At 45.0% G+C, this 112433-nt stretch overlaps 4 protein-coding genes across 7 annotated transcripts in view; 3 read left to right on the top strand and 1 right to left on the bottom strand.

Annotated features, from left to right (window-relative positions):
• THEMIS2 (thymocyte selection associated family member 2) overlaps nt 1-13678 on the top strand; it is a 35327-nt gene extending 21649 nt beyond the window's left edge. The window contains exons 3-6 of one of the 2 annotated variants that reach the window (XM_060205658.1): nt 1167-1571; nt 4721-5793; nt 12153-12330; nt 13192-13678. In XM_060205658.1, coding sequence (XP_060061641.1) covers nt 1167-1571; nt 4721-5793; nt 12153-12330; nt 13192-13247 — 1712 coding nt within the window. In that variant the 3' untranslated portion in view covers nt 13248-13678. The remainder of the gene's footprint in view (nt 1-1166; nt 1572-4720; nt 5794-12152; nt 12331-13191) is intronic. The other variant, XR_009553736.1, reaches the window with a different exon arrangement.
• Nucleotides 13679-25559: 11881 nt separating this feature from the next.
• On the bottom strand, nt 25560-41290 carry RPA2 (replication protein A2). Of its 2 annotated transcripts, XM_007522419.3 has the most exons (9): nt 41138-41290; nt 40824-40930; nt 37305-37406; nt 36870-36983; nt 35298-35372; nt 34237-34353; nt 29128-29235; nt 28295-28389; nt 25560-26054 (listed from the first exon to the last, which is right to left on the bottom strand). In XM_007522419.3, the coding sequence occupies exons 1-9, from the start codon at nt 41145-41147 to the stop codon at nt 25970-25972; spliced, it is 813 nt and encodes a 270-aa protein (XP_007522481.1). In that variant the 5' UTR covers nt 41148-41290; the 3' UTR covers nt 25560-25969. The 2 variants fall into 2 exon arrangements, with proteins under 2 accessions (XP_007522481.1, XP_060061642.1); XM_060205659.1 differs by lacking the exons at nt 40824-40930; nt 41138-41290 and adding an exon at nt 40931-41007.
• A 31227-nt stretch (nt 41291-72517) lies between these two features.
• On the top strand, nt 72518-97130 carry SMPDL3B (sphingomyelin phosphodiesterase acid like 3B). 2 transcript variants are annotated; one of them, XM_016187841.2, is made up of 8 exons: nt 72518-72881; nt 82793-83006; nt 87559-87656; nt 90973-91116; nt 92759-92928; nt 95320-95500; nt 95586-95719; nt 96483-97130. In XM_016187841.2, exons 1-8 carry the CDS (start codon nt 72821-72823, stop codon nt 96846-96848), a joined length of 1368 nt encoding a protein of 455 aa, XP_016043327.1. In that variant the 5' UTR covers nt 72518-72820; the 3' UTR covers nt 96849-97130. The 2 variants fall into 2 exon arrangements, with proteins under 2 accessions (XP_016043327.1, XP_060061645.1); XM_060205662.1 differs by lacking the exon at nt 82793-83006 and having other exon boundaries at nt 72696-72881.
• A 733-nt stretch (nt 97131-97863) lies between these two features.
• XKR8 (XK related 8) lies at nt 97864-111071 on the top strand. Its single transcript, XM_016187842.2, has 3 exons — nt 97864-98281; nt 103040-103236; nt 108754-111071. The coding sequence occupies exons 1-3, from the start codon at nt 97989-97991 to the stop codon at nt 109461-109463; spliced, it is 1200 nt and encodes a 399-aa protein (XP_016043328.2). The 5' UTR covers nt 97864-97988; the 3' UTR covers nt 109464-111071.
• The last annotated feature ends 1362 nt before the right edge of the window (nt 111072-112433 follow it).

Genomic DNA, 112433 nt, shown 5'->3' on the forward strand with positions numbered 1-112433 from the left:
GTATACCTATGTTCATAGCAGCACAATTTGTAATAGCCAAACCTGGAAGCAACCCAGGTGTCCAACAACAGATGAGCGGCTGAGCAAGTTGTGGTGTATATACACAGTAGAATACTACTCAGGTATTAAAAATGGTGATTTCGGGGGTTGGGTGGTAGCGCAGTGGGTTAAGCGCACATGGTGCCAAGCTCAAGGACCGGCATAAGGATCCCAGTTCAAGTCCCCGGCTCCCCACCTGCAGGGGAGTCACTTCACAAGTGGTGAAGCAGGTCTGCAGGTGTCTATCTTTCTCTTCCCTTCTCTGTTCTAACAACGACGACATCAATAACAACAACAATAATAACCACACCAACAATAAATCAACAAGGGCAACAAAAGGGAAAAAAATTAGTCTCCTGGAGCTGTGGATTCGTAGTGTAGGCACCGAGCCCCAGCAATAACCCTGTAGGCAAAAAAAATGGTGATTTTACCTTCTTCACCCCATCTTGGATGGAGCTTGAAGGAATCATGTTAAGTGAGATAAGTGAGGAACAGGATGAATATGGGATCTCACTTATAGACAGAAATTGAAAAACAAGATCAGAAGTGAAAACACTAAGCAGAACTTGGACTGGAGTTGGTGTATTGCACCAAAGTAAAAGACTCTGGGGTGGGTGGGGGGAGGGTTCAGGTCCTGGAACACAGGAAGAGGAGAACCTAGTGGGGGTTGAATTGTTATGTGGAGAATTGGGAAATGTTATGCATGTACAAACTACTGCATTTTACTGTTAACTGTAAACTATTAATCCCCCAAGATAGCTCACTGGATAGCGCACCTGCTTTGCCATGTGCATGATCCAGGCTCCAGCCAGCCCCCACTACATCGGGGGAAATTCTGTGCTGTGGTGTCTTTCTCTGTCCTCCTTTGTTTTGTTTGTCTCTCTAAAAAAAAAAAAAAAACTGTCAAGGCACAATGAAAGGAACACCCCTACATCTGTCCCTCACTGTTCACATGTGGTCACTTGCTGCCTCCCTCCCCAGCGTCTGTAGACGCCCAGTGTCCAGATGCTGGCCATCCTAGACACCTGCCAAGGGGCCTTCTGGCTTGAGTTCTCTGTGGCCCAGCTGAGGTCCTGGACCCATTGTAGGTCTGCTTCACTCTGCCACCCTCTGCTATTGTCCCACAGGCAACTTCATCCCGCTCACCGGCTCCCAGAGCTACAGAACCCTGGGGGAACTGGTCTCTGCTGTGACCCAGAGTGCCAAGAAGCTCCCCACTTACTTCATGTCCACCCGCAGCATCACCACCGAGGCCAGGGTGCTGCCCAGCGACCAGCCTCTGGCACTTGAGGCTGTGAACTTCAAGGCCCACTATGCCCGCTGTGTGTTAGACATGGGGAATCAGCGAGTCACCCTGAAGCTGCCCCTGTCTCAGAAGGGGTGTTTCTGGGAATGGGAGCCTGGAACCCCTCAGACCCTGCTCCAGGCCCTGCAGAATGTGGACCTGAAAGACGTCCTCCTCACCTGTCCTACTCTGCCCTGGAACTCCCTGGCCCTGAAACCCCAGTATGAGATCGAAGCCATCATGCACAGTGAGTTGCTATGAGGGTGGGGTGTGGGGAAGGAGGTGGCCCTGGGGAGCCGGTCTGATGAGAGACCCTCTTTCTCCATCCCCATGTCAGTCTAAGAAGGCCAAGTGGCTTGCACAGTATACGCAGTGAGGTAACAAAGATTCCCAAAGAGTGTGAAGGTAGGTCCAAAAGGAGACTGGGAGGAAAATCAGGTAGAAAATAGGGATGATTGATGGCCTGCTCTTCTCATTTTTATCAACCTGGGTAAAAGTTGGATGGTGAGTTACTCAGCTTGAACCCAGGGCCTTGAACATGGTATGACACCTTTCCCCCCCTTAGAAAGCTTTCTGTCCACTCCCCACCAATATTTATCTATTTATTTAATTTGATAGAATTTGAAAGGGAAGGAGAAAGAGAGGGAAAGAGAGAGGCACCTGTAGCACTACTGCACTGCCTGTGAAGCTTCCCTCCTGTAGGTGGGGACTGGCCCCAACACTGGTTTTACTGGGTGAATTACCTCCCAAGCCCTTGTAGGTTATTTCTTAGGACCAGCTGGTGAGTGAAATAGAGGCAGAACTTGACCAGGTCTGAGCATTTGAAGGGTGACCCAGAGTGCAGTCAGGTAGATAGTGTCCTGGGCTTCTTCCCTACAGGGCAGGAGGCTTGAGGTTCTGCTTGCTAACTGTTCCCTAGAAAGCAGTAAGTGAGGGTTACTCCAGATTAGAGACTAAGGAGATTCTTTTCTTAAGCATTTGAAGACCAGGTATGTAGCTCCATGGTAGAATACATGTTTTACAAGCCTGAGGACCTGATTTCAATCCCTGATATTGAAAAATACTACTACTACTACTAATATATATATATTAGATATATATATATATACTACTATTAACATATATAATATATATCTGCAACCTGGGAGGTGGCTCAGTGGGTAGAGTGAGGGACTCGGCACATGTGAGGCCACAGCTTCAATTCCAGTACCAACAGTACCAGACTGTACTCTGGTCTGTCCTAAAAATAGAAAGTTTTTTTTTCCCCCATGAGAAAGCAGTCAGACCACTGCCATTTTATTCAGTGTTGGGGATCGATCCCAGTGCCCATGTATCTCCTGCTGAGTTACTATTCCATCCCAAGCCCAATTATCTCATGCATATTTTTACATTTTATTCACATTAGGATCGACATAAGGACCACAACATTGCTGTTGAATTTTAGGTCCCCCCCCCACTGAAGTTGTTCTCTTATTTAAAAAAATTTTTTTTAAATTATCTTTATTAGTTTATTGGATAGAGAGAGCCAGAAATTGAGAGGGAAGGAGGAGACAGAAAGGGAGAGAGACAAAGAGACCTCTGGCCCTGGTTCACCACTTGTGAAGTTTTTCCCCCTGCAGGTGGGGATTGGGGGCTTGAACCTGGGTCTTTTGTGTATTGTAAGGTGCGTTCAACCAGGCATGCCGCCACCTGGCCCCTAAGTTATTCTTTTCTTTTAAATAGCCTTCAGGGTTATTACTAGGGCTCTGTGCCTGCACTACAAACCCACTGCTCCTGGTAGCCATTTGTTCCTCTCCCCACATCTTTCTCTCTTTCTCTTTTAATTTTCATATTTTATTTATTAATGAGAAAGATAGGAGGGGAGAGAAAGAATCAGACATCATTCTGATACATGTGCTGCTAGGGATTGAACTCAGGACCACTTGCTTTAGAGTCCAATGCTTTATCCACTGCACCACCTCCCAGACCACCCATATCTTAATCTCTCTCTCTCTGTCTCTCTCTCTCTCCTCTCAGTTTCTCTCTGTCCTATCCAATAAAATGAAAAAAATGGCTGCCAGGAGCAGTGGATTTGTAGTGCCTGCAACTGAACCCCAGTGATAACTCCAGAAGCAAAAAAGAGAGAAAGATAGATGCCTGCAGCACAGCTTCACCACTTGTGAAGCTTCCTCCCTGCAGCAGGCATTCGAACCCAGGTCCTTGTGCATAGTGATATGTGCAATAACCAGGTGCACCACTGCCTAACCCCATGAAATTATTCTTATAGATGCTCAAATTATCTCTCTCAGTGTTTGCCAGTTTTTTTTTTTTTTTCCCCTGAACCCTTTTGACATACTTGCATGGTCTTGAAGAGATTCTCTTGCTTTATGGTCAAAGATGTCTCAGGGTCATCTTCAACATTTTCTCCCAAGGAACTGATGTTAGCTCGTGCCCAGGGATCCCTGGACTCTGGTGGGGAAAGACAGTACAAGACCATAATCTGGGGGAAGAGGAGTTCTGATGGTGGGAAGGGTTAGAGAGGCTGCCCTGGGTAGTGAGTCCAGGTCATCCAGAATGTGATTTGAAGGAAAAATAAAACAACATTATAATGAACCCCCATGTGCCCAGCTCCCAGCTTCAAACAGCTGTCAGCTTATCTGACATATCTGCCCAATAATGTGACCAGAGGGAAGTCACACAACTTAAAACAAAACAAAAAAAAAGGATGGGGAGTTGTATACGAGACTCATGCTTGAGGGCCCAGGATCAACAGCAGCAGCACCATATGCCAGCACTGAGCAGTGTTTCTTAGTCTCTCTCTCATGCTGTAATAAATATATATTTTAAGTATTTTATTTATTTTTGGATAGAGACAGAAATTGAAAGGAGTGTGGAGATAGAGAGGGAGAGAAGGGGGTGGGTGGTGGTGCACCTGGTTGAGCGCACATGTCACAATGCACAAAAACCCGGGTTTAAGCCCTCAGCCCCCAGTTGCAGGGGGAAGGCTTTCCAAGTAGTGAAGCAGTGCTGCAGGTGTCTCTCTCTCTCTTTCCCCTTTCTCTCATTTTCTGGCTGTCTCTATCCAATAAATAAATAAATGTAATAAAAAAGATGAAAAAGAGACACCTGTAGTCCTGCTTCACTGCTTGCTAAACTTTCCCCTTGCAGGTGGGGCTGGGGGGGGCGCTTGAACTTGGGTCCTAGTGCACTATAACGTGTGTTAAACCGGGTATATCACCACCCAGCCTCCTCCCCCCCAAAAAATCTTGAAAATAAAATAAATTGAAGGAAAGAAAAGAGGCAAGGAATTTGGTACAATGCTGGTCAAAAATCAAAGATAAGAACAGGAAACAGGTCATCCTGCCCAGACCCCTTTGCCGAGGGTGGTGAGTGGGCTCCTGAACAATCTCCCCGCAGTGCGCAAGACCGTGGTCAAGATCCCCTCCACCTTGGAGGTTGATGTGGAAGACGTCACCGCCTCCTCTCAGGACATCCACTTCATTAAACCCCTGATGCTCAGCGAGGTCCTGGCCCGGGGAGGCCCCTTTCCTCTGCCCACGGAGATCCTGGAAGTCCCAGAGGGACCACCCATCTTCCTCAGTCCATGGGTGAGCTCCTTGCAGAAAGGCCAGAGGCTCTATATTTATGGCCCAGCCTCACCATCCTGGCGAGTCCTGGCCTCCACCAAGGGCCGGAAGATACCCAGGCACTTCATGATCTCTGGGGCCTACCGAGGAAAGCTGAAACGGCGCCCAAGGGAGTTCCCTACAGCCTATGACCTCCTGGGTGCTCTCCAGCCAGGCCGGCCACTCCGCGTGGTGGCCACAAAGGACTGTGAGGGAGAAGGAGTGGAGAACTCTGAGTTAATTTCCTTGGCTGTGGGCGACAGGCTGGAGGTGCTGGGGACTAGCCTGACCTATGGGGCTCAAAGCAAGGAGGTAGAAGTCTTGGTGTGCCAGAGGCTGAGTGACCAGGCTGGGGAGGAAGAGGAGGAAGAATATGAAGAGTTGGAGGACCAGGAGCGGATTCTGTTACCCCTCTACTTCTTTGGTAGCTTTGTGGAAGAGATGAGTGATGGTCGGCGCTACAGCCTGGCAGATCTGACTTCCCAGTTCACACTACCCTGCGAGGTCAAGGTGGTGGCCAAGGACACCAGCCACCCTGCTGACCCTCTGCCCTCCTTCCTGGGCCTGCGTCTGGAGGAGAAGATCACAGAACCCTTCCTGGTGGTCAGCTTGGACTCTGAGCCTGGAGTGTGTTTTGAGATCCCTCCCCGATGGCTGGACCTGACTGTGGTGGAGACTGAGGGGCAGCTATGCCAGCCGGTGGGGTCTCTCCCCACAGCCACAGTGGAAGAGCTGACAGACTCCTTCTACTATCGCCTTCGGAAGTTACCTGCTGTTGTGAGCCAGGCCCCACCGCCCAGGCCCCCGAAGAGTTGGGACCTCAGTAAACAGAAGAAAGAGAGCAGCAAGACCAGAGAAGTCCAGGTACCCATATATCAGGGTGATTGCAGGTCCTGCCATCTCTTCTGTCTGTCTAGCACCACACTTCTCTGACATTTATACAGAATTTGCGTTTGGGAACCAGGAGATAGTACACTGGGTGGAGCATGTGCCTTACTACTCACAAGGCCCCAGGTCTGAGCCCCAGTGCCGCATGGGAGCAATACAGTACCTGGGTAACTCCACAGCTGTGGAGCAGTACTATGGTGTTAGCTCGCTCTCTTGTGCTCTCTTGCTTTCTCTGCAATAAAGATAATTAAAAGCTGGATCAGAGTGGTCCGGGAGATGGCACAGTGGATAAAGCACTGGATTCTCAAGTATGAGGTCCTGAGTTCAATCCCTGGCAGCACATGTACCAGAGTGATGTCTGGTTCTTTCTCTCCTCCTATCTCTCTCATGAATAAATAAATTAAAAAAAAAGTTGGATCAGAGGGCAGGGGAGATAGCATAATTATTATGCTGATTATTTTCATGTCTGAGGCTCTGAGCTCCTAGATTCAGTCACTATAAGCTAGAGCTTAACAGTGCTCAGGTTAAAAAAAAGTTGTCCAGATTCCAAACTCCCAGGTTCCCCATACCACCATGAACCAGAACTGGACAGTGCTGTGGTCTCTCTCTGTTTTTCTTTTTTTTTTTCCATCCAGGGTTATTGCTGGGGCTCAGTGCCTACATCATGAATCCACTGCTCCTGGAGGCCCTTGTTTTATTGCTGTGGTTATTATTGTTGTTGTTGTTATTGATGTCGTTGTTGCTGGATAGGACAGAGAGAAATGGAGAGAGGAGGGGAGACAGGAAGGGGTGAGAAAGATAGACACCTGTAGACCTGCTTCACCACCTGTGAAGTGAGCCCCCTGCAGGTGGGGAGCCGGGGGCTCGAACAGGGATCCTTACGCTGGTCCTTGTGCTTTGCGCCATGTGTGCTTAACCTGTTGTGCTACCGCCCGACTCCCCTGTGTTCTCTCTCTGTATCTTTCTCTCTCTCTTACTAAGTATATATATTTTTTTAATGAGGGAAAAGGCTGAGTAAATAGTAGGCTTAGCTAACTTAAGCTGATTCAGTTTTTTATTTTATTAATTTTTTAAAAATTATTTTTATTTATTTGATAGAGACAGCTAGAGATTGATAGGGAAGGGGCTAATAGAGAGGGAGAGAAATAGAGAGACATCTGCAGCTCTGCTTCACCACTTGTGAAGCTTTCTCCCTGTAGGCAGGGACCAGGGGCTTGAACCCACACCCTTGCACATTGTAACATGTGCACTCAGCTAGATGTGCCACCACCCAGCCTCCAGTTTTTGTTTTTACATGTTATTTATTTAAAAAAATTTTTAAAATATTTATTTATTTATTTATTCCCTTTTGTTGCCCTTGTTGTTTTATTGTTGTAGTTATTATTGATGTCATTGTTGTTGGATAGGACAGAGAGAAATGGAGAGAGGAGGGGAAGACAGAGAGGAGGGGAAAAAGAGAGACACCTGCAGACCAGCTTCACCACCTGTGAAGCGACTCCCCTGCAGGTGGGGAGCCGGGGGCTTGAACCGGGATCCTTACTCCAGTCCTTATTTGCACTGCCTGTGCTTAACCCGCTGTGCTACTGCCCGACTCCCACATTATTTTTACATATTTAAAATGTTACCAACATTAATTGTTCAGATGTATATTTCAGGGTGAACTAATTGCTCCCCTCCAGTTGCCTTCAACATATTTTAATCTAACAATTCAGAATTCCACAAAATTATTTCTCCTGGATACGACTGTAGTCATGTAAAACAGCATTTCCTTAAAAAAAGTTAATCATTCCTGATAAGCCAACATAATACTGCCTTTCACATGCAATCATATAATCTTATAAGTCATTATAAAATTACTATTAAAAAGTTAACAAAAAATTAAATAAACTAAACTATTATATATAAAAAAATGCCCCAGAAATAGAATTGTGCACATAGAAGGCTCCTATACCACAAATACTAACAAAATCCCTACGATTTGATTTTACAAACTTTCATATTTACTTATTTAAAAATATGTATTTGTGTATTTAAGAGAAAGAAGGAGAGGGAGAGAAAAAGAGAACCAGAGCATCACTCTGGCACATCTGATGCCAGGGATTGAACTTGGGCCCTTGTGCTTAATAGTCAAACACCTTGTCCACTGTACCATCTTCCAGGCCACACATTTAATTAATTTATTTATTACTATTATTATTATTTGAGCCTAAGAGAGTGAAATCTTAGCACCACTCTGTCAAATGCCTGGGATTAAACCTGGAGCCTCATGCATGGAGGGCGTGCCGTGCTTCACTCACTGAGCTAGTTCCCCGACCCCTGAGTTAATACAATTTTTAAAATATTTATTTTATTTATTTATTCCCTTTTGTTGCCCTTGTTGTTTTATTATTGTAGTTATTATTGTTGTCATTGTTGTTGGATAGGATAAAGAGAAATGGAGAGAGGAGGGGAAAGACAGAAAGGGGGAGAGAAAGACAGACACCTGCAGACCTGCTTCACCACTTGTGAAGCGACTCCCCTGAAGGTGGGGAGCCAGGGCTTGAACTGGGATCCTTCCACCGGTCCTTGTGCTTTGCGCCACCTGCGCTTAACCTGCTGCACTACAGCCCGACTCCCGAATTAATACATTTTATGCTTAATAAAGTGAAGACTCAGACTTTTAAACTCACAGGCCTGAACTGGAGCATAAACACCTGACTCCAAATTCATAGTGGTTTAATCTCCATTGTCACTTTCTGGTCCAAGTGTTACCATCTTCCATTAAAGGCATTTCAGCTGGGGGGCTGGGCGCTAGTGCAGCGGGTTAAGTGCACATGGTGTAAAGCACAAGGACCGGTGTAAGGATCGCAGTTCAAGGCCCTAGCTCCCCACCTGCAGGGGGGTTGCTTCAAAGGCAGTGAAGCAGGTCTGCAGATCTCTCCCCTTCTCTGTCTCCCCTCCTCTCTAGATTTCTCTGTCCTATCCAACGGCAACAATAATAATGACAACAACAAGGGTAACAACAAGGGCATCAAAATAGGAAAAATGGCCTCCAGGAGCAGTGAATTCACAGTGCAGGCACCGAGCCCCAGTGATAACCCGGGAGGCAAAAAAAAAAAAAAAAAAAATCAGCTGCCTGTCAGCCCCTCCTTGCAGCTGTTACATGGCCTTAGATCCGATCCTGGAGTTTCATGCCATGTGTGTTTAACTCGCTGTGCTACAGCCCGACCCCCCTTCCTTTCTCTTCTGTATGCATAGTGCCAAGCTGTATGTGGCTTGGCAGAGCACAGCGGGGTGGATAGAATGTCCACAGGAAACAGAATCATGCAGGTACAAAGCCCCAGTGCCAGAGACGAAGAAGTAACAAAAGAAGGGAGGCAAAAAGAATTTTCTTATTCTCCCAGAAGGGAAAATATTAGGGGAAAATGACCAGAGGGCTATGAACCCTAGTTCCACTGGAACCCTTTTGTAACCAGGAACCTTTTATGCACTGTCACTAAGAAGGAAGAGATTCTGGAGAACACCTAAGGAAGTTAAGTGCTATTTTCTTAACTGAGAGAGAAAAGGAAAAAGAAAGGACAAGTATGGGATAATTTCACTCATAAGTTGAATATAGAGAATTGAAGGGGGTGGTCAGGGAGGTGGTGTAATGGATAAAGTGTTGGACTCTCAAGCAGGAGATCCTGAGTTCAATCCCCGGCAGCACATGTACTAGAGTGATGTCTGGTTCTTTCTCACTCCTCCTATCCCTCTCATTAATAAATAAATAGTAAAAATTAAAAATTAAAAAAGACTAAAAACCTATCAGACACAGTTCATCTTTAAAAATAAAGAGAATTGTGGCACAGTGGATAAAGCATCAGACTCTCAAGCATGAGGTCCTGAGTTCAATTCCCAGCAGCACATGTACCAGAGTGACGTCTGGCTTTTTCTCTCTCCTCCTTTGTTTCTCATAAATAAATAAATAAAATATAAAAATAAATAAACAAATAAAGAGAATTGAAGGGGCTGGGTGGTGGCCCACCTAGTTGAGCGCACATGTTACAATGCATAAGGACCCAGGTTTGAGCTCCCAATCCTCACCTGCAAGGGGAAAGCTTTGCGAGTGGGGAAGCAGGGCTGCAGGTGTCTCTCTGTCTCTTTCCCTTCTTATCACCCCCTTCCCTCTCAATTTCTGGCTGTCTCTATCCAATAAATATATAAATAAAGATTAAAAAGGGGGCCGGGCGGTAGTGAAACAGGTTAAGGCGCATATGGCACAAAGCGCAGAGACAGGCATAAATAAGGATTCTGGTTCGAGCTGAAAAGTAAAAGGTGCCTAAGGTCACACAGTTAGCAAGTGGCAGACTGGGCTTTGAAGTTGGGTCGGACCATGTGGATGAGTGCCTAAACTACTGTGCTCTGCTGAGAACAGAAGATGGTCTATAGGAGAAGCATTCTGTGAACTGTGAGCAGACAGCTGGGGCCACTCATATTTTGTACTGTGTGAATAGGCAGTGAGAATGCAGAGGGAATTACAAAGATGAATGCTAAGCATCCTCAGAGGGGACTCTTATCTACAGGAAAGGGAATAGGACAGTCATTTTGATGCTCTTGAACCAGCAAATAGCAACTTTACCTCTTCTTTCTTTCTTCCTTCCTTCCTTTCTCTTTCTTCTACCTCTTCTTCTCTTTTTTTTTTCCTTTCTGCTTCCAGGCTTATCGCTGGGGCTTGGTGCCTGTATTATGAATCCACTGCTCCTGGAGGCCATTTTCCCCATTTTGTGGCCCTTGTTGTTGCCATTATTATTGTTGTCATTGATGTTGGATAGGACAGAGAGAAATGGAGAGAGGAGGGGGGACAGAGAAGGGGAGAGAAAGACAGACACCTGCAGACCTGCTTCACCACCTGTGAAGCGACTCCCCCTGTAGGTGGGGAGCCGGGGGGCTTGAACCGGGATCCTTAGCTGGTTCTTGAACTTGGTGCCATGTGCGCTTAACCCGCTGTGCTACTGCCTGACCTCCACAACTTTCCCTTTTCTTTCCCCTTTCTCCCTCATATAAATATAGTGATTTACAAGAATATAAGGTAATAGGGGTATAATCCATATCATTCCCACCATCAAAGTTCTGTGTGTTCTCTCCCTACCCCTATCAATAGTAGCTACCATAGTTCCCCAAGGTCATAGTTATGGGTATATATATATATATTCCCAAGTTCATTTTTCTCAATTATTTTTTAATCTTATTTTACTTATTTACTTTTTTGTCTCTAGGGTTATTGCTGGGGCTCGGTGCCTGCAGCACAAATCCACTGTTCCTGGAGGCTGTTTTTTTCCCATTTTGTTGCTCTTGTTTATTATTTTTGTTGTTATTATTGTTGATGTTATTGCTGTCATTGGATAGGATACAGAGAAATCGAGAGAGGAGGGGAAGACAGAGAGAGGGAGATATTCTTTTTTCCTATATTTTTAAAAAAAATTCAGATAGAGGACTGGCAAAATTGTGCACTTGGATAGTGTGTAGCTTTACTATGTGCACAACCCAGGTTTGAGCCGGGCCCTCACCATACTGGACAGAGCTTTGGAGCTGTGGTTGCAAGCTCACTCTCTGCCTCTGCCTATCTAATAAGACTTTTTTTTTTTTCCAGAGAAAGGAGACACTTCCCACAATCTTGTCAATCATTATTAAATCACTATTTAAAAAAAAAAAGGAGAGACATCATAGCTTTGCTCCACCATTCATGAAGCTATCCTACTGCTATCCATTTTGCTCCCATGTGGTGCCAGGGGCTAGAACCCAGGTCCTTATATGTGGTCGTCTGTGCTCTACTGGGTAGGCTAAACCTTTACACGCAGAAATTCAGTAACATTGTCTTCAGCTCCCAACCCATCATTTTTAAAAAAATTCTTTAATAGTTATTTATTCCCTTTTGTTGCCCTTGTTTTTTATTGTTGTTGCAGTTATTATTGTTGTCGTTGTCAGATAGGACAGAGAGAAATGGAGAGGGGAAGACAGAGAGGGGGAGAGAAAGATAGACACCTGCAGACCTGCTTCACCGCCTGTGAAGCGACACCCCTGCAGGTGGGGAGCTGGGGGCTCGAACAGGGATCCTTATGCCGGTCCTTGTGCTTGGCGCCATGGGCGCTTAACCTGCTGTGCTACTGCTCGACTCCCAACCCTATCATCTTTTACTTTGACCCATTTCTCCCCTGCCAATGAATACTTCACGTGATCATAGCAGTGACCTCTAGCATTCCGAAATGTCTTACCCTGAAAAGGAAGTGGAGAGGAGAGGAAGTGGTATTTGAAGAAAAGTATGTTTCATGGCCCCATTTCTTGGGACCCTGCTGACTTCTGCTTCTTTTCCCACTTAGTTTTCTCAAGTCTTGGAACCACAGCAACTCCCACTGCTGCCCAAACCCAAGAAGAACTCCCTGGAGGTTGCTAAGAACACCTTGCTGGAGGTGTCCAAAGACACCTCAAATATGTACAGCAAGATTCCTGCCCACAAAAAGGGCCTTTGGCCCACTAAGCCCATCATACAGGATCCAGGTGAGTCCCTGTCACTTACCCTTGACCTTGTTTCTCCCTTTCTTCTGCTCCTCTACTCTTATCTCACCTCTGATGATACTAGTCATGGTTTCAGTAGGGCCCTGACCCTACTAAGACCCTTTTGAGGCTCTAGTTTGGTAAGATGGGCATAATCTGATGGGTTCCTCCTATTTCTCTCCTAAAGGCTAGAGGCCAGATAAAATTGATTAGTTTACAGGGCTGAGTGTTGGGCACACCTGATTGAGCACATGTTACAATGTACAAGGACCTGGGTTCAAGCCCCCCAGTCCCCACCTGCAGGAGGTAAGCTTCACAGGTGGTGAAACAGTGCTGCCGGTGTCTGTCTCTTTTTCTCTATATCTCCCTCTTACTCTCGATTTCTGGCTGTCTCTTTTTAAAAATTTTTATTATCTTTATTTATTGTCTAGAGACAGCCAGAAATCAAGAAAGAAGAGGGTGATAGAGGGGGAGAGAGACAGAGAGACACCTGCATCCTTGCTTCACCACTCACATAGCTTTCCCCCTGCAGGTGGGGACTGAGGGCTTGAATCCAGGTCCTGTGCATTGTAACATGAGCACTCAACCAGGTGCACTGCCACCCAGCCCCAACTTCTGGCTGTCTTTATCCAATCAATAAAGTTAAAAAAAAAAAAAAAGAAAATCAGTTTACCTCTCAACACATTACCCACCCTGAGGCATGCTGGGGGAGGTGTTTGCAGTGTTCAGACAGAACAGTTGTGGTTGGGGAGTAGAAGGGTCCTAATAGCATCTGTGATGCCCAGGTGAGAAATGTATATCCTAAAGAGGGGAAGGAATCTACCTAAGTTCAGAGATCCTCAGTACCTTGGAACTCTTTTGCAGATATGGATGACCATGATTATGAAGAAATATCTGAGCATTTACAGAAAACCCTCTAAGTGCTGGAGGAGTCATGCTTAACTGCCTCTTCTTAGGCCATGCGAGATACCAGCCAGCCGTTACAAGCCTCTTGAGACCCTGGACAAGGTCTCACAGATATCAAGCTGCAGACGAGTTTTGGTATCCAGAGGAGCTAACTGAATTCTACGCAATCCTGCAGTTCCCATGGATTGGTATAGGAGGCAAAGAGAATGCCCATCTTGGTGATGGCAAGTTCCTCCTGCCTCTTGGCAAAGGGAGTTGATCTTAATCAGTGAGCCAAGAACTTTGTTACCCAGTTGTCTACCCTCCCCCACACTCCCCCACTATTCCTTTATAAAACTCTCACACCTCTCAGACCAGAACTGTCTTCTATAGCTCTGTGGCACCTAGCACATGATAGTTGTAGTGACTAAGACTTCATTCTGAAACCAAAGAATAAAAATAACATCAGAACTTCTGGAAAAATGATGAATTATTAAGTTCTGTGTATCAGACCCTCTACAAGTCCCCATCTACACGCTCTAATCTGAAACAGGGAACTAGCTGGGGTAGGCAAGGAGGCAGACTAATCTTGAGCCTGGGTTTAGGATCCTAGTTCACCATCTATCAGCTGTGACCATGACCAGAGTCATTTCATCCCTCTACACTTCAGTTTCTTCACATGTGAATTTAAACTAAGTTATCTACCTCATGATACACACACACACACACACACATTTGCCTCCAGGGTTATTGCTGGGGCTCAGTGCCTGCACTACGAATCCATTGTTCCTGAAGGCTATTTCTCCCCATTTTGTTGCCCTTGTTGCTTATTGTTGTCGTTGTTGTTGGATAGGACAGAGAGAAATCCAGAGAGGAGAGAAAGATAGACACTTGCACACTTGCTTCATCACTTGTGAAGTGATTCCCCCCCCCACAGGTGGGGAGCTGGGGGCTTGAACTGGTATCCTTAGGCCTGTTGGTGCGCTTTGCACCATGTGTGCTTAACCCGCTACGCTACCGCCTGGCCCCGTGAGACATTTTTTAGTGACAGTAGCTTACAAGATTATAAGATTACTTTAATATAGTTCCATACCACACCCCCCAGTTTTTTTTTTTTTTTTTTTTTGCCTCCAGGGTTGTTGCTGGGGCTCGGTGCCTGCACCACGAATCCACTGCTCCTGGAGACCATTCTTTCCCCTTTTGTTGCCCTTGTTTTTTTTTTATCATTGTTGTGGTTATTATTGTTGTTGTTGTTGCTGTCATTGGATAGGACAGAGAGAAATCAGGAGCGGGGAGAGAAAGAGGGGAAGAGAAAGATAGACACCTGCAGACGCGCTTCACTGCCTGTGAAGCGACTCCCCTGCAGGTGGGGAGCTGGGGGCTCGAACCGGGATCCTTACTCTGGTCTTTGCACTTCTCGCCACATGCACATAGTCTGCTGCATTACTGCCCAACTCCCACCCCCCAAGATTTAAAAAAATGATTTGCTATGAGAAAATGAGAGAGGACGGAGGAGATAACAAACTGGTTATGCAAAAAGCCTTTCGTGTCTGAGGCACCAAAGTCCTCAATCCTCAGAGTGGGGCAGTGGTGGGAGAGTTGAAAGAGAACCAGACAGCATCTCTCTAGCATATGGGATAGGGAGGATTGAACTCATGACCTCATGCTTTAGAATCCAGTGCTGTATCTGCTGTGCCACCTCCCAAGTACCCTTCATGAGATTATTCTAAAGATCAATCAAATAAGATAATTTTTGTTAAGCATTTAACACAGTATCTGGCACATAAAGAACTCAGTAAATATGCCAAGGTGATTATCATTGACCAAGATTATACTGCTGACTCCAATTCCAGAATATTTTTTTAAAATTAAAAAAAAAATTTATTTTATTCCCTTTTGTTGCCCTTGTTGTTTTTTTATTGTTGTAGTTATTGATGTCATTGTTGTTTGATAGGACAGAGAGAAATGGAGAGAGATGGGGGAGACAGAGAGGGGAGAGACAGACACCTGCAGACCTGCTTTACCGCTTGTGAAGCGACTCCCCTGCAGGTGGGGAGCCGGGGGCTGGAACCGGGATCCTTAGGCCGGTCCTTGCTTCACGCCACGTGCACTTAACCCGCTGCGCTACTGCCCGACTCCCAGTATTTGGTTTTTATTGCCACCAGGATTGTTGCTGGGTCTCTGTACCTGCACAATGAATCCACCATCCCCAGTGGCAATTTTTCCATTTTTCTTTTCTTTACTTGATAAGAGAGAAATTGAGAGAGGAGGAGGAGATAGGGAGAGAAAAAGACAGAGACACCTGCAGCACAGCTTCACCACTTATGAAGCTTCCTCCCTGTAGGTGAGGACAAGAGTTTGCGCTCAGGTCCTTGTGCAAGCGAACGTGTGCGTGCATTCATTCAGATTGGTGTATCACCGCTAAGCCTCTGAGTCACAGAATTTATCCCTGTTTAAAATATACTGTTCTGTGGTGCAGGAGGTGCAGTGAATAAAGCATGAAGTGCATGCAGTGAATAAAGTATGAAGTCCTGAATTCAATCCCTGGCAGCACATGTACCAGAGTGATGACTAGTTCTTTCTCTCCTATCTTTCTCATTAATAAGTAAAATCTTTAATAAAATAAAATACGCTGTTCCTAGACTGTGGAGACAGAGTATGCTGACTGGAGAGCTTCACCACTTCACATAATGGATGTAAGAGAACAAGCATTACATATAGGCAGACTGACTCAGCTTCTGAGGTTAACTGAGGCCTGTTCAGTGAGGTAAGACCACAGTCCTCTTCCTGGAAGTGGTGGAATCTTGGTTTCCTTTTCTGTTACTATCCCAAAACTAAGCACCACAATCAGCAGAGGACAGAAGATAGATAAGCCCTTCTCGAGACAGGAAGACCCTGGAGAAAAGTACTAAGTCAAGCAAGGAAGTGAAACAGAAAAGTTCCTCTCTGGCATAGAACTCCTAGGGGGTCAAGTCTACATAAAAAATGCCAATGTGGGGGTGGGTGGTAGCACAGCAGGTTAAGAGCACATGGTGCAAAGCGCAAGGACCAGCATAAGGATCTTGGTGGTGGAGAGTCGCTTCACAGACGGTGAAGCAGGTCTGCAGGTGTCTTATCTTTTCCTCCCCCTCTCTGTCGTCTTCCCCTCCTCTCTTGATTTCTCTGTCCTATCAAACAATGAACAACAACAATAACCACAATAAGGCTACAAAAGGGGGAAAAATGGCCTCCAGGAGCAGTGGATTTATGGTGCAGGCACTGAGCCCCAGCAATAACCCTGGAAGCAAAAAAAAAAAAAAAGCCAATAGTGGGGGCACAGCGGGTTAAGCGCAAATGGTGCAAGGTGTAAGGACCTGTGTTCAGGATCCCGGTTTGAGCCCCCGGCTCCCCACCTGCAGGGAGTCGCTTCACAAGTGGTGAAGCAGGTCTATATAGGTGTCTTTCTCTCCTCTCTCCATTTCTGTCTGTCCTATCCAACAACAACAGCAATAGCAACAATATAATAACAATAATAAACAAGGGCAACAAAAGGGAAAAAATAGCCTCCAGGAGCAGTGGATTTATTGTGCAGGCACCAAGCCCCAGTGATAACCCTGGAGGTGAAAGAAAAAAAAATGCCAATAGTGGGGGCCAAGCGGTAGCACAGCAAGTTAAGTGCACATGGCGCCAAGCGCATGGACAGGCCTAAGGATATCAGTTAGAGCCCCCAGCTCCTTCACAAGTGGTGAAGCAAGTCTGCAGGTGTGTATCTTTCTTTCCCCCTCTCTATCCTCTCTTGATTTCTCTGTCCTATCTAACAACAATAACAACAACAAACAACAAGGGCAAAAATAGCCTCCAGGAGGGAATCAGGAGGTAGCGCAGCAGGTTAAGTGCATGGGGCACAAAGCATAAGGACTGGCACAAGGATCCTGGTTCAAGCCACTGGCTCCCCACCTGCAGGGGAGTCGCTTTACAGGCGGTGAAGCAGGTCTGCAGGTGTCTGTCTTTCTCTCCCCCTCTCTGTCTTCCCCTCCTCTCTCCATTTCTCTCTGTCCTATCCAACAACAACAACAATAACTACACCAATAAAACAACAAGGGCAACAAAAGGGAATAAATAAATATATATATAAAAAAATAGCCTCCAGGAGCAGTGGATACATAGTGCAGGCACTGAGCTCCAGCGATAACCCTGGAGGCAAAAAAAAAAAAAAAAAAAGCCAATAGTTTCCACTTCCATTAAATGTTTGCAGTTAATCTCGGTACCAAATTGAACAAGATCACACAGTGAGGCAAGGAAAAGGGCTGCCAGTTCCTATGAAAGGAATTTTTTTGGAGTGGCCAAATACTCCAACATGAGAAGAGAATCATTTCATAGTAAACGGTTTAAAATGAAAACATTTGAAAACCACAATTGAAAATGTTTTATCAGAGCAACGGTACAGACCAAAGGCAAACACCGTTGTCATGGAGATTTTTTTACTTTAGAAATAAGCCACTGAGTGGTAGAGGGGCCCAATGGGGCTAGAGAATCTATGAGTACTGGTCACCAAAGTGAACGAACTTTCTGGGGGAGTGAAGATGATCTAGTATGAAACAGAAAATACTGATTAATATAGTGATATAAACAACTAAATGAATATATAGATATATAGATACCTATATATAGTGATATATAGATCTATATATCACTATATATAGGTATCTATATATAGTGATATATAGATACCTATATATACCTATATATCTATATATCACTGGGGCTTGGTGCCTGTACTAGGAATTCACTGCTCCTGGAGGTTATTTTTTCTCTTCGGTTGCCCTTGTTGTTTATCGTTATTATTACTGTCCTTGTTGGATAGGACAGAGAGAAATAAATCGAGAGAGGAGGGGAAGAGAGATTGACACCTGCAGACCTACTTCACTGCTTGTGAAGCAATTCCCCTGCAGGTGGGGAGCCGGGGCTCGAACCGGGATCCTTATATTGGTCCTTGTGCTTTGCGCCTTGTGAACTTAATCCACTGCACTAACATCCACCCCCAAATGTATATTAAGTGCATGCTCAAAAATATCAATGAGTTCTGCATTTCCCTTAACTGCATTACAATTTACTAACCCACACCAGATACTATTTCTTATTGTCCTTTTTTTAAGCTATTTACTATTTCCCCAGGACCCTCTTTCCCCATCTGTATACCTACAAAAAGATTAAAAAAAATCTTTTAAAATTATATTTATTTATTGGATAGAGACAGCCAGAAATCAAGAGGGTGATAGAGAGGGAGAGAAAAAGAGACACCTGCAGCACTACTTCACCACTCACAAAGTTTTCCTCCTGCTGGTGAGGACCGGGGGCTTGAACCTGGGTCCTTGTGCATTGTGATACGTGCGCCCAACCAGGTGTGCCACCATCTGGCTCCAAAAAGATTTTCTGAAGAGCAAGCTGGACAGTGTCAGTGTTGACGAGGAGTTTCTTTTCTTTTTCTTATCTTTATTTATGTATTAGATAGAAACAGAGAAACTGAGAGAGAAGGGGGAATAGAGAGACAAAGAGCAGCTCTGCTTCTCCACTCGTAAAGCTTTCCCCCTGCAGGAGGGGTCAGGGGCTCATTGTAATGAGTGCTTACCCAGCTGTGCCACCACCCGGCCCCATTTTTTTTTAGTATTTTATTTTTACTTGTTTATTGGATATAAACAGAAATTGGGGAGGGGTCAGGCGGTAGCGCAGTATGAAGTGCACATGGTATGAAGCTCAAGGACCATTGTAAGGATCCCAGTTCGAGCCCCCGGTTCCCCACCTGCAGGTGGATCGCTTCACAAGAGGTGAAGCAGGTCTGCAGGTGTCTATTTCTCTCCTCCTCTCTCTCCATTTCTCTCTGACATATCCGACAACAGCAGCAGCAGCTATAACAACAATAACAACTACAAGGGCAACAAAATGGGAAAAATGGCCTCCAGGAGCAGTGGATTCCTAGTGCAGGCACCGAGCCCCAGCAATAAGCTCAGAGGCAAAAAAAAAGAAAAGAAAATTGAGAGGGGAGGGGGACTAGAGAGGGAGAAAGAGACACCTGCAGAGCTGCTTCACTGCTTGTGAAATTTCCCCTGCAGGTGGGGACTGAAGGCTTAGACCCATGCTACATGCACTGTTCCACTGTGCTCAAGCACAGTGCCACTGTCCTGCCCCCTTCAGTGAGGGCTAAGAACTTGCTTTTGTTACTATTTTCAGCAATGTGCCAAGAAAACTGCACAGACCCAATATCCCAAACGACCAAATATGTAAAATGCCTCCTACTCCAGCAAGGTGGACTTTCATTCTGCTGAGGCACGGCCTGCCAGTGTTCTGACAGGCTCAGAATAAACACCAAGAGGGCTGCCATTGCACTACACTGCTGCGGATGCAGGACCAGCAAGTGCTGAGAGACTGACCTCCCCTTTCCTGTATATTCCTAGTACCTGACTCATGGGCTGACAAGTGTACTCATTCTTTAAACACTGGCTGAATTCATCATTTAATTGCTAACTCATCTACTTCAAGATTATGACTTCTATCTAGAACCATTGCTATTGCCTTGTCTGTTTGATGGTATGAGCTGGGTAACTAGAAAGAGAAATCTACCACCCATAAAAGTATCCTATCATGAATTCTAAATTTAAGTGTATACCTAATTTTTAACTTTTTTTTTAAGTCTCTGTACTTTTAGGAAATTGTCAAGAATGAGCGTATTTTAGAATGTCTACCCAACTTTTAAACATCTGTATAGCTCCTCAGACAGGAACTACTTTGCATGTCCAAAAAATAGCAGCCACATTGTTGTTCGCTGTCAGAAACCAGGTGGGTGGAGTCCTTTCCACACACCTGCTAGTAGATCTCATTTAGAAACGTGGTTAAACCAATTATAGATTTTTTGTTTGCATATCACACCTCATTAACTTCAAAATTAGTTCTTTCAATCAAGATGTAGCTTTACTTTCTGGAGTTGTCAAAAACATCTTTGAACTAGTTTCCTTTCACACAAAAAATAGAGATGGTTAAGTTGGTCAAAAAACAGTGCCTTTATAGTTTCTCAGGTCAGATAAGTATATACACAGTTCAGTCACATGATCATTGCTAAGGTTATTAGTAATATCCTTTTTTTTTTTTTTTTTGCCTCCGGGGTTATTGCTGGGGCTCGGTGCCTGCACCATGAATCCACTGCTCCTCGGGGCTATTTTTTCCCTTTTGTTGTCCTTATTTATTATCACTGTAGTTATTATTATTATGGTTGTTACTGATGTCATCGTTGTTGGATAAGACAGAGAGAAATCAAGAGAAGGGAAGACAGAGGGGGAGAAAGACAGACACCTGCAAACCTGCTTCACCACTGATGAAGTGACCCCCTTGCAGGTGAGGAGCCCTGAGCTCCAACAGGGGTCCTTACACGGGTCCTTGTGCTTTGCACCATGTGCACTTAACCCACTGTGCTACTGCCCGACCCCCTTAATATCCACTTTATAATCACCATTCATGGCAATACTAGATGCTTTACAAAATTTCATTTAATTTTCCTTTTCTTTATTTATTATTGAATAGAGACAAGGAATTTGAGAAGGGAGGGAGGATAGAAAGGTAGACAGATAAGACACCTGCAGCCTTGCTTCACTGCTCATGAAGCTTCCCCCCTACAGGTGGGGACCAAGGGCTTGAACCTGGATCCTTGCACACACCGTAAGGTCCTTGCACACACTTGCGTCACCACCTGTTCCCTTGATCAATTTCTAAAATGAACCTGTAAGACAGTAACATTGTAGGGGCTGGGCAGTGGCACATCTGATTGAGTGCACCTGATAGCAAGCATAAGGATCTGGGTTCAAGCCCAAGTTGCCACCTGCAGGGGGAAAGATTCTCAACAGTGAAGCAGTGCTGCAGGAGGTCTCTCTTTCTCCATCCCTCTTAATTTCTCTTGGCCTCTACTCAAATAATAATTTTTTAAAAAGGGGAGTCGGGCAGTAGTGCAGTGGGTTAAGTGTACGTGGCACAAAGTGCAAGGACCTGCGTAAGGATCCCGGTTCGAGCCCCCAGCTCCCCACCTACAGGGGAGTCGCTTCACAGGCGATGAAGCAGGTCTGCAGGTGTCTGTCTTTTTCTCCCCCTGTCTTCCCTCCTCTCTCCATTTCTCTCTGTCCTATCTAACAACAACATCAATGACAACAACAATAACTACAACAATAAAAAAAAGGCAACAAAAGGGAAAATAAATATTAAAATAATAATAAGTGGCTAGGAAAAAAAGTTTAAAAAGGAAATACTGTGCAGCCTGGGAGGTGGTGCAGTGCATAAAGTGTTAGATAGGAAGCATAAGGTCAATCCCCAGTATGGCATGTGCCTAAGCGATGCTCTACTTTGGTTCATTTTTCTTGAAGAAATAAAGCCTTAAAAATAAAGTACCAGTGGTCTGGGAGGTGGCACAGTGGATAAAGCATTGGATTCTCAACCATGAGGTCCTGAGTTCAATCTCTGGCAACACATGTGCCAGAGTGGTGTCTGGTTCTTTCTCTCTGCCTCTCTTTCTCATGAATAAATAAATTCTTTAAAAAAAAAAAAGGGGGGGGGGAGTTGGGCAGTAGCGCAGCAGGTTAAGCGCATGTGGCACAAAGCGCAAGGACTGGCCTCTACGCAAATAATAATTTTTAAAAAAGGGGAGTCGGGCGGTAGCACAGTGGGTTAAGTGCACGTGGCACAAAGTGCAAGGACCGGCGTAAGGATCCCATTTCGAGCCCTCGGCTCCCCACTTGCAGGAGAGTTGCTTCACAACTGGTGAAGCACGTCTGCAGGTGTCTATCTTTCTCTCCCACTCTGTCTTCCCCTCCTCTCTCCATTTCTCTGTTCTATCCAACAATGATGACATCAATAAAAATAACTACAAGGGCAACAAAAGGGAATGAATAAATAAATATCAAAAAAATTAAAGTTCCAGGCTTTAAAAAATACAAGGGGGGAGGGGCAGTCAGCAGCACACCCAGTTAAGTGCACATAGTACTAAGCACAACGACCTGTGCAAGGATCCAGGTTTGAGCCTTCGGCTCCCCACATGCAGGGGAAAAACTTCACAAGTGGCAAAGCAGGTCTGCAAGTGTTTACCTTTCTCTCTACGTCACTGTCTCCCCACTCCACTTTGTCTTTCTCTCTGTCTTCTCTAATAAAATAGGGATAAAAAAATGGCTGTGAGGATCAGTGGATTCGTAGTGCTGGCATGGAACCCCAGCAATAACCCTGGCAGTAAAATAAAATAATAATAAAAGTAAGGAAGAACATTGCTCTTTTTTACTATATGGTATCAGAGATCAAAGTCAGGTTCTCACGTATGTGCTTCACTGCCAGGCTACCTCCCTAACCCAGTATTTTTCCCCCCACTTTCAAAGAATGAGAATAGCAAAGACACAAAGAGGTAGGTGGCTGGCAACATCGCTCATCTAGATGGTGCACTGCTTTGCCATATGCAAAACCCAAGTTTGAGCACTGTCCATACCTCACTGAAAGGTTTGGTGCTGTGGTTACTTTCCGTTCTCCACGACAATTATTTTTTCTTTAAAATATATATTTTTAAATTTTACTTCTTTTAATAAGAGAGGCTGAGATAGAGAAGACTAGATAGATACCAGAGCACTGCTCAGTTGTCTTATGGTGGCGTGGGGGATTGAACCTGAGACTCTGGAGCCTCAATCATGAAAGTCTTTTTGCACAACCAGTACACTATCTCTCCCGCCCTACCGTGATCTTTCTATATGAAAGTCAGCCAGAGACAACCTCACCAATGTGTCCCGGAACTTTACCTCTCTAGAGCCATACCCAAGTAGGGAAAAATAAACAGATTGGGGGTTTGGATTGATCTGCCAGTGTTCATGTCCAGCAGAGAAGCAACTACAGAAGCCAAACTCCTACCTTCTATACCCCAAAAAGAATTTTGGTCTATACTCCCAGAGGCAGAGAAAGTTAGGGGAAGATTACTAGAGGACTCAGAGCTCCAATTACATCAGAACCCAGAGAGAAAGGAAAAAGGAAGTACATTCAGAAGTAGCAATAGGTATAGGTGTGACTTCGAAAGGATGAGGAGTTGGGTGGTACCGCAGCAGGTTAAGTGCATGTGGCAGGAAGTGCAAGGACCAGCATAAAGATCCCAGTTCAAGCCCCTGGCTACCAACCTGCAGGGTGGTCTCTTCACAATTGGTGAAGCATGTTTGTAGGTGTCTTTCTCTCCCCGTCTGTCTTCCCCTCCTCTCTCCATTTCTCTCCATCCTATCTAACAACGACATCAATAACAACAATAACTACAATGAAAAACAATAAGGGCAACAAAGGAAAAAAAAATTTAGGGAGTTGGGCGGTAGTGCAGTGGGTTAAGTGCACGTGGCACAAAGCCCAAGGGCCGGTGGAAGGACCCCGGTTCAAGCCCCCGGATCCCTGCCTGCAGGGGAGTCACTTCACAGGCGGTGAAGCAGGTCTGCAGATGTCTGTCTATCTTTCTCCCCCCCCCCCCCCCCCCCCGTCTTCCTCTCCTCTCTCCATTTCTCTCTGTCCTATCCAACGAATGACATCAACAACAACAATAATAACCACAACAAGGCTTCAACAACAAGGGCAAGCAAAAGGGGGAAAATGGCCTCCATGAACAGTGGATTCATGGTGCAGGCACTGAGCCCCAGCAATAACCTTGGAAGCAAAAAAAGAAAAAAAAAAAAAGGGAAGGGGGCCAGGTGGTGACTCATCTGGGTAAGCACAAGTTACAATGTGCAAGGACCCAGGTTCAACCTCCTGGTCCCCACCTGCAGGTGGAAAGCTTTGCAAGTGGTGAAGCAGGGCTGAAGGTGCCGCTCTCTCTCTCTCTTCTATCTCCCCTTGATTTCTGGCTGTCTCTAATAAGTAAATAAAGATAATGTTTTTTTTAAAAAAAAAGGGAAGGGGGGCCAGGTAAGCACACGTTACAGTGCACAAGGACCCAGGCTCAAGCCCCCAGTCCCCACCTGCAAGGGGGAAAACCTCAAGTGGTAAACCAGTGCTGCAGGTGTCTCTTTTTCTTCCTATCTATCCACAATACCTTCCTGATTTCTGGCTCTCTATCCAATAAATAAAGATACAAAAAAAAAAGGGGGGGGGGAAGAAGACAGGAAGACAGGACCATAGGAAAAAAAAGGGGCATATATATAGATAGCTACAGAAATAATAGTCACCCCATATCTGTGACCTTGAGAGAACTACTATAATTCCCAATGGAGGGAATGGGGAACAGAACTTTGGTGGTGGAAATGGTGTGGAATTATACCTGTTTTCTCATAATTTTGTAAGTCAATATTAACTTACTAATAAAATTAAGAAACAAAGAAAAAAGTCAATCAGGAGCAGTGAATCCCTATAAGATTTTACATACCCCCCCCCCCCCAGGTTAGAGTATGATGAAGCAAAGGACCAATCTACCATTCATGGAATCCATTTACTATTCTCATATGATGCTGGGGATCGAATCCAGAGCCTCATGCATATGAGGTAGGCACTCCACAGTGAGTCATCTTTCCAGCCCGTTCTTTTCAGAAATGAGAAAATTGAGGCTATCAGAGTTAATCAAGTTTGACATCCTAAATAAAAGGGAAAGTCAGGATTTAATATCTGTATCTAGCTATGCCATACTGCTATAGAAGATAAGAAGTAACTACAGAGAGCTGGGCGGTAGCACAGTGGGTGAAGCAGGTCTATAGGTGTCTATCTTTCTCACCTTCTGTCTTCCCCTCTTCTCTCCATTTCTCTCTGTCCTATCTAACAATGACATCAATTACAACAACTATAAAAAACAAGGGCAACAAAAGGGAAGATAAATATAATTTTTATAAAAACTATTAAAAAAAAAAGGGAGTCAGGCGGTAGCTCAGCTGGTTAAGCGCACATGGCGCAAAGTGCAAGGGCTGCGCGTAAGGATCCCGGTTTGAGCCCCAGCTCCCCACCTGCAGGGGAGTGATGAAGCAAGTCTACAGGTGTCTTCCCCTCCTTTCCATTTCTCTCTGTCCTATACAACAACGACGACAACAAGAATAATTACAACAATAAAACAACAAGGGCAAAAAGGGAATAAATAAATATTAAAAAAAAAAGAAGTAACTACATTGGCTTTAAAAGGAATGTGGAGAACATTTCCAAATTACTGTATTAGATATATTTTATTAAACATATGGATGCACTTATTTTGTACAAAACACATCCAGTCCAACTTTCCTCTGCCCCTTTACAAGGTCTCCACTCTTGAACCTCATTTATAAGAACACTTGTGGCAGCAGTCACGGCAAAGTAAAGGAAAGTGCAATTTTAAAATTAATACCAATAATCAAAATAAGGAACAAAACAATAGGCAAAAGTTTTAATGTTTCTTGGCCAGTTCCCTTCTGACAGGTCCCAGTCCTGCTCATCTTCTCAACAGGAAACATTTTAGTAAAAGAGACGCCTGAGTATGAAGTACTACCATATCTCTCTGAGCATCCATCTTTCAAGTCCGTGCATCTTCATGTTACAGCTAGCTGATTTTTAACTTCTTTTAAGAAATCTTGTCCAGGCTTGTATCTCAGCTGTGTGTCTCCCGCTGAGCTTCAAATAAATAGAAAAGCAGTAAATTTCAAAAGGATGTCAACTGAGACTTTTTCCAAGATAAGACTTACTTCCTAGAAATCAACTGGCCAGATATATACACAGCTGGAGACAACGGGGTGTAAAAATAGGCCTGGCTGGAAACATCTCTCAGGTAGTCAGTTAGATCCAGTTATTCTGCATCTGTGGATTTAAAATGATCATCATCCACAGTTGAGTAGATGTGTCCCTCGTTGCTTAGAAAATCAACAGCCTGCCTAGAAAGAAAGAGAGAGAAAAAAAAAAAGGCTCAAACCAATACAGAACAAAGCCTTTTGGATATGACCAAATATGTAAACTTTACCTGCCTCCCCTCTTTCCTCTCTTCCTTCCTTTAGAGACAGAGAGACCACAGCACACAAGTGCTGGGTTGTGCATATGACATAGCAGCACACAAGTGAACTATTTTGCCAGCCCCTCACCCCACCCTTAAGATTTGTTCCGACTGGGGAGACAGTGCAAGGGATATGCAAAAGACTTTCAAGCCTGAGACTCTCTTACGTTCTCAGGTTTAGCCTCTAGCACCGCCATAAGCCTGGTTCTGTTTATATATCTCATTACAACAACAACAACAAAAAAGCACTAGTCCCTAATATTTAAAAAAAAAAAATTGTTTATTAACACGAGGAGAGAGAGCCAGAGCATCACTGTGTCACGTGTCACGTGTAGTGTCAGGGACTAAACTTAAGGCCTCATGCTTCTAAGTCCAATGCTCCAGTCTCTGTGCCGCTCTCCCCACTTTCTATTCTAGCTCAAAATTCACAATCAGTTTGATTACAGAAGGATCCTGCAGAGAATACCAGTAAGATTGCAAAACTGAGGTAATCCATAGAGACAGCGCTGACTACAGATACCTTTCTTTCAAATTGTGTAAAGGCAAGAAAAAACTGCCTCACCTAAATACCAGGCTAGAAAATCAAAACAAAGACCCAGCGTTGTAGTTCTGCCATAAAATACATGTATTGTAAACTCTGGGGAAGGATGGAAAAGGAAGGTCTGGAGAGGTGGCATTGGAGTGCTGGTGTATGTTGGAGACAGCATATTGCAGACACCTGTCTTGCGGATATGAGAAGTTGTCTCATGTCAACAACTGTACTATAAAACCCCAACAAACTGATTAAAAAAAAAAAAAAACCTAAAACAGCTATTTTTAAAAAGGAAACCAAACTCTGTCCTTCTTACTCTCCCCACTTCCGGAAAGTTGTAAGAAATAAAGACCTTTCAAGAAACAGTTTAACACCTCCAAACCTGTCAAGGCCCTCAGTCAGAGTCAGCAGCATACAGTAACAGTGATAATTTACAGAGGCTTTGTGACAGTAGCTCTGTACCTCATCATCGCCGTAACTATGAGACAGAAATTGGGGGTGGGGCGGTAGCGCAGCAGGTTAAACGCACATGGTGCAATGCGCAAGGACCAGCGTAAGGATCCCGGTTTGAGCCCCCAGATCCCCACATGCAGGAGGGTTGCTTCACAAGCGGTGAAGCAGGTTTGCAGGTGTCTTTTTCTCCTCATCTTCCCCTCCTCTCTCCATTTCTCTCTGTCCTGTCCAACAACGACATCAATGACAACAATAATAACCACAATGATAAAACAAGGGCAATTAAAGGGGGGCAAAAAAAAAAAAGCCTCCAGGAGCAGTGGATTCCTAGTGCAGGCACCAGGCCCCAGCAATAACCCTGGAGGCAAAAGAAAAAAGACAAAAATAGGTCTGCAGGTGTCTATCTTTCTCTCCTCCTCTCTGTCTTCCCCTCCTCTCTCCATTTCTCTCTGTCCTATCCAACAACGACAACAACAATAATAACTACAACAACAATAAAACAACAAGGGCAACAAAAGAGAATAAATAAATAAAATAAATATTTAAAAAAAAAAAAAAAAGACAAAAATATCATTATCTTCATTTTATAGGACAGGAAATGAAATTAGAGTTGAGCATCATTTCTATCTAGGTCTATCATTTGACTTCTACAAGCACTGTAATACTCTGATTAGCTCACTGGAATTAGGATTCTCTAATGACTTCAGATCCAGAAAGGCTGATACACACATCCACATAGCGAGGGGGCAGAACACATATGAGGTGATAGACCTAAAGACCAAGAGTTAAGGATCTTGCTCCTCCATGATAAATCCCTAAGAGCTGTATGGTCAAGTTTTACTCAAAACCATTTTCCCCCACATTCCTTCTGTCAGCAGATGGTGGTTTTGGGGAATTAATGTTTTACATTCAACAGTAAATAAAATAGTTTGTACATGCATAACATTTCCCAGCTTTCCATATAACAACACAACCCCCACTAGGTCCTCTGTCATCCTTCTTGGATCTGTATTCTCCCCACCCACCCACCCACCCCAGTCTTTTACTTTGGTGTAATAAGCAGATGTTTTTTTAAAAACTCAGATGAGATGGAACAATTTGATGGAACAAGTCCTAGCTCATGGAAACCGAATACTCACTTGATTGAGGCTATAGTCATGTGCTGGAGCTGGCTCTTCAGATCCTGAAAGTTTAATCCTTCAGGTCTTGGGCAAGCCTTAATCAAGTTCAGCACCTGAAAATTCAAATCAGAAATATTTTTAGCAACTTATCCTCCTATGTAAACTAGAGACCCTTTATGAATCCGATTCTTAGCACATAAGAAGCATGAAAGAAAGCATCATTTTTTTTATCTCTGCCAGTTATTCTTCCCCTTTTCAAATTTATTATTTATTTTGTAAAAGGCAAAAGATTTATGTGATCTGAAGAGAAGCCACAGCGCTATTTATTTATTTTGTATAGAGACAGGGAGACATTGACGAGGGAAGGAGGAGTACAGAGGAGGAAGCAAGATGCCGATGGCACTGCTTCACCACTCATGAAACTTCCCCCTAGAGGTAGGGACTGAGGGCTTGAACCCTGGTCATTATGCACGACAGTGTGTGCACTCAATGATGTGTGCCACCACCCACCCCCGCCACTTTTCTTTCTTTCCTTGCTTCTTCCCTCCCTCACCAGGATTATCAATGGAGCTCACTGGCTACACAACTCCAGCTACCAGAGGCCGTATTTTTATTCTCTCCTCTAGAAAGGTGAGAGACAGAGATAGAAAGGGAGAGGAGAAATACTGAAATACTGTTCTACTATTATGAAGCTGCCTATCACAGGTACTTTAGTGAGGTGGCCCAAGTGCAAAGTCAGCTTCTCACACACCGTAATATGTACTCGAAAGGGTTAGCCACCTGCCAGTCCCCCAACAAAATTTTAGCTTATCTGTGTTTTACATATTTGGAGTCACTCAAGTGGATTTTACCTGGTTTTGGACCACAGTGAGGCCATTTGTTGGCATGAAGCTACTCCCACCAAAGCTTCCTGCTTCTCCCATTCCTGAACGGCCAATAGGTGCTCTCCCTGCTAAAGGCTGGATTAAGAAGTAAATTCACAACATTAGGAAATTCACCAACTTAGAACGTTTCTTGCCATTTTAAATACCTTACTAATAAGCAGCTTAAAAAGAACTTAAGCAGTTTCCCCAATAACAAATCCTCACGTTGGAAGGAGAGGTAGTATCTCGAGTATTGACTTTTCAATCAACATACCCAATAGTCTTTCAGTTCTTGTAACACTTGACCTCTCAGAAGCAGAAACTGCTAACCACAACTCTCTTAAAACGAATTTCTTGTAGGATGGCAAAACAGCTCACTTGAATACTGCACTGCTTTGCTATGTGCGTGACCCAGTTTCAAGCCTGGCCCCTGTCAGAGTGAAAGTTTCAGTGCTGTGGCTGTCTTATCTCATCACTGTTCCCCACCCCCTTTTAATGAATGAGGAAATGTATTAACCTAGCAGCATTTGTTCCAATGTTTCTTGTTGGCAGCTGCTGCCTGTCCAGTGATTCTGTACAGACAGACCTCTGTTGCTAAAAAGCCACTATGAGCCTCCCATCTCAGTCTATTTCCAAATTCACCCCTTCCAGGGCATGGAGGCCAGGCTCTTAGTCTCGGCTGAAGTGGCCGTGCATCACACCACATGACACCCTTTCTCTGAAGTCCTCCATTAATGCTGGTTATAGAGTTGACTCCAGCACTGCTCTGGAGGTACAGGTGCCGTTCCTACACATGAACAAGCAGTTCTCACTATGGGGAGCAAGCACTTCATAATTAGCTAGTTTGACAGTGTCTACTCATTCAGGGACTTTCAGCCTTTTGGATTTTTTTTTGAGGAAGGTTATCAGAACTCAAATGAACTCCTGTTGGTTCATGTCTCTAACAATAACTCCAGGCATCGTGTGGCCTCCACATTGCCAGCCAGGGGAAAGGAAGCAACCGGGCTTCCTGGAAACTAACTTATTTACTAGAGAGAGATAACCAGAGCATCCCTCTGGCAATGTGATTCTGGGGATCAAGCTCGGGACCTCATGCTCAAGAGTCCAAATGCTTTATTCACTGTGCAGCCTTCTGAGTTGCTATTTCTGTTTCTCTCTCTGAAAAGAGCTGGCCAAGCAGTAAAGCCTCAGCAATAATTTAAACAAAGTCCTTGCAGCTGGGGACAGCCCTGCGTCCTGCATGTACCAGAAGCGCTGCCTTCTCTTCCTTCACTACTTCATTCCCTCTCATGTGAAACTGTCTCAAATGACAGCTGTTAAGCCTGAAGCCAATCCTGCAGACCTCAGTCACCTGGAGCCTCACCTCCACGATCTACCACAACAGGCTAGTAACACAACCTTCAATTCTGAGAAGATCCTCATCACCTGCCTCCTGCTAATCTCTTATACTCTAAGCAGCCCATCTTAACTGCTACCAAGTGACTTCTGATACCACCCCATCTAAAAGCTTTCGGGTGGTTCCCCCTGCCTGTGAAAACATAGAACTCCTAGAAATTCTAAGAACCACCACATTTAGATGTCAAAATCTGTATTTTATTCCCCCCCCCCAACCCCAGTGAAACAGAGGTTTATTAGGTAAAGTCAGAGGGGGAGTGAGAGATTAAGAGTTAAGACAAGGGGGTCGGGCAGTGGTGTATCCAGTTAAGCGCACATAGGATAAAACACAGGATTCCAGTTGGAGGCCCTGGCTCCCCACCTGCAGGGGGGTTGCTTCACGAAAGGTGAAGTTGGTCTGCAGGTCTTTATCTTTCTTTCCCCATCCCTCTCAATTTCTCTGTCCTATCCAAAATATTTTAAAAAATGGCCACAGGAGCAGTGGATTTGTAGCGTAGGCACCGGGCCCCATTAATAACCCTGGAGCCAAAATTAAAAAAAATAATAATAATAAAGCACAAGGACCAGCATAAGGATCCTGGTTCGAGCCCCTGGCTCCCTACTTGCAGAGGAGTCGTTTCACAGGCGGTGAAGCAGGTCTGCAGGTGTCTTTCTCTCCCCCTCTCTGTCTTCCCCTCCTCTCTCCATTTCTCTCTGTCCTATCCAACAACGACAACAACAATAACTACAAAAAAAAACAAAAAAAACAAGGGCAACAAAAGGGAACAAATTAATATTTAAAAAATAATAATAAAAAAAATAAAAAAGGTAAAGTACAAGCCCAAAGAGCCAGCAGCAGTCAGGCTTAGAGCTCTGACTGTATTTTACTGTTTCCAACACACCTGAATTATTTTCTTCCTTCCCCCCCTTTTTTTTTAAAAAAATTATTTGTGGGAGTCAGGAGGCAGCGGGTTAAGCACATGTGGTGCAAAGTGCAAGGACCGGCCTAAGGATCCCAGTTCGAGCCCCCAGCTCCCCACCTGCAGGGGTGTCCCTTCACAGGCAGTGAAGCAGGTCTGCAGATGTCTATCTTTCTCTCCCTGTCTTTCCCTCCTCTCTCCATTTCTCTCTGTCCTATCCAAAAAAGACAACATCAATAACAACAATAATAATAACTACAACAATAAAACAAGGCAACAAAAGGGAAAATAAATAAAATTTAAAAAATATGTATATATATATATATTTTATTTGTAATAAAGAGATAGAAAGATCAGAGTGCTGCTCAGCTCTAGTTTATGAAGGAGCTGGGGAGTGAATCTGGGCTTCGAAACCTCAGGCACGAAGGTCTTTTGCATAACCATTATGCTATTTCCCCTCCCCATCTCTCTTCTCTCCTTAAGCTTCCCTTCTGCAGGTGGGGACTGGGGGGCTTGAACCCAGGCCCCTGTTCATAGTATAGTATGCACTCAACTGAGTACATCACCTCCCTGGCCCCCACATTGATTTTTTTTTTTGGCCATCTTTTAAAAAAATTTTAAAAGCATTATTACTGGATTATCACCAGGATTATCACTGAGGCTCAGTATCTGCATTTCGAATTCAATGCCCCTGATGGCCATTTTTTCCGGGGTTTGTTTTTTTGTTTCCTTTGTTTTATTGTACAGGGCGGAGAAATTTGAGAGGGCAGGGCAGTGGTCTAGTAGGTAAGCACAATGGACAAAGCACTGGATTCTCAGCATAAGGTCCCAAATTCAATCTGGCAGCACTTGTATCAGAATGATGTGTGGTTCTTCCTCTCTGCTTAGCTTCTTCATCAATCAATAAATAAAATATTTATTAAAAAAAAGAGGGGCCAGGTGGTGGTGCACCTGGTTAAGTGCATATTTACAATGTCCAAGAACCCATGTTTGAGCCCCCAGTCCCCACCTACAGGGGTAAAGCTTTGCGAGTGGTGAAGCAGTGTTGCAGGTGTCTGTCTTTCCCCCTCTGTCACCCCCTCCCCTCTTGATTTCTAGCTGTCTCTATCCAGTAAATAAATGGTAATACAAAAATAAATAAATAAAAGGTGGGAAGCGTCGTCCGGGAGGTGGCGCAGTGGTAAGGCTTTGGACTCTCAAGCATGAGGTCCCAAGTTTGATCCCCGGCAGCACATGTGCCAGAGTGGTCTGGTTCTTTCTCTCTCCTCCTATCTTTCTCGTAAATAAATAAAACCTTTAAAAAAAAAAAAAAAAGGTGGGAAGGGAGATAGATAACTGCTTCATTGCTCATAAGGCATCCCCCCTGCAGGTGGGGAGCAGGGGCTCAAACCTAGGTTCTACCGCACAGTCTATGTACGCTTAACCAGTGCGCCATCGCCCGGTTCCCTTTTTTTGCCATCTCTAAACATGCCTCTGACCTAAGGGTGTCTCCTACCTAGATAATGCTGCTTCCATCCTCTGACTGATAATAACACTTGTCCTTCAAAGCACAACTTACTTGCTGCTGCCTTTGTAAAACTTCCCCTGCTATTCCCAGGTGAAGTCTGTCATGATCTTCCTTTTTGGCTTTCCAGTCTCTGCCATAGTAGCCATCACACTGTACTACATTCCCCCCAAGCCCCTTCATCTTGATTCACTTCACAATGGAGAGTACAAGCTTAGTCAATATTTAATCTACTGTACTGAATAAATTAGCACAACAGATTAAATATGTGACATACTCAACAGATACAGGATCACTGTGGAAGCTTACTAGGTGAAATCCCATCTAGTCAGAAGAATAGTTCATTCAATATATGTTTACTAAAAGCCTGCTATGCTGAAGTAACAAAAATTGGGCTGGAAAGATAGCAAAATGGTTATGCAAATGGCTTTCAGGTCTGAGGCTCTGAGGTTGCAGGCTCAGTCCCTAGCGCCAGAGGTGAGGAGTGCTCTAGCAAAAAAAAAAAAAAAAAAAAAATCAGCCAGTCCTTTGTTTTGAAGCTGAAGACCTTCTCACTGCTTTCTGGTGCAAATTACTCTTTATTATTCATCATTACTGAATTGAGTTCTATTTCTTACTCATACACCTTTGTTGAAATGACCCATGTCCTACCTCATTTACCTTTTAAGATGAAGGTGAAGCCTGGGAGGTAAGCACTGGGTAGACCACAAAACTTGCACATGAGGTTCTGAGCTATGATCTCATGCATTGTATGGGCGGAGAGACGCTTCTTCCCTTCCTCTTATTAAGTAAATCTTTAAGGTCCTGAGTTCAATCCCCAGATTGAACATGTACCAGAGTGATGTCTGATTCTTCCTCTCATCCCTATCTTTCTCATGCTTGGCTTAGGGATCATATTCTCCAGGTCAGGAGAGGAAACTATTTTCTTTGGTTTCCGAAGTTATACTTAAGTGATCTGAATCCCCAGTGCCTAACATAACTCTCTTAGGAAAGGACTGCTTCATCTACTCCTCAATATAGTTTCCATACTTCCAAACTACTCAATCTCACTTGAAAGCTGTCACAGGCCTCAGTCATCCAAGCAAATGGGCTTAGAGGAACTCGTAATTCTGAGAACATGAGTATTTCATTTGGATTAAAATAACACGACAAAAGTCATGCAAAACATGCCTTAAGGTTGAAATGATGCTTTTCTTCTGGCTTAAATTTCAAAATGTCCAGGAAATCAAAGCCAAAGCATGGAAGCCATCTAACTGTTCTTTCAAGGAAGAGGCAAAGTCTAAGAGTGAAGCTGCTCACCTGGCTGTAGGCCTTGTTCAGCATCATGTGTGCATTGACAACTTCCAGAATATGTGTGGTGAATTCATTCATATCCTCCAGGGGCATGACCTTAAAGGCTACCACACTTTTTTTGTTCTATTAAAATGAAGAGAAAAGTAAGACTGTAATATCACTTGGAGGTAAAAAAATATTGTAGTTTTTTTCTTGGTTACAATAATTTTGCTAATATGGGAAAAATATGACATACCAAGCCCTCAGTTAATGTCATATTTCCCCACCCCCATATGAGAATTTATACTATTGATGAGAAAATAAACAAATCAATTTCCACAGAGAAATGGCACTACAGTTTATGCCACTGACCCTCACAACTGAGGCTCTTGGGTCCCAGGTTCAATCCCAGGCACTACCATAAGTCAGAGCTAAATAATGTTTTAGTTTCAATATTCCACTTACTTTAATGGGACTAATACAGAAAGAGAACAGAGCACTGTTCAGTTCTGGCTTCTGATGGTGCTGAGCGTTTGAGCCTGGGACCATGGAGCCTCAGGCATGAAAGTTTGCATGAATATTACTGTTATCTCCCTAGCACTCTCTTTTAAATCAGCACCATCAGAAGCCAGAACTAAGCACTTTCTGCCCATGTTGGCAAGGTTCTTCTGGGTACTCTGGTGTCTTTCTATACCCCAGAGACAGGCAGGTGTATGAATGTGCCCAGGGTTGGTTCCTGCCTTGTGTCCAGGAAAAAAGCTCTGGCTACTCTCAGCCCCAAATTGTAGTAACAATAAACAAACTATCATTTACTACTATCGCTTTGTCTTTATAAGTTTGCTGATATATGTATATATATATATTTTTTACCAGAAGTGCTGCTGGATTTAACTCCTGTTTCAAGCAATTACAGACAATGGTGAAACTGGTTTCATCCTATATCATTCTGCTTAAAGTCACAGTTTCCAAGAACCTGTCAATGTGCCAAGTGAGGACTTACTACATCCTAAATTTAGGCATGAATCCAAAAAATCCTTCATGTAAATAAATGAATTTCAACTGACTTTTTTTTTTTTTTTTAACTTTACCTGAAAAGACCTCACATGGCCAGCCACTTTCACATATGTTTCTGGAGGAACCACAGTGTTTTCACCACTGGCATCCTAACAGATAAAACATAAACTTATTACTGAGGTTATACTGGCAAAAGTCTCTTTAAAATTTCTGATTGTATACAGAAAGAAAGTTATAAAGAGAATTAAAGAATCCTAGTGACACTAACTAGGTTTTCCCTGCCTTTTAGAATTTACTTTTTTGGTTTCCCTAGAGCCTCGTATATACACAATTTCACTGTTCAGGGCAAGTCTTGCCCTCTATCTGCTCAGCCACCTCCCTGACTGCAAATAAACCAGTCTAATTAATAATACCATTACTAGAAATTCAAGATTGCTTTCAATTTTTTCTTATAAATAGTGCTATAATTCATACTCTCACAACTGGTTCTTTGTATTTGTCTTTTTTTGTGAATCTCTAGCAATGGAGTGCTAGATCAACATAAAAAAATTCTTATATTAATTTACATATTATTATTGTTATTTTTTACCAGAGCACTGGTCAGCTCTGGCTTATGGTGGTACTGGGGAATGAGCCTGGGTCAGTGGAGCCTCAGACACTAGAGTCTTTTTGCATAACTATTATGCTGTCTTGGGAATCAATATTTTTATGGTAGATGAGTTTGATCATTGGTTCATTTTTATAAAAGACATGCAAAAATAAAACATAAAAAGGCATACAAATTTATACTCATATCAGGGGAAGATGTTATCCACTTGCCAATCAATGACAAATCATCCAGCACACTAAGTGTTCACTGCTAGTGGCACTGTGCTAACACTCTTGCTCACTAATTTCTAGTGGCACTGCGCTCTCAGAAGTGAACACTCGAGAGCCGGGTGGTGGCGCAGCGGGTTAAGCGCACGTGGCGCAAAGCGCAAGGACCGGCATAAGCATCCTGGTTCGAGCCCCCGGCTCCCCACCTACAGGGAAGTCACTTTACAGGCGGTGAAGCAGGTCTGCAGGTGTCTTTTTCTCCTCCTTTGTCTTTCCCTCCTCTCCCTACTTCTCTCTGTCCTATCCAACAACGACATCAAAAAACAAACAAACAAAAAACCACAACAATAAAACAAGGGCAACAGAAGGAAATAAATATTAAAAAAAAAAAAAGTGAACACTCATTCTTTTTTTTAAATAGCTTCTTTAAATTTTCAGAAAATTATTACTACTTTATTATTTTTTAGCCAGAGCACTGCACAGCTTTGGCTTAGGGTGGTATTAAGGACTGAACCTGGGACATCTGAGTCAAAGACACGGAAGTCTTTTCACTAAACATAAAGTAATCTCCCCAATCCCATTATTCTCTTGCTTATTTTATTGATCATGGCACTGAAGCTTCCTCCAATACTGTGAGGGGCCAGACTTGAACCTGGGTAGCGCACACAGCAGAGCAGGACTCTATCCAAATGAGCTATTTTGCCGGCCCACTGTCTTAGTTGCAGGTTCATCCAGCACCACCGTAAGCTAGAGCTGAGCAGTGCTCTGATAGGGGAAAAAAAAAAAAAATCTTCCAAATAACCCCATCATGATTCAAAACAACTACTCACGTCTGTGTCAACCCACTGGCGAACATCCATGGGGGCAGCTGTCATGTCATCTATTTTGTATACGATGTTGGTTGGAGCCTTCTCTGCATGCCTGATTATTCCCACAATAGTTACCTAGATTAGAAGGAAAAAAAAGTTTTTCTTAGAAACCAAAGCAACATTTATTTGAAGTAAGTTTCATTTCATTTTTTCCCCTTAACTTTTTTTTTTAATCTTTATTGATTTATTGGATCGAGACAGCCAGAAATTGAAGAGGGGGGAGACAGAGAGGAAGAGAAGCAGAGAGACATCTGTAGCCCTTCACCACTTGCAAAGCTTTCCCCCTGCAGGTAGGGACCAGGGACTTGGGCACTGTAACATGCTCTCAACCAAGTCCACCACCACTTGGCTCCGATTTCATTAAGACTAAGTGACTCTTCCAGAAATTTAACATACTTGTGAAATTTCAACATTTCCAATTTTGAACATTTCATCAACCAGACTGGCAGAAAGCAGCTGAGATATGGTACAGGGCACAATGTGTTGGGCTCGGGCTCTCTGAAAAAAAAAAAAAAAAAGCATAAAGTCAGTTAAGAAAATAGTAAGTGTGACTCATTTAACACCTGCTATATGCCAAATACTTTGCAGATAACAGGGTTTTCCCCCCAAAATAAATGTCATTATCTTTGCTTCACAGGAATGAAAATCATATAGTTAAGAAATGTGACATTTTAGAATTCAAATACAGATTTGTCTAACTCCAAAGTCCTGATGAATATGTATTATAGAAGAGATTCACAAAAAGGAATAAACCTTGGTGGAGACAGCAGGCTGACCTGCTTCTAGAACAGACCTTTTTTTTTTTTTTGTTTTCTCTCCAGGGTTATTGCTGGGGCTCAGTGCCTAGACCATGAATCCATTGCTCCTGGAAGCCATTCCCCCCACCCCCTTTTGTTGCCCTTGTTGTAGCTTTGTTGTGGTTATTATTGTTGTTGTTGATGATATCGTTCGTTGTTGGATAGGACAGAGAGAAATCGAGAGAGGTGGGGAAGACAGAGAGGGGGAGAGAAAGACACCTGCAGACCTGCTTCACCACCTGTGAAGCGACGCCCCTGTAGGTGGGGAGCTGCGGGCTTGAGCCGGGATCCTTATGCCAGTCCTTGTTTTGCACCACCTGCGCTTAACCTGCTGCACTACAGCCCCACCCGCTAGAACAGACCTTTAACAGGAGGCTCTGTTTTGTAACATAGTAACAACTATATAAAATAATTTATACAGGGAGTCAGGCCCTAGAGCAGCCCGTTAAGTGCAGGTGGCCCAAGCACAAGGACTGGCGTAAGGATCCCGTTTCCAGCCCCTGGCTTCCCACCTGCAAGGGAGTCGCTTCACAAGCAGTGAAGCAGGTCTGCAGGTATCTTTCTCTCACCGTCATCCCCTCCTCTCTCCATTTCTCTCTGTTGATCCAACAACATCAATAGCAACAATAATAACTACAACAAAAGGGAATAAATAAATATTTTAAAATAAGAATAATTTATATAAGAAACAAAAATGCTTGGGAGAAAGCTCTATGTGCTATTTGCAAATATGAAGACCCAAAGGTTCCAGGTTCAATTCCCAACATCACCATAAGACAGAGCTGAGCACTACTCTGGTCTTTCTCTGTCACTCGCAAAAAAAGACATATGCATCTTTAAGAAAACCAACTATAAAGTAACATCAAAGTATGTGGGGTTATCAGTGGAGTCTACCCTGACACACCCCTAAACGAACAGTGTAAATAAAAACTTATCAATTTACAGAGAAAAACAGACTTCTATAATACTTTATCTTAAAAAAAAAGATTTGTTAGTGAGACAAAGTGAGAACCAGAGCATCACTCTGGCACACGCTTTACACACTGTTTCACCTCCTGGGTCTCAATACATAATCTTTACACCACACAAGAGTGACATCTAAAGAGTAATCAAATGAACCCTGTATTACAGGATGAAATCAACAGCAATAATTATATACAAATTCTTGGGCAGGGGTAGACAGCATAATGGTTATGCAAATAGACTCTCATGCCTGAGACTCCAAAGTCCCAGGTTCAATCCCCTGCCCCACCATAAGCCAGAGCTGAATAGTGCTCTGGTTAAAAAAAAAAAAATTCTTTTCTTAAAGTGTGACAAACGGACCATTTGGTTGTAGCCTTTTGCTATTTATTCAGCCCATCTATTTGTAGATGTTTATTAATCCAGTCTGACTGCAGACCCCTGACCCTTGCACATCTACGTGACTACAACCAGGCTGTTTTTCTTCAAAGTTAGCTTAGACTACCTGGCCCCCTCCTCACTCACTTCCCTTGAATCCACTCTCATCCCCTTTCCCGAATATGGTTACATTGTGAGCTGATTCCCACTCACCAAATGGGAAAAGGACAGATTGTTATATCTTAGTAATGTATAAAAAGCCCTAAAGATTGCCCGTGGTGTGCTTGCTGGCGTACACCCCTGATATATATATATATATATATATATGTAGAACAGTGCCCTGCTCTTGACTCTCAGTGTCTCAGTCCTTGCTTTAAGGCGTAGACAAAATGCGTTTTCGCGCTATTTCCCACAAGTGAATAACATACATATGCACAGCTTTTCATAAATCACATTCCTATACGGTCGTATTTATCTTTCTCAGAACTACCATGTGACATCAGTATACCAGTACCATTATCACATGAGGAAAACCAAGGCTAACCAGGTTCAAATCACTTCACTAAATGCACACTGCCAATTAAAAAGACAAAGTTGACTCAGGATACTATGCATTATGGCTCCACTACTTGGATTCTTTTTTTTTTTTCTTTCTTTGCCTCCAAGGTTACTGCTGGGGCTCTGTGCCTGCACTACAAATCCACTGCTCCTGAAGGCCATTTTTTCACATTTTGTTGCCCTTGTTGTAGTTATTGTTGGATAGGACAGAGAGAAATCAAGAGAGGAGGGGAAGACAGAGGAGGAGAGAAAGATAGACACCTGCAGACCTGCTTCACCACTTGTGAAGTAACCCCCCTGCAGGTGGGGAGCTGGGGGCTTGAACCTCGATCCTTTCTTCGGCCCTTGTGCTTTGCACCATGTGCACTTAACCCACCCCAGCCCCCCTATTTGGATTCTTTACAGTAATAATACCTAGGACCACTTACTGAAAGCAACTATGGGGCAGCCTCTCTTTAAAAGCTTTATTAAAAAAAAGCTTTTTACTTATTGAATAGAGGCAGCCAGAAATCAAAGCGGGGTAGGGGGGAGGTAGAGAGACAAAGAGACAGCTGCAGCCCTGCTTCCCCACTGGTGAAGTTTGCCCCTGCTGGTGGCCACCAGGGGCTCAAACCTGGGTCCCTGTGCACTGTAACATGTGTGCTCCACCAAGTGTGCCCTGTGCCCTTTAAATTTTTTTATTATCTTTACTTAGGGATACAGACAGGCAGAAATTGAGAAGGAAAAGAGACAGAGATGCCTGCAGCCCTGCTTCACCCCTCGGAAAGTTTTCCCCCTGCAGGTGGGAACGAGGGGCTTGAACCTAGGTCCTTGTGTATTGCAGCATGTGCACTTAATCGGGTGCCACCACCTGGCCCCTACCTCTCTGTATAATATTCTGTCCCACAACTTACATGCTATGGAATATTATCCTCACTCTGTTACAAAACAGACTCCACGGACGGTGTGGCTATTTCTGCAGACGCCCTGGGGGAGCTGTGCCCGAGCAACAGCAGAACGCGGAGCCACGGGCTGCAGACACCAAGCAGGCTCTGGTCAGCGCTCTACCCCAATTCGTGAAGAAGCGACTTCGAACTGACAACGACTGCAAAACACTCAGTGACCCTGATGGCGATCCGGTCGGTTTACAGCTAGCTCTCTCCCTTCGCCACAGGTTTCCTCACAAGGCTGAGTAACGCGCTTTCAGGACCGGATTCATTAATGGGAAAGTCTTTCGACCTACCGATTTCTTTTCGGTCTGAGAAGGCGTCGGCGAAGCAAAGCCCCCCGGGGTCTGCGTGTAGCCGCCGCTTCCCCCAAAGGAAGAGCTGCTGTAGCTTTCAAACCCACCTGTGTTGAAACGACAGCGTTAACGCCTGCGCTGGGGACCACGCCACTCAACAACCTCCACGGCCCGGCAGACCGGAGCGCGCTCACCCCCGGCCTCCCAACACTCCCGCCACCAGCCGCCGCCGCCCTGTCCCCACGCCCGCCGCCGCCCGCCGCCGCCCGCCGCCGCCCGCCGCCGCCCTCTCTCTGCGCCCCTCTCAGCATTACTGTTCCACATCTTGGTCGCGAGTCCGGAGGTTCCGGGACGAGAGAGTTGGCGGAGAAGCTCGCCACCGCGCCAGGGCCGCAGCGCTGGATCTATTTTCCGTGGCGCCACAAACTACTTCCCGCGAATGACGGAGCCAATCAGCGACGGAAACGCCTCTCGCTTAAACCAATCAATGCCCGCAAATCCTACGTCTTTTCCTGTCCCCTCGGTCCCCACCTCCCAGAAAAAAACGCGCGCTCTGCTCACAGCGGCACTGGGAGCGTCTGCAGCCATCTTTACTAGGGGCAGGGCACGCCCACCAGCGGCCGTCTGAGGCCATACTTACTAGGGGCAGACACTGCGCCGGGGAGAGCAGGCGGGGCGAGAAAGCTGATGGCGCTGTGACTCGAGAAAGCAACCAACCGCTTACGGGAGAAAAGCCTGGAGTCACTTTCTTTGTGGGGCGTCTTCTACCACCCGCCCAACTGTTTAGTTATTTATTTTCTTTTTTTAATAATTTATTTCTTTATCGGGAAATTAATGCTTTACATTCAACAGTAAATACAATAGTTTGTACATGCATAACATTCCCCAGATTCCCATTTAACAATACAACCCCCACTATGTCATTCATCATCTTTCATGGACCTGTATTCTCCCCACCCACCCACGCACCCCAGAGTCTTTGACTTGGGTGCAATACGCCAATTCCAATTCCAGTTGTCGCCCAACTGTTTAATTAATTAAACGCCGCCTTAAGCTGAAACCCTGCATGTGCGCGTGCGCGTGCGCGTGTGCCTGCCTGTATCTATGTGTGGCTTCTCCACAGCGCGGGATCTCAGTCCCTAGCCTCACAGCACTTCCTGGGATACTTTGTTATTCTTTTTTTTTTTTTTTCTACTTTGTTATTCTTCACGAGGAGGTAAGTTGTCCTTAACTTATCGTTAAAGCACATTTTTTGGCATGCCTAAGGCCCTATAAGTATCAGGTTCAATTTCCAACCCTGCCTATCATATGCCAGAGCTGAGTGGTAATAGTCTCTTATTCATTTGCTCTTTCTCATAAAAAATCATTTAGGGGAGTCGGGCTGTAGCACAGCGGGTTAAGCGCAGGTGGCGCAAAGCACAAGGACCGGCATAAGGATCCCGGTTCGAACCCCGGCTCCCCACCTGCAGGGGAGTCACTTCACAGGCGGTGAAGCAGGTCTGCAGGTGTCTATCTTTCTCTCCTCCTCTCTGTCTTCCCCTCCTCTCTCCATTTCTCTCTGTCCTATCCAACAACGACAACAACAATAATAACTACAACAATAAAACAACAAGGGCAACAAAAGGCAATAAAATAAAATAAGAAAAATATATAAAAAAAAAAAAAAAGAAAAAAAATCATTTAGAAAGAGGACTGGGCAACATAGGGATAAAATTCTGGACTCGACAAGCATGAAATCCAGAGTTTGATCCCTGGCATAATGAGTACGAGAATGATGCTCTGTCACTCTTTTGTGAAATGAACACACACACACATTAAACCAAAGGATTCTCAGTTCTCAGTTCTAGCTTATGATGGTATGGGGGGGATTGAACCTGGGATTTTGGAGTCTCAGACATGAGTCTTTTTGCATAACTATTAGGCTATCTCCCCCCCCCCCAAATATTTTTAAAGGGAGATAGCATAGAAGTACAGGTTCAGATTTGCATATTTATATCCCCAGAAGTCCCCGTTTCAGTCCCTATCACTTTATGTCACAGCTGAGCAGTGTTTTGGTTCTGTCTCCCTGACTGTAATAAAAATAAATAAATTAAATATTCCACTTTTTTGTTAGTTTTGCTCCACTTATTTTTTGTTCTGTTATTGCTGGAGCATCACAGCACCAGGCAAGGTATCATAGCACAGTAGCATTTCCAGTTCCATAGTACTCCCACATGTGAGCAGGTGCCCTACCAGGTGAAACAGACCCAATAAAATAAACTTAAAAATGTTTCCCCTTTTTTGTTGCCCTTGTTGTGGTTATTATTGTTGTTGATGTCGTTCGTTGTTGGATAGGACAGAGAGAAATGTAGAAAGGAGGGAAATACAGAGAGGGGGAGAGAAAGACAGACATCTGCAGACCTGCTTCACCACCAGTGAAGTGACTCCCCTGCAGGCAGGGAGCTGGGGGCTCAAACCAGGATCCTTAAGCCGGTCCTTGCATATGCGCCACCTGCACTTAACCAGCTGACCTCCACTTTCTTTAATTTAAAGAGAGAAAGATAAGGCCTCTCTCTCTCTCTCTCTCCCTCCCTCTCCCTCTCTCCCTCTCTCTCCCTCTCTCTCCCTCTCTCTCTCATTCTCTTCCCCTCTCCCTCCCTCTCTCCCTCTCTCTCCCTCTCTCCCTCTCTCTCTCCCTCTCTCTCCCTCTCTCCCTCTCTCTCCCTCTCTCTCCCTCTCCCTCTCTCTCCCTCACTCCCTCTCTCCCTCTCTCTCCCTCACTCCCTCTCTCCCTCTCTTTCTCTCCCTCTCCCTCTCTCTCTCCCTCTCTCTCTCCCTCTCTCTCTCCCGCTCTCCCTCTCTCTCCCTCTCTCTCTCTCCCTCTCTCTCCCTCACTCCCTCTCTCCCTCTCTTTCTCTCCCTCTCTCTCTCCCTCTCTCTCCCTCTCTCTCTCCCGCTCTCCCTCTCTCTCCCTCTCCCTCTCTCTCTCACTCTCTCCCTCTCCCTCTCCCTCTCTCTCTCCCTCTCTCTCTCTCCCTCTCCCTCTCTCTCCCTCTCCCTCTCTCCATCTCTCCCTCTCTCCCTCTCCCTCTCTCCCTCTCTCTCTCTGCCTCTCTCTCTCTGCCTCTCTCTCTCTCTCTCTCTCTCCTCTCCCTCTCTCCCTCCCTTCCTCCCTTCTTTCTCCTGTCCTCAGTAGGGCTTTGTTGCTCTGGACCAATGACCCCACAGGGCAGTGGTTTAACTTTTAGAGTGTACATTTTATTATGTTAACATGCTATGTGCAAGGACCCTGAATCAAGCCCCTCTGGGATACCACATCAGAGTGCCCAGGAATAGAAGTTTAGCAAGTAGAGCAGTGCTGCAGCTGTCTCCTCTGTATGTGTCTTTCTCTCCCTCTCTGTCTCTCACCCTGTCTGGAAAAAATAAAAACTTAAGAGTTTGCCAGGAGAAGTGGGATAACACAGGTGCAAAGCCCTGGGTGTATATGTGTTGGGGGTGGTGGGGTCTACAAATTTATAATTCTAATTGGGGGCTGGTGAGATAACATAATGGTTATACAAAAGGCATTCAGGCCTGAGGCTCTAAGGCCCCGGGTTCAATCCCCAGAATCACTATAAGCCAAAGGTGAGCAGTATTCTAGTGTCTCTCTCTGTGTGTATCTTTCTCTGTGTATCTTTCTCATTAAAATAAATAAAATATTTTAAAGAGAATTGAAATACATGATCTTGCAAATAAGTAAAAATCATAGTGATAACCATAGTGGCTATGAGGGGAAGAGGGTTACACAGAATTTTGGTAGTGGGTGTAGAATAAACTATATCCCTATAATTTTGCAATCTTTTTTTTAAACATATATATTTTTAAATGTTTATTTATTTATTCCCTTTTGTTGCCCTTGTTGTTTTATTGTTTTAGTTATTATTGTTGTTGATATTGATGCCGATGTGTTGGATAGGACAGAGAGAAATTGACAGAGGAGGAGAGAAATAGACACCTGCAGACCTGCTTCACTGCCTGTGAAGCAACTCCCCTGCAGGTAGGGAGCCGGGGATTTGGACCAGAAATCTTATGCAGGTTCTTGTGCTTTGCACTGCATTCACTTAACCCATTGTGCTACCGCTTAACCCACTGCGCTACCGCCTGACTCCCAATTTTGCAATCTTATAAAACATCATCAGATCACTAATAAAAGATTTAAAAATAGATTACACTTTTGGAGACTTTGAAACTGCAATTAGATTAGATATTAAGTGTAGGTAGAGACACTAGTGACTGTTCTGAATTTTTTAGACTTTTTTTTTCTTCTCTATTTTCTTTAAACATTTACTTGTGTGTGTGTGAGGGAGACCGAGAAAGAAAGAAGTGTGGGGAAGAGGGGGGGGGGGAGAGGAGCATCACTCTGGCATATGTGATGCCAGAAATGGGACTTGATGGTTAGGAGCCCAATAATTTATCCACTGCACCGCCTCACAGGCCACAATTTCTTTCTGTTATTAACTCTCCAAATTCTACCAGACTCAGCAGAAAGTTAAATCACAAGTTAGGGCAGGTGCCTTGCCATCACTGGCCTAGGTTTGAACTCCAGCACCAAATGGGGGTGCCATGGCACCAAGGGGAGCTCCAGAACTATAGTGTCTCTTCTCTCTCCCTTTATCTGTCTCTTTCTAAAAGAAAAAGAATGAAAATGTCAGCTCATGAGTGGTAAACCGTGCCTGCATGAGACCCTGAATACACTAATGCTCCGGTGCACATGCACACACATTTCATGCACACACCTTTATGTATCCCCTCACTGGACAAGTTATTTAATCAAAACTACCTTCACTATTTATTAATGCAAAACAGAACCAAAGAACTAGAGCATGATTCCAGCATATGCAGTGCCAGAGGATGGAACTCAGGACCTCATATTCGCAAGTTGTGGATCAACTACAGCACCACCTTCCTGGTCACTCCTTCCTTCCTTCCTTCCTTCCTTCCTTCCTTCCTTCCTTCCTTCTTTCCTTCCTTCCTTCTTTCCTTCCTTCCTTCCTTCCTTCCTTCCTTTCTCTCTTTCTTTTTTAAATGATTTTTCTTTTCCTTTTTTCTTTTTTGCCTCCAGCGTTATTGCTGGGGCTTGGTACTTGCATTACAAATCACTGCTCCTCGAGGCCTTTTTTATTATCATTGTTATTGTTGCTGTTGTTGGATAGGACAGAAAGAAATTGAGAGAGGAGGGGAAGAAAGAGAGGGGGAGAAAAAGATACCTGAAGACTTGTTTCACCTCTTGCAAATCAAACCCCCTGCATATGGGGACAACTTTCTTTCCCATCAACCCACCACCCTTTATAAACTCTGAAGCCCAGACTGAGAGTAAGTTTTTTTTTTTTTTTTTTTTTTTAAATCGGAGCATTCCTCTGGCTTATGGTGGTGTGGGGGATTGAACCTGGGACTTTGGAGTCTCAGGCATCAGAGTCTCTTTGCATAACCATTGTGCTATCTACATTCACTCAGAGTTAAATGATGTTTAAAAAAAACTTTGGGGAGTTGAGTAGCAGCACAGCGGGTTAAGTGCACGTGGCGCAAAGTACAAGGACTGGCATAAGGATGCCAGTTTGAGCCCCCGACTCCCCACCTGCAGGGGAGTCGCTTCACAGGTGGTGAAGCAGGTCTGCAGGTGTCTTTCTCTCCCCCTCTCTGTCTTCCCTTCCTCTCTCCATTTCTCTCTGTCCTATCCAACAATGATGACATCAATAACAATAATAACTACACCAATAAAACAACAAGGGCAACAAAAAGGGAATAAATAAATATTTTTTAAAAAACTTTGTTTATTCTGGAAGAATGATAGCAGGATAGAGAAAGAACCAGACATCACTGTGGTACATGTGCTGCTGGGAATTGAACTTGACCTCACACTGGAGAGTTTACCGCTTTATGCACTGTGTCATTTCCTGGACCACATTGTAATTTTTAAAATATTTATTGGGGGATTAATGGTTTATAGTCAACAGTAAAATACAATAGTTTGTACATGCATAACATTTCCACACAACAATATAACCCCACTATATAACCTTGTAAGATGATTTATTGGGAGAAATACTTAGAGACCCAAGCTCATAGGCATAGGAAATAAAAACAAGAGATTAAAAAAAATGGGACTACATGAAGCTAAAAACCATCTACACATTGAAAGCAAACTACACAAGGATACCCAGACAACCCAGTAAAAGGAAGAAGATATTAGATATTTGCTCATCATACACCTGACAAGTGATTGGTATCAAACGTCTATAAAGAATTGGGGGGAGAGGTAGAGAGCATAAAGTCCCAGGTTCAATCCCCAGTACCACCATAGGCCAGAGCTGAGTAGTGCTCTGGTAGAAAAAAATAATAATAGTAATAATAATAATATATTATAATAATTGGTACATATCTAAAAAAAAAAACAGGGCTGAGTGGTGATGCACCAGTTGAGCACACATATTATAATGCTCAAGGATGTGAGTTCAAGTCCCTGGTTTTCACCTGCAGAAAGGAAGCTTCACAAGTGGTGAAGCAGGGCTGTATGTGTCTCTCTTCTCTCTCTGTCTCCTTCTTTATTGATTTCTTTTTGTCTCTATCCAATAAATAAACAAATTAATTAAAAGAAAAATAACCCAATAAAAAGTGAGCTGAAGAAGTAAACAGATCGTTTTATTTTTATTTTTTTGCCTCCAAGGTTATTGCTGGGGCTCGGTGCCTGCACCACGAATCCACTGCTCCTGGAGGCTATTTTTTTCCCTTGTGTTGCCCTTGTTGTTTTGCCACTGTTGTGGTTATTACTGTTGTTGTTATTGATGTCATTGTTGTTGGATAGGACAGAGAGAAATGGAGAAAGGAGGGGAAGACAGAGAGGGGAAGAGACAGATAGACACCTGCAGACCTGCTTCACCGCTTGAGAATCGACCATGCTGCAGGTGGGGAGCCGGGGCTGGAACCAGGATCCTTATGCCGGTCCCTGCGCTTCGTGCCACTGAGCTTAACCTGCTGCGCTACCCTCCGACCCCCAACAGATAGTTTTCTTTTTTTTATTATTATTTTTTAATATTTTATTTATTTATTCCCTTTTGTTGCCCTTGTTTTATTGTTGTAGTTATTATTGTTGTTGTCGTTGTTGGATAGGACAGAGAGAAATGGAGAGGAGGGGAAGACAGAGAGGGGGAGAGAAAGATAGACACCTGCAGACTTGCTCCACTGCCTGTGAAGCGACTCCCCTGCAGGTGGGGAGCCGGGGTTCGAACCGGGATCCTTATGCCTGTCCTTGTGCTTTGCGCCACCTGCGCTTAATCCGCTGCGCTACAGCCTGACTCCCAACAGATAGTTTTCTAAAAAGATGCACATGCCACACAATCACTTATCATTAGAGAAATGCAAATTAAAACCACACTGAGATTCCATCTTTTAGAAAATTAATTTCTTGGGGGTTGGGCAGTAGCACAGCGGGTTAAGCGCACGTGGCACAAAGCGCAGGGGCCCAGGGGAGGATCCCGGTTCGAGCCTCCTGCTCCCCACCTGCAGGGGAGTCACTTCACAGGTGGTGAAACAGGTCTGCAGTTGTCTATCTTTCTCTCCCCCTCTCTGTCTCCCCCTCCTCTCTACATTTTCTCTGTCCTATCCAACAACGAATGACATCAACAACGATAACTGCTTCAAGGCTACAACATCAAGGGCAACAAAGGGGAAAAAAATGGCCTCCAGGAGTAGTGGATTCATGGTGTAGGCACTGAGCCCCAGCAATAACCCTGGAGGCAAAGAAAATTAATTTCTTTTCTTTTCTTTATTGGGGGATTAATGCTTCAATTTGACAGTAAATACATTACATGCATAACATTTCTCAGTTTTCCACATAACAATACAACCCCCACTAGGTCCTCTGTCATCCTTCTTGGACCTGTACTCTCCCTCCCTCCCACCCCAGAGTCTTTTACTTTGGTGCAATACACCATAAAATTAATTTATATTATTTATTTATTATTGTATAGAGACAGAAAGAAATTGGGGGAGATAGAGAGAGAAAGAGACAGAGAGACACCTGCAGCCCTGCTTTAACACTAATGAAGCTTTCCTCCTGCAGGTGGGGACCAGGGGTTTGAACCCAGGCCAAAAAAAAATTGATTTAATTGAAAAAATTAAAGCTTTGATAAATTATGTTAAAAATCCATAGCAGTTAGAAACCAAAGAACTGATTGACTGAACTAAATAAAATACATCACTCTGTCATTATAAATAGGAACTAATTTCTGCTTAAATATCTGCCTACTTTCATTTAGTAAGTACTTACTGTGTGCGAGGAAGGCATCATGTTCCGGGATAAAAAGGAATATTTAATACAGGACATGAACAAGAAAGAATAAGAGATTGGTGGGTTTTGTGTGTGCAGAGATGGGGAAAGGAATTCTACCAGTAAACACGAGGAATGAAAAGTATACAAGGGGAGTCAGGCACAGCAGGCGGCGCACAAAGCTCACGGACCGTTGGAAGGATCCGGATCGGAATCCTGACTCCCCACCTGCTGGGTGCACTGTAATATGTGCACTTAACCAGGTGCATCACTGCCTGGCCCCGAGATTCCATCTCACACCTGTGAGAATGGCTACATCAACAAAACAGGAAATGACAGGTGTTGGCAAGGCTATGGAGAAATAAGAACTCTGCTCAACTACTGACAGGAATGCTAACTGGTGCAGCCCCTTTGGAAGACTGTATGGAGAGTCCTTAAGCAAATAAAAACGGAATTACTTTATGATCCAGCAATTCCACTCTTGGGCATTTATCTAAAGGACACTCAAAGACTAATTTGAAGTGGCATACACACCCCTATGTTCAGAGCTGCATTATTCAAAGAGTGGAAGCAGCCTAAATGCCTACATGACTAGCTAAAGAAGTTATGGGATATATATATATATTCTATGGAACACTACTCTGCAATCAAAAGAAAAAAAAAGATTATGTGTTCTTTGGGACAAATGGATGAAAGTGGAGGTGACTGCTTAGTGAAATCAATAAAGAGATGAAAGACAACTACCAGATGGTTTTACTCAAAGGCAGAATCTAAAGAACTGATACGTATGAACTTGCACATAAATGAGTAAATAAAACCAATCAGCCAAAGGAAAAAACACAAGGAAGTTGCTTCTCATATTGTGTGAGAACTATGGTGGTAATCTTTGGGAGGTGGAAGAGTAGGGACACAGGTGGGTGTGGTGTGGCACTAGACACTGTTATCTTACGATCTTTTAAAAAAATATTTATTTAAAAAGGGAATAATTGGGAGTCGGGCGGTAGCGCAGCGGGTTAAGCACAGGTGACGCCAAACTCAAGGACTGGCATAAGGATCCCGGTTCCAGCCCCCGGCTCCCCACCTGCAGGGGAGTCGCTTCACAGGCAGTGAAGCAGGTCTGCAGGTGTCTGTCTTTCTCTCCTCTTCTCTGTCTTCCCCTCCTCTCTCCATTTCTCTCTGTCCTATCCAACAACAATGACATCGATAATAACTACAACAATAAAACAACAAGGGCAACAAAAGGGGAATAAATAAATAAATAAATAAAAATAAAAAGGGAATAATTTATTCCCTTTTGTTGCCCTTCTTGTTTTATTGTTGTAGTGATTATTGGTGTCGTTGTTGTTGGATAGGACAGAGAGAAATGGAGAGAGGAGGGGAAGACAGAGAGGGGGAGAGAAAGACAGACACCTGCAGACCTGCTTCACCACCTGTGAAGTGAAGCGACTCCCTTGCAGGTGGGGAGCCAGGGCTGAACCAGGATCCTTATGCCGGTCCTTGCACTTTGAGCCTCGTGCACTTAACCCACTGCGCTACCGCCCGACCCCATCTTATAATCCACTACTAATTATGAATTTAAAATCTGTGGGGGAAGATGACTTTGTGAGACATGAGTCTGCCATCTTCTCAGGACTGGTAGTAACCTTTCTCTCTCTCTCTTTTTTTTAAGATTTATTTATTTATTATTGGATAAAGACAGAGAGAAATCAAGAGGGGAGGGGGAGATAGAAGAGGAGAGACAGAGAGACACAGAGACAACTGCAGACCTGCTTCACCACTTGTGAAGCTTTCCCGCTGCAGTTGAGGACCAGGGGCTTGAACCTAGTGTGCACTGTAATGTGAATGCTTACCCAGGTGCGCCACCTTCTGGCCCTGCAGTAACCTTTCCCTGACCAACTTGTGCTCACTAGTGAATTGGCCTTTTGAGCTCAGAACAATTTTAGCCTGTGACTCAGTAAGGGGTAGTAAAATTGCATCATCAAACAAGCATGCATGGTAGATGTGCCTAAGTTCTGATCTCTTGATGGTTTCTGACTTTGCTTTGAAGATTTCCTTTATTAATTTTAATTTCATTATTTTATTTTTATTTATTTTTTCCCAGAGCACTAAAAGCTCTGGCCTATGGTGGTACTAGGAATTGAACCTGGGACCCTTGCTGCCTCAGACATTAAAGTATTTTGGCATAATCAGTATGCTGCTTCCCCAGCCCACTTCATGATTTCTCAATCACCTCCATATAAACATTATCCACTAGCTCCTGGACTGTTTTCTTTTTTTTTAAATTTTATTTATTTATTTTCCCTTTTGTTGCCCTTGTCTTTTTTGTTGTTATTGTTGTTGTTGTTATTGCTGTTATTATTGTCGTCATTGGATAGGACAGAGAAATGGAGAGAGGAGGGGAGACAGAGAGGGGGAGAGAAAGACAGACATCTGCAGACCTGTTTCACTGCCTGTGAAGTGACTCCCCTGCAGGTGGGGAGCCGGGGGCTCGAACCGGGATCCTTACTCCCATCCTTGTGCTTTGTGCCACCTGCGCTTAACCCGCTGCACTACCCCGCCCGACTCCCTGTTTTCTTTCTTTTTTTGGGGGGGGAGTGGCAGCTGTTTTATTTAATTTATTAGTTTTTTTTTACTCTGATTTTTTTTATTGGGGAATTAATGTTCTACATTCAACAGTAACTACAATAGTTTGTACATGCATAACATTCCCAGTTTCCCATATAACAATACAACCCTCACTAGGTCCTCTGAATCCTTCTTGGACCTGTATTCTCCCCACCCACCCATCCCAGAGTCTTTTACTTTGGTGCGATACGCCAATTCCATTTCAGGTTCTACTTGTGTTTTCTTTTCTGATCTTGTTTTTCAACTTCTGCCTGAGAGTGAGATCATCCCATATTCATCCTTCTGTTTCTGATTTATTTCACTCAACATGATACCCTCTGGAAGATGCTAGAGCTGGATCACAAATTCTAATGATAACCAGGACAGACAGGATAACTTTACTGTGGTGGGCTGGGTAGCAGAGGTGAAAAAAGTTAATTTTTTTCCCCTTCACCATAAAAAAAGATAAGCAACAATTAACACTAAGAACAGGGCTCTTGAGTGTCAGTGAAACAGCTTATTTGGCCATCCATGTGATTCAGGTTTGAGCCTGGTCCTCACTATATTGCAGGAAACTTTGGTGTTGTGGTGTTTTCACTCTCCCTGTCTCTATCTGAATTGACAAAAGATAACCAAAACAAAACAAAACCAAACCAAAAAAAAAAAACATTCTCTTGAGTCTAGAGTGTCTTGTTGGGCAGAACATACACATATAATGTGCTTCTGGTTTGATCCCTGGCAGGGCATGTGTGGTATTTTGTAGTGTGTGTGGGGGGGGTGCGGGGGAGCGAGGGAGAGAGATAAAATCCTGAGACTTCGGAGGCTGCATAGTGGTTAAAGCATTAGGTAAAGTACGAGGTCTTGAGTTAGACCCCAGCATTGCATGTACCAGAGTGATGCTCTGGTTTTCTCATTTTCCTCTAGTAAATAAACCCTTTAGAAATAATTAAATAGAAGGAGTTGGGAAGCAGCCCTGCCGGTTAAGCACAGCTGGCACTAAGTGCAAGGACTGGCATAAGGTTCCCAGTTAAGAGCCCCCGGCTCCCCACCTGCAGGGGAGTCGCTTCACAAGCGGTGAAGCAGGTCTGCAGGAGTCTATCTTTCTCTCCCCCTCTCTGTCTTGCCCTTCTCTCTCCATTTCTCGCTGTCCTAGCCAACAACAATGACAATAATGGCAACAACAAGGGCAACAAAAGGGAATAAATAAATAAATATTTTTTTAAAAAGAGAGAGTTAAATAGAGCTGGGGAGGTAGCATAATGGTTATGCAAAAAGCCTGTCATGTTTCAGGCACTAAAGGTCCCAGGTTCAAACTTCAGCACCACCATAGCCATTTCTGAGCAGTTCTCTGGCAAAAAAAAAAAAAGAAAAGAAAAGAAAAGAAAAGAAAAGAAAACCATGGATCCAGTGTTGTCAGATCATTAACTTTTTTTTGCCACTAGCTGGAGCTGAATACCTGCACAACTCCACTGTTCGCAGTAGCCTCTTCTTCTTCTTTTTTCTTTTCTTTTTTAAAAATTATTTATTTATTTATTTATTATTTTTTGCCTCCAAGGTTGTTGCTGGGGCTCGGTGCCTGCACTATGAATTCACTGCTCCTGGAGGCCATTTTTCCCATTTGTTGCCCTTGTTGTTGCCCTTGTTGTTGCCCTTGTTATTGTTGTCATTGTTATTGTTGCCATTGCTGTTGTTGTTGGATTGGACAGAGAGAGGAGGGGAGACAGACAAGAAGAGAAAGACAGACACCCGTAGACCTGCTTCACCACCCGTGAAAAGACCTCCCTGCAGGTGGGGGTCGGGGGCTCGGAACAGGATGGGCTTAACCTGCTGCGCTACCACCCTACTCCTTCTTCTTCTTTTTTCCTTTCCTTCCCTTTCTTTCCTTATAGAGACAGAGGATGCATAGGGAGATAGAGGAAAAGAGACCTGCAGCTGTGCCCCGTCACTTGTGAAGCTTTCCCCCTGTACATGGGGATCAGGGGCTTGAACCTGGGTCCTTCCTTGCCCATGGCAATGTGCGTGCTGTACTGGGTGCACTACATCACAGTCCTTGGGGAGATATATAATTTTTTTTTCAGAAGTATGGGTGGTGACGGTGCCCCTGGTTGAACACACACATGCAGTGGTCAAGGGCCTGAGTTCAGCCCCTACTTCCCACCTGCTTCATAAGTGATGAAGCAGGGCTGCGGGTGTCGCTCTGTCTCTCCCCCTCTCTATGTCCCCCTTCCCTTTCTAGTTCTTTCTGCCTCCATTCAATAAATAAAACATTGAAAAAAGCAAAGAAAAACAGAGACATACTTAAAAAACAAAAAGTATGTGGAAATATTTATTTTATGTTTTTAACATACATATTTATTTTAATGAGAAATAAAGGTAAAGCACTGCTCAGAGGAATGGAGAGATATAGAGGGAGAGAGACAAAGAGATATCTGCAACCCACCTTCACTATTTGCAAAGCTTTCCCCCTGCAGGTGGGAACCTGGGGCTTGAACTCTGGTGTGCTAAACTAGGTGCGCCACCACCCGGCCCCCTGGTGGCTTGCTTTCTCTCTTTCTTTCTTTGATAGGACAGAGGGGTGATAGAGTTGAGAGACAGAAGGAGTCGGGCAGTAGTGCAGCGGGTTAAGCGCAGGTGGCACAAAGCGCAAGGACTGGTGTAAAGATCCCGGTTCGAGTCCCCGGCTCCCTACCTGCAGGGGAGTCGCTTCACAAACGGTGAAGCAGGTCTGCAGGTGTCTTTCTCTCCCCCTCTCTGTCTTCCCTTCCTCTCTCCATTTCTCTCTGTCCTATCCAATGACGACGACATCAATAACAATAATAAAAGCAAGGGCAACAAAAAGGGAATAAATATTTTTTAAAAAGACTAGAGAGACAGAGAGACATCCACAGTATTTACTTCACCTTTTGTGAAGTGTCCCTCCTGCAGGTGGGGGGCAGGGGCTCAAACCGAGATCCTTGAGCTTGGTAAACCAGGCATGCCAATGCCCAGCACCCAGGATGAAACTTTTTTGCATAACCATTATGCTATCTCTCCAGCCCTGGGCTTATTTCATTCAATTATTAACTTTTTAATATTTGTTTATTTTCCCTTTTTGTTGCCCTTGTTGTTTTTCTTGTTGTTGTAGTTATTATTTTTATTGATGTCATCGTTGTTGGATAGGACAGAGAGAAATGGAGAGAGGAGGGGAAGACAGAGAGGAGGAGAGAAAGATAGACACCTGCAGACCTGCTTCACCGCCTGTGAAGGGACTCCTCTGCAAGTGGGGAGGCAGAGGCTCGAACCTGGATCCTTAAGCCGGTCCTTGCGCTTTGCACCATGTGCACTGCCGCTGGACTATCAATTATTAACTTAAGTAAAAGAGAACCAGGCCACCACTGGTACATGTAATGCTGGGTCTTAAACCCGAGACCTCACACACAGTAGTTAAGTTTTGCACTCAGGTGTTAAATCACCTTTGCATCAGCTACATTTTATATTTAAATGTATTTTTATGCCTATGCCAGAAATTTAGATTTATTTATTTATTTATTATGGAGAAGGGGGTGGCGGTGGTGCACCCAAGTAAGCACAGATACTACCAATCACAAGGACGCAGGTTTGAGCCCCTACTCTCCACCTGGAGGGGTCTGTTTCACGAGCAGTGAAGCAGGTCTGCAGATGTCTGTCTTTTGCTCCCTCTCTCTATCTCTTTGTCCTTTCTCAGTATCTGTCCTATATAATAAAATGGGGGGGGAGGAAATACAATGGCCACCAGGAACAGTGGATTCATAGTGCTGGCACTGAGCCTCAGTGATGATCCTGGAGGCAAAATAAAATAAAATGAAAAATTGGTGGCCAGCGGTGGTGCACTGGGTTAAGCACACATGGTGCAAAATGCCAGGACCAATCTAAGGATTCCCAAGTGCAGGGGTGGGGGGTGGTGTATGTCACTTCACAAGCAGTAGAACAGGTCTACAGGTGTCTATCTTTCTCTCCCCATCTCTGTCTTTCCCTTCTCTCTGTCCTACCCAACAACAGTAGCAACAATGACAGCATTAACAGCAGCAACAACAACAAATGGAAAAAACCAAGAGCAGTGGATTCATAAGGCAGGCACCCAGCCCCAGTGATAACCCTGGAGCCAAAATATATATATATAATTTATTTAGTGACCCAGGAAGTGGCTCAATGGATAAAGGACTGAACTCACAAGGATGGGGTACTGAGTTCCATTTCTTGCATCATGCTCTGGTTTTCTCTCTCAAATATATATATACATAAACTTTAAGAAAACCACCACAGTTGGATCATGAAGTAATCCACTTGATAGTGCATTTCTTCACCATGTACACAATTCCAGGCTCAAGCCCCCCACTCCCACCCCATTTGAAAGAAGTTTCAGTGCTGTGGTCTCTTTCACTCTCTTTCTCTCTCTCTCTCTCTATATATATATTTTTTAATGAGAGAAGAAGAGGGAGCAAGAACCAGAGCACTGCTCTAGCACATGTGTGATGCAGGGGACTGAGTTAGGGACCACCTGCCTGTAAGTCCAGTGCTTCATCAACTCCTCCACCTGCCACATCATGGAAAATACTTATTCACGTCAGGAGTCCACATTTGTTTTTCCAGTTTTACATAGCCTGTTGCTGTGCCTTAGATTTGTCACACTGACATGATTTGTGGATATATTTGTTGTTGAAGCAAAAGACATTATATTGGCAAAAACATTAGATCTGGGTGTGCCTCTAAGTCCAAAGTATCGGGTCAACGGTTTCTACTTTGACTGCCAGGAGATAGTTCACCTGGTAAGACACGTGCTCTACCATGCATGAGGCCTTTGGCTTCCACCCTGGTCCCACACAGGAGTACGGGAACAGCAGTGGGGGAACTCTGTGAATGGTGGGCAATGTTGCAGGCAATCTTTCTGTGTCTGTTTCTCCTTCCTGCTTTCAAAAAGGAGGAGGAGTGGGGTTGGGGGAATAGGAGGAAGAAAGAAGGAGGAAAGAGACTGGGAGGCTGCTTAATGGTATCTTTTATACCCTAAGTCCTGAATTAAAAAAAAATTTATTTATTCCCTTTTGTTGCCCTTGTTGTAGTTATTATTGTTGTTATTGATGTCGTTGTTGTTGGATAGGACAGAGAAAAATGAAGAGAGGAGGGGAAGACAGAGAGTGTAGAGAGAAATACAGACACCTGCAGACCTGCTTCACTGCCTGTGAAGCGACTCCCCTGTAGGTGGGGAGCTGGGGGCTCGAACCAGGATCCTTCAGCAGGTCCCTGCACTTTGCGCCACGTGCGCTTAACCCGCTGCACTACTCCCCAAGGTTCTGAATTTATTCCCAGGCACTGCAGGATAAAAATAGCAATGTTGGTGGCTGGGTGGTAGCGCAGCGGGTTAAGCTCACATGGTGCAAAGCACAGGAATCAGCTTAAGGGGTCGGTTCACAAGTGGTGAAACATGTCTGCAGGTGTCTCTCTTTTCTCCCCCTCTATGTCTTCCCCTCCTCTCGCAATTTCTCTCTGTCGTATTCAACAACAACAACAGCTGTAACAACAGTAACAACAGCAAGGACAATAAGGGCAACAAAAATGGGGAAAATGGCCTCCAGAAGCAGTAGATTCATAGTGCAGGCACTGAGCCCCAGCAATAACCTTGGAAGCAACGGAAAAAAAAAAAAGCAATGTCTAGCTTTCTTTACTTAATGTGTCTATTGTCACTATTGTGTTGTCATCATTTAATCTTACAAATGAAGAAACTGAGCTTTCTTACCCTTCCCATATCACAAGCACCTGTAGAAAATAAAGCCTGTTGGGTGTCAGGTGTTAGCGCAGCGGGTTAAGCGCAGGTGGCACGAAGCACAACCACCGGCCTAAGAATCCCAGTTCGAGCCCCCGGCTCCCCACCTGCAGGGGAGTCGCTTCACAGGTGGTAAAGCAGGTCTGCAGGTGACTATCTTTTTCTCCCCCTCTGTCTTCCCTCCTCTCTCCATTTCTCTCTGTCCTATCCAACAACGACGACATCAATAACAACAACTATAGTAACTACAATAATAAAACAAGTGCAACAAAAGGAAATAAATAAATATTTAAAAAAATAGAAAATAATGTCTATTTAGTGGCACCGGGTAGTGGTGCACCCAGTTAAGCACATATAGTACCAAGTCCAAGGACCCATACAAGGATCTGTGTTTGAGTCACCCTTCCTCACTTATAGGGGTTTCATTTTACAAGTGGTGAAGCAGGTATGCAAGTGTATATCTTCCTTTCTCTCTCTCTATCTCCCCTCCTCTTTCAGTTTCTCTCTGTCCTATCCAATAATATGGAATAAATGGCTGCCAGGAGCTGAGGATTTGTAGTGCTGCCGCTGAGCCCCAGCAATAATCCTGGAGGCAAAAAAAGAAGAAAAAAGTAAGGAAATAATGCCTATTTGGCATATGAATTCAATACACAAGGCTAATTGAGGCCAGACTGCAGGATGACCTTTACTCCCAGTTTGCCTAGGACTTGCCCAGGCCTTAAACTTGAAGTCCTTTACCTGGAACTTCTTTACTCCCAGTCAATTCAAGATGGCAGTCACCCCACTGAAGTGTCTGACTGTCCTAGGTTTCAGCCCCAGCTCATTGTCATGGCTAAGGATACGTGACCATCTTGCATTATGACTTTTTAGTTGCTGTATTGGTGGGTCTTAGTAAACAGCCTAAGGTCACAGAGCTAGCAAAGGGAGAGGTGGAATAAATCTAGCTTTATGTGACTCTTGTTGGGGTGGATGTAAACTGTCCTGTGTTGTGTTGGACTCTTTAGAAGCTGGACAAATAAGCAAGCAGGCCTGAGATAGACCAATATAAGAAAAATTAATAGGAGCTGCAGGGTGAAGCAGGCCTGCAGGTGTCTTTTTCTCCTGCTTTCCATATTCCCCTCCCCTCTCATTTTCTCTGTCCTATCCAGTGAGAAAAAAAAAAAAGGCTTCAAGGAGCAGTGGATTCTTAGGGTAGGCTCTGAGCCCCAGAGATAAACCTGGAGTTAGAGAGGAAAAAAAAATAAAGTGGTCCAGGAGGTGGCGCTGTTATGGGGCAGCGTCAGAGACTACACGAGACCAGTTTAGCCAAATTTGACAGTCTTTTAAATTTTTTTTCCTTTTTCTTTTTAAAATTTCTTTATTGGGGGATTAATGGTTTACAGTCAAAAGTAAAATATAATAGTTTGTACATGCATAACATTTCCTAGTTTTCCACATAAGAATACAACCCCCACTAGGTCCTCCTCTGCCATCATGTTCCAGGACCTGAACCCTCCCACCCAGCCCCACCCCACCCCACCCCACCCCACCCCACCCCACCCCAGAGTCTTTTACTTTGGTGCAATACACTAATAATGTTTTCTTCTTGTCTTTAGACAAGGAGTCCATCTGTATCCTACTGGTCTTAGATACAATTTGTTGTGTTTATTTTTTTAAGTATTTCTTTTTTATCTTTATTTATTAGATATAGTCAGAAATCAAGAGGGAAAGGGGAGATATATATATATATATATATATATATAGAGAGAGAGAGAGAGAGAGAGACAGAGAGAGAGAGTGAGAGAGAGAGACTTGCAGCACTGCTTCACCCACTTGGAAAGCTTTCCCTCTGCCGGTGAAAACCAAGGCCTCAAACCTGGGTCCTTGTGCATTATAACATGTGCACTCAACCAGGTGTGTCACCACGAGCCCCGCCCTCACCCCTCAGATTGAGTCTTTATTAGCCTTCCAGAGACTGCACCCATAGCAAAACACTGTTCAGAGTGCAGCCCCGCCTTCATTGTAGCACAGGCTTTTACAGGAAAAAACACATCCTTGAAAAGCAGGATACAGAAGCCTGGAGCATAACAGGATACAGGAACGGGCGAGCAAGCTCAGACCTGGGGTCTAGTGCATCTAACATGTGTGCCATTGCATGGCCCCTCCTCCTGGAGTGGTGAAGTCTCTGCAAGAACAAAAACAACAACAAAATCAACAACAGCAAGTCGGGCGGCAGCGCAGGTTAAGCTCAGGTGGCAAGGTAAAGCGCAAGGACCAGCATAAGGACCACAGTTGGAGCCCCGGCTCCCCACCTGCGGGGGGTGGGGTGGGGGGAGGGGGGTTGCTTCACAAGCGGTGAAACACATCTGTAGGTGTCTTTCTCTTCCCCTCCTCTCTCCATTTCTCTCTGTCCTATCTAACAATGACGAAATCAATAACAATAATAACTACAACAATAAAACAAGGGCAACAAAAGGGAATAAATAAATATTTTAAAACAACAACAAAATAAAACCCTGTCATTTTCTTCTAAAAGTCTTTTCAATTTCTTCAGTCTAAGTTTCCTTCTTCAACTTGAAATGCAAGTCACTGGTTTACTGCTCTCTCTCGAGAAGGGCAGGAGCTGCCTTGGGTTGTTTCCAGGATGTTGTTCCCAGTGTCATAGAAACAGTGAAGTATCAAAGAACTCAGCCTGAAAGCACCATTTTTCTTGGACAGAGGTTAAGAGCCAAATATCAGGAAAAGCTGGTCTGGCTCTTTGAAAGAGTAGGGCATAGTGACCTGAGAAGTGGTCTTCATCAGTCATCAAGGACACACAAAAAACCATCAGTCCCTGACAACCCACTCCTCAATGGAGTACAGTTGTCCTTCGTTTATCGAGGTTAATCAGTTCCAGACACTACTGCGATAAATGAATTTCTGAAAAGTAGGATTCTTTATTTATAAATAAAATATTTTTGTACTTAGAACATAGAAAACCCGTTTATGACCTTCTAAATATGTTTTTAAACATTATTAGAACCCTCTAGACCTGAGATCACACCCCTTTAGCTTTGCTTCCTTGATGAAAGAGACAACAATCATTGCATAGATGTTCTTTTCATCTCTATGGATGAAGCAAACAATACACTTATTCAAGTCATAATGGTGGGCAACCTTCACGATTTTCTTGCCATTTTTTTTTAATTTTTAAAATTTTTTTATTGGGGAATTAATATTTTACATTCAATAGTTTGTACATGATATTTAAATTTTTTTTCTCGGGCCATTTTTTTTTATTTAAGAAAGGATTAATTAACAAAACCATAGGGTAGGAGGGGTACAACTCCACACAATTCCCACCGCCTAATCTCCATATCCCACCCCCTCCCCCGATAGCTTTCCCATTCTCTATCCCTTTGGGAGCATGGACCCAGGGTCATTGTGGGTTGCAGAAGGTGGAAGGTCTGGCTTCTGTAATTGCTTCCCCGCTGCTGAACATGGGCGTTGACTGGTCGGTCCATACTCCCAGTCTGCCTCTCTCTTTCCCTAGTAGGGTGGGTCTCTGGGGAAGCTGAGCTCCAGGACACATTGGTGGGGTCTTCAATCCAGGGAAGCCTGGCTAGCATCCTGATGGATTTTCTTGCCATTTTTTATCATATCCAGAGTTCCACCTTCTCCTGATGGTAAGCATCTTCCTCCGGCGCTTAGTTTCATTGTCAGAAGGCTTAGAAGCAGCAGCACGTTTAGCAGCCATTATGGGGTTTAAATAAAGGTTCTCAAAAATCACAAACACTTACAAGAGCAAAGATGCTTCCGATGCATAGCGATGTAGAAGCTCATATGAGAGAAACATGCTCTAATTGACTTGGTTTCCCCAAACTTGATTTCAAACACACACAAGAAGTGGTCACACGGCTGCACCCAGCCACCTGGTGTGGAAGGATTTTCAGGGGTGCTGAATACATAGGCCTACAGTCTATATGTACTGTCATTTTAATTTTAATACAGGGGTATATAATTGACTCAGACAACTGAATGTGCACTGTATCATTTTCACTGTCTCGATCAAGTTTTTAATGAATATTTTAATGAAAAACCTCAATAGAGTGAAGCCATGAAAGTTGAAGCACCAAGTGGTAGGGATGACTGTAGATAGAAAAATAAAGGGGGTTGGGCTGTAGCGCAGGGGGTTAAGCATACGTGCACAAAGTGCAAGGACGGCAGAAGGATCCTGGTTCGAGCCCCCGGCTCTCCACCTGCAGAGGAGTCGCTTCACAGGTGGTGAGATAGTTCTGCAGGCGTCTGTCTTTCTCTCCCCCTCTCTGTCTTCCCTTCTTCTCTCCATTTCTCTCTGTCCTGTCCAACAACGAACGATATCAACAACAATAATGACTACGGCAAGGCTACAACAACAAGGGCAACAAAAGGAAAAAATGTGCACCCAAGTAAAAGACTCTGGGGTGGGTGGGTGGGGAGAATACAGGTCCATGAAGGATGATAAATGACGTAGTGGGGGTTGTATTGTTAAATGGGAAACTGGGGAATGTTATGCATGTACAAACTATTGTATTTACTGTTGAATGTAAAACATGAATTCCCCAATAAAGAAATAAATTATTAAAAAAACATTAATTCCCCAATAAAGAAATAAATTTAAAAAAAAAAGGAAAAAATGGCCTCCAGGAGCAGTGGGTTCGTGGTGCAGGCACTGAGCCCCAGCAATAACCCTGGAAGCAAAAGGAAAAAAAGAAAAGAAAATGACCTAGCTTGGCTGCATCAATGCAGAGACAGTGAATTGTAATTAACATTGGGCTACTGAGATAGACAGTGACTAAAGTCAGGGAGAGCGGCTCCAGTCAGAGCACTGAGAGCTCTTTGGTTCCCATGTCATCAAATGACACCATGTTCAAGCTGTTCCCGTGAGTCAAAAAGGTAACACTCACGAAGCTGCAAAAGCTGTCACACACCCAGTTGTGCAGAGGGCAAGGTTTCCATGCAACCATCTGAGGACCAGATCAGGAGCTGGGTGAGTAAATATGGGCATTGAATATGACTGAGTGAATTATGGCCTCCACCTGGAACAAGAAATAATGGAGTTATTTATTTATTTACTTATTTTTTTACTGGAGCACTTTCAGCTCTGCCATATGGTGGTGGTGATGTTGAGGAATTGAACTTGAGACCTTGGAACCTCAGGAATGACAATCTGGTTGCATAATCATCAGGCCATCTCCCCCTCCTCACGGAGCTCTTTATAAAGATCCCAGACTTTGCCTGGCACCTCTCTCAAGGATCCTCTCCCATTTCTTTTTTCTTCTTTTTTTTTTCTTTGTTTTATTTCTCACCCCCAGCTTAGGACACTCTCCATCATCGTACACGGCGATCCCAAGGCCCTCCTCCTGACCTCCCAACCCCTCTCTCCAGAATCTTTTACTCTGATGCCGTATACCCCAATCAGTGCAAATTTTGCTTTGTGTTTTCTCTTTCTGTCCCTGTTTTTTTCTTTTTAAGTGTCACCTATAGATGAGATCACCTGACATTTGTCCTTCTCTCTCTCTTTTTTAAGATTTTTATTTATTTATCAACAAGGGCAACAAAAGGGAAAATAAGTAAAATTTTTTAAAAATTTAAAAATTATTTATTTACTCCCTTTTGTTGCACTTGTTGTTTTATTGTTGTTGTTATTGATGTCATTGTTGTTGGATAGGACAGGACATAGAGAAATGGAGAGAGGAGGGGAAGACAGAGACGGGGAGAGAAAGATAGACTCCTACAGACCTGCTTCACCGCCCGTGAAGCGACTCCCCTGCAGGTGGGGAGCCTAGGGCTCAAACTGGGATCCTTCCGCCATTCTTGTGCTTTGTGCCATGTGCGCTTAACCCGCTGCGCTACCACCCGACCCCCCCCCCCCCACCTCATTTTCTAAGGTTCCTTGTTTTTGTGTTACTAAGTTCACGGAGTTCTTTATGTACTTTGGTTAGTAATGCTTTATTTGATGTATGATGTATAAAGATCTTCTCCCATTCTGTAACGTGTCTTGGTGATGGTTCTTTTTGCTGTGTAGACCCTCCCATTTTTTTTCTTTTTCTTTTTTCTTTTTTGCCTCTAAGGTTATCACTGGGGCTCGGTGCCTGCACCATGAATCCCCTGTTCCTGGAGGCCATTTTTTTCCTTGTTGTTGCCCTTGTTGTTCTTATTGCTGTTGTTGTTGAATAGGACAGAGAGAAATCAGGGGGAGAGAATGATAGACACCTGCAGACCTACTTCACTGCTTGTGAAGCTACCACCCTACAGGTGAGGAGCTGGGCGCTTGAACTAGGATCCTTATGCTGGCCCTTGAGTTTCCTGCCATGTGTGTTTAACCCACTGCACTACCTCCCGGCCCCTGGCCCCAATTTCTTTGCAGAGATACCTCTTGTAATTTTTCTTTTGTCCTTTCCTGCCCAGAGGGCTACACTGGTTCTGATAAACTTTCCCTGTAAAACATGAACACCTCCCTCTCTCTCTTTCCCTTTGTCAAACTTAGTGAACTGGCACAGGCACCGCCATGCAAGCTGCTTGACACAGTACCAGCTTCACAGGAAGTTCAATACAGCTGGACTCTCCAGGCCAAACTGAAACCATCTTGCCTTTTGCCATGGATAGGGCTTGGGATTAAGCTCTGTGTGGTCTTAATAATCTTTACCTATGGCCAGGCTCAGAACCTGACCAATAACAAAAATAATGACAAGAGCTGCACTGCTCTGACAAGACTGATCATAATAGAACAAGCAATACCAATAATGCAGATTTTTTTCAGGAGACTCCAAGAGGAAGAAATGTTTCCCCTTTGTCTACACCACTCCCTTGAGTATTTCCCACTAAAATATAGAGAAAGATTGGTGCTTCCCACAGTGGAGGGGCCACCTTACATAGCATAATTAATAAATGGAAAGTTATGGTACCCACCTAGATATAATGGGCCTTTTAATCTACCACCCACCACTATGCTCCCACTTCCTTATACAGGAATAGTACATGAGAACCTAGGTCACATAGTGAGCATACACAGAAGATGGATTCCAGTTAGAGAGCTTAACTTTATGGAGGGGCTGACCAGGTCAGCACCACCATGGTGCCTTCTCAGTAAGGAACAAAACAAAACTCCTTGATCAAACAATGGAACAGATTTTATGAAAAATTGGCAGTTCAATTTGTTTAAGGCCCCTAGAAACATAACAAGCTTGAACTTTCTATGAACCATGGCTTCTGATGCATAGGGGCAAGGGGCATAAACATACAGGTAGAATATTAATCTTAATCAATAGGACATCTGCCTAGCACACAGGTACAGGAATAACAAAAGACATAGAAACTGTGATGTGTGGGAAAGCTATCATGGGAGGGGGTGGGTTATAGAGATTGGGTGGTGGGAATTGTGTGTAGTTGTACCCCTCCTACCTTATGTTTTTGTTCATTAATCCTTTCTTAAATAAAAAATTAAAAAAAAAGAAACTGTGATATGATCTCAGGGAGAAAAGTGCCCCTGGAATGTGGATGCTCCATAAAGCAGGAGGTGTTTGCTACCTGTTCTGTTCTTACCTGGTGATTTTTGTTTTAATAACCAAAGTCTTGGTGATTTTTGTTTTAATGAGCTATTATAAAGCCTTATGAGACTATAAAAATAAAGTTCTCCCACCTGCAGGGGAGTCACTTCACAGGTGGTGAAGCAGGTCTGCAGGTGTCTATCTTTCTCTCCCCCTCTCTGTATTCCCCTCCTCTCTTCATTTCTCTCTGTCCTATCCAACAGCAACAACATCAATAACAACAAAAATAATAACTGTAACAATAAGATAACAAGGGCAACAAAAGAGAATAAATAAATAAATATTTAAAAAAAGAAAAGAAAAGAAAAGGGAGTCAGGTGGTAGCGCAGTGGGTTAAGTGCACGTAGTGCAAAGGGCAAGGACCGGCTTAAGGATCCCAGGTTGAGCCCCTGGCTTCCCACCTGCAAGGCAGTCACTTCACGGGCAGTGAAGCAGGTCTGCAGGTGTCTATCTTTTTCTCCCGATCTCTGTCTTCCCCTCCTCTCTCCATTTCTCTCTGTCCTATCTAACAATGATGACAACAACAACAGTAATAACTACAACAACAATGAAAAACAATAAGGGCAACAAAAAGGAAAAATAAACAAATATAAAAAAATTAAAAAAAAAGAAAGTTCTGCTTGAGTATGACAGAGATGTCTGCTTGAGCTTGATTCAGCATCAACTCACTCATCTCTCATTCTTCCTCATTCCACGCCCACGCCCCTCATCTTTCAGGATACCCTAATAACCTGCTGGGGCTGGCTCCCGGCAAGTGGCACCCGAACAGGGACCTGAAGGTAAGCTTTCTTTCTCGGAGGGGATAGGATTCCACCGTGGGTGCTGCAGACCCCCTGGTAGAGGACAAGCCAGGTTAAAAAGGTGGGTAAGTCAGAACTTGAGAAGCTATGGGCCATATTGGGCCTAAAGAAAGAGGACTCTATAGATATTGTAAGACATATGCTTAAGAAAAAAGAAGTAAAAGATTCAGCTAATCAGTTATCTACATTTCTTCAGTTTATTCAAGATGTATCTCCATGGTTCCCTAAGGAAGGCATCTTAAGTGTCAACACATGGACTCAGGTAGGGCAGAAATATGAAACTCATAGACCGGAAAATGTTCCAGTTGAAACTTTTCCACTATGGATGGAACTTGTTAAGAGATGTTTTGGAGCCCGCTCATGAATCACTTTCATTTTCACAGTGGTTTGCTTGTTCTAGTATTTTAGCTACAGAAAGTACTCCCTTGTTGAAGGGAGTGTCAGCTAGTCAAGAAAATGTTTATGTAACTTTGTCTAGATTAATGAATCAGGTTTCAAAAATCATACTACAAGAGGAAGTAGCTTAGATAATTATTAAACAATTGGATTTTGAAAATGCTAATCCTACCTGTCAAACATGTGTTTGTCCCTTTCATAAGACAGGTTCATTGAGTGACTTTGTGAAAGCCTGCTCAGAAGTCACACCTTCCTTCTTATAGGGCAGTACTATCGCTGCAGCTTTACAGGGAAAACATCTACTCAGTTTTTGACCAAATTACATAACAAGGGAGAAGGTAAAATATTAAGAGGTTGCTCTTCCTGTGGACAGCAGGGACATTTTAATAGAAAATGTCATAATCAAGTGCCTCAGGGATCTAACAAAGGAGAAGTAAATTTACAAGATCATATCCTTCCTTAGTGGCTTTATTGTTTTTCAAAACTATCCTCTAACTCACTCTTACCTCCTCCTACTTCTTTAGTATTTACTGATGGCTCCTTCAGTAGAATAGCAGCAGTAATAATAGATGGGGAGCAGTTCTTTGATATGGTCTCTGAAAACTGAGCTCAGAATATTGAAATAAAAGCAGTGACATATACCTTTACCTTGCTTAAAGACAAGGTTTTTTTTAAAGAATTTATTTATTCATAAGAAAGATAGGAGGAGAGAAAGAACCAGCCATCACTCTGGTACATGTGCTGTTGGGGATTGAACTCGTGACCTCATGCTTGAGAGTCTAGTGCCTTAACCACTGTGCCACCTCCTGAACCACCTAAAGACAAAGTTTTTAATCTATACACAGATTCTTAATGTATTACAAGATTGTTTCCTCATATAGAAACTGCTTCATTACCTGTTAGCAACAGTGATACTTCTATTCTAACCTTATTACAAACTCATGTCTGCATAGATACTTTCTCACATCTGATCATGGCTACTGCAAGAACAGCAAAGGCATTTAAAGATGTCTCTCAACATTTGATCTATTGCATGTCTTATGCTGGATAACCTTTGGCTTTAAAAACTGATAAAGTCCCAGTTTATACTTATGACACTGGGGGCAGGAAAGCACCTCTGATAAACCCTTAGTGAAGTGGAAAGACTTGCTGGCAGGCAAATGCAAAGGACCGGATGCCCTGGTAGCATTGGGCCAGGGTGTGCTTGTGTTTTTCCTCAGGATGCAGATTCTCCCATCTGGATTGCAGACAGACTTATTAGACATGTCCAAGAGCCTGCCTTTGCTGCCAAAGAACCTGAGGAGACCACCACCTCCACTGAACTTGTCCACAATTCTTGAAGAGCCTCCTACCTTTTCCTCTCCCTTTGATTTATTAGATTCTGACCCTGTTATAGATCTAAGCATTGATAACAATTATTTATGCATTAAAAATACCAAAAAGATTTATAGCCACATTAATATTAGAAGTTACAGCACTCATAGAAATTACTAGCTCAGTAGTTGTAGCAACTACTTCCTTAGTACAAGAAAAGCATACTGCTAATAATGTAGATCAGCTTTCAAAGAATTACTCTAACACTTAGGACACAAGAAAAGATAGATAGGAAGTTAGAGGCAAGAGTTAATGCTCTTGAGGATGCAGTTCTATACACTGGGACCAGATTAAAAATATTAAAACCAGAATGACCACAAGATGTCACTCAAATTTCAAGTGGATTTGTGTTATCCCCTATACTTACAATGATTCTACCCACCCATGGGAAAATGTACAGAGACACCTCAGGGGATTATGGGATAATACTAGTTTTTAATAATACAAGATTTACAGACTCAGATTCAGACCACAGGAGAAACCCAGATTCCTTGGGTCTCTGCCTCTGATGTGGCAACCAATATGGGAAAACAATTGTCCTCATTTGTAAATGGAAAAACATGGTTCTCATTCTTCAGTTATTTAGGTCTCAGCATTTTTATTATCCTCATCATTATCTTTTTCCAGCAGTCTTCCGAGTGCTAAGTCACAGCATCAAGGCCATTTCTATGGAAACAAGAAAGTTTCATTTACAAAATAAAAAAGAGGGAAATGGTGCAGGTGCTGCTATGAGAGCTGCTTGACACGGTACCAGCTTCATAAGAAGTTCAGCATGGCTGGACTCTCCAGGCCAAACTAAAACCATCTTGCTTTTTGCTATGTATAGGGCTTGGGATTAAGCTCTGTGTGGTCTTAATAATCTTTACCTATGGCCAGGCTTACCTTACATAGCATAATTAATAAATGGAAAGTTATGGTACCCGCCTAGATACAATGGGCCTTTTAATCTACCACCCACCACTATGCTTCCACTTCCTTATACAGGAATAGTACATGAGAACCTAGGTCACACAGTGAGCATACACAGAAGATGGATTCCAGTTAAATGGGCAGTTCAGTTTGTTTAAATCCCCTAGAAACATAATAAGCTTGAACTTTCTATGAACCATTGGCTTCTGATACATAGGAGGAAGAGAATGGCATAAACATACAGGTAGAATATTAATCTTAACCAATAGGACATCTGCCTAGCACACAGGTACAGGAATAACAAAAGACATAGAAACTGTGATGTGATCTCAGGGAGAAAAGTGCCCCTGGAATGTGGATGTTCCATAAAGCAGGAGGTGTTTGCTACCTGTGCTGTTCTTACTTGGTGATTTTTGTTTTAATAACCAAAGCCTTGGTGATTTATGTATTAGTGATCAAAGCTTTGGTGATTTTTGTATTAATAATCAAAGCCTTGGTGATTTTTGTTTTAATGAGCTAAGCCTTATTAGACTATAAAAATAAAGTTCCCTCTCCTGGGGATATATCCTAGGGAACCCACCATATCCATCCAAAAAGATCTGTGTACACATATGTTCTTGGCAGCACAATTTGTAATAGCCAAAACCTGGAAGCAACCCAGGTGTCCAACAACAGATGAGTGGCTGAGCAAGTTGTGGTATATATACACAATGGAATACTACTCAGCTGTAAAAAATGGTGACTTCACTGTTTTCAGCCGATCTTGGATGGACCTTGAAAAAATCATGTTGAGTGAAATAAGTCAGAAAGAGAAGGATGAATATGGGATGATCTCACTCTCAGGCCAAAGTTGAAAAACAAGATCAGAGAATAAACACAAGTAGAACCTGAAATGTAATTGGCATACCGCACCAAAGTAAAAGACTCTGGGGTGGGTGGGTGGGGAGAATACAGGTCCATGAAGGATTCAGAGGACCTAGTGGGGGTTGTATTGTTATATGGGAAACTGGGGAATGTTATGCATTGTACTTACTGTTGAATGTAAAACATTAATTCCCCAATAAAGAAATTAAAAAAGATAAAATAAAATTCTGCTTGAGTATGACAGAGATGTCTGCTTGAGCTTGATTCAGAATCAACTCACTCGTCTCTCATTCTTCCTCATTCCGCACTGACGCCCCTCATCTTTCAGGATACCCTAATAACCTTCTGAGGCTGGCCCCCAGCAGTGACCGTTACTCATTCCTGGATAAACAGATCACAAGAGTTGGAGAAATTAAAACCACTGCTATGTCATAGAATTCCTAGAATGTCATAGATATTAATTTAAGCTCTCCTCAGCTATACACAGTGTATACAGTCTCTGTATCTGTTAGGTTTGGGAATCCAAGGAAGACACCTTGTCTAAAAGTGATGCAAAAACAAAGAGTCTTTATTTCTATCCCGGGTTAGGGCCGAGAACCTACACAGACACAGCTGTTCTAGGTGCTCGACTCCGAACCCCAGCACACGAGGAGATATATAGGGTATGGGTTACATAGCATACATGACAATCTTAGCCTTGTGGTTATCTTCCTTACACATCTGGGGGAAATGTGGGGAAATGTTTAACAGTCTCTATCTCTCCGGAGATGCCTTTCTTAATGCTCATCTTAACTTTGTTCCTGTTGACTCATGGCCATGGGTTCAATTTCCAGTAATGGCCCTGAATTCCAGGACCTGTTTTTCTGAAACTGGGTCCTATCTAATTTCTGTAGTTTTTGGAGCCTGTCATGGAGTCACTGCAGTCTGCACCCTTTACATCAAGACCCAGTCTTTAGATCAGTTCTCACAGAGTAGAGTAATGTAAGGAGTGTTTCTGGGTTTGAGAAACTCCTGGACTCCAGTCCTCAGTCTGATTCATTAATAACCGTTCCTGAAAATCTAAGTACCATAATAGTTATGAAAAAAGGATTTTAGGGGGTGGGTGGTAGCACACCTGGTTCAGTGCACATGTTGTAATGCACAAGGACCTAGGTTCAAGGCCCTAGTCTCCACCTGCAGGAGGAAAGCTTCTTGAGTGGTGAAGCATTGTTGCATGTGTCTCTCTTCCTCTCTATCTCCTTCTTCAAGATTTCTGGCTGTCTCTATCCAATAAATAAGTAAAGACAATAGAAAAAATTAAAAATTCTCTGTCCTATCAAATAAAATAAAATTAAACTAATGTGTATGTATAAAAGCTGTCATGTCAGGGGCTGGGTGGGTTAAGCATACATGGTGTGTGGTCCAGGAGGTGGTGCAGTGGATTAAGCATTAGATTCTCAAGCATGAGGTCCTGAGTTCAATCCCCAGCAGCACATGTACCAGCGTGATGTGATGTCTGGTTCTCCCTCTCTCTCTCTTTCTATCTTTATGAATAAGTAAAATCATTAAAAAAAAAAGCACACATGGCACAAAGCTCAAGGACCAGTGTAAGGATCTCAGTTTGAGCCCTTATTTAGGAAAGGAGGAAGAGAGTCTGAGGGTCTCTGCTGGAGGATCAGCAAGCACTTCAAAGAGCAGACCTAAAGAATGCAAAACTACTGGGAGTAGGGCTATAGCGCAGCATGTTAAGTGCAGGTGGCGCAAAGCACAAGGACCCGTGTAAGGATCCCGGTTCAAGCCCCCAGCTCCCCACCTGCAGGGGAGTCGCATCACAAGTGGTAAAGCAGGTCTGCAGGTGTCTATCTTTCTCTCCCCCTCTCTGTCTTCCCCTCCTCTCTCCATTTCTCTCTGTCCTATCCAACAACAATGACATCAATGGTGACTACAACAATAAAACAGCAAGGGCAACAAAAGGGAATAAATAAATAATAAAAAAAAATTAAAGAAAAAAAAAGAATACAAAACTACTGGCCACAGGTGGTCATAGGTAACAATTTATAGGAAGAATTTTTGTACTAAACAGTTGTTCTATGCTGGTAAGGAAAGGAGGAGATTGTGAGCTCTGAAGCCCAGCCCAGGGGTGGAGGAGATAGTTCTGAGTCAGCTATAAAAGATGGGAGGAGGGTGAAGGGGGTGCGCTGCTGCCTGACAGCCACTGTTGGTTGCAAGCCCTCTTGCAAAAGAATAAATGCCTTGCTTCAATTCCTTATTTATGCCTTGATATGGAATTTTAATTGGACATCATTTACAGCAACAACAGCTATACCAACAATAACAATAAGGGCAACAAAAACAGGGAAAATGGCTTCCAGGAGCAGTGGATTCATAGTGCAGGCACTGAGCCCCAGCAATAACCCTGGAAGCAAAGAAAAAAAAAAAAAAGCAATGTCCACCATATTTGTTCACTTAATCTTCATAACAACCAAATGTGTCTATTGTCACTGTTGTGTTGTCATCATTTCATTTTACAAATGAGGAAACTGAGCTTTCTTGCCCTTTCCATATCAAAGGCACCTGTAAAAATAATGCCTATTTAGGGGGACTGGGCAGTGTGCAGCCGGTTAAGCACATAGTGCCAAGTGCAAGGACCCATGCTTCACAAGTGGTAAAGCAGGTCTGCAGGTGTCTATTTTTCTCTCCCCCTCTGTCTTCCCCTCCTCTCTCCATTTCTCTCTGCCCTATCCAACAACAATGACAGCAATAACAACAACGATAAACAACAAGGGCAACAAAAAGGAAAAAATGGCCTCCAGGACCAGTGGATTTGTAGTGTAGGCACCGAGCCCCAGCAATAACCCTGAAGAAAATAAAAGGCTGTCATGTCTAAGGTGCCAAAGGTCCCAGGTTCAGTCCTCAGCACCAACATAAGCTGGAGCTGAGCAGTGCTCTGGTAAAAAAGAAAAAGGGGTAAAATTGGAAGAAAGGCAGAAAGAAAATCTAGTTGTCTATTTTCCTTCCTTTCTTCAGTTAACACCCACATGCGTGAATGGTAATTCAGACTTCCTTCATTTTATAGTCAAACTACTTGCTTTTGTACCAACTAGTTAAGTTCCTCTGAGGACTAAAGGTTTGTCTTCCTGGGGACATGCAACGTAAAAACTTGAAAAGTGAATAGTATTTTCCTCTCAAGTGACTGGATTGGGTGGACCCCTGGAGAACACAGTTGCTGGTTGCACCGGGCTCTGAGAAACTGGCAGGACAGGTAGTGCTGTCTACTTCAGAGTGCAAAGTTCTGGCTGCTGTTATCTCTTTAAACGGATCCAGCTCACACCCTGCTGGATAAAAGAGAAAAAGGCAGGCGCGACTTAAACTCTGGGACTGGGAACAAAAGGTCTCAGGACAGAAACCTGCAGAGCACACAGCTGCTGGAGAACCCCGCGGCTCCTGGAAGGTGAACCCCAAGAATGAGGCTGCTCAAGCTGCTGATTATCCTGATCCAACTTGGAGCTGCCAGGACCCAGTCGGGTAGGCGTTTCGAAAGCCTTGTGATGTCTTTGTTTTTGTACTGGGAGCTTGGGATCCGAGGGGGTTGTCGGAAACTTCTTTGAAAACGAAAAATGCTGCTAAAAATAGGGGACACACACACACACACCCCTCATTTATTGAGCACTTTTTAATGGGTCAGGCTTGTGATAGACACTTGATGTATGCTGCTCTTTTTTAAAAAACTCCATTTGAAAAATGAAATTAACGAAAGCTCATTCACTGTCTGTAGTCCATAGTCCATGATACCTATTTTGCAAATGAGGAAAATAAGCCTCAGAGTGAGCACCAGACTTGCCCAAGCTCACAAACGGGAAGTGGTGGATTTTTCTCCAAACTTTCTATAATGTGAACTTCTATAATTTAAAAACAAAATCAATGTTAAAGAGAATTTCATAGTGCCTGCATTTTCAGGCAAATCAGTCCCCTCAAGTGGAGGAACCAGCTTTGGAGGCAAAGAGTCTTTGCTTTGCATAAAGTGGTCGGGTTTCTACTTCCACCTTTCTTAGCTAAGAGCTTGGGTGGGGCACCCCCTTACTGGTTCTTCCCACACATTCCTTCTGGTAAACTGCCCTTACCCTTCTGCTTTTTTCCCCCTAAGTGACAGAGAGAGAGAGAGAGAGAGAGAGAGGGAGACAAAGAAGAAGAAGAAGAAGAAGAAGAAGAAGACAGGAAGAGGAAGAGGAGGAGGAGGAGGAGGAGGAGGAGGAGGAGGAGGAGGAGAAGGAGGCGGAAAACCACAGCACCGAAACTTCCCTCAATGGGATGGGGGAATTAACTCGAAACTGTTGTGCAAAGCAGTGCACCATTCCGATGAGCTATGCTGCCACCCCACACTTCCACTTCTCACTGAAGAGGAACAGACAAGTTCTTTCAGTGTAGTAGCCCTTGCTCTGTAGTGTATGCACTTAACCAGGTGGGCCACCACCTGGCCCCTCAAATTTTCTTTTAAAAATATTTATTTAAGAGGTAGAAAGAGAAGAGGGTGAGGGAACCCAACACATCCATCCAAAAAGATCTGTGTACATATATGTTCTTGGCAGCACAATTTGTAATAGCCAAAACCTGGAAGCAACCCAGGTGTCCAACAACAGATGAGTGGCTGAGCAAGTTGTGGTCTATATACACAATGGAATACTACTCAGCTGTAAAAAATGGTGACTTCACCGTTTTCAGCCAATCTTGGATGGACCTTGAAAAATTCATGTTAAGTGAAATAATTCAGAAACAGAAGGATGAATATGGGATGATCTCACTCTCAGGCAGAAGTTGAAAAACAAGATCAGAAAAGAAAACACACCTAGAACCTGAAATGGAATTGACGTATTGCACCAAAGTAAAAGACTCTGTACTCTGGGGTGGGTGGGTGGGGAGAATACAGGTCCATGAAGGACAATAAATGACCTAGTGGGGGTTGTATTGTTAAATGGGAAACTGGGGAATGTTATGCATGTACAAACTATTGTATTTACTGTTGAATGTAAAACATTAATTCCCCAATAAAGAAATAAATTTTAAAAAAAAGAAGAGGTTGAGGGACACAGCATGCTGGTTATGCAAAAATATTTTCATGCCTGAGGCTCTAAAGTCCCAGGTTCAGTCTCTCTCAAATGTTCTCGACTGACTGTGTTGTACAGATTATTCAGTTTAGCCCCAACGTGTCATCGTTGTGTTAAATGGTGTGTTATGAGTGTAGTACGTACTACATTTTTTCTTGACAGAGATTTACACCCAGCTTTCTTTCACTTGAAAGAGAACAGTTAGGGAGTGAGATGGGAAGTCATGCAGTTGATAGTGTTGGACCCTATCCAACATAAGCATGGGGTCGTAAATTCAATCCCTGGCATTGCATATGCCAGAGTGAGGTTTTAGTTCTCTCTCTCTCCTTTTTCCATGACATGCTAACAGCATTGATGTTCACTAATCCCATAGAAGCCTATGTCTCCCATTCTTTTATGGGTAATATATAATAAAAGTCACTTTTCTGCAGCCTCTGAGTCAATACTGTGTCAAATCCTTGGAATAAGAGAGTGCAGATTTGAGACTGAGTCTCCTTGTCTGTGAAATGGGCATAGAGTCTCACTTCACAGAATTATCTCAGAGATAATATGAGATAAGTTTGTAAAAGGCCAGGAACTTTGCTACTATTCTTTGAGTACTTAGCATTCTAATTACACTCCTACAGTCTTGTTCATTCATTCAGTACATATTTAGGCTTCTTTCACATCCAGGTATTGTTGTAGGGACAAAGCATAGATGTAAGAAATTGTGGTAAATTGATCTTATGGAACTGACACTGAGAACAAGAAAGTTAAAGGGTGAGCAAGCAAACAAAATTATATATGAGAGTGCTCTGAGGAAAATAGTGACCAGATAGGTGGTGAGGGTAGTGGTGTTTGAGAAAAGGTCATCAGGGAAGGCTCCTCTGAGGAAGTAACTCTGGAGTCTGACCAGAAAGAACCAACTGAGGTCTAAATGAGAGGGGAACCCCCCTGAGTAACATGGAGAAAGGCAGAGTGTGGCTGTGGGGAAGTGAAGGAAAAGGTCCTGTGAGCAGAATGAGCTGTGGCCCAGTGGGAATGGTGTTGGGGGTTGGGCCCAGCAGAAGATGAGGTCTTTGTGATCCCTTTCCCTATAAGGACGTGAAGCCCCCTGCTGGACCTTGTGTTCACTGCACCATATATTCTCTACATTGGCTTCTTCTGAATAAGACTTGGGGAATCAATCTCCCTCTCTCTCTCCCTCTTTCTGTCTAGGGAGTGCCTCCTTGTCTCCTTACTGTAAAGAGTTTCAGGTTTGTTTTTTTTTCCTCCTCCAGGTTATCTCTGGGACTACGAACCCACTGCTCCTGGAGGCGATTTTTTTTTTTTCATTTTGTTGCTCTTGTTGTTATTGCTGTCATTGTTGGATAGGACAGAGAGAATTGAGAGAGAACAGGAAGACAAAGATGGGGAGAGAAAGACACCTTCAGACTTGCTTCACTACCTGTGAAGTGACTCGAACTGGGATCCTTATGTCAGTCCTTGCGCTTCGGGACACGTGCGCTTAACCCACCACCCTATCGCCTGGCTCCCTAGTGGTTGTTGTTGTTTTTTAAAATTATATACAGACAGAGAGAAATTGAGAGGGAAAGAGACAGAGACACCTGCAGCCGTTTGTGAAGCTTTCCCACTGCAGGCAAGGAACAGGGGCTTGAACTTAGGTCCTTGAGCACTGTAATGTGAGCGCTTAACCGCTGTCTGGCCCCAAGAGTTTCAGTTTTACACAATGACTATACTTGTAAGGAGAGACAAACCAACAGCTGACACTTGAATCTCTCTCATCTACAAGGAGTTTCCGAAGTGGAGAAATATCCACTAAATGTTTTGAAGGCTGACTAACGTCAAAGGGGCAGAACTGCTAGGTGTTTGTGGTGAATTGAGAAAGAGCCTGTGTGGGGCAGGGAAATGGTTTCTGTCTTTTCTTTAGAGGAAGTAAAGGGAGCGTCTAAGCCACAAGACATCAGTGATGCTCTGACTTTTCTCTCTCTATCTCTCTTCTGTCTCAGGTGAAATTCTCTCCTTCAGATGTACAAATAAAAAAAATCTTTAAAAATAATTATGGGAGTCGGGAGGTAGCACAGCGGTTAAGCGCAGGTGGTGCAAAGCACAAGGACTGGCGTAAGGATGCTGATTTGAGCCCCCGGCTCCCCGCCTGCAGGGGAGTCACTTCACAGGTGGTGAAGCAGGTCTGCAGGTGTCTGTCTTTCTCTCCCCCTCTCTGTCTTCCCCTCCTCTCTCCATTTCTCTCTGTCCTATCCAACAACAACGACATCAATAGTAACTACAACAATAAAACAACAAGGGGAACAAAAGGGAATAAATAAATAAATATTTTTTAAAATCTTAAAAAAATAATTAACTAGGATGTGGGTGGTGGTGCACCCAGTAGAGCATATACGTTACAGTTCACAAGGACCCAGATTAAAGCCCCCAGTCCCCACCTGCGGTGGGGCGGGGGAAGCTTCATGAGCAGTAAAGCAGTTTTTTAAAAATATTTTAAAAATATATTTATTTATTCCTTTTTGTTACCCTTGTTGCTTTTTATTGTTGTAATTATTATTGTTGTTGTTAATTGATGTAGTCGTTGTTGGCTAGGACAGAGAGAAATGGAGAGAGAAGGGGAAGACAGAGAGGGGGAGAGAAAGAGAGACACCTGCTGACCTGCTTCACCGCTTGTGAAACGACTCCCCTGCAGGTGGGGAGCGGGGCTTGAACCCGGATCCTTTTAAGCCGGTCCCTGTGCTTTGAGCCACGTACGTTTAATCTGCTGCGCTGCTCTGACTCCTCAGTAAAGCAGTTTTACAGGTATCTCTTTTTTCTCTCTTCTTCTTCTCCTTCTCTTCTCCTTCTCCTTCTCCTTCTCCTTCTCTCTCTCTGTCTCTCTCTCTCTCTATATATATATATATATATATATTTTTTTTTTTTTTCCTAGAACACTGCTCAGCTCTGGTTTATGGAGGTGCAGGAGACTGAACCTGGGACTTAGGAGCCTCAGGCATGAGAGTCTGTTTTCATAACCATTACAATATCTTCCCCCACCCCTCTCTTCTTCTCTACCTTATTTTTCCCTCTTGATTTCTTTCTTTTTTTATTCCTTCTTGATTTATGTCTCTATCCAATACATAAACAAAATGTTTTAAAAAAGAAAAAGTAATTAATTAATAGGCTCAGGGGTGCTACCACAGTGGTTATATAACAGACTTTCATGCCTGAGACTCCAAAGCCCTATGTTTCATTTCTGGCCACCACAAGCCAAAGCTAAGCAGTGTTCTGCCAAGTAATGAATAAACTAGTAAAACAATAGTAATACTAATAAGCATGTTTCCTGGTAAGGATGACTGTAGAGCAGCAAAGGAGGATCACAATGTGCTTAGTCAGTCATTTTCACCTTAGCGTGTCCAAGTTTCTGATCCTTTCTTGAGACCAAACTTAAATCAGGGGAGACAGGAAAGACACTTTTGGGGGGTTCTAGCCCAGCCTATATACCTCACAGGAGGAAGTTTTGATGCTGTGGTGTCTTTCCCTCACAAAAAAAAAAAAAACTTAAAAAAAAAGATTTTACCTATTTATTTATTCATGAAGAATGATAAGAGGAAAGAGAGGGGGAAATAATCAGACATGACTCTGTTATATGTGCTGCTGGGGACTGAACTCAGGACCTCACACTTGAGAGTACAATGTTTTATTCACTGTGCCACCTCCCAGACCACTTTCCCCCACTTTTAAAAAAATTATCTTTATTTGTTTATTGGATAGAGACAGCCAGAAATTGAGAGGGATTGAACCTAGGACTATGGAGCTTCAGGCATGAGAGTCTCTTTGCATAGCCATTATGCTATCTACCCCCACCCAAAAGATTTTATTAGTGAGAGGAATAAGAGGTGAGAGAGAGGATGGAAAGAGAATGAGAGAGAGAAAGAGAAAGAGGGTATCAGACATCACTTTGGTAATGTGTTCCAGGAATTGAACTCAGGACCTTATGCTTGAGAGTCCAACACTTTTTTAAAAAATATTTTATTTTTCCTTTTTTTTTTTCTTTATTTTATTCAATAGAACAGAGAAATTGAGAGGGGTGGAGGAGAAAGAGAAGGAGAAAATAGACACCTATAGACTGAGAGGGAGAAAGATAGACACCTGCAGACCTGCTTGTGAAGTGTCCCCACTACAAGTGGGGAGCTAGAGGCTCAAACCCTGTTCCTAGCACTGGCCCTTTACATAGTACTGTGTGTGCTTAAGCTGGGCTTATGGTAGTGCTGGGGATTGAACCTGGGACTTTGGAGCCTCAGGCATGAAAGTCTTTTGCATAGCCATTATACTGTCTCCCCAGCCTGAGTCTAATGCTTTATCTACTGTGCTACTCCCTGGACCACTATTTTATTTTAATCTTTAACCAGAACACTACATAGTTCTTGCTTATGGTGGTGTCAGCAATTGAACCTGGGACCTCAGTGTCTCAGGCATGGAAATATGTTGTGTAAACTACTGTGCTATCTTCCTGACCTCTCTATTTTTTCTTTATTGGGGGACTAATGGCCCCTTTATTTTTAATTAATTAATTAATTAACTAATTAAATTTTTGCCTCCAGGGTTATTGCTGGGGCTCAGTGCCTGCACCATGAATCCACTGCTCCTGGTGGCCATCTTTTTCCATTGTTGTTGTTGTTATTGCTGCTGGTGTTATTGTTGTTACTGCTGCTGTTGTTGTTGGATAAGACAGAGAGAAATTGAGAGAGGAGGGTAAGTTGAGAGGGGGAGAGAAAGACAGACACCTGCAGACCTGCTTCACCACTTGTGAAGATGTGCTTCCCCTGTAGATGGGGAGCCGGGAGTTTGAACCAGGATTCTTGCACTGGTCTGCACTTTGCACTACATCACTTAACCCGGTGCGATACCGCCCGGCCCCTTATTATTATCATTATTTTTAAGGTTTATTTATTTGTTAGTGAGAAAGAGGGAAAGAACCAGAGCATTGGCACATGTGGTATTAGGGACAGAACTTGAAACTCGTGAGTGGGAATCCAATGCTCTGCCCACTGTAGCAACTACTGGTCCACAACCTTCTCTCTACCAACACAGAGAAAGTTAGAAAAATATTTCATTTAGGGGCCAGATGGTGGCACACCTGGCTGAGTGCACATGTTACAATGCTCACGGATCCAGGTTCGAACCCTCAGTCCCCATCTGCCGGGGGAAGCTTTACAAGTGGTGAAGCAGGGCTACAAGAGTCTCTCTGTCTCTCCCTCTCTATCACCACCTTCCCTCTCCATTTCTGGCTGTCTCTATCCACTAAATAAATAAAGGCAATTAAAAAATTTTAAATATTTTATTTATTTATTTATTTCATATAGACAGAGAAATTGACAGGGAAGGAGAGATAGAGAGGGAGAGAGAAAGAGAGACACTTTCAGAACTGCTTCACTGCTTGTAAAGTTTCCCCTCTGCTGCTGTGGACTGGGAACTTGAACCCAGGTCCTTATGCATTTTAACATGGACATTCTACAGATACACCACCATTCAGCCTGGAGAGACTTTTGTTGTTGTTGTCACTGGGGCTACACTGTTCTGGGCTGGATTTTTTTGTTTATTTGTTTCCCAGATAAAGAGAGAGAGGAAATGACACCATAGCACTAACTCTTCCCCTAGTGCTGAGGGGCCAGGCTCAAACGTGGTTTGTGTGCATGACAAAGCAGGTACACCGGGAGTCGGGCTGTAGCGCAGCAGGCTAAGCGCAGGTGGCGCAAAGCACAAGGACCGGCATAAAGATCCCGGTTCGAACCCCGGCTCCCCACCTGCAGGGGAGTCGCTTCACAGGTGGTGAAGCAGGTCTGCAGGTGTCTATCTTTCTCTCCTCCTCTCTGTCTTCCCCTCCTCTCTCCATTTCTCTCTGTCCTATCCAACAACGACAACAACAATAATAACTACAACAATAAAACAACAAGGGCAACAAAAGGGAATAAAAAAAAATTAAAAAAAAAAAAAAAAAGCAGGTACACCATGTAGATGAGTGATCTTGCAGGCTCTGCACAGAGAGCTTGCTGGCAGTTCCGCCTCACGTAGTTCAGAGGTGAGTTCAGGTTTTGGTCAACCACTTCTGCAGAGGACCACTCCCAGCAGCAGCTCTAGCTGCCCCCATAGACACACCCACATCAGGAATTTAGGCCAGTTGGAATTCACTTTTTTTCTTTGGGCTGGTGCCCCCAGGGTCCATCAGCACACACATTGCCCACTGCCTGGCTTTTGTTTGTTGGTCCTTTTTTTTTTTTTAAACAAATTAAAAAATTTAAAAATTTATTTGTTGGAGAGAGACAGAAATCAAGAGAGAAGGGAGTGATAGAGAAGGAGAGAGACAGAGACACCTGCAGCACTGCTTCACTATTTGTGAAGCTTTCCCCCTGCAGATGGGGACTGGGGGCTTGAACCTGTGTCCTTGCGCACTGTAACATGTGCGCTCAACCAGGTGTGCCACCACCTGGCCCCTGTTCTTCTTCTTCTCCTTCTTCTTCTTCTTCTTCTTCTTCTCCTTCTCCTTCTCCTCCTCCTCCTCCTCCTCCTCCTCCTCCTCCTCCTCCTCCTCCTTCTTCTTCTTCTTCTTCTTCTCCTCCTCCTTCTTCTTCTCCTCCTCCTCCTTCTCCTTCTCCTTCTCCTCCTTCTCCTTCTCCTCCTTCTCCTCCTCCTCCTCCTCCTTCTCCTCCTTCTCCTCCTCCTCCTCCTCCTCCTTCTCCTCCTCCTCCTTCTTCTTTTTTAATTTCTTTGTTGGGGGATTAATGGTTTACTTTTTCAAATATTTATTTTACTTATTACATGTGAAAGAAAGAGTTTCATATGAGAGAGAAGGGGGGCTGGGTGATGGCACATCTGGTTGAGTGCACATGTTATAATATGGAAGGACTCGGGTTCAAGTCCCCAGTCCCCACCTATAGGAAAAAAGCTTTGCAAGTGGTGAAGAAGTCAGTGCTGCAGGTATCTTTTTGTCTCTGTCTCTCTTTTTCTGGTTGTCTTTATCCAACACATAAATAAAGATAATTAAAAAATAAAAAAAGAAACAGAGAGACAGAGAGAGATATCACTCCAGTACATACACTGCCAGGAGTTAAACTGGAACTCAGGCATAAAAATTCGATGCTCTACCAGTTGAGCTATTTCTCCAGCAGCACCACTGATCGCTCAGGTTTTGCCTGGGACTAGTCAGCAAGATTTTTTTTTTCTTCACCAAAAGTCAGTTTTGATTTATGGTGGTGCTGGGGATTAAATCTGGGACTTTGAAGCCTCAGGCATGAAAATCTTTTTGCATAACCTTTATGCTATCTATCCCCACCCTAGTTAGCAAGATTTTACAAGCCTTCCTCTCACAGGTCAGATTTCTATATGTATTTCCCAGGAAATACATATAGGTAAGGGCTGGCTCTAATTAAGGGCTCAGGAGAACTCCAGAGTCTGAGCATTTAATAGTGACACTCTTTCTATCTCTGCTTTGCTTTATTTTATGTATGTATATATGTATGTATGTATGTATGTATGTATGTATGTATTTATTTATTGCCACCAAGGTTATTGCTTGGTGCCCGCACAACTAATCCACTACTTCCTGTGGCTATTTTCCCCCCTTTTTCTTTCTTTTGTTTTTGATAGAGACAGAGAGAAATTGAGGGATAGTGGATAAGAAAGGGAGAGAAAGAGAGACACCTGCAACATTGCTTCACAGCTTGTGAGGCTTTCTCCCTACAGGTGGGGACTGGGAGTTTGAACCTGGATCTTTGCACATGATACAATGTGTGCTTTACCAGGTGCACCACTGCCCACCTCCTGCTTCTCCTTTCCCTTTGCTTTAGAGCAAGCCCTCTGTTGTTGGCAAAATAATTTAGCTTGAAAGTATACCTGATTTGCCATGTACAGACCCAGGGTTGGGTCCAGCCTCTACAGTACTAGAGGAAGTTTTTCCCTCTCTCTTTCAACTTTTCTCTCTCTCTCTCTCTCTCTCTGAAAAAGTTGGCCCAGAGCAGCAAAGCCTGACAATGACAAGCAAGCGAGCAAGCAAACAAATAAAAGCCAGCACTCTACTTAAAACTCTCAAGAGATTCTTGGGGGCACATTGCCTAACCCCTTGTGCTACTTGAGGATACTGAGGTGAGGAGGTGGTTTAGGCTTTGTCAAAGGTCATAGGTTAGACCAGAGTCAAACCTGTTTCCTTCTCTGCTCAGTGCTTCTCTGGAAAAAGTCAGACTCTGGGTTCAGAAAGAACTTCCTTTCACCAGTGCAGTGTCCCCTGCCCCAGCCCAGAGTGCCCCCCAATTCCCTGCCCACCCAGACTCAATGAGGGACTAACATTAAGGGAGGCTCTTGTTTCCCTTGTAGGAAAGTTCTGGCACATCTCTGACCTACACTTTGACCCTAACTACACCGTATCGGAAGACCCCTTCAAGGTGTGCCCATCCGCTGGCAACCAGCAGGTGCCCAACGCAGGCCCCTGGGGTGATTATCTCTGCGATTCTCCCTGGATCCTCATCAATTCCTCCATCTACGCCATGAAGGCCTTCGAGCCAGCACCTGACTTCATTCTCTGGACTGGGTGAGAGTGGTCAGGACAATAGCCCCTGCCTTGGGTCACCCACCAGCCTGGCACCTGCCCTGCATGTCCCTCTTAGTGTACATGCCAGCCCTGTTTTAGAGAGGACAGTCCTGAAACTCAGAGCCATCAACTTGCCTAAGGGCCCTTACCCTGACTGACTCCAAAATTTGTGTGCTTGGCCACTGAAATGCCTGTTCTTCTCAAAGGAATGCAGCTGTCACGCAGTTGGAGATGTGGCATGTGTGGACACAGGGAGAACTCTGGGTTCTAAGCCGGGGGGGGGGGGGGGGGTTAGGGACTCCAGTCCCTAGATCCAAATTCACGAGCTGGCAGTGGGATTGGAAGTTGGAAAGGCTGGAAATGGCCCAGTTAGCTGCTGGCAACTCTGGGAAAGTTCTCACTCTTACGCCACTGCTGTGTGTGTGTGTGGTGGTGGTGGTGGGCGGTGATTTCACTCTACCACTGCTTCCCCTTCTAGGATGTTGCTAGCCCTTCAGCTTTCCTCAGCACAGCCTTCCTTTTTCCCTCCAGGTCCCCACTTCACCCACTCACCTTCCCCTATTCCCTGCTAGAGCAGCTTTTCTTGTGCTCAGTTCCAGGAAACCTGGGCCCATCTTCAAGGAGCTCACAGTCTCCTGGGTGTGCAGACAAGCCCACTGATCACTACATCCTAGAGAGGAGAGAAGCACACAGGGTTGGAGGGGGGCAGTTCTTACTGAGCACCTGGCACCATCTGACAGACTTGGGAGAGGGGGCTTCCTGCAAAAGGTGGTGAACCAGGGAGCTGATGAGGAAGGATGGCCACCCTTCTGATTGCTTTCTCCCTCTTCCACCCTGTTTTATTGATTTATTTTTGTTAGTGATTTAATGTTGATTTACAAAATTGTAAGATAATAGGGGTATAATTCCATACAGTTTCTACCACCAGAGTTCTGTGTCCCCATCCCCCTCAATAGGTAACTGCAGTAGTTCTCCCAAGTTCGCTAATAAGGGCAATTCTATAACTATCTATCTATATCTATGTATATATATTCCCCCCTGCATTTTTTAATAGTCCTGCCTTCACTTCCTTTCTAGTTCACCCCTATACCTATTACCACTGCTAGATATCTTTCCTTTTCCCCTCTTCTCTCTCTCAGATAAGTGAAACCCTGCCTGGTTTTCTCTGGTGTTTTCCTGACTCACTTCCCTTTCATTGAGAGTACTGAAAAAAAAAAAAAAAGGATTCCTGCTAAGCACTTCAGGTTCTGGTAGAATGGGGGTACAGAGACCTCTCATCTACTTCTTCTATCATTTACTCCTCTGGGAGTATAGATCAAAATTCTTATTTTTTTAAATTCTTTTTTATATTTATTTATTTATTTATTTATTTATTTACCAGAGCACTGTTTAGCTGGATTATGGTGGTGTGGGGTATTGAATTTGGGACTTTGGAGCCTCAGGCATGAGAGTCAGTTTTTTGCATAACCATTATGCTATCTACCCTCCACTCCCAAAATTCTTTTTGGGGTATAGAAGGTAGGAGTTCTGGCTTCTGTAATTGCTTCTCTGCTGGACATGGATATTTGCTGGGCTAGCTTCGCGGGCAGGGGAGAGAGACGACCAGAGACTCATGGCTGAGTGGTACACAGTTCAGTCTTTATTCATGTGGAACGCAGTGCAATCTAAGCTATCTCTAATCACAATCCTGTCCTTATATATCCTGAGGTGGAAGTGTCAGGTCCAAAGAGGATGTACGTAGGATGGGGGTGGGGAGAAGGAAAAGGCATGCAAAACAGTGAGGATTAAAGCAATGCCCTGGAGGCAGGGTGGTGCTTAGTTAACAGTGGCTATGTAAATAGAATACAGTGTTAAGCAGGGGGGGGATTAAACCAATGAAACAGAAAGGGTCTTAGAAGCAGAATTTAGAAGCAGACCGACAGATATTGGCAGGTCAATCCATACCCCCAGCCTGTTTCTTTCTTTCCCTAATAGGGTAGGGCTCTGAAGAGGTGAGGCTCCAGAAAGCATTGGTGATGTCCTCTGTCCAGGGAAGTCGGGATGGAATCATAGTAGTGTCTGCAACTTGGTGGTTGAAATGCAGTAAGATGGCAATCAGGACAAAATGTTTAATAAACAGGGAGCCATAAAGTAGGAATAGAGCAAATGAAAGTAGGAACCTTAGGGAGGAAGGAAGCTAGGATTCTATTCTGGGAATGTTCCTACCATCCTACATCTCAGTATTCTACCAGAGCATGACTCCACTGCCTGTGAAAATTTTCCTGGTACCATGCTGGTGCTCTTATGTAGTACTAGGGGCTCAAACCCAGGTTCTTGAGTATGGTAAAGTGGGCATTCTACCAGGTGAGCTATCTCTCAGCCCGAATATTTTATTTTTTTAATTTCACCACTCTCTAGTTTTATATACTTAAAGCAGAATTCTTTACTTTTCTATGCCTTGGTTTCTCTCTCTCTCTCTTTTAAGTTTTAGTGATTTAATATTGATTTACAAAATTACATGTCAATAGTGGTATAATTCCACACTGTCCTACCACCAGACTTCTGAATCTTCAGTCTCTCCACTGCAAGCCACTGCAGTTCCCCTAAGGTTGTAGACGTGGGCCAACCATCATCTCTACAACTGTCTGTCTCCATTTATACATAACTGCCCCTTTTTTCTTCCAGATCCAATCCTCTCTTCCCCTACGAGCCACTCATGACACCATTACTACCTCCAAATGTCCCTCTCCTTTTCCTCCACTCTCTCTGGGACCAGATGGAGCTAGAGTTCAGAGCCCTCTTATCCTCTTCTTCCTATCACTTCTCCCCCACTGGGGGTATTGTTTTTGAGGTGCAGAAGGTGGGAATTCTGGCTTCTGTAATTGCTTCTCTGCTGGACATGGGCTTTGGCAAGTTGTTCCAAGGAGTTTGGCTTCAGAATACCGAGTAGTTCAGAATTACTCCACAGTAGAGCTTGGACCACTGAGTCCCTGGAATTCCTGGATCCACATTATAGAAGTTCTCAGCAAGGTAGAAGAGAAAGGAGAGGGCAATGGGGAAAGAGAAGATCTGGGGACAGATAGGAGCCAAGAATCTGAAACATGAGCATTCTGCTGGAGCAGCTGGGGTAAAGCAGTTGCTGCAGGTACTGCTTCAGGGAAATTAATGAGCTTAACTGGCAGCTACCACTGGTGTACACCATGCAGAGTGTTTTCTATGTTTTGTAGTCACTAGTATTTTTTTTTTGCCTCCAGGGTTATTACTGGGGCTCCATGCCTGCACTATGAATCCACTGCTTCTGGAGGTTATTTTTCCATTTTTCCCTTTTGTTTATCATTGTTGTCATGATTGTTTTTATTGCTGTCGTTGTTGTTGGATAGGACAGAGAGAAATGGAGAGAGGAGGGGAAGACAGAGGGGGAGAGAAACATAGATACCGGCAGACCTGCTTCACTGCTTGTGAAGTGACCCCCCCCTGCAATTGGGGAGCTGGGAGCTCAAACCAGGATCCTTAAGCTGGTCCTTGCGTTTCACACCATGTGCACTTAACCCGCTGCGCTACCACCCAGCTCCCCTAACTAATGTGTTTTAATGAAAATCCTACAACATAAGAGAAACCAAGGCAGGACTACTGGGAGGTACAGGCATGCAGTAACAGGGAACAGAAAGGTTTCCTCCCCAAAACAACAAGTATCTACAATGATAAACCTCACGAAAGCCAGTAGCTACCACTGAGACTTCCACAGCCCTAGATATCAAGTTGCAGATGCCGCCATGATTCCGTCCTGACTTCTCTTGGCTGATGACCTCAGCAGTGTGTCCTGGAACTTGCCTCTCCAGAGCTCTACCCCACCAGGGAAAGACAGAAACAGGCTGCAGTATGGATTGACCTGCCAACGCTCACATACAGCAGAGAAGCAGGCTAGATAGCTCACCTGGGAGGATGCCTGCTTTGCCATGCACAAGACCCTGCTTTGAGCCCGGCCTCCACCACACTGGGGGCTGGGAGGGGATCTTCGTTGCTGTGGTGTCCTTCCATCTCTCCCTCTGTCTCTATCTGAAAAAACTGGTCCAGAGTGGTGAAGCTCTGGAAATGACCAAAAATAGATAGATAGATAGATAGATAGATAAATAGCAAAAAAGAAAGGAGTGGAAATAACAAGTTTTCTCCACTCTGTGGGGGTTACAGGTAGAACTGAAACTCAAACTTCCTCACTAAATAATTACACTTATATTAATAATTGCTAAGGTGAATGACAACCTAGCAGCTACTATTCTACTTTTGAATACATAATTTCCCCCCTACACACACACTTAATCTATGTCCCTTACACACACACTCTATGAGGAGGCACCATTACTATTCCTACTTTGCAGATGAGCTTGTGGTGGCTTAGAGAGATCAAGCAACCAGCCCAAGGATATGCATCAGGATAATGGCAGAGCCCGGGTTTGAACTATGTCCTGTGTGACTTCCCTTCTTGACTGGCCACTCCCTGTCCATGGAAAACTGAGGCCTAGCTCCCCAGCTTCTTGTCTGTTTCTTCCTTTGCTCCTGACTTGGTGTTTTGCAGTGATGATACGCCCCACGTACCTAATGAGAACTTGAGTGAGAAGGCCGTTCTGGACATTGTGGAGCTACTGACCAACCTCATCAGAGAGGTCTTTCCAGGTAAGGCTTTTCCGTCAGTCCCCTACTGCATTACTTGACCCCCAGGAAATCCATGGCACAGTGGACCCACGGCAGGGCAAGATCTGGAGGAATGACCTGCATCCCGGCAGCTGGTGACTAGATTCTAAGTCAGTACTACACAGAGAAAAGTAATACTAATAAATTTGCTATTACTATTATTCACCAGAGCTTGCTCAGCTCTGGGTAATAGCACTGCTGGTTGAACCTAGCACTCTGGAGACTCAGGCATGAAAGTCCTTTGTATAACCATTATGCTATCTCCCTACCCCCAGAGGTCGTTGCTTACTTCCCAACTGTCCTGCTAGGAACATGGAACTCACTTCCTGAATTCTCCTTATGGAAATGCCTGAAACTTCACTGCCTTCTGCCCCTGTTGATTTGGCACACCAGACTCAGCCCCTCCTCAAGGCATCATCGTTGATAAAGTCTCCTGCAGACTCGCACATCTGCCCTGTGTCCTGCACTGCCTCTAGAGTTGCTATCTGTTGTCCATCAGATCTCCAGCAAGGGTGCTGTTCCTTGGTGCTTCCAATGTCTTCAGAGCCTCACAGAACAGGCAGAAACTGTGTGTGATTGTGGCAGCAGCTCTATGGGGCAAGACAGGGAGAATGAGGTCTGGGTGCCCTTGAAAATGTTTTGAAACATGCTGTGCAGAACACAATGTCCTGGGTGCAGGGCCCTACTGATAGCACACTGGATATGACAGGTGACTCTCTGTGTGCATAGTTCAAGCCTCAGCATCACATGGGAGGTACAATGGCAGTACACAAGTTCCCATTGCTGTGATGGTGTCTCAACCCTCAACCCCTTATTTCTCTCTCTGTCTCTCATAATATAAAAAATGTCCTAGTGGGAGTTGTGCAGTAATGAAGCGGGTTAAGCACAGGTGGTGCAAAGCGCAAGCACCGGTGTAAGGATCCCGGTTCGAGCCCCCGGCTCCCCACCTGCAGGGGAGTCGCTTCACAGGTGGTGATCCAAGTCTGCAGGTGTCTATCTGTCTCTCCCCTTCTGTCTTCCCCTCCTCTCTCCATTTCTCTCTGTCCTACCCAAAAACAATGACATCAATTATAACAATAAAACAACAAGGGCAACAAAAGGGAATAAATAAATAAATATTTTTTAAAAATGTCCTAGCAGTGAAGCTATGCATGCACACAAAGAAAAACAACATCATCAACAACAAAATCAAAATAAAAAAAGGTCCTGGGGACTGAATCAGGCTTCTTGCCACCCTCTTTTTCTTTGATCTAGGGTGAGAGTCAGAAAGAAGTAGAAAGGGAGGCAGCAAGAAGGCCACCGGTAGCACTGCTCCACTGTCCATGAAGCTTTGCCCCTGCAGGTGAGGCCTGGAGAGTTGGTGCACGGTAATGTGTATGCTCCACTGGGCACACCACCGCCTGTCACCCTGTCCCCTCGCCTTTTTTTTCCTTTTGACTAGAGCACTACTCAGCACTGGCTTATGGAATTTCAGAGCCTCAGGCGTGAAAGTCTTTTGCATGACCATTATGCTGTCTTCCTAGCCCCTTTATCCCCTCACTTTAAAGATTTATTCGGGGTCAGGTGGTGGTGCACCCAGTTCAGCACACATAGTATTAAGCAGGAGGACCCATGCAGGGATTCTGGTTTGAGCCCCCGGCTCCCCACCTGCAGGGGGGCTGCTTCACAAGCAGTAAAGCAGGTCTGCAGGTGTCTCTGTCTCTCTCCCTATCTCCTCCTCCCCTCTCAATTTCTCTGTCTTATCCAATAAAAATGAAAACTGGCCTCTAGGAGCAGTGCATCTGTAGTGTAGGCACTGAGCCCAGTGATAACCCTGGAGGCAAAAAGAAAAAGAAAGAAAGAAAGAAAAGAAAAAAAGAAAAAAGAAAAGAAAATAAAAGAAGGGGAGAAGAGGGAGTGGTAATAGTGGGTGTACGCATTTATTTATGAAAGGGAGAGAGATGTCAGATTGTGCTTTCATGTAGTTTATGCTTGCAAATATTTTCTTCTTTTCTTTTCTTTTTAAAAAAGATTTGATTTATTAATGAGAAAGATAAGAGGAGAGAGAGAGAGAGAGAAAGAACCAGACATCACTCTGGTACATGTGCTGCCAGGGATTGAACTCAGGACCTCATGCATGAGAGTTTAGTTCCTTAACCACTGTGTCACCTCCCAGACCACGCAAAGATCTTCTTACAGACATAAAGAGGCAGAAAATTAAGGGAGGGATGTTCTATCTTCTCATCTGCCCTTTGGGATTCTGGGGAATGTGCTTTCTTCTTAAATGGTTGCTCAGCAGCTGCTGGTATTTTCTTTGGAGAAGGGAGGTTTATCCAGGCATCTAGAACACTGGCTCCCAGCCTTATAAGCAACTTCTGATAGAGTCCTGCTGCCTCCTTCACTGGCACAATTCTCTGCATTTCCAGAGACGAGGTGCTGAGATGGCATTTGTTAACAGGACATTTTCCTAGTTTTGAATGGGTGGTTTTAGTCTCCCCCATTGTTTCAAGGTCACCCGCGGGGGGTGAGTCAAGCTCAGATGAAAGTGCGGTCTTGTTTTGAATGCAGAGGAATCAGTGTTTATCATCAACTATGTAACCAGCACTTCTGGTGTGCTAGACACAGAGGTAAAATAAGAGGAGGAATGAAGTTACTTGTGAGAAAGAAATTTAACTGACTTGCTCCCCATCCTGCTCCCCACCCCTCATTTCACAGACCACTTTTTCAGGAAGGGCTCTCCAGACCCCCACTCCCAGTCCGTTGTACAATACAGAATCATACTGCCAGTGGCTCTTCCCCATTTGAGACAGCACTCACCTCTTTACCCTACCACACTGAGGGTCTTTGGGGCCGGACTAGGTGCTTGGTTCCTAGGTCTACGTGTTGGCTCACACTGGGAGCTCAACAAATACGTGTTTACTCACGGAAGAGAGAAACTCCTAAGATCTCCCAGAGTGAACCAGGTTCCTTCCCTGACAGAGGAGTCTGGAATTGACAAGGGCAAAACTACTAAATGACCAAGTAACTGTTAATGGATCTGAAGATGACTTCAATCTAGCTTTCTCTTGCCTTTCCAACCAAGCAGGAAACTTCCTGCTGAGAATGGAGTTAGGAGCCAGGATCAGAGAACTCACTGCGTTTCCTTTCCAGGTCCAAGTACAGTTCTGCCAGATTTTATCAAATGTGGTTTTCTGCTTATCTCTGTATGCCCCTTATCGGTACTGTCACGCTTCCCCATTAGCACTGGTGGCTGGCAACTAAGTGACTGACTCCAGCAATTATTATATTTTTATATCGATATTCCTCTTTTTCCTTTCAGATACAAAAGTCTATGCTGCTATGGGAAACCATGACTTTCACCCCAAAAGTCAGTTACCAGCCGGGAGCCACAACATCTACAATCAGATAGCAGAACTGTGGAGACCATGGCTCAGTAATGAGTCCGTTGCTCTCTTCAAAGAAGGTACTACTGCCATTTACTCCTACGAGAAGTACTTCTGTATGCCAAGACTGATGTGATTTCTTTTAAAATGTTTTATTCATTCATTCATTCATTCATTCATTCTATTGGTCAGAGAGAAATCAATAGGGAAGAGGGAGATGGAGACAGGAAGAGAGATAGAGACCTGCAGCAGTACTTCATCACTTGTGAAGTTTTCCCTTACAGGTGGGGACCAGAAGCTTGAACCCGGTGTGCCAGTGCCTGGTCCCCAAATATTTTGTTTATTTTATTTTAGTGAGTGAGAGCTACAAAGAAAGGTAGATAGAGATACTGGAACACTGCTCAGTTCTGTTTTATGGCAGTGACAGAGATTGAACCTGATCTAATTTTTTTTTAAAATATTTATTTATTCCCTTTTGTTGCCCTTGTTGTTTTATTGTTGTAGTTATTATTATTGTTGTCGTCGTTGTTGGATAGGACAGAGAAAAATGGAGAGAGGAGGGGAAGACAGAGAGGGGGAGAGAAAGACAGACACCTGCAGACCTGCTTCACCGCCTGTGAAGCGACTCCCCTGCAGGTGGGGAGCCGGGGTTCGAACCGGGATCCTTGTGCCGGTCCTTGTGCTTTGCGCCAAGTGCACTTAACCCGCTGCGCTACCGCCCGACTCCCATGATCTAATTTTTTTTATATTTATTTATTTTCCCTTTTGTTGCCCTTGTTGTTTTTTTTTTATTGTTGTAGTAGTTATTACTGTTGTTGTTATTGATGTCATTGTTAGATAGGACAGAGAGAAATGGAGAGAGGAGGGGAAGACAGAGGGGGAGAGAAAGACAACTGCAGACCTGCTTCACCGCTGTGAAGCGACTCCCCTGCAGGTGGGGGCTGGGGGCTGGAACCTGGATCCTCACGCTGGTCCTTGTGCTTCGTGTCACACGCGCTTAACCCGCTGCACTACCGCCAGGCTCCTGAACCTGATCTAATTTTTAAAAAAGATTATTTATTTATTTATTTAGTCTACTGGGAGAGGGGAAGAGGGAAGGAGAAGGAGAGGGGGAGGGAGAGGGGGAGGGGAGGGGGGGAGGGGGAGAGAGAGGAGAGGGAGAGGGAGAGGGAGAGGGAGAGGGAGAGGGAGAGGGAGAGGGAGAGGGAGAGGGAGAAGAGCCAGAGCATCACTCTGGCACATGCAGTGCTAGGAATCAAACTGAGAACCTCAGGCATGTAAGCTCAACCAACTGGACTTTTTCCCAGTACTGTTTTAATGTTGTCTCAACAACATCCCCATGAAATAGGCACTCACTTTATTCCCTTCTACAGGTAAGAAGATTGAAACTTGCAGTTACTAAATCAGTTGACCAAAGACACACAGTTTAGGAGAAGCAGACTTAGGGGCAGAATTCAGGGTGATTCCAGTCCCGTGCTCTTAAACTCATGGCATTAATGAAGATCTGAAGTGAATACCTACTGAGCACTTAAGCTATGTACCAGGCACTATTCTCAGCATAATAGTAGGTTCCTTGCAGCAGCCACCCTTAGGAAGCAGCAGTGCAAGAAGAGCTCCTCAACCCTGCTGCTACAGACACCACGCATGCAAGGTGTTCAGCAACATTCTTGGTTTTCTCCCTACTGGGTGCTGGTAACATTTCTAATTGCTGTGATGTCCCAGGTGCTTTCTATTCTGAGAAGTTGCCAGGACCAAGCAGTGGGCGGATCGTGGTCCTCAACACCAACCTGTACTACAGCAACAATAAACAGACAGAAGGCATGGCTGACCCTGCCCGGCAGTTCCAGTGGCTAGATGAGGTGCTGACCAATGCGTCCAGAGCCGGAGAAAAGGTAAGAGCTTCTGCTTCCCTCCCACCCCCTTCTCCTCCTCCTGCTGTCTGGAGTTGTTTCTCTTCCTCCTCTTTCTCCTCCTTTTCTCCTTCCCTTTCTCCTCTTTTTCCTCTTCCTCCTCCCCTTCTTTCTCTTTTTATTATTGATTTAATATTGGTTTACAGAATTACAAGATAACAAGGACACAATTCCACACAGTTCCCACCACCAGAATGTCTCCATTCCCTCCATTGAAAACTGCAGTGGTTCTCCCAAGGTCACAGATCAGAACTGGCTATTATTTCCATAACTATCTGTATATATATTTGCCCATTTTTTCCTATGGTCCTACCTTCTTTTCTAAGTCATACATATACCTATTACTATTTCCAAATGTCTTTCGTTTTTTCCTCTTCTCTCCCTGGGTCCTGATGGAATTGAATTTCAGAACCTTCTAGTTATCTTCCCCCTAACATTTCTCCTCCTCTGGGAGTATGGCCCAAAATTGTTTTTGGAGTGCAGAAGGTGGGAGTTTTGTCTTTTGTAATTGCCTCTCTGTTGGATACAGACTTTGGCAGGTCTATCCATACCTCCCATCCTGTTTCTGTGGAGGTTCTGGGACACATTTGGTGAGTTTGTCTGCCCAGGGAGTTCAGGATGGAATCATAGTAGCATCTGTAACTTGGTGGCCGAAAGACAGTAACATATGAGGAAGGACAAAATGTTTAATAAACAGGAACCAGAAAATAGGAAGGGAGCAGGTGAGAATAGGGATCATAGTGTGGTAAGAAGCTGGTAAGTCTATTTTGGAACGTAGGAAGCCTATGTTCCAAGGGGCCCATGACTTTAGTAATTTTTGCTTCATCTTGACAGTTAACATGGAGGTAGACTAAAAATATTGTCTGGGAAGATAAAGTCAGAACTGAGAATTGAACTAGAAAACTGAATTAAGGCAGAGAGTAGCTCCCAAACTTGAAGAAAACATATAAATACAATTAACTGTTTACCCCATCAATATGACTCAAAGGCCATGTATAGTTAGCACAGGAACCTACATAACCTCTGAGTCCCTGTTCATTTGAGCTTGCAGTCCATAGTCAAAGCTGGCAGCATTCTAGGTTGCACTCATTCAGAGCCAGTCTTCCTCAAGTGGCAGAGTAGGCTGACTCAGCCTCCCTTCAGAAAGTGCAGAGAGAAAAAGTGTCTCATCCCAGCAGAATTTACCAGCTAGGGATTCTCAACGCTCACTGCATGTCAAACCTGCGACTGAGGGCTTCATATAGATGATCTCCTCTCTTCCTCACAACTCCACCAGTTAGATGCGGCTCCTAATGAGAACACTCAGACTCGAGAGGTGGGTGACACACAGCTGTCATGCTCTTAGCTAGCTTCCCCTCCCCACAAGCTAGCTTGTGAGGAAGGTATAGCGATGGTGTCTGATTGCTCCAAGAAGAGAAGCCTTATCTCTGGGGGATCAGAAAGGTCTCATGCGAAGGTGCCTTTGAGCTGAAAGGCCAAGAAGGACTTAAAGATGGGGGGAGGGGATATCGGCTATCGAGTGGTGGTGCACTTGGTTGAGTGTACACATTGCCATGTGCAGGGACCCAAGTTCAAGTAGTTGGTCCCCACCTGCAGGGGTGAAGCTTTCACAAGTGGTGAAGCAGTTCTGCAGGTGTCTGTTTCTCTCTCTTTCTCTGTCTCCCCCTACCCTCTCAATTCCTCTCTTGTTCTATCAAACAAAAAGAAAGCAAGAGAAAGGAAGAAAGGAGGAGAGAAAGAAAGAAAAATAAAACAAATGCTGCTTGGAACTGTGGATTCACTGTGCAGGCAGGCACCAAGTCCTGGTAACAATCCTGGGGGCAATAAAAAAAACAAAGATGTAGGGAGTCGGGCGGCAGTGCAGCGGGTTAAGCGCAGGTGGCACCAAGTGCAAAGACTGATGTAAGGATCCCGGTTCAAGCCCCCGGCTCCCCACCTGCAGGGGAGTCGCTTCACAAGCGGTGAAGTAGGTCTGCAGGTGTCTATCTTGCTCTCCTCCTCTCTGCCTTCCCCTCCTCTCTCCATTTCTCTCTGTCCTATCCAACAACAACGACGACATCAATAACAACAATAATAGCTACAACAATAAAACAGGGGCAACAAAAGGGAATAAATAAATAATAATAATAAAGCAACAACAAAGATGTGGAAGAAGAAGGGCCCTCCAGGTGTGTGGGCAGCAGGCAGCATGGGCAAAGAAAGGGCCAAGAAGGACATCTATGGCTGGGCAGAGAAAATGCTGGGATCTGCCTGCAAGAGGGGAGGAAGGGTGAGGGGCTCATATAGCAGGTGCATTTGAGCATCTGAGGGGTGAAAGCGAGAGGCTGGGGAAAGCATCTCGGAGCCCCTCCTGCCTGAGCACCCTTCTTGCAGGTGTACATCATTGGCCACGTTCCTCCGGGTTTCTTCGAGAAGACTCAGCACAAAGCCTGGTTTCGGGAGGCCTTCAATGCAGAGTACCTGAAGGTGGTTCACAAGCACCATAAGGTCATTGCAGGGCAGTTCTTTGGGCACCAACACACTGACAGCTTTCGGATGTTCTATAATGATGCAGGTACTGCACCTGGAGGGCAACCTCCAGCCATCCTCCTTCCTTCTCTTGCCAGCCTCTCTCACTCCTTCTGTTTCTCTCCTGGAAGGTGTTCCCATCAGTGTCATGTTCCTCACGCCTGGGGTCACTCCCTGGAAAACCACATTAACTGGGGTGATCAATGGGGCCAACAATCCAGGCATCCGGCTGTTTGAATACGACCGAGCCACACTGAGTCTGAAGGTCAGGAGCTGGGTCCGCTGGGGCCAGAGGAGGAGGGTTGGAGTGGGAGCCGAATGCTTCACTGCCTTCCCCAGCTCTGCTTTCAATACTGCATCTTATTCGCTTGGATAGTGCACTGATTTGCCAACTCAGGTTCCAACTCGGCATTCTGGCTTTGGAGGAAGCTTTATCTTTATATGCCAGGCCCTGTGCCTTATGCTCAGGAGGTGGAAGGGTAAGCAAAACCAAAGTCACTACTGGGCTGGCAAAATAGCTCACTTGGATAAGCGGCTTTGTTGTGTGCAACCCAGGTTTGAGCCTGGCTTCCACTGCACCGAAGGAAGATTCAGTCTCTTTCACTCAAACTAACCATAGATAGACAAACAAACAAAACATCGAAGGCTATCTGTCAGGCACACTTAATAAGTAGTCGCTGTGCAGTGGTTGTCGCCATTGCTATTCTTCATGCTATTCTTCAATGCTTTATTCAGTGCCCCACCTCACAGACCAAAATATTTTAATTTATTTTATTGTAATGAGAGAGATGCAGAGAGCAAGAGACGGAGAAAGACCAGAACACTCCTCAGTCCTGGCTTATGGTGGTGCTAAGATTGAACTTAAGACCTCAGAGCCTTAAGCATGAAAGTCCTTTGCATAACTATCATGCTGTCCCCAACTCCCATTGCTATTCCTATAATGAATCTGGAGGCATATACAAGGCACAGGATTGGGGGCGGAAGAGCATAGCTGCTCACAAACCATGCTTCTCACACCCCCTCTCCAGGACATGATGACATACTACGTGAATCTGAGCCAAGCGAATGCACAGGGGACGCCAAAATGGCAGCTCGAGTACCGGGTGACAGAGGCCTACAGGGTGCCAGATGCAGGAGTCCAGTCCATGCACCAGGCATTGGATCGCATTGCCAGCGACCAGGAGGTGCTGCAGCGCTACTACGTCTACAACTCAGTCAGCTACGACTTGCTGGACTGCAGGGAGGTCTGCCGCACGGAGCAGGTGTGCGCAATGCGCGAGGTGGCCTTTGCTGCTTACGAGTCCTGCTTGCGAAGCCCCGCAGCCAAACCAGCGTCCGGCTTCGCGCTCCTACTGGCGGCGCTGCTGGGCCTGTGCACCGTGCAGGCTCGGTGACCCGGGAATTCCTTCTGGGGCCAGGCAGCGCCTCCAAGAGGGGAACTTTCCCACCATTTCCGCCGCCAGCACTGAGGGAACTGGATAGCACTTCGGGCTCAATAAATAAAACCCCGAGGACCTCGCAATTCTGTCAGGTTATAACGAGAGCAAGCAAGCAAGCAATGGCACATTTGCCTGTTATTTCTTCGAACATGTAAACGACCTTCCTAGTCCTTGCAGTAATGAATCTACATCTACTCCCTTTGTCGGATAATCAGAATAAAAGGAGTCTCCGGGAAAGGTGCTTCGTGCTAATTCTGTACTCTCCTTTATGTCCTGGTACAGGGCCCGAACTCCAGCTCCGACTCCAGGCACACTCAGTTTGCAAAATCCCACAATTGGGGGTCAGAATGGTCCTTCCTGTTGTGTGTGTGCTCCTCCACCTTTATTTTATTACTTGATAGGGGCAGAGAATTGAGAAGGGGGCGACAAACACCTGCAGCACTGCTCCACCACCCGTGAGGCTTTTCCCTTGCAGGTGGGGGCTGGAGGTTTTTTTTATTTGTTTGTTTGTGTTTTTTTAAAGAATTTATTTATTCATGAGAAAGGAGGAGAGAAAGAACCAGCCGTCACTCTGGTACATGTGCTGCCGGGGATCGAACTCGCGACCTCATGGTTAAGAATCCAATGCTTTATCCACTGCGCCACCTCCCGGACCACGGGGCTGGAGTTTTGAACCCGGGTCCTTGTGCATGTGTGCTGCACCAGATGCGCCACTAGTAGTAGGGCCTCCTCACTTGTGCTGCCTTGCAAAAATGAGGACAAATCCTCGTCTTGGGCCTTCAGGTGCCTTCAACGCAAAGCAGAACAGCAAGCTGCTAATCTCAGGGCAGGGCGCCCTTGGGTCCGGCCCTCGAGCTTCGCGGCTCCCGGGGTCCAGCCGCACCGGGTCGGGACAGACTTCTGAGCAGCGGAAGGGCGGGAAGGGTCCACCAGCCGCGCTCCTCCCCTGACCGGGCGCGAGGGGGAAGTCCCGCCCTGCAGGCCGGGGCTGGGGCGGCCCCGTGGGCCGTGCTTGCTGCTTCCTGCCCGAGACCCCAGGCGGAGAGGGCGGGCCCCAGCCTCGGAGGAGGAGTGGGAGGGAGAGGCCGGCGGGTCATGCCCTGTGCGCTCCGCACCGCGCTCTTCTGGGACTTGGTCCTGGGCGTCCTGGGCACTGTCGCCTTCCTGATCGACCTGGGCGCTGACTTGTGGGCCGCGAGCCAGTATGTGCTCAGCGGCCACTACTTGTGGGCTGCGCTGGTGCTGGCGCTGCTGGGCCTCGCCTCGGTGGCGCTGCAGCTCTTCAGCTGGTTCTGGCTGCGCGCCGATCCCGCCGGTCTGCACGCGGCCCAGCCCACCGGCCGCTGGCTGGCGCTGCTGCACTTCCTGCAGCTGGGCTACCTGTACAGGTGAGCGCCGCGCCCTCGGGGCAGGGAGGGGGCCGGCCGAGTGGCTCCTCCTGCAAGCTGGGTGTGGAGGGGAAGGGAAACTAAGTCCCTGAGCCACCGCTACCTACCCCTTCAGGAAGGAAAGAGAATTCCTGACAGTCCTCAGTTCATTTAACCCTACACTTCCTGACCCAGGTGAAGAAACAGACCCCTGAGGGAAAGGAGGCTTATGGCTTGAGGTTAGACTCTGTCATTTTCATAAATAAATATTCTGTGAAAATAAAAAGATGTTGGGGCTGGGCAGTAGCACACCGGGATAAGCGCACGTGGTGCAAAGCCCAGTTACCAGCGCAAGGATTCGGGTTGGAGCCCCCTCCCCCCCCCCCCCCCCCCGCTCCCCACCTGCGGGGGCAGGGTGGGGGAGTGGGATCGCTTCTCAAGTGGTGAAGCAGGTCTGCAGGTGTCTTCCCCCCCCATCTTTCCCTTCTCTCACAATTTCTCTCTGTCCTATCCAACAATAACAACAACAAATGGAAAAAATGGCCACAAAGAGTAGTGGATTCGTAGTGCAGGCACCCAGCCCCAGTGATAACCCTGGAGGTGGAAAAAAAAAAGGATGTTGGAGGTGCTGCAGTGTTGGATCCTCAAGCATGAGGCCCTAAATTCAATCCCCAGCATTGCATGTGATGTAATTGTCAGTGTAATGTTTTCTCTCTTTCTCATAAATAAATAAGCAAATCTTCTAAAGAAATAATTGCACGCTCTACCCAGTGAGCTATCTCTGGACCTCTTCTCACTCTTAATAAATAAAAAATGAAGTTGACTTGAGACTGAGGAGGCAGCTCAGCTGGTAGAGCACAGGAATTGAGCCTGAGGCTCCTGGTTAGGTTTCTAGTGCTGCATGCACTGATGTGTCATTCTCTCTCTCTCTTTCTCTCTCCCACCCTCCTCTACGAGAAAATCTCATGATTTAAATTAAAAGCAAACAAAAGCAGAACAGGGAAGTGAGTCAGCAGTAGGGCGCACGAATGAGGCCCTGGGTTCAATCCTTGGCATGATATTTCAGAGCATAACTCAGCTTTGACTGTGGTGGTGCTGGGGACCTTTAATGCTTCATGCATGAAAGTCTTTTTTCATAACCAGTATCTTCTCTTCCCAGCCCCAGGCACTACATTGTTAAAACAAAACAAAACAAGGTAGTGATCTAGAATAGTTGTGGCAGGCAGACCTGTTGGGAGGAAGGGAAAGTAGACAGATGTCTGTCGCAGTATATGGCACATGGTGGACTCCACAGTAACGCCAAGGACGCACAGACTTAATTCCTTATCTCAGATTTCCTTTAAGCTGTAGCCTGGGCGTTGGGGAGGTCTGACCCCTCCTCACCTTAGTTTGCTCTTTGCTCCAGTGGGGAAGGTCAGAGTGCCTATTCTGTTTGGTGAGGATTAAATGAATGAAACCCGTCAATTGACTTGGTGTAGAGTCAGCTTGTAACAAATGCCAACCAGCTTCGTGATTACCCAGGTCTTCTCCCTGTGGTGCCTCTCTCCCCACCCTCCTTCATACCCCAGGACTGAGTGTGAGGCAGGCCCTGGAGCACAGGAGGTATCGCAGAAAATCTGTGTAGGTTGTATTATTATTTTTTCCAGAAATGGCAGGGCCATGTAAAGACTGGAAAACCCAAGTTAAGGGGGTCAGTCATGTGAGGGAGACAGGAAAGGACATGTGGTCTAGATTAAGATAGAGTGACTGGGGGGGATAGATAGCATAATGGTTATGCAAACAGACTCTTATACTTGAGGCTCCGTCAAGTCCCAGGTTCAATCCCCTGCACCACCATAAACCAGTACTCTGGTAAAAAAAAATAATAATAATTAAATTAAAAATAAAATGATCACAAGATAGAGTGACTGGAGCCAGGATTTGTACTTGAATCCCTTTTTTATAGATTCTCTAGTTTTTTTTTTAAAAAAAGGAGGGATCCCATGATGCACTCAGTGGAGCGCACACATGCACAAGGACTGGGGTTCAAGACCCCTGTGCCCAGTGAAGTAGCTCTGCAGGTGTCAGTCTTTCTCTCTCTGACTACTTTCCCCTTCCCTCTGAGTTTCTCTGTCTTTTCAAGTAAAGCAGAAAAAAGATACAAGGGGTCGGGTGGTGGTGCACCTGGTTGAGCACACATGTTCCAGTGCGCAAGGACCCGGGTTTGAGTTCCCGGTCCGCATCTGCAGGGAAAAACTTCACAAGTGGTGAAGCAGGGCTACAGGTGTCTCTCTGTCTCTCTCCCTCTCAAACTTCCCCCTTCCGCATCCCTCTTGATTTCTGACTGTCTCTACCCAATAAATAAAGATAATTAAAAACAAAAGGGGGGGAGGGAATGGCCACGTGAAGTAGTGGATTTGTGGTGCGGGCACGGAGCCCCAGCCATAACTCTGGTGGCTGGTGAGAGAGCTCACTTGGATATCATGCTGCTTTGTCATGTGTGCAACCCTGGTTCAGGCCTGGCCCCCATCACATTGAAGGAAGCTTCAGTTCTGTGGTCTTTTTTACTCTCTTTCTGTCTCTGCCTCTATCTTTAAAAAGAAAAAAAAAATTTTAAAGACTTATTTATTACCATAGGACAGAGGGCCAGAGTTTCACTCTGGCATATGCTGGGAATTGAACTCAGGACCTCATGCTTGTAAGTTCAATGCTGTGACCAGCATGCCTCCTCTCAGGTTGAGATTCTAGATCATGCCTTGACAAAGGGGCAGGTTTCTAGGAGTGGGCGGAGGAATGCTGAATGCTGCAGTTTTTGCCCGAGTGACCAGAGAGTTATTAGTAAAACCCTGGGTGGGTACAGTGGGGCACAGCCATTACAGTAACTGGAGCCCCTGGTGAGCCCTGGGTCCCAAGCGATGTCTCCTATTTTTAACGCTTCAATTGTTTTGTTTTTGATAGAGGGTGAGACCTGTAGCACTGCTCTACCACTTGTGAAGCCTCCCCTCTGTAAGTGGAGACCAGGGGCTTGACCCTGTATATACTCTACCCAATGAACCACCACCTCTTGGCTCCCTTTCTCCTATTTCTACTGGATATGAATCAGACATACAGTAATGAGATTTATTCATTAATTAATTAATTCATTCATTCATTCTAGTGAGACAAGAATGAAAGAGAGGGACACTGTTGTAGCTGTGCTCAGCTCTGGCATATGTGATGCCAAGGACGGAACCAGGGACTTCCAGCAGGCAAATCCTGTGCTCTGCTGCTGAGATATCACACCAGTCTAGTACTGTGCTTCAGTTGAGAAAACAGGGTCTCTTCTCCTATCTGTGACTACTCTGGGGACCCCTGCCTGGCATTAGGGGACCACAGACAGGCCTCATGAAGGAGAGTCCCAACCCAGGCCTGCCTATTTGTTTACATAGTGAGTCAGCAAGTCCACTTAGGGGAAATGACAGTACTGACTGCACTTGAGTGGCAAATGGGCTCATCTCCCAGTTCCTACAGAGATCGGTTCTGATAGAGATACCTTGGTGCATCCTCTACCCCCCTCCATGCCAGTGGGTTGCCAGGGTCTATCTGTCCAATCACTGGACTCTCTGAATTCCACCCCACTGTCCACCCCCACCACTCTGGGCAGGCTCTTTGTTATCCTGGATTGTCACAATAACCTCATAAGTGGATTTCCACTTCAGTCCGATCCCTCCAGCCCTTTCTCCTCTCCTAGCCAGGATGCTCTCTCTATAACACAACCTGCCCTGTGCTGTCTGAGCTCAGAAAATTTCAGTGGCTCCCTTTTCCAGAGATTCCCACAGAATTTTTAGGATGCCAACATTTGAGAACTGTCATTTTAGGCAATTATATAGTATGCCTTTCAGATTTAAACAACTTTAGGCCCAAATCCTGACCCCAGTACTTACTAGCCCTTGGGTCCAGTTTGTCCATCTGTGGAGTGGGACTATTAAGAAGGAGTAAATGGCACAGGGCTTGTGGTGAGTGTGAGGCAATTCCCAGCCTGCTGGTGCCTTGGGAGTCATAGCGAGCCCCATTTCACAGATGAAGAAACAAGTTCAGTGAGGTCGAGCTACTTGCCCAATGCCTCCACTCAACAGCAAGTTAGTGATGAGGAAAGACTGGAAACGGCAGAGGCTGGGCAGTGGCATACCCAGTGGGAAGCACACATTATCCTGTACACAGAACCAGGTTCAAGTTCCTGGTCCCTACCTGCAGGGGGGAAGCTTCCTGAATGGTAAAGCAGTGCAGCAGGTGTCTTTTTGATCCTTCTCTACCTCCCCCTCCCTTCTCACTTTTCCACTGTCCTATCAAAAGAAAGAGGAAGGAAGGAAGGAAGGAAGGAAGGAAGGGAGAAAGGGAAAAAGATAGCTGTCCTTCAGAACAGGCACTGAGCCCCAGTGATAACACTGGTGGCAAGAAAAAAAAAAATTGGAAACTGCAGTTTGGAGTGGTTGCAAACTCAGTAGAGTGCCTACATTGTTATGCACAAGGACCTGGGTTCAAGCCCTTCACCCCCACCTTCATGGAGGGAAGTTTCATGAGCAGTGCAGTGCTGCAGGTGTTTCTCTTTCTCTCTGTCTCTCACCTTCTATCAGAAAGAAAGGGAAAAAATGGCCACTGGGAGCAGTGGAGTCATGTGTAGACACTGAGCCACAGTGATAATAACCCTGGCGGCAAAAACAACTTGGATTTAAAGGATTGGAGATTGCATGTATGTCTGGGCAGGGGACAGAGGGATGTCACCGGATACTAACTGCCCTGGGGGCACTCGTGTGTGACTAGGTGCCTACAGGGACTGCGGCAGGGGCTGCTGGTATGGCGGCAGGAGGCGCCCTCTCAGTTTGACCTGGCCTACGCTGACTTCCTGGCGCTGGACATCAGCATGCTGCGGCTCTTTGAGACCTTCCTGGAGACTACACCGCAGCTCACGCTGGTGCTGGCCATCGTGCTGCAGAGCGGCCAGGCTGAGTACTACCAGTGTGAGTGATGTTGCCTGTGGCCAGCACCCCCTCTTACGGCTTGGAAAAGCACCCCCCACCCCACCCCCAATGTCAGAAGTCTTTCCGCTCTCTTTGGAAGGACTACTTAGAAAATAGATCACCCTTGGGCCGGCAAGATAGCTCACCTGGGAATGTGCCTGCATCACCATGCAGCGACCCAGGTTCAAGGCCCTGGGACATCACATGGGAGTATGTGGCACTCGGGGGTTGGGGGAAACAGTGCTGTGGTGTTGCTGCCTCTTTGTCTTTTTGTCTTTTTTTTTTTTTTTTTTTTTTGCCTCCAGGGTTATTGCTGGGCACGGTGCCTGCACCATGAATCCACTGCTCCTGGAGGCCGTTTTTTCCCTCTTTTGTTGCCCTTGTTGTTGTAACCTTGTTGTGGTTATTATTGTTATTGTTGATGTCGTTCGTTGTTGGATAGGACAGCGAGAAATGGAGAGAGGAGGGGAAGACAGAGAGGGGGAGAGAAAGAGAGACACCTGCAGCCTGCTTCACCACCTGTGAAGCGACTCCCCTGCAGGTGCGAAGCCAAGGGCTCCAACCAGGATCCTTAAGCCTGTCCTTGCACTTTGAGCCACCTGCGCTTAACCCGCTGAGCTACCGCTCGACCCCCTGTCTTTTTGTCTTTTGTCTGTCTGTCTCTATCTGAAAAAAAGTCAGCCTGGAGCAGTGAAGTCCAGTGGCATCAAAAAAAAAAAAAGGGTGGGGTACCCCCTTTGACCAGGCAGAGCCTCAGTCTCTCAGGGAATCAGTTTGTTCTTTTCTGTAAGATGGACCAAAAAAAAAAAAATGACCCTACCTCATAGAGATGATGTAAGGATTGAGGTGATGCATGTGAAACCTGGTGTTTAACTTCCATGCTCACTATTAGGGAACAACAGAGATCAAGTATGTAGGGTTCTTAGCCTCAAATAAGCAGTTTACTAGGACACAGATTTTTTTTTTTTTTCTCCAGGGTTGATGCTGGGACTCGGTGCCTTTGCTACGAATCCACTGCTCCTGGAGACTATTTCTTTCCCCTTTTGTTGCCCTTGTTGTTTATCGTTGTTGTTATTATTGCTATCATTGTTGTTGGACAAGACAGAGAGAAATGGAGAGAGGAGGGGAAGACAGAGAGGGGAGAGAAAGATAGACACCTGCAGACCTGCTTCACCGCCCATGAAGTGACCCTCCTAAAGCTGGGGAGCCAGGGGCTCAAACTGGGGTCCTCACTTTGGTCCTTGTGCTTTGTACCACATGTGCTTAACTCACTGTGCCACTGCCCAGCCCCCTAGTACACAGTTTAAAAAAACATTTTTTTTCCTCACTACTGGGATTTTACCTCTTCAGGCTTTTTCAGATGGAGAGAGATAGAGACAGAGAGAGTGAAAGAGAGAAAGGGGAAAGGGTCACAACAGCATGAAGCCTCCTTTGATGTGGGGCGGGGGCTCAAATCTATCAGAAAACATTTTAGTGAGTACCTTATACACTCAAGTTTTTTTTTTTTTTTTTAGGTAATGTCTTTTTTTTTTTTTTTCTCTCCCTTTTTGGTTAGAGACAGAAGTTGAGAGGGAAGGGGATTAGAAAGAGACACCTGTGGCATTGACTTATCACTTGGAATGCACCCCCACACCCCCACAGGTAGGGAGGGACTGGAGGCTTGAACCCAGGTCTTTTCACACTGTATTGTGTGTACTCAAGTTGGTACACCACCACCTGAATCCTTCAAGTTTTGTTTGTTTGTCTTTAAACATTTTATTATTTATTTATTTATTTATTTATTTATTTATTTATTAACACAAGATAGGGTGAGAGAGAACCAGATCATCACCCTGGCACATGGGATACCAAAGATTGAACTTGGGACCTCCTGCTTCCAAGTCCAGCGCCATGTGCCCTGGACTCAACATTTCCTGAACGTCTTTGTGCCTCTCCTTGTGTGCTAGGAAAACCAACCAGTGAGCTGGGTTTAGATGATAAAGTAGAGCATTAGTGTTGAATTATCTGTAAAGGGAGAGGCAGGTACCCTCACTAACTAGAGAAGCTTAAGGTGGTCCAGGCGGTGGAGCAGTGGATAAAGCATTGGACTCTCAGGCATGAGGTCCTGAGTTCAAATCCCAGCTGCACATGTACCAGAGTGATGTCTGGTTCTTTCTCTCTCTCCTAGCATTTCTCATGAATAAATAAATAAAATCTTTAACAAAAGAAAGAGAGGCTTAAGTACTGAGGGGCTTTGGGAGGGTTTTCGACTACGAAGAGAAGAGAGTTGCCCAAAGTCACAGACTCCAGCTCAGAGTCCAGTCTTCCTTCCCATTCTCCCTCAGCACACCTTGAGTGCCCCTTGCTGGAAATGCCACAGCCTCCCAGGAACAAGTCTGTACTGTGGTCACCACTCCTTGTGGGACCCTGAGAATCTTGCCTTCTCTGACTTCAGTACCCGTGACTGTAAAAGATGGAGTGCATGCTCAGCCTCCAAGGGTCCTTTCAACTTGTTGACTTGAGTCTGTTATAAGGGGGGCGGGGGCGGGGGAGACAAAGAAGGGTAGGGAGATGGCATAGTGGTGATGCAGAAGACTCGTTCCTGAGGCTCCCAGGGCCCACATTCAGCTCCTAGAACCATCAAAAACTGAGCAGTGCCCTGGAAAGGAAGTGAAGAGGGCAGAGAAGAGAAGACAGAATGGAAGGAAGACAAAGAGAAAGGAAGAAAGAAATGGAGACAGCAGCTGACTCAGCTGGATGCCTGCTATCGCCTGGGTGCTGTGAATTGCTTTGTGGTCATCACTGCACACATTCCCAGCAGCGATAAGTTGGTGTTATGTTTATATAGAGGACAAAGACAGAAAGATGAAGTGAGAGGGCCAGGTGGTAGCGCAACGGGTTAAGCGCAAGTGGCATGAAGCCCAAGGATCAGTGTAAGGATCCAGGTCCTAGCCCCTGGCTCCCCACCTGCAGGGGTGTCACTTCACAAGTGGTGAAGCAGATCTGTAGGTGTCTTTCTTTCTCTCCCCCTCTCTATCTTCCCCTCCTTTCTTGATTTCTCTCCTATCCAACAATAATAACAACAACAATGATAAGGGCAACAAAAGGGGGAAAATTAAAAAAAAAAAAGAAAAAGAAAAAAGGAAAGGTGAGGTGATTTGACTTGGGGATCATGGCACTCATTAGACACATAGTTTTGTATTTTGGTTGTCTATTTGAGAACAGTGAGTGTGCGTGCGTGTGTATGTGTGTAGTGGAGAATGAGATGGCTTTTCCTAACTTTTTTTTCTTTTTGGCCAGAGCACCTCTCCACTCTGGTTATTGAACCTACAACTTCTTATATTCAGGTCCTGTGTACTGCTGCTCTGCTATCTCTCTGGACCACCCCCAACTTTTATTTAGTAAACATTTACTCTGTTGCTATTCCATGCCAGTTCTAGGATGCTGGAGACTCCAGGAGAGCAGACTCGGGAGCTCAGAGATGAGGCAATAATCACTGTGTCATGAGATTGCACACAGAAGTGGGTGGGGTGTTCCAGGCCCTGGCATAGTGGAGTGGGGCAGGGTCAGTTAGGATGGGTGACTCTAGGGGATTTTCCAACTGACATAGGAAGGAGGGGGCTGGAGGAAGTAGGGTGTATGTTCCTGGCTTACCTAGTGCTGTGGACAAAGTTTGGCAAGGCCAGAGAATGTGGCCTACTGGGCAGACTGGAAGAATAGCAGCTCTCTTGAGCCCTGGCACGGGGGTGTTTACAATGGACATAGCCACAGATCTGACTCCTGCCTGGGAGTGGGTTCCAGACATGGAATTAGGTTCCTAGCAAACACTGGTTGACTTAGTCAGTGGAGGGGGACCAGGGAGGAAGCATTTTAGAAATCTTTCAGAGCCACTTCCACCTACCCTGGAGGTCCTGTGCTGCTGCTGTTTCAGGGTAGGCCGCCAGGAGGTGGAACTGGGTTCCTTTCATTCATTTCTGGTCTTAGGAAATCAAGACTAGGGTCCAGTCAGCATGTGGGAAGGGGGATGAGGGACACCCCATCTATACAGCAGGGACATCCCCCTGGCCTGGAAGGCAGCTTCATCCAGAGGCCTGCTGCCATCTCAAGGAATTTCCTACCACCTTTTTCTGAGACCCAGAAGGGGAACTGGGCCTGCTGACCTTCAGACCAAAAAAGGCTTGGATCTTCCTGGAAAGGAAAGGTTACAAGGAAGGCCCTAGGAGATGGCCAGGGTGTGACCAAAGCCCATTGTGCCAAGGGTGTAATTCAGAGTGTCCAAATCATATACCTCACCTCTCATGCTTGAAAAATACTGCTGTGTGTAGTGATTAAAGCTATGAACTTAACAAGTATGAGGTCTGGAGTTCAATTCACAGCATCATATATGCCAGAATCATGCTGTGCATCTCTCTTTTTTTAAATAGGAGTGTATATATTTTTTATTATCTTTATTTATTTATTGGATAGAGATGGTCAGAAATCAAGAGGAAGGGGAGATAGAGAAAGGGAGAGAGAAAGAGAGAGACACCTGCAGTCCTGCTTCACCATTCACAAAGCTTTCCCCTGCAGATGGGGACTGGGGGCTTGAACCTGAGTCCTTGCACACTGTAATGTGTGTACTCAGCCAGGTACACCACCACCTGGCCCCTACATCTCTCATTAATAAGTAAATAAAGCTTTAAAAAAAAGAGAGGTGGGGGAGTCGGGTGGTAGCGCAGCAGGTTAAGCGCACGTGGCACCAAATGCAAGGACCAGCGTAAGGATCCTGGTTTGAGCCCCTGGCTCCCCACCTGCAGGGGAGTCACTTCACAGGCGGTGAAGCAGGTCTGCAGGTGTCTATCTTTGTCTCCCCCTCTCTGTCTTCCCCTCCTCTCTCCATTTCTCTCTGTCCTATGTAACAATGACAACATCAGTAGCAACAGCAATAATAACTACTACAACAATGAAAAACAACAAGGGCAACAAAAGGGAAAATAAATAAATACATACATAAATACATAAAAACTAAAAATAAAAAAAAAAGAGAGAGGTGGCCTGGCAGATGTCATAGTGGATTAAGCATTGAACTCTCAAGCATGAGGTCCTGAATTTGATCCCTGGCATCAATTTGCCACGGTGATAATCTGGTCTCCTCTCTTCTTCGTCTTCTCTCTCAGAGAGACAAATAGAGACAAATAGACAAACAGGCATCACCATGGCAGCACCTGAAAAATAAAGCTTAGTGGTGGAAAGTAAATTTATTTTTCCCCCCTGAGTGTGAACCACTGGCTTCTGGGGAGAATGGGGTTTGAACCTGAAAGTCTATCTGCCTCAGAGTCGATGTGCAGAGCCGCTGCACCAGGTCAGCACTCCGTGGAAAGTAAATTTCATAGTTGGATCCAACCTGTGTTTTCAACTTATGTTCTACAGCTGTGGTTTCCCCTTCAACAAATTGAGGGTTCTAATAACAGCTCCGGGTTCCGATGGCCCCCATGGCTCCTGTGGCCCCTCAGGGTGTGACAGACTGCCTACTTGCCTCTCCCTTCTTTCTCTTTGCAGTGGTTGGCATCTGTTCATCCTTCGTGGGCATCTCATGGGCGCTGCTCGACTACCACCGGGCCTTACGCACCTGCCTTCCCTCCAAGCCGCTCCTGGGGCTGGGCTCCTCTGTGATCTACTTCCTGTGGAACCTGCTGCTGCTGTGGCCCCGAGTGCTGGCGGTGGCCCTGTTTTCAGCCCTTTTTCCTCGCTACGTGGCCCTGCACTTCATGGGTCTGTGGCTGGTGCTGCTGTTCTGGGTGTGGCTTCAGGGCACAAACTTCATGCCAGGGTCCTATTCTGAGTGGCTGTACCGGGCGACGGTGGCCACCATCCTTTATTTCTCCTGGTTCAATGTGGCAGAGGGCCACACCCGAGGCCGTGCCACCATCCACCTACTGTTCCTCCTGGGGGACAGTGTGCTCATGGTGGTCGCCTGGGGGACCCAGAGTAGCTGGCTGCCTACTGGGGTCCCACTGCAAACACTGCTGCTGGCAGGCCTCGTCTGCTTCTTTCTGGGCCTGGCTCTGCGGCTCGCATACTACCGCTGGCTGCACCCTGCCTCCCACTGGGAGCCTGACCGAGTGGACGGGAGCCTGGGTGCTCGCCCCCTTGAGCTGCACCAGCTGCCCGAGAACAGGCGCATGAACCAGCTGGCTCGAAACTTTTTCCCCAAGTGTCGGGGTGAGACTGCTCTGCCAGGGAAGGGCGAGGTGAATGGGGTTCTTTGAGGCAGAGCCATCCCCAGGCAGAGACAGATGGACTCAATTGGCAGAATACAGAAGATAAGCTATTTTTGCTGCTGTGGACCTTGATTCACTCAACACACAAGCACTTGATGACTGTTCTGTGCCAGGCACTGGAGACTAGAGTTGAGTGAGCTACAAACCTGCCATTAGGGGGCTGGATGCTGATAGCACAGTGGGTTAAGTGCACATAGCGCAAAGCTCAAGGGCTGGCTTAAGGATCCCGGTTCGGGCCCCCCGGGATCCCGGTTCAAGCCCCTGGCTCTCCACCTGCAGGGGGTTACTTCACAGGCGGAGAAGCAGGTCTGCAGGTGTCTATCTTCTTCTCTCCCTTCTGTCTTCCCCTCCTCTCTCCATTTCTCTCTGTCCTATCCAACAATAACAAAAGCAATAACAACAACAACAATGATAAACAAGGGCAACAAAAGGGAAAAAATAGCCTCCAGGAGCAGGGGATTTGTAGTGCAGGAACTGAGCCCCAGCAATAACCCTGGAGGCAAAATAAGTAAATTTTTAAAGAAAGAAAGAAACCTGCTTTTAAGGATGCAAAACAAGAAGGAATGGGCCCTGGAGGATCAAGGGACCTAGTTATATATAAGATACTTTGGGAAGAAAAGAAAGACCCTCTCCTCCCACCCCTGCCCCTCTAACCAGCGCACTGCAGTATTGGTATTTATACCTCCCTGGTCACTTCTGGAATCACTGGATGAGTTCTTGCCCTTCCTCTTGGCTCTCCTGTCCTGGGCTAGAAGCCCCCAGGACATCCAGGGTGTGATCTCCAGAATCCTTCCTCCCCCGTCCCACCCTGGTCATTTATTTCATTCAGCACATGTATACTGAGAGCATTTTTGCTGACCAGATCACCGATCAGCTTTGGCTATTGGTGGTGCCAAGGGTCAAAACTGGGACCTCTCACATACAAGTCCTATGTGCTTCCTAAGCCCCATAGAAAGCATTGTTGGCTGGGAATAAGGTCAGTTGTCTCTTGCTCTGTCCCTTACTCTCTCCAGCTTCTCCTGGGTAGGCTGGTCACCCCTGGAAGCTGGGGCGACCTATTAGTTGGTTCCTGGCAGCCCCTCTATGGTCTTGATGCAGCCGGCCCAGCTCTGCCTTTGTTCTTATGGGGCCACTTTCAATCAAGTGCTTTGTGAAGCTGTGCTTCTAGGCCATGACTGAGCGTGTTGAGTCTCTCTCTATACTTTGGGAAGTGTGCTTTGTAGCTCTGTCTGTGTGAGCAGAAGAGGTGGTATTTATGTGTCTCTGCGAGTGTGGCTTTTGTTTATCAGTATTATTAGGTTATTAAAACCTCATGAGGGCTGGGGAGATAGCACCAGGGGATAGCACAGTGGCCTGAGGCACATAAGTCAGAGCTGCACAGTGCTCTGATAAACATTAAGTTAAAATTCTGCAACCTGGGAGGTGGCACAGTGGATAAATCACTGTATTCTCAAACAGGAGGGCCTGGGTTTGATCCCCGGTGATGCATTTGCCAGAGTGATGTTCCGCTGCTCTCTCCCTTTCTCTCATTAATAAGTATCAAAGAGTTACATTAATAACATATTTTAATAATAAAAAGGCTCATGAAACCCTCCAGCCTATTCATGTCATTGAATCTAAATCTCCAGAAGCCGGGAGACAGCTCACCTGGTAGAGCGAACACTTCTCATGCTCTAAGACATGGGTTCCAGCCTCTAACGGAAGCACCACACACTGGGGGAGCTTCACAAGCAGAGTGGTATTTCTCCTCTTGGTGTCTCTCACTCTCTGTTGCTTACCTGATGTTGAAAGGAAAAACAAAACTGAAAAGCCCTAAAGCTTCAAATAAACAGACTGTAAGTACATTACACATAGAGTTCAAAGCTGCCTGGAAAAAGGGGTCGGATGGCCCCAATCCCCTCCAGGGAAACTGGTAAAGGCATGGGAGCAAGGTGAGGGCTGGCTCACAGAACTTACTGTTTTTATTTATTATTGGATAGAGAGATAAATTGAGAGGGAGAGGAGGGGGAGATAAGAGGGAGACAGAGTCACCTGTAGCCCTGCTTCATCACTCATTAAGCTTTCCTCCTGTGGTGGGGGCCAGGGACTTGAACCTGGGTCCTTGTGCACTATAATGTGTGTACTTAGCCAGGTGCCTCGCCACCTGGCCCTCAGACAACTTTTAAACCTTGTTTTCCAGATTTCAGGGTCTGAAGAGTTGCATGGGGTTTATTATTCAAGTAGGTACCAGAATCCAGATCTAGGCTGATTCCAGGGTATGGTCTTAACTAACTCTGCTATTGGGCCCCACAGGAGCAACCGCAAACACCTCTGGTGCCAGGAAGAAACTCTGGAGAGCCCAGGTAAAGAAAGTCCTTACTGGGGCTGGTGAAATAGCTCACTTGGATAGTGCACTGCTTTGCCGTGTGTGATCCAGGCTTCAGCCCGGTCCCCACTGCACTGGAGGAAGATCCAGTGCTCTGGTCTCTTTTACTCTCTCTCTCTGCCTCTGTCTTAAAAAGAAGTAAATAAAGTGCTTGCTGGGAGCTCAGGGAGAGTCTAAGCTATTAGCAGGCTTAGGGGATGAGGTGTAGGCAGTGGTATCCAGAGATGAAAACGTACTATTCTGAGATGCCTGTGGTCTGGAGAATCAAGGAACAGGAGAAGGGTTGTTGCACGCTGAAGGAAAGGTCCCTGTCACCACTGTGATGCGACCCAGGATAGTCTCAGTCCTGTTATTCATTCATTCTAGTGAAAATGCAGTAAACAGAAGAAGGAAGAGTGTTGTTGTTGCCAGGTGTCGGGCTGCACCGGCGGAGAAGAGAGAGAGAGGAGGTCTGGAACAAGTGGGGTACACAAATCTTTATTATAGGATGGGGGGGGCTCAGGCCACGTGGAGTCAGCCAACAATGGCGTCTCCACTACCTCACCACCCAGAGAGAGAGAGAGAGAGCGCGACCCAAAGGAGCCCAGGGAGAG

The sequence above is a fragment of the Erinaceus europaeus genome, chromosome 13 (assembly GCF_950295315.1).
Source record: "Erinaceus europaeus chromosome 13, mEriEur2.1, whole genome shotgun sequence".
Taxonomy (NCBI): Eukaryota; Metazoa; Chordata; class Mammalia; order Eulipotyphla; family Erinaceidae; genus Erinaceus; species Erinaceus europaeus.

What these genes read in the sequence shown, in the direction of transcription:
- XKR8 (XM_016187842.2), top strand. Translation starts at nt 97,989, where the DNA reads ATGCCCTGTGCGCTCCGCACCGCGCTCTTCTGGGACTTGGTCCTGGGC. An exon ending in CAGCTGGGCTACCTGTACAG is followed by an intron (nt 98,282 to 103,039) that starts GTGAGCGCCGCG and finishes GTGTGTGACTAG; the next exon opens with GTGCCTACAGGGACTGCGGC. An exon ending in CCAGGCTGAGTACTACCAGT is followed by an intron (nt 103,237 to 108,753) that starts GTGAGTGATGTT and finishes TTCTCTTTGCAG; the next exon opens with TGGTTGGCATCTGTTCATCC.
- SMPDL3B (XM_016187841.2), top strand. Translation starts at nt 72,821, where the DNA reads ATGAGGCTGCTCAAGCTGCTGATTATCCTGATCCAACTTGGAGCTGCC. An exon ending in CATCAGAGAGGTCTTTCCAG is followed by an intron (nt 87,657 to 90,972) that starts GTAAGGCTTTTC and finishes TTTTCCTTTCAG; the next exon opens with ATACAAAAGTCTATGCTGCT. An exon ending in CGTTGCTCTCTTCAAAGAAG is followed by an intron (nt 91,117 to 92,758) that starts GTACTACTGCCA and finishes GTGATGTCCCAG; the next exon opens with GTGCTTTCTATTCTGAGAAG.
- RPA2 (XM_007522419.3), bottom strand. An exon ending in CTCAGACCGAAAAGAAATCG is followed by an intron (nt 37,407 to 40,823) that starts GTAGGTCGAAAG and finishes TTTTTTTTTCAG; the next exon opens with AGAGCCCGAGCCCAACACAT. An exon ending in GCCATGTGAGGTCTTTTCAG is followed by an intron (nt 34,354 to 35,297) that starts GTAAAGTTAAAA and finishes TCATTTTAATAG; the next exon opens with AACAAAAAAAGTGTGGTAGC.